Genomic DNA, 144,179 nt, shown 5'->3' with positions numbered 1-144,179 from the left:
CTTCTCCCTCTGCCTGAGTCTCTGCTTCTCTCTCTCTCTCTCTCTCTTTCTCTCTCTCTCTCTCTCTTTCTCTTTCTCTTTCTCTCCCTCTCATGAATAAATAAATAAAATCTTAAAAAAAAAGACGGGTTAACCCAGCCTCTCCTACTCCCCAGAAACTCAGTTTCTACTGACTTCAATCTGAAACTCACCAGCCTGACATCTAAAATCACCATATGTAACCCCTACAACGTTACTGTGAATCGCCCAGTTCCTCAACCTCTTGGCTTCCCTGACGGAAGAAGCAGGGAAGAAACCACAGCGCAAAGGGAACAGCTTGGATCATTCATTAGGAGTAATGGGAAACAAACCTCAAACCTAACCAGGGCTGCCCATAAACAGGTCGCACCTTTCCTCAGTGTCCCCTGGGCTGAATCTCTTGTGAGCCCACCTATTTCTGAGAAAGCTCTTTTTACTGTTGTTATGTAAGCGTGCCCATTGGACTCTGAACTTTTGCATGGGAGGGGAGCTGCAGATGAAGCAGAGTCATGTTAGTAAGCCACAGACATTAAAGTCATTTCCTACTCCCTGGCCCTACTAATTACTGAAAATAATTATGCAACAGTAAGAGCTTTCTCCCTCGTTGTGTTTGGACGGATCATAATAGGAAGTTCTTGGGCAAATGAGAGGGCTAACAACTGCTTTGTTCAGAGTGGGAGAGAACAGTTAACTGCGAGGAGGGCACAGGAGTAGAACCCAGGAGAATTGGGGTAATTGAAGTTCACTGGGAAAGTTTCTCACCTTAGAAAGAAAGTCATCTTCTGAGTGGCTCTTCCCATATTTTAAGAGCAAAGCAAGAATAATAGCTCTTGTGCATCACTGTGGAACCGTGGACTTTCCCCGAACTGGAATAGGTAGCTCTTTGGTCAGATCAATGAAGGTAGTTTTCATGCCAGAGACCAATCACTTGCTCCTGTGGTAATTCCCAATAAGAGATCCCAGACATCACCAGTTGCAACCACTGAATCCAAGCTGCTGCTGTAAGGGAGGGGCTTACCGGCCTTTATGGTACCCAACTCACCACGATTTCTCATGGTAGGTCCCGTCTCTGGCACCTATAGCCCATCACCTGTTTGCTTATGATTTTTATAAGTAAAATTTATACAGAGAAATGTGCAAATCTTAAGTATAATATTCTTTTAAACAATATTTTATTTATTTATTCATGAGAAACAGAGAGAGGCAGAGACACAGGCAGAGGGAGAAGCAGGTTCCATGCAGGAAGCCTGACATGGGACTCGATCCTGGGTCCCCAGGATTACGCCCTGGGCCGAAGGCAGCACTAAACCACTGAGCCACCCAGGCTGCCTGTAAGTATAATATTCAATGAGTTTAGACACATACACACACCAGGATAATGCACATCCCTATCAACTACTTAGGAAGCTCCATCATGCGTGTGTGGGTGCATACACACACCCCTCCGTGGCAACCACTGGTGTGATTGTTTTCACTGAGGCCTATTCTAGTACTTCAGGTAAAAGTCAACATACAGCATTATACTCTTTTGGATAAGACTTATTTCACTTTCATAGAAATTCATCTATGCACTTGTTCATTCCTTTTTATTGCTGAGTAGAACTCCCATATGTGACGAGGCCACAGTTTGTTTATCCCTTCACCAGATGATGGACAAATGTTTGGGTTGTTTCCAGATGGAGGTTATTATGAATACAGCTGGTATGGGCATTCTTTTACAAGTGTCTTTGTGGAAATATGCTTCCATGTCATTTCTCATGAGAAAATGCCTAGAAGGGGGATTGCTGGGTCAGTGGGTAGGCATATACTTGGTTAAATATGAACTGCCAGATTTTTTTTTAATTTTTTTTTATTTATTTATGATAGTCACAGAGAGAGAGAGAGAGAGGCAGAGACACAGGCAGAGGGAGAAGCAGGCTCCATGCACCGGGAGCCTGATGTGGGATTCGATCCCGGGTCTCCAGGATCGCGCCCTGGGCCAAAGGCAGGCGCCAAACCGCTGCGCCACCCAGGGATCCCAAACTGCCAGATTTTTTTCCAAAGTGACTGTCCCATTTTACATTCCCATTGACAGTATATGAATATGCCAATTGTTCCACATCTTTGCCCACATGTGGCATTGTCAGTTGTTTTAATTTTAGCCAATCCAGTGACTGTACAGTGGTGTCCAGTGGTTTTGATTTGCATTTCTCTAATGACTAATAATGCTGAGCACCTTCTTATGTGCTCACCAGCCATTTGTATTATCCTCCCTTTGGGAGATATCTGTTCAAATCATTTGCCCATTTTTTTTTAATTTTTTTTAAAATATTTTTTTCTTTATTTATTTATGATAGTCACACAGAGAGAGAGAGAGAGAGAGAGAGGCAGAGACATAGGCAGAGGGAGAAGCAGGCTCCATGCACCGGGAGCCCGATGTGGGATTCGATCCCGGGTCTCCAGGATCGCGCCCTGGGCCAAAGGCAGGCGCCAAACCGCTGCGCCACCCAGGGATCCCAAACTGCCAGATTTTTTTCCAAAGTGACTGTCCCATTTTACATTCCCATTGACAGTATATGAATATGCCAATTGTTCCACATCTTTGCCCACATGTGGCATTGTCAGTTGTTTTAATTTTAGCCAATCCAGTGACTGTACAGTGGTGTCCAGTGGTTTTGATTTGCATTTCTCTAATGACTAATAATGCTGAGCACCTTCTTATGTGCTCACCAGCCATTTGTATTATCCTCCCTTTGGGAGATATCTGTTCAAATCATTTGCCCATTTTTTTTAATTTTTTTTAAAATATTTTTTTCTTTATTTATTTATGATAGTCACACACAGAGAGAGAGAGAGAGAGAGAGAGAGAGGCAGAGACATAGGCAGAGGGAGAAGCAGGCTCCATGCACCGGGAGCCCGATGTGGGATTCGATCCCGGGTCTCCAGGATCGCGCCCTGGGCCAAAGGCAGGCGCCAAACCGCTGCGCCACCCAGGGATCCCCATTTGCCCATTTTTAATTGGGTTATGTGTCTTGTTATTGAGTCATAAGAGGTCTTTATATATTCTGGATACCAGCCCTTTGTCTTAGTGTTGTGAATATTTATTCCTAGTCTTTGACTTAACTATTCGTTTTCTAAATGGTTCAATTTGGTGAGAGGAAGTCACAAATTTTGATGAAATCTACCCTATTATTTTTGTCTTTCTTCTATGGTTTGTGTTTTCTGTGTTGAAAGAATCTAATCGATTTTTAAAAGATTTTATTTATTTATTCATGAGAGATACAGAGAGAGAGGGGCACAGACACAGGCAGAGAGAGAAGCAGGCTCCATGCAGGGAGCCCTATGAAGGACTCAATCCCAGGTCTCCTGGATCACACCCTGGGCTGAAAGCAGTACTAAACCGCTGAGCCACCTGGGCTGCCCAAATCTAATAGATTTTTAAGTCCTGTTGACACTGCCTCTTTAATTGGTCCTGGATCTGGCCCCTCTTCTCCTTTCTTTCCCTTTTGCAAATGACCAACTCCCAGCCACTACCAGCTTTTGTCAAGACCACTCCAAGAGCTTCTTAGAGGCCCAAAATAGGACTCACAATTCCCAACTCTTCACCCCTGCCCCACTCCTCCCCTGGTCTTTCCCATCTCTTTAAAGGTTTTATCATATAACTAGTCAAGCAAGAACCTAGAGTCATCCAGGACTTGTCTCCTTTACATCCATCCCATCACTAAGCACATTTGATTTTACCTCCTGCCTATTTCTCAAGTGCATATGCCCTTCTCTATCTCCTCTTTCACAACCTTAGCTCAGGCTACCCTGACTACAGCAGCTGCTCCTAACTGGACTCTCCAAGTCTACTCTTGCTCCCTTCATTCCCTTCTCTACAGAGAGTTAGAGTGACTTTCCCAGCTATCTATTGCTACATCCAAAAGCCTCCCCAAACATAACACTTGGTGGTGTAAAAAAAAAAAAAAAACTGTTTTGTTGTGTCTATAGATTCCAGGGGCCAGGATTTAGGGGAGGGCTCTTCTCTAATCCTTGATATCTGAGGTCTCAGCAGAGAGGAGAGTTGAACATTTGTGAACTGGAATCATCTGAAGGCTTTTTCACTCATATATCTGGCACTGGCCTGGGATAACTTAAAAGCTGGGTCCAGCCGGGACTGTCAACCAGGGCCTTAATGTGTCCTCCCCATGTGCCCTGGGCTTCCTCACAGCTATTCTTGGGGAAGCCAGATTTCTTACATGTTGATTTGGTTTCCAAAAATGAATGTTCAAATGAACATAGTGAAAACTGAATGCCCTTCTATGTCTAGCCTTGGAAGTCACATAGCATCACTTCCCTTATAACTTACTGGTCAAAGTTGTCACTACAACCAGTTTTGTCAGGAGAGGATATAAACACCACCTCCCAATGGGAGCTGTGTCAAAGAATTTGCAGCAACCACAGTGCCTATTCTGAACCACAAAGCAGATCATGACATTGCCTGATGATGGCTTCCAATTGCCTTGGCAGTGACTCTCAAGTGAGGATACCCCCTCTAGATGATGGCTCAGGATCACCTGAGGAACAGTCCAGTCTTCTAAGAGTTTGTGTTCTCTAGAAGTTAGAGATCATCCAACCAGCTTACTCTCATTCATTATCACCCTTCCACTGAGTGCATACGGGGCCAATACTTGCTCATAAGCCATCAGTGTGCAAGTTTCAAAGGTGCCCCTTGCCCCCCTACATACATGGGACCCAGTTCCAGTTTACATGAGCATGGTAAATGAAGCATGGGTTATATTAAGTCGCCACCCCCTTGCTCCCTAAGCCAGATGTCTTTGTGTATGACAAGAGATACACAATGATATATAATCCCCCTGGGAACACAGCTTTCTGGGTGTTTTGCAAGACACAACCCAACACCTACAAAAGTGTTTTCCCTGTCCTTGGTGCACCCTTAATTCTCTTTGTGCACCTACACCCTGTGCCCAGACTATCAGGAAACCATATCACCTTTCTCTCTAGACATGTATCACAGTCTAGCTGGAGTACAGTTATGAATGCTTTTCTAGTCTTCTCTACTAAAGAGCAAGCTCCTTGAGGCAAAGACAATACCTAATTCACTTTCATGCAAAGAGAAGGCAATTGTTTAAGTGCTGCAATGTGCTGTAGCAAAGAGTGCCTCTCTCCCATCATGGTGCCCAAATGCCTCAAATACCAACATCAGAAATGCCTTTCTCTGGGTTCCTGAGTATACTTTAAATGCCACAATGCCAGGTACATCCAATTCATTCCCACTGAAGTGTTAGTGGCACATCATGCTTCCTTCACGAAAATGCTTTAGGTTCATGGGGGAGAACAAGAATACCACCAAAAGAGAAGGATGATGGGGAGAAAGGCCCATAGAATAATTTCACCTTGCCATTGCCCTGTACATGTGCATTACCAACACCTTACTGTGGCAGAGCAGTACTCAACTGGCTAAACAAAAAAGATGTTTCATACCCAGAATGTCTCAGAAACAGTCCTCTCTCCTACAGTTACAAAATCTGGATTACAATTCAATGTCAGAAAGCCAATTCAGAAGCACTATTATACAGCTACTGGTGGCTCTAGAAAAAAGCATAAAGGACTCAAGAGACTTCATGACTGCAGAATTTAGAGCTAATCAGGCAGAAATTAAAAATCAATTGAATGAGATGCAATCCAAACTAGAAGTCCTAACAACGAGGGTTAACAAGGAGGAAGAACGAGTGAGTGACATAGAAGACAAGTTGATGGCAAAGAGGGAAACTGAGGAAAAAAGAGACAAACAATTAAAAGACCATGAGGATAGATTAAGGGAAATAAAAGACAGCCTGAGGAAGAAAAACCTACGTTTAATTGGTGTTCCCGAGGGTGCCGAAAGGGACAGAGGACCAGAATATGTATTTGAACAAATTCTAGCTGAAAACTTTCCTAATCTAGGAAGGGAAACAGGCATTCAGATCCAGGAAATAGAGAGCTCCCCCCCTAAAATCAATAAAAACCGTTCAACACCTCGACACTTAATAGTGAAGCTTGCAAATTCCAAAGATAAGGAGAAGATCCTTAAAGCAGCAAGAGACAAGAAATCCCTGACTTTTATGGGGAGGAGTATTAGGGTAACAGCAGACCTCTCCACAGAGACCTGGCAGGCCAGAAAGGGCTGGCAGGATATATTCAGGGTCCTAAATGAGAAGAACATGCAACCAAGAATACTTTATCCAGCAAGGCTCTCATTCAAAATGGAAGGAGAGATAAAGAGCTTCCAAGACAGGCAGCAACTAAAAGAATATGTGACCTCCAAACCAGCTCTGCAAGAAATTTTAAGGGGGACTCTTAAAATTCCCCTTTAAGAAGAAGTTCAGTGGAACATTCCACAAAAACAAGGACTGAATAGATATCATGATGACACTAAACTCATATCTCTCAATAGTAACTCTGAACGTGAACGGGCTTAATGACCCCATCAAAAGGCGCAGGGTTTCAGACTGGATAAAAAAGCAGGACCCATCTATTTGCTGTCTACAAGAGACTCATTTTAGACAGAAGGACACCTACAGCCTGAAAATAAAAGGTTGGAGAACCATTTACCATTCGAATGGTCCTCAAAAGAAAGCAGGGGTAGCCATCCTTATATCAGATAAACTAAAATTTACCCCAAAGACTGTAGTGAGAGATGAAGAGGGACACTATATCATACTTAAAGGATCTATTCAACAAGAGGACTTAACAATCCTCAATATATATGCCCCGAATGTGGGAGCTGCCAAATATATAAATCAATTATTAACCAAAGTGAAGAAATACTTAGATAATAATACACTTATACTTGGTGACTTCAATCTAGCTCTTTCTATACTCGATAGGTCTTCTAAGCACATCTCCAAAGAAATGAGAGCTTTAAATGATACACTGGACCAGATGGATCTCACAGATATCTACAGAACTTTACATCCAAACTCAACTGAATACACATTCTTCTCAAGTGCACATGGAACTTTCTCCAGAATAGACCACATATTGGGTCACAAATCGGGTCTGAACCGATACCAAAAGATTGGGATTGTCCCCTGCATATTCTCAGACCATAATGCCTTGAAATTAGAACTAAATCACAACAAGAAGTTTGGAAGGACCTCAAACACGTGGAGGTTAAGGACCATCCTGCTAAAAGACATACCCAGAATGTCCCACACTGGTTATTTTCTCCACAGATGCAACTCACAACAGAAAAAATAAAATAAAGTTCCTCAAGACCTTAAGAATTTCTGTATAAAAGTTTAAAAAATAGGCAGAGGAAACCATCTAACCAAGATGATGGAAATTGGTAAAACCTTTCTGAAAAGCAATTTGGTTCTCTATGTCATAAGCCTTAGATTTAGAAATGCCCATTCTGGCAACTGATCCTATAGGGGAGGGGACAAAACCTAGAAAAAGAAATATGTGCAATGATACCCACCTATAATGGTGAACAAAATAGACAACCAAAATGTCCAATAATGGGGAGTTGGGTAGCTAAGATAAGAGAATACAATGCAGTCAATGAAAGTGGTATTTTCAATACCACCGTGTTTAATGACATGGGAAAATGCTAATGATATAATTTAGTAGATAGAGCAAAAGACAAAACCACATATGCAGTATGGACATGTTTATGTTATAATTTATTGCTGTATATACAGTGCCTAGAACAGTGCCTGGCTCAATAAATAATCACTAAATTAATAAATATCATATACATATCATATATAATATAGTCAGTGAGTGACTAAAATAATTGAGTGCTCTCACAACGTATCAAGCTCATGCTCATGTGACATACATACCCTGTTAACCTTTACCACAATCCTTGTGAGACAGTTACTGATATCTCAATTTTTACAGATGAGAAAGTTGGAAGTCCAAAAGGATAAGTGATTTTGCTCAAGGACACAGAGTTACTAAATGGCAGAGCTAAGATTCAAACCCAGGCGGTCTGATCCAAAGGCTAAGATCTTTAAAAATACAGTATTACTTCAGGTAGACTTTTGCACACATCTGGAAAAAAGACTGGGAGGAAAAACACCAGCATATTACCAGCACCTTATCTCTGAGTGATAGAATAAGAAGGAATCAGTCTTTTTTCTTTTTTCTAAGATTTTATTTATTTATTCATGAGAGATACAGAGAGAAAGAGAGAGGCAGAGACACAAGCATAGGGAGAAGCAGGCTCCATGCAGGGAGCCTGATGGGGGACTTGATCCCGGGTCTCCAGGATCATGCCCTGAGCCGAAGGCAGGCACTAAACCGCTGAGCCACCCAGGGATCCCCAGTCTTTTTTCTTCTTTTGCTTTCTCTTATGTTTTGAAGTCCCTACAATAATTATATATTGCTTTTGTATTCAGATTTTTTTGAACCAATAATTTCATTTTTAAACAACCAAGAACTTCGGAGATTTAGCAATCAAGTCCAGCCCTCTGTCCTAACTCCACACTCTAGTCCTAACCTAGCCATATGTTCTGATTCTGCCTTGCCAAACCCACCCCGACTCCCCAGCCATAAGTGTAAACAATGCTTCCTGACTGAGGTTGGAGTTAACTCTGTGTCCCTTTGCAGCCACCCTGCCTAGTGTCCAGCTTTTTGGCTTACCTTGGTCTAACCCCTTTCTCTCCCTTTGCCACTCAGGCTCTCTGCCTCCTAGCAAACCATTCCCACCCCATCTCTGCCCCCATCTTTCACTCCCAGAACCTATAGGCTCTGTATGACATCACTGCAACATCCACTGCGGCAGTTGGGGGCGGTGAGTCTACGTGCAGAGCCCTTGCAGTGCACAGGATTGAGGGACAAGCCACAACAGCCCTCTGTAACTTCTTCCCTTCCCTCTTCAATTACAGACCCCAAGCTGATTACGCCACTTGAATAAGGCCCGATCAATGCTAAATAGTTATATTTTATGATTCCTGCAGGTTGTATTCCTGTTATTATTACACATCACAGCATCATATTAGCTTTCAAAAAACAAACCAGCATTGATTTGCTGACTCACTCTATGGTCTCCTATGACGCCCAGATCTCTTTCCATTATGTTTGCATCTCCAGGCAAGGAGAGAATTGATTTCCTCTCCAGCCCTCTAAGAGGTTCCTGTTCACTCACTCCTCCCAATCTCCACTCTGCCTCAGTACTGCAAGTGGAAAAGTGTAGAAAGCAGTAAAACCCTGAGGTCTATTTGTTAAACCCCTGAGCAACAACAAAACAAGACGAAACAATCACAAGAAGTAAACTAAAGGTTCTTGCCTACTTTCTACCGAACTCTCCAATTTTTGTTTGAGAAACTTGGGTAGCTAAAAGTAGTTTATTTTATGGGCTATAAATCAATACAGTGGGGGGTGGGGTAGTTAAGAGCTTAAGCTATGGAGTCAGAGAGATCTGGATGCAAAATCTAGCTCCGAAACCTCCTAGCTGTGTGATCTTGAACAAATCACTTTGCCTTTTAAGACCTCAGTTTTACCACCTGCAAAATGGGAGTAATTATAGTATAGTCACTACTGCTATAATGTGACGTACGTGTTCCGAAAATTCACATGCTTGTAAAATTGCGCATTAAAAGCCACAGGACAAGGCACACCTGGGTGCTTCAGTGGTTGAGCATCTGCCTTTAGCTCAGGGTATGAACCCAGGATCCTGGAATCAAGTCTTGCATCAGGCTCCACGCAGGGAGTCTGCCTCTCCCTCTGCCTATGTCTCTGCCTCTCTCTGTGTGTGTCTCTCATGAATAAGTAAATAAATAACTTATAAAAATAAAATAAAAAAATAAGAGCCACAGGACTTATGGGGAAAAAATAAGTTTAGAGGCACAATGCTCAAAAACTTCATCAGCAACATATTTTAAAAGATAGGAACCTAATAACAGTATCACAATTTCATGCATGTTAAATAGTCAAGTAAAACATAAATACTACAATAAATGTGGCACCTTTAAAAAAGACCGGAGTCTGCTTGTGCAAAAAAGGTTGGAATTGCTGCAGCTTGTGAATTCTTGCCAGGGGGCGGAAGGAGGTCTGAAATGGGACAAAAGTTGTAACAGCAGCTGTGGACGGGTGTGGCTCTTATCATACATGGGGAACTGAGAGAGCTGCTGGGTGTTCAGGGGTTGTTTGTGCACACACATGCACACACACATGCATTGTGTATCCCTATATGGTGCCGTCCGGCTGGGTGCAGTTTCCTGTGCTCACCCAGGGTTTCTTGTGGAAGAGATCATGCATGAGAAAACACGAAGTTCATGCTCAAATTGTTTCCTAATATGTCAATAGCATTAGAACGAATTCACATTTTTCAAAACAAGAGTTCTAGTGGAACTTCCTGTACTGACTTCCTTGGCTTGAGAAGATTACATGAAAAAAGATGTTTAGCAAAAGGTCTGGCACATGGTCAGCTCCCAATAAAAGGTAGCTGCAGTCAGCCAAAGCGGCAGTAATAGCTCAAATCTATGGACCCTACAGTGCCTGCAGATGGAATCCAAAACCACCTTGATGTGGCTTTTCCTACACACATCTGATGGGAGGCAGTGGAAGCCCAGGAAAGCTCAGCTCTGTTCATAGTCAACTCTTCCCCATGTCCTACCAAGTGCCTATTTGCAATTAATTCTATGAATATCTCTTATGGCCCTAGAGTGCCAGATAGTGGCTCAGCAGTGTGAAATCTTTAAGAAGAGCCAGAGGCCCAGCTCTTGGTCCAAAAGAGCTTCCTCTCCTCTCTCTCTGAACAGTGAGAGAGGGTGGTGGTATAAGAGGGGCCAGGGCTAGCTGGCTGGAGGATCTCCAGCAAGCAATAGGAGACACTGTTGGTTCGGAAGCAGGGATATGACAGTATCGGAGGCATTGTTTAGAGCAGATGTCAGCAACCTTCCTCTGTAGAAGGTCAGATAGTAACTTTCAGGGCTTTGTAGGCCATATCATCTCTGTTACAATGAACCAAATCTGCTAGTGTGGCATGAAAGCAGCCATAAACAATATATACATGAATGAACATGGCTGCATTCCAGTAAAACTTTAAGTATAAAACACGCACTGAGCAAGATTTAGGCCACAGTCTGCCAACCTCTACTTTAGGGAAGTCTTATCTAATAGAATGTGTGCCACAAATGCAAGCCACATAGGTAATTTCAAATTTTTCTAGTAGCCACATTCTTAAAAATCAAAAGAAAATGGTATCATTAATTTTAATGTATATTTTATATAGCCCCCAATATATCATATCATTTCAACATGTAATGAACAAAAAAATTATTAATGAGATCTTTTACATTCTCTTTTACCAAATCAGATCTTTGAAATCTGTTATGGGTTGATTGGTAGACCACAAAAGTATGTTGAAATCCTATTCCCTAGTACCTGTGAATGTGATCTTATTTGGAAACAGGGTCTTTGCCAATGATCACATTAAGATGAGTTTGTGAGGGTGGAATCTCACCCAATATGACTGTTGCCCTCCTAAAAAGGGAAAATTTGGATACAGACACAGATACAAAGAGAGAGAGCCATGTAAAGAAGAAGGCAGAGATTGGGGTGATGCTGCAGAAGCCAAGGAATGCCAAAGGCGGCCCGCAAACCACCAGAAGCTAGAGGAGAGGCCTGGAGCAGATTCTTCCTCACAGCCCTCCAAAAGAACCAACCCTGCCTACACTTGGGTTTTGGACGTCTAGCCTCTGGAACTGGGAGATGATACATTTCTGTTGTTTAAGCCACCCGTTTGTGATATTTTGTTATAGTAGCCCTAAAAAAGGAATACAAAATTTATGTCTTTGTATTGTATATTTTCAGCACAATTCAATTCATACTAACCACATGCCAAGTGCTTAATAGCCATACAGCCATGGTGTGGCCACCATATTGGACAGTGGATCTTGAGAGAGAGCAATCTGGCTACCTCAAATTGATTAGCTTAGAGACAGAAAGGAATCAAAGACAGAGAGCTTGGAGATTAAGTGTAAACAAAGGACTTTTTGAAAACCTTGACCTTCCTTGAGAATGTATTAAATGGGATGGTTCTTGGAATTTATTTTCTCTCAGCAGTTTGGGGGCCCCCAGGAACTGAGCATGGCACAGCCAATGAATGCCCCATTTTCTTCAGCTTTGGCCAAAGTCATTTCATCCCAGAACTCCGTTTTCACTCCTATGGGGTATGATCATTTTTGTCTCCGAACTGACTTTTTCTGAATTCAACATGTGATATTTTCCCTTGAAGTAATTTGGCAGTGTCATCACTTTATTGATATTACGTTCCCCACTAACTGTATTTATAAATGCAATATATCATGTGAAGTGACAGGGCAACTGTAACAAAAAGTCTAGCTCCATTGTTGATATTTGCCTGCTGACAGCTTTCAAGCTTCTTTTCCCTCCTCCCCTTTGGTCCCACATCTATCAAGGCAATAAGAAAGCCTGGACACTCTGTCCCTTGGTCCTGGTGAGAAAGTTCAAATCAAGAACATCCAAACCTAAGTTCATGCCAGAATCTTCACCCCAGCCCCGTCCTCACAATTAAAACCTGAGCCAGTCACACCTTCTTCATTCAGGCTAAATGGATGGGCTTGAATGTCTGCCTTACTCTCCCCAGAAAGCCTCATGATGTGAATAATAGGCTTTACTATGTGTGACATCATCGGCCTCAAGATCTGAATCAACTTTGGGTGGGAGTAGGGAGCTTGGTCCTGCCTTCTGTGGAGGAACCTCAAGACAACTGGTGTTGACAGCTGGATGATTAAAGAGATGACCACTGGCTCCTGGAGGTCTTTCTTCTATTGCTCTCATCTTACTAACTGGATCCACAACCTGCTGGCAAGTATGCACTGCTGCCTGCTGCCTGCTGCCTGCTGCCTGCTGCCTGTTAGTGAGCTTGCATTAGAGTAGTCATTGCATTTAATAAGTCCTAGCAAGCCTTGGTTGTAGATATGACCAACCCAAGTCAGAAGTGTTGCATGTAGGGGTAAGAGTATGTATGGGATTGGGGCCCTTCTTAATGTAGCACTGAGTTAGACACTTCTGTATCAGATCAAATCATGTATTTCAATTCCTAAGCAAGCTATGACTGATCCTAGACTCAGAGGAATGACTCTTACTCTGTGACCACTGATTGTGTTTCTACTAGGCATTGGTCCTGTTTCATAAAGTGTTTAGGAAAAAGGATGATATCATGTGCAACATCATGGTCATGCGTGGCCACTGGTGTGAGAAAAAATCACCACCATGTGGAGAGCTGAAATCACACTCCTAAAAGCAGATGGCTCACTAGGGCACTAAATGTCTCTGGTGAAACAGAGATTCTGGTCCTCAGAATTATAGGGGGAGAAACTCATGGTAGCCCCATGGCATAGACCCTTATGAGAAGAACCCTGAATGCTTTATCCCATCCATCTTAAAGAACCAGAGGACACACCATCACTTTATTGAACCAATGAAGACTTTAGGTTCTATTTAGTGCCATAGCTGGTCAAGATGCCAAAAGATTCATTCAAACTCAATTTAAGCCCAGAGTCTCTAGAACAAATAAAACAATTGCCAAAAGAAAGGTCTCCACACTTGATAATATTGATTTGAGACTCTTTAGAGGAATAAACGTATAAACATAACCAGGGTAGAGAGAATTCCCTCAACATGAAGTATGTTTTCATGGGACACCTGAGTGGCTCAGTGGTTGAGCATCTACCTTCAACTCAGGGTGTGATCCTGGGGTCCTGGGATAGAGTTCCGCATCAGGCTCCCCATAGGGAGCCTGCTTCTCCCTCTGCCTGTGTCTCTGCCTCTCTGTGTGTCTCTTATGAATAAATAAATAAAATCTATAAAAAATATATTAAAATTTTTTTCATACACAGGGAGGAAAGAGAAAATGAAACAGAGGCCTGAAATTTGACTCAATTATAGATCTAAATTTTACTAAAATAACTTACACATCAGAAAAATAATAGGGTAATGAATGACTTTTGCACTTCTAAAACATACATCCTAAATTAACAAGTGCTTAAATGCAACAATTGGCAAACTTTCATAGCCTAATTGATGCCAAGGCTCAAATTACAGTTATACCTGGGGATCTCACTGAAGTTAAACAAGGTATCCTCTATATGCTTAGGGGAGTTCCAAACATAAAATAAAGGACAAAAAGGTGCTTTTTTTTTTTGTGAAGACATTTTAAGAATAGTTTAATTGACTTTTGCCTTATTCTTAAAGAGTTCCTTCGATGGGAGCAAAGTAAGAATTTTATATCAGAAGGAAAGAAAAACACTTATGAGCACGTATAATGCCTCCTCAACCTGAAAAGCAGGAAAGGATAATAAATAGCAAAAATCAGATAAAAATACTTCTATTATAATAGACACCATATTGCAAGGGCATTTAAAATTAGCAATGCATAACATTTATTTCCTTGACATTTGTCTTCCAAAGAGTTCACAGTGGTTTTTTTTTTTTTTCAGTTTTCATGTGTGTCCATTTATTGATTGCTGGGAATACAGCCTATTGAGAACACATGAAATGCATTTGGGGAGAGAAATGTACCAAATCTGAAATGATCAGAACTTAATCATCAGAACTACTGTCTTGCCTAAATTTCCCATGGTCATCCATGACCATAGAGGGCACAGACACTCCAACCCAAAAAGTAATAAGCTGATATAAAATTAAATATTTGGTATTCACAATTGCCTTGCTAAAAATAGAATCACATGAACTTCTTCCCTGCTATTTAAAAATAATGAATAATAGCCAATAGCCCAAATTAGCCAGTGTTCAAGCCTCATTAAAATGAATAGTGCCTAGTAGTGGATTACTTCAAACTTAACTACATGGTACTGCTGATTGAGACCCCTCCAAAATTAGAGGGAGCACAATCTGCAAGACTGCCTTCACCTATGACACCAATTACAAGCTTAAGGGTTCTTGCAACCACACTCAGCTTCAGTAATTCACTAGAAGAACTCACAGAGCGTTACTTAGCTGGCTCAGTGACTCTTGATCTTGAGGTCCAGAGTTCAGGCCCCATGTTGGATGTAGAGATTACTTAAATAAATAAAAAATAAATAAACTTAAAAAAAAGAACTCATAGAGTTAACTGAAAGCTGTTATACTCACAGTTATAGTTTATTACAGTGAAAGAAGATGGACTAAAACCAGCCAAGGAAAGAGATGCATGAAGCAAAGTCCAGGAAAGTTCCAAATGTGGAGCTTCTGGTTGTCCTCTCTCCACAGAGTCATGGACAGTATTGCTTTTCTGGCATCGATAATGTGACAATACACATGGGGTATTGCTAATCAGGGAAGCTCACCTGAGCCTTCAGTCCAAAGTCCTTGTTGGGGCTTGATCACATAAGGCTAGTTGGCCATCCATGTGTCCAACCTCAATATCCACTCCTTCCAGAGATCAACTGACACAAAGCCCCCACCCTAAATCACATTGTTAGTGCAGCCCAAGGCCGCAGAGCAAAGATATTCCCATCAGTCATGTCATTTCAAGGGCTTAGATATTACTTCCAAGAAGCCAAGTGCAAAGGCCAAACCTGTCTTTGGACAAGGTTAAATTCTTTCTTATACACCTCTGACATACATATACAATATTACTGAAATTACTGACTCCTTCCAATCAACAAATGGAAAATCTTTTGCTATTGTAGATTTGGTGAATATGTTCTATTCAGTGCATTTTTCAATAGTCTCTTAGCTGAGGTTTGCCCTCATCTTCAAAGAGACAGAGTAAGCTTTTACCCAGCTATAAAGGCAGTATCTCAAGAGCCATGCCATTGCACACAATCTTTGCAGGCATCCAACTTTCCCTGAGAGCAGAGGTATGATATCACACTGATGAAACCGTCTCCAAAGCAATTCACTTGACATACTCATTCAGGACATTCAAATAATTAAAGGAGCTCACAAGAGTGATGAGCCATTGCCCCACACAGAATACAAGAATATGCCCTTCAGTCAAATTACTGGGAATCATTTGGTCAATGAAGGCCACTCCAGCAGACACTGTTGGGAAACAACTATTGACCTTCTCAGCACCCAAATCATTAAAACAAGCCAAGGATTGTTTAGACATGATTGGGTTCTGGAGGCAACATGTTCCTTGTTTAAAATTTTTACCTTAGCCCACTTTATGCTGATACTTAGAAATCACCTCATCTTGAATGGGATTCCCTCCAAAAAAAGGCTCTATAATACAAGAGGCACTCCCATCAGTGTCCTCCAGAGATCCCTTCACTGTAGAGCAACCTCCTCTCTGTAGAGTAATCTCTTCACTGTAGCAACCTCTCTCCTACCTTCGAAGTTTCTGGACCACTCATAATACCCAAAAGTTGTCTCTAAAAAAACACCTGGTTTTTTTCTGGTACAAAAAAACCTATTCTCTTCAGCTTCATGCTACACATCATTAGAGCAACAAATGCTGGCTGCATAGAGCCCTTCTGAAGACAGAGACTCTCACAAGTGACTCAATATTCTTTTGATCATGGAGGCAATGAAATGAAAATGATACTTTCATACTCCTTATGAAATGAAAATGATATGTACATGATGGAGCCAAAACTGGCCCTCAGGTATATCTCACCTACAAGAAGCGGGACACTCCTGTCCTCAGTCTTCTGGCAGATACAGTGGTGCTGAAAAAGATTATCCATCTCTTATACTCCATGACCACCCAGGGAGCTTCTTGGGATCAACTGAGTGATCAGAAAAAGGAATTTGTACCCTTTACATTCAGCAGTGCTGCTGGATAGCAGTGCCGCTATCACCTAACCTGGATGTCCTTAAGCAAAGACAGGACTCCACTGTCAGCAAAATTAGCCAAACTTCAGGCAATCATCCTAACAATAGACAATACCTGGCCAACAATCAGTCCCATATGCACATTTTTACAGACTCTCGGCCTATTGCCAATGGTCTGGCCATCTGGTGTGACCAGTGGCATCAATTCCTTATCCAAGGTTGCCCCCTTTGGGGTAAGGAACGCTGGGAATTTATTGCCTCACAGATACCCAAAATATAAATCAAGGTCACAGGTATCCCAGCATGTATTTAACACCACAATACAAGGTCTCAGCAAGACACTCCTTATCGTCTTCTGAGTTTCAGGCATCATTGATAGTGAATGAGGCATTTTTGTCACTTCTATAGACTATACAATGCTGGGCTCTTCAATAAGGTATCGAATGAAATATTCACTTCTCTTATTGGTTGAAGGCTACAGCTCTCATAGAGTACCATAGTGGCTTACTTAAACAAGTTCAAATTCAAATAAGTGAAGTAGGGCACAATTCAGTCACCTGTGAAACATCAGAGGTGAATTGTAATAGAGTCTGATTCCATTTTTTATGTTTGATTGCTGACTCTGTCAAGCTTCACTCCCCCTTTGCCCTTTGTCCCACATTTGAGCAAGCCCATAAAGAGCCTGGATGTTCCCTCCCCTTGTGCTGACAGGGAAGATCAAACTATCAAAATCTAAGTCCAAGCATGGGAACCCTCATCCCTACCCTACACCGTAACCACAATAAAACCAAATCCACTAGCCTCTTCCTTTGTTCAAGCTACATGGACCAGCTTGGGAGCCTGCCCTGCTCTCTCCAGAAAGTCTCATGATATGAATAATAGCTTTTTAATATCACCTTGGTGTATGTATGGGATCATCAGCCTCAACTTCAAAACCAATTTGGGACAAAGAGTTGGTCCCACCCTCCTCGGGGCAACCACAATAAAAGAGATTCTCTTAATTAATTAATTAATTAATTGATAACTAATATAAGACATACCATCATATTTCTAACGAAAAATAACCTCCAGAAGAGATCAACTTTTAGTCATAAAAGGGGATTTTCACAACTGTATACATGAGGGAACAAGACATTTTAGAAGCTTATATAACATATCACATACCTCCCCCACTCCCACTTAGTTACAAATTAATTTCCCCTTAAGTATATTTGCAAAAACTTACTTTTCTAGCCTGGCAGAAAAGAATACAATGTTCAGAGCCATCATCTGTACAGAAATCCTAATAAAGAGTTTTAAAAAGCTGCAAAGTCACAGCTACCCTGGTATTGTTAATCCTTGAAAAAAGGAGATGATGTTGTCCAGGAAAGCTTTGTTAATACTATAGCCATCACACATTTGACCACCACCAACAAAAAAGTGGCAGCGTTAGGAATGAAGCCCTAAGTAGTTTTTATAGAAATGAAGATTCTGTAATAACCTTGTGGAGTGGGAATGGTATTGACAAATGCCATAGCAACCAAAACTGCTTGTCGCCTTGTGAAGATTAAAATCTTCCTGATGATCAGGCATTTGGCATGTATCTGTAAGTGAATGTATGAATAAAAAGCTTCCCTCAGAATAAAATCCACTCTGGGACTGCTAATACCGTTTGGGAAAGAGGGAACTTTGATTCTGGAAATCTCTCTTTTTCAGTCTAATCCTACATAGAAGATAACCATTTAGCTTCCAGTGAAAACAGAAAGGAGAAATCTGTATTTATGTGAGAATGTGAAGTGAAAAGGTACTTCAAGAGGCATCCAGGCAGGGCTCTTCAGAAATACTGTATTTCCACAGAATGGTATTTCATTTTCTTCCTTTGCCAAACGCTGATCACAGCCCTCACTCAGAGTTATTTCGAGGTCTAACTTCCATTCTTCCTGCCTTGGTTGCAGTGCTTCTCATTGTTTTGGAGATTGTTTTCCTTTTGCATTACTGGTAGACTTCATGATGGCTCAGCATCCTGTTGGCTTCAGGAAAAGTTCTCAGCAATCTAATCCAGCCTTGCCCATGGGTTGATAAACTCAGAAATATTTCCATTCTATCACAGTGCTCACCCTGGCTTTAGTCCCCATTGAACATAAGTGCTCTTCTCTCTCTCCTAGGAGACACTGCACCTCACTTCCTACCTGAAAGGAATTTTAATGGAAGGTTTCTTTTCTATTGTTGGAGTATAGTTGTCATACAATATTACATTAATTTCACGTGTACAGCAAAGTGATTCAACATTTATATACATTACAAAATGGGGATCCCTGGGTGGCGCAGCGGTTTGGCGCCTGCCTTTGGCCCAGGGCGTGATCCTGGAGACCCGGGATCGAATCCCACGTCGGGCTCCCGGTGCATGGAGCCTGCTTCTCCCTCTGCCTATGTCTCTGCCTCTCTCTCTCTCTCTCTCTGTGTGTGTGTGACTATCATAAATAAATAAAAAAAAAAAAGAAAAAAAATATCAAAATGATCACTACGGTCAGTCTAGTTACCATCTGTCACCATAAAAAGCTATTGCAATATTATTGACTATATTCCCTATGCTACACTTTTCATCTTCTCTTTTACAACTAGAAGTTTGTAACTCAATCTCCTTCACCTTTTTGCCCATCCCCTAACCTCCCTCTCCATTGGCAACTACTGATTTGCTCTCAGTAACTATGAGTCTGTTTCTGTTTGTTTGTTCATGTTTTGTTTTTTAGATTCCACATATAAGTGAAATCATATGGTATGTGTCTTTCTCTGACTGACTTATTTCATTTTATACCCTCTTGTTCCATCCATGTTGCTGAAAATGGCCTGATTTCATTCTTTTTCATGGCTGAGTCATATCCTACTGTGTGTGTGTGTGTGTGTGTGTGTGTGTGTATGTATGTACTAAACCTTTTTTATCCATTCATCTATGGATGGACACTTAGGCTGCTTCTGTATCATGGCTATTGTAAATAATGCTGTAATGAACATACGGGGTGCACTTATCTTTTCAAAGTAATGTTTTTGTTTTACCCAGACATGGGGTTGCTGGATTATAGGGTAGTTCTGTATTTAATTTTTTGAGGATGGGCAGCCCAGGTGGCTCAGCGGTTTAGCACCACCTTCAGCCCAGGGCCTGATCCTGGAGACCTGGGATCGAGTCCCACATCAGGCTTCCTGCATGGAGCCTGCTTCTCCCTCTGCCTGTGTCTCTGCCTCTCTCTCTGTGTATGTCTCTCATGAATAAATAAAATCTTTTTTAAAAAAGTTTAATTTTTTGAGGAAACATCATACTGTTTTCCACAGTGGCTGCACCAATTTACCTTCCCACCAACAGTGTACAAGGGTTCCCTTTTCTCTACATTCTCAACAACACATGTTATTTCTTGTCTTTTTGATACTAGCCATTCTGACTGATGTGAGGCAATATCTCATTTTGTGTTTTTGATTTGCATTTCCCTGATGATGAGTGATGTTGAGCATCTTTTCATGTGTCTGTTGGCCATCTGGATGTCTTCTTTAGAAAAATATCTATTTGGGTCTTCCGCCCATTTTTTTTTTTAAAGATTTTATTGATTTTATATATATATATATATATTTTTTTTTTTTTATGATAGGCACACAGTGAGAGAGAGAGAGAGGCAGAGACACAACACAGGCAGAGGGAGAAGCAGGCTCCATGCACCGGGAGCCCGACGTGGGACTCGATCCTCGATCTCCAGGATCGCGCCCTGGGCCAAAGGCAGGCGCCAAACCGCTGCGCCACCCAGGGATCCCTTCCGCCCATTTTTTTAATTTGATTGTGTTTTGGTGTTGAGTTGTATGAGTTCTTCGTATATTTTGGATATTAACCTCTTATAGGATATATCATTTGCAAATATCTTCTCCCATTAAATAGGTTACCTTGTCATTTTGTAGATAGCTTCACTCGCTGTGCAAAAGCTTTTTGATTTGATGTAGTCCCAATTATTTATTTTTGCTTTTCTTGCCCATACCTAAGAAGACAGATCCAAAAATATTGCTAAGATCAATGTCTAAGAGTTCACTGCCTATGTTTTCAGTTAGGAGTTTCATGTGTTCAGGTCTTACATTTAGATCTTTAATCCATTTTGAGTTTGTTTTTGCTTCTGGCATAAGAAAGTGGTCTAGTTTCATTCTTTTGTATGTAGCTGTCCAGTTTTCCCAGCACCATTTGTTGAAGAGACTGTCTTTTCTCCATCTTAAATTCTTGTCTCCTTTGTTGTAGATTAATTGACCATATAGGTGTGGGTTTGTTTCTGGGCTCTCTATTCTGTTCTATTGATTTATGCATCTGTTTTGGTACCAGTACCATACTGTTCTGATTACTATAACTTTGTAGAGTTTGATACCTGGGATTGTGATACCTCCAGCTTTGTTGTTCTTTCTCCAGATTGCTTTGGCTTTTCAGGAGTTCTTGTGGTTCCATACAAGTTTGGGATTATTTGTTCTAGCTCTGTGGAAAATGCTATTGGTTTTTTTTTTATAGGGATTGCACTGAATCTGTAGATTGCTTTGGGTAGTATGGGCATTTTAATAATATTAGTTGTTCCAATCCATGAGCATGGTATGTCTTTCCTCTAATGGAAGACTTCTTTTATCCTCTTTCCTCTCTCCTACACACACACACACACACACACACACACACACGTGCATGCCCAACTTCTCAGGAGTTACCATCTCAACAAAGCAGAAAGAACAAAAATAACTTGAACCTTCCCTATGAGTTGCCAATTTGATGAACCCCTCTGATCCCCACTCAGTTCAACAGGTTGTTGTGCTCCTTTTCCACATAAGGAAACTTAAGGTCAGAATCAAAGAAGTACTTGCAGTACTAGCACTTGGCAGAACTGAGGTTTAAAGCTTTAATTCCTAGGTGTCCCCAGTTTCCTCCAGTCCCCCACAATCAGACCTAGAGATCAAGAGCAGGAACACGGAGAGGCCAGACCACTCCCTTCATCCCTCTCACCTTTAAAAGTACTAGTAATATCAAGGAAATACCCAGTGGCTTTTTCTGGGAATCCAGCCTGAGGTTTTCCCAACCAATCCAATCTTCCAAAAAGACCAAGTAAACAGAACAAACAACCAAAGCAGAGTTCTACCCCCTGGGCTGTCTACTTACTTCTGCCAGGGGTCCTGCCCACGTCCCTCTAGTCTAAAGGCATATGGGCCTCTGCTAAGTGCTGAGCAGTGGGTATGTTCCTCACTATTTAGCCTGGTATTCCCTCCTAGTTCTCCCCATTACAAGGAGGTTGCACAGTTATGAAGGGAAGCAAGCATTTGAACACTGGCAGAAGAAATCAAGTTTGAACTGTGAAGTTTGCACATGTGCAACAATAAAATTAAAAATATAGGGGCTATGTAAGAAATAAAAGAAGAAATAGATTTAAGAAGATACACACAATACAAGCGCTTCTTAAATGTGTCATGCAATTGTTTCTTGCAATTGTATCTTTCTTATCATTTTCTCTCTCCAGCATCTTACAGATCTGCCTTTCACAGAAAACACACTTGATGATGGGTACTGAATTGGAACGCTCTACTTGTGATAAACCTGTCCTGCTGAGTTTATATAAGGGGGGGGGATCAAGTAAGAGAAGATAATGCCATAATTGAGACAATAATAATTCTTCTTCTTACTTTTGCTGTTAAAAACATTTTAACATTTGAAGTGATGAATACATATCCTCTCAGTCTCTGTTCTTCAATACCACAACTCCTTAGGAGGGAGCGAACTCGGTGGCGTTAAGAACACTGAATGAGCAAGAGGGAAATGAAAGCCGGTGTTACAAAGCCCCGTGGCCAAATTCAGAGGCGAATGATAATTAGATTGCCGTTCAAAACGCACAGGCGATCCAGGCACACATTTTGAATCTCATCCACATTTGCAGAAGGGAAGAGGTAACAACGGCTGGAATGTTGCCTTTCAAAAGTATTAATGATGCACGATCAATTTTGTCCACGTATTAACAATAATTCAGACCTCATTAAGCTCCAGTGCCGAGAGCAACCCACATTTCGGCACAGCAGGCCCTTGCAAATTTATTTTCCCTTTGTTAAATTCAGTTTACTTGAATAGTTTGCCATGCAATAGGCAGAAGCTGCGCGGGGGTGGAAATCAATTTCTACGTCTGATCAAATACCGGTCTTTCTAACCAGCAGCGCCCACGCTCTACGGACACGCGGGCATCTTCCTGGCTTCCGAAGAGATGGGGCGATGCCCGGGGCTGCAGCTGACATTTAGTTATGAATACGCTGCAGAGCGATAAGCCCCCCTTTCTCCTCCCCGTACTTCCCCGAACAAAAATGGTGGTGGGGGCGACCGACCACAGCCGCTGGGGGGCCGTGAGATGGGGGCCGGCGGTCGCGCTGGGCTCAGGGCACGGGGGTCCCCTTGGCGGCGCTGTGCTGCAGGCTCTGCCACCGACAGGAGATGGCGCCCTTGGGGGCGGGCGCGGCCGGGCCCCGCGGCCAGGGAGCGCCCTGTCAAAGGCACACTTTTTTTTTTTTTTTTTACCTTAAGTTCATTTTTTTTTTTTTTTTTTTTTTTTTTTTTTTATTGGTGTTCAATTTACTAACATACAGAATAACACCCAGTGCCCGTCACCCATTCACTCCCACCCCCCGCCCTCCTCCCCTTCTACCACCCCTAGTTCGTTTCCCAGAGTTAGCAGTCTTTATGTTCTGTCTCCCTTTCTGATATTTCCCACACATTTCTTCTCCCTTCCCTTATTTTCCCTTTCACTATTATTTATATTCCCCAAATGAATGAGAACATATAATGTTTGTCCTTCTCCGACTGACTTACTTCACTCAGCATAATACCCTCCAGTTCCATCCACGTTGAAGCAAATGGTGGGTATTTGTCATTTCTAATAGCTGAGTAATATTCCATTGTATACATAAACCACATCTTCTTTATCCATTCATCTTTCGTTGGACACCGAGGCTCCTTCCACAGTTTGGCTATCGTGGCCATTGCTGCTAGAAACATCGGGGTGCAGGTGTCCCAGCGTTTCATTGCATTTGTATCTTTGGGGTAAATCCCCAACAGTGCAATTGCTGGGTCGTAGGGCAGGTATATTTTTAACTGTTTGAGGAACCTCCACACAGTTTTCCACAGTGGCTGCACCAGTTCACATTCCCACCAACAGTGTAAGAGGGTTCCCTTTTTTCCACATCCTCTCCAACATTTGTTGTTTCCTGCCTTGTTAATTTTTCCCATTCTCACTGGTGGCACACTTTGACTAATGAAATGAAAGCCTTGAAGCGTCCCTCGGGTCGGCGTTCTGTGCATCCCGGAGGACTCCGGAGTGGAGGTGGAGGCGCGGGGCAGTGGCAAGGTCTTCGCAGTTACCTCTCTGCGGGTCTGGCCAGCTCCGGGCGCCGGCGCCGGCGTACTGACAGCGCGGGGGCACCAGAGGGCGCCGTACGCAAGGCTTGCTTGCGCCATGAGCTGGGCAGGGTCGGGGTGTTGGGGGCCTCCGGGACGGTGGGGACCTGAATGAGCCTCCCCTAGCCCGCCCAAACCGCCGCTCTTGGCCTGCACCACTCCCAGGCCGCCTCAAGCAGTCCTGCACTTCTCCGGAACACCCGATCAGATACTATCTAATGACAACCCAGCAAAACGCAAATGAAGGAGGGGGAAGCATCCATAACACCTACGGGAGCGCAACCAAATGTCATATTAAACTGCCGAGCAGGAGCAGCTGCCATCAGACCCCCTCCCGGGGCACCTCCCAACCCCTTAGGGCTGGCTCTGGTCCTGAGGTACACTCCGCCTTAGAGATACAATGGTGCCCCATACCAAGGAGGGCTTCCTGTGGAGGACGCCACAGAACCGCCGCGCAGACATCAAAACAGCACCTTCTACTTGCCATCGCTGCTGAGTATTTTCACATGGATCATCTCACTTGATCCCCAAAGGAGTCCCACAAGGCATCCTTAGCCCCACTTTACAGCTGGGGAAACTACAACTCACCGGGTGTACAACCTAAGTTCACACAGAAACCACGTTCTTTCACTGTATGCAAGGCTTCCCTGATGGGGAACACAGCTGTCCAAATGGCTGCTTACACACTCCTTCAAGCCAGCAGGAAATATCAGAGCTAGAAGTATGCATATGAATTCCTAAAAATAACTCAGGCTCTAATCCCTTTTCACTTAGAAATAACCCTCCAAACCTTCCTCCAGTGCCCTCTCAGTGGTGTGTCTCCCATCGGTTGAAGGAAATGTCCCCACTTGAGTGAGGAAGGGATCACACACAACCAGAGCCACAAGTGGCCTCAGACACCTAGAGCCTCTTCTTGCAGAATCTCAGGCATGTGTTCTTGGCGGCATTTGTGAGATCTGCTTCCAGAGCCCAGCATAAGGGAAAAGCATCCGGTGGTTGAGAGGTGGCACCAAGCACACGGGTATGAGCTGCTGATGCCAGGGTCTTACCTCCTTCCAAAAGGCTGTACCAGCTCCTTCTGCCCACGTTAGCTTCTCCAGCCTCTGACCTCCCTGCAGCACTTACTGTAGGAGCCATTCTGTAGCAACTTGCTCATCTCCACCTCCTGCTCTCTGATTCTCTCATGTGTGTATTCGTTCCCTGTTGAGCTGGCGAGAACCACAAGAGCAGAGGCCATGTCAGCCCTGGGCACGCAGCGGCTCTCAGGGAGTTGTGAAATTGAATTATGACTGCATCTCTGCTTACAACATCTATTACTTTCTACCAATTAAACAAGGTGGCCCTGTTTGCTTTTCCTTCTAGTTTTTAGGTTTGTTTACTGAAAACAGTGAGGCCCGCTGACAGGTATAGTTTATAAAAAGAAAACAGTAATTGTGAAAATGTGAATCATCTCCTTCACACAATACCATGTTCATGGCATCCTCTCTTCTTGTTTGGATCCCTGTTTTGTCTCTCTTTTTAAAGTTTTTATTTAAATTCCAGCTAGTTAGCATACAGTGTAATATGAGTTCAGCTGTAGAGTGTAGTGATTCCACACATTCATACATCAGTCGTACTCATCACAAGTGCCCTCCTTCATCCTCATCACTTATTTCCCCCACCCACTCTCTCCCCTCTCATAACCAGTAGTATTCTCTAGAGTTAAGAGTCTGTTTCTTGGTTTGCCTCTCTCCCTCCCTCTTCTCTTTTTTTTATTTTATTTTGCACTGTATTTTGATAACAGGTAGGCATATATGCTATAGAAAGCCAGATACAAATTAATACTAATAGGAAACACTGCTGTCTGGCAAATTCCCATTTTCCCCATCATTTGCTAGAATGTGCTTAGAGTAGTGTTGTGTAGCAATCAGATGTGCTGGGCTGGATCTCTCTCTCTCTTTCTCTCTCTCTCTTTTCCCCATAACGCAGTACCCAAACTGGCTGTTACTGGTAAGAAACGGAAAGATGAGCAGTGAGGGGGAGAAAGCAAGGACTGATGAAGGAACATGATGGAAAAGGCAGAAGAGTAGAGGGGATATTGGAAATTGGAAAAGCAACAAGGCAGCATGGATATTACAAAGCCCAGTAAGTGAAGAGATGGAGTGTTATGGTCTTAATGCTTGTGTCTCTCCAGAATCCATATGTTGAAATCCTAATCCCCAATGTGACAGTAGTTGGAAGTGAGGCCTTTGGGAGGTGATTAGGTCATGAGGGTGGAGCCCTCATGAACTGAGGTTAATGCCCTTATAAGAGAGACTCCAGAGAGTTCCCTCACCCTCTCTGCCATGTGAGGACACAATGAGAAGACATCGTGGTCCTGTTGATGAACCAGAAAATGGGTTCCTTCCAGACACTAAATCTGCCTTGATCTTGGATTTCCCAGCCTTCAGAACTATGAGAAATACATGTCTGCTGTTTAATCTCTCTTCTGTGATAGCAGCCCAAACTAAGACACAGAGGAAGGCCTAAAGAGTTGGGACTTCTTCTTGCTAGACCATGGTATGGTGCTCCATCCAAAGCACACGCACTTAAGAAAGCTCCAGAGTTTCCAGATTCCTCCCCCTCCCCAATATTGCTGAGCTGCTGTCTCAGCTTGAACATGAGTTCCTCAAACCAGCTAAGGTACTTTTGTTGAAAGGGACAGGGTCTCATTCGGGATCCATTCAGAAAATGGTCCACCTCGTGAATAACTAAATCTAGTTAATGATCCCCAGTAACTGTTAACATCACAAAGAGAGACACCATGCATCTTCTGATGGAAGCACACAACCATCTATGAAGGAGTCTTGCCAAAAGGCAAACATGAGTTTGATGAAGCATCAATCCAACTACCAATTTATAGGAAACACAAAGGACAGAGGAACATATTACAAGACATCACAGGGATGCAATCAGTAAGATCCAGACTGTGGGAAACACTACAAAACAAATGATTTCATTTCTTTAACACATCAATTGGAGGGAGAGGATATGTGTGAACCTGTAGATAAAAGAGGCTTATCAAGCAATCACAATTGAAGACCTTATTTAGTTCCTGGTTCCAACAAACTTTATAACTTTAAAAATCCTATGGCATCAGGGCACCTGGATGGCTCAGTCTGTTAAGCATCTGCCTTTGGCTCAGGTCATGCTCTCAGGGTCCTGGGATCCAACCCTGCTTCAGACTCCCTGCTTAGCAAGGAGTCTGCTTCTCTCTCTCCCTCTGCCACTCCCCCTGCTGTGTTCTCTCTCTCTCCCTAAGTAAATAAATAAATTTTTTTTAAAAAACCTATGGCATCTAAGAGATAAGTGGAAATTTTAATACTCAGTGGATAGCCTGTGATATAAAAGAATTACTGTTGATTATTTCATATGTGATAATGGCATTGTGTTTATGGTTTTTTTTAAAGGTTTCTTTTTTAAAATATTTTATTCATTTATTCATGAAAGACACACACACAGAGAGAGAGAGAGAGAGAGGCAGAGACACAGGCAGAGGGAGAAGCAGGCTCCATGCAGGGAGCCTGATGTGGGACTCAATCCTGGGACTTCAGGATCATGCCCTGGGCTGAAGGCAGCGCTAAATTGCTGCGCCACCGGGCTGCCCTTTTTTTTAAAGGTTTCTGTGCTTAATTCAGAGATACATACTGTTCTATTCACAGATGAAATGATATCAGAGGTTTGCTTGAAAATGTTCTGGGTGTGAATATATATAGTAGTATTATTGATAACAGCCAAAAAGTGGAAACAATCCAAAATTCCATCAACTGGTAAATGGATAAACGAAATGTGGTATATTCATATACAATGGAATATTATTCAACAAAAGAAAATGTACAAACTACTGATAACTACTACAGCCTCAAAAACATTTTACTGCACAGCCCGGGTGACTCAGCAGTTTAGCGCTGCCTTCAGCCCAGGGCCTGATCCTGGAGACCCGGGATCGAGTCCCACGTCGGGCTCCCAGCATGGAGCCTGCTTCTTCTTCTGCATGTGTCTCTGCCTCTCCCTCTCTCTCTCTCACTCTCTCTTTCATGAATAAATAAATAAAATCTTTAAAGAAAAACATTTTGCTAAGTGTAAGAAGCTAGATGCAAAATCTGTATATTATATGATTCCATTTATATAAAATGTCCAAAAAAAAAAAAAAAAGAAAGCAGATTAGCAGTTGCAGGGGGCTCAGGGTGGGAAAGAGAGTGTAGGGAAATGAGCACAAGGAATTGGGGTGATAAAAACTTTCTAAAACTTGATATGGTGATATTGGTACAACTCTGTAAATTTACTAAAAACCATTGAGTTTTACATTTAAAATGGGTGAGTTTTATAGTTTGTAAATTATGCCTCAATAAAGCCATTTTGCTTTTAGTGCTCCAGGGGATAGAAGAAGGGAGTGGGTAGAAATTAAACAAAACAAGACTGGCTCTGATGATTGCTTAAGCTGGGTGATGGGTATATGGGGTTTATTAAACTATTGTCTTCAATTTTGCATATGTTTGATAATTTCCACAATAAAAAATAATTAAAAAGTGAGAGGAGGAGCTTGGAAGTTGAAAGTCATCAGGAACTAAGGCTTCTCTGAGGACCTGCTACTCTCACCATTTCTCTTTCTCACATGCCACATTCTCTCTCCTGGTGCCTCTGCTCTCTTGCCCATGCCCCTCTAATGACCAACTGACCAAGCCTCTTGATGTTCTCTGGTCCAAATCCCAGAGGGCACTTTCTGCATGGCCTGGCTGATCGCAAAGGCCACTCTTGGGCCAAGCCCTTGGTGCCAACCTAGGTAAGGACCACTCTTGGGTCAGGTGTCCATTCCTTTTTTTTTATTTTTTTTATTTATTTATGATAGTCACACACACACACACAGAGGCAGAGACATAGGCAGAGGGAGAAGCAGGCTCCATGCACCGGGAGCCTGACATGGGATTCGATCCCGGGTCTCCAGGATCGCGCCCTGGGCCAAAGGCAGGCACTAAACCGCTGCGCCACCCAGGGATCCCCAGGTGTCCATTCGTGGTCCAAGCAGCCCATATCAAAACAAACAAACAAAAACAAAACAAAACACATAATGATATAAGCCTAGTTCCCTGAGAAGGGGGCTGTGGAATAGGCTATCTGGGCCAGAAGCAGAAATTCAGTACTGCAGATGCTAGCATATTCTGTATTGCCCCCATTCCTATTGCCCATAGAACATAATGTGAGCTGTTATATTTCTGCATGTGGCTCTGGCAGTTGAGTCTGAGACTCAGAGCATGGCCTTGCAACAAGAATGAGCAAAAGTGACGGCATGTACCCCAGTCTAGCACTGGACAGTAAAAGCTAAAGAACAAGTCAAAGTCTTCCAACAGGCCTATGGACCTAAATGTCAACTAAAGATATTCAAAGGGCCCCCACCACCTGGAGGGTTCAGTAATTCAGCAGGCCTGGTACCCGTCCTCAGCACCTTCACTCTGGTGACCAACTCTCAAAGTCTCGTCCTGAAAGTCCTTGACCATGAAGATGATAAGAGAGGCCCAAAAAGAAAGAGAAAAAAGCTTCCGGGCAACCCAAACTGCCTCTGCCTGCTTGTAGTGGGGCAAGAAAGTGATGGTGAAGGGTTCAGCAGTGGCAGTTCACCCCTACCGCCTCTGAAGTGGTTGATTATAAACATTTCCCTGGTTATCACCCCATGAGCACACCTACAACCACCCACAGAAACGGCATGTTGCCTTAGGCAGGGAAAGTGCTGCATTTGAGCAAAAAACGCTATTCAGCCTCCAAGCCCCATTGGCTTGTCCCACTTGAATACACCACAGGAGAAGTAGGACTTTCCCCTTGCCAGTCACACTCCAGCCACCACTCCAGCTCTTCGGCTGGGTCAATGCCAAGGGGAAATTCATGATGTCAAGCCAATATCCAAGGCTGACACAATTAATTCCAATTAGCTGGCCCCCTTTTCTTCTCTCTATTGGCTCCCAAGGAGCTTTTCTCTGATGGTGCTAGTCCAGCCAGGGCTCTTTCACAAGCTCCGTATCTCAGATAGTTACTCTCCAGATGTGTTCACCGTGGACAGTGCGTACAGCCTGCCCTCAACGCAGCTCAGGCTCCAACATGAACATTGTGCTTCACAATGGACCAAACGCAAGTACCTTAAGGGTGGATCTGCACATGCCAAGCAACACCAGCGCCCTTTGACCAGTACCTTTTAGTCTCTGTCCCTGGATCCCAACATCCCCATGACATTTCTCCACAGCTCCACGGCACAGGTGAGCATGCTCTCCCAAAGGAAATCATGACAGCTCCATCAAGAAATAAAATACCGGGATCCCTGGGTGGCGCAGCGGTTTGGCGCCTGCCTTTGGCCCAGGGCATGATCCCGGAGATCCGGGATCGAATCCCACGTCAGGCTCCCGGTGCATGGAGCCTGCTTCTCCCTCTGCCTGTGTCTCTGCCTCTCTCTCTCTCACTGTGTGCCTATCATGAATAAATAAAAATTAAAAAAAAAAATACCTGTGTGAGAGAGGTTCTGCCTAAAAATATTCCCTCTCTTTAAAAGAAAAATCTTAAAAAAAAATTCCCTCCCCACCACCATTTACTTGTACATAGCTTGCTTCTGTTTTTTTTTTTTTTTTTTTTTTTGCTTGCTTCTTTTTTAGGTCACTGGCTTTCTAAGTCTACTATTTCAGCCATTAGTCCTTTGCCCTCATTCAAACAGCCACTTTGTATCTGAACACACTTCCCTCTCAGCTCCCTCTTTACCTTACTTTTTACTTGGCCATTTTTTTTTCCACAGATTTTGGCTGGTATAAGAGAAGGCATGGATACTCCTCCTCAGTTTGCCAACCACAGGAGCACTTCCCAGCCATTCCACACCTGCCAGCAAGCCTCTCACTAGAGAAGCCCCTTGACCCAAGATGAGATGCTGTGAGAATCTGCCCACTTGGCCCTCATTCCCTCTCCTTATTATTGTCGGCAGAGCTTAGCACAACTTCTCAGCTACAGAATTACTGTTCCAGAGGAAATGTCTCCTTCCAGTTACAGTCAAGGCTCTAGATTAATTCGGTGGTTTGTTGATCACCCACACTGGTCCCAATGCATAAAGTCAGAGCACAAGCAAGTTGCAAGGGAGGATGCTGAATTCAGTGCAGGCCAGGAGCCACTGTCTAGGACAGAGGTTGACCAAGGCGCCCTAGACTCCAGACTCAGTGGATTGCCTTCAAACATCATGAACACGGGATCCCTGGGTGGCGCAGCGGTTTGGCGCCTGCCTTTGGCCCAGGGCGCGATCCTGGAGACCCGGGATCGAATCCCACGTCGGGCTCCCGGTGCATGGAGCCTGCTTCTCCCTCTGCCTGTGTCTCTGCCTCTCTCTCTCTCTCTGTGACTATCATAAATAAATAAAAATTAAAAAAAAAAAACATCATGAACACTCTACAGTTGGGTTCTGACTGGTGCATGTGTGTGCATGGGTGTGGATGTGGGAATGTGCGCTTTTCGGTAGACAGGGTCCCTAGCTTTCATCAGCTTTTCAAAGGGGTCTCTGATCCAGAAAAAAAAAGTTAAGAAACACTGTTCTCAAAAAAACATAGGCTTGATCGGTGGTGCTTCTCGGACCATTGTGAAAAAGATTGGAAAGCCAGAGTACAGGGCAGGTCCTGGTAGAACTGAGAATGGTATTTCAGGACCCTTTTCTTTTTTTTTTTTCAGGACCCTTTTCACCAGAGCCAGACAGCTCAACCACAGCCAGCAATCCAGATTGAAATGCTGACTCCAAGGTTCACACACTGGAGGGATTCAACACTCTTGCCCAAGACTCAGTCAAACTCCTTACTCACAGACAAGAGCACAGATTAAAAGTCACTGGAACCACAGTTATAGGTCTCTGTCCTTCCTGTGGGTGGTCCCCTCAGGAAAAGGAGGAAAGTGAGCCCAGAGAAGGGAAATGGCCTTCTAACTCTCATGTAGGGAAACTGGGCCTGAGACAGGCCAGAAGTCAGATTCTCTGACACCTATTTACTTCATTCTAGCAAAGGGAGCCCTGACCCAATGTGAGCATTTGTTAGGAGAGAATTTGAAAAAGTTAAGTAATTCAAGAACCTCAAGAGGCCTTTAGATGGGTTAGAAAATATCTAACTGGAAAACCAGGGCAGTATGTGGCAAAAATCTAAAATACCAGAAACTTGGAAAGAACTATCTTCGGGCAACAAGTAGCCAAGTAAGAGAGAGACGAGCACTGGGAAAAGCGCTCCTTCCCCAATGGAAATGTGTCACCTTTGCTCAAGCAAAGGGAACAAAGACATTACTCAAAAGTGGCAGGACAAAGGCAAATTAACAATCAGGAGGACCAAGGGAACTGGAGAGAAACCAGCCAAGGCACCTGAAAGCCAAAGGCAAGAGCCATTTGAGGAATGGTCTAGGAAGAACGCCAGCAAGATGATCAGCAAGGACAATTGACAGTTGGGATAACAGCCATGCTTGGGAGGCCAGGAAGAGAACAGATGATACCACACGGGATATCACTGGGACGTCTGTTCCCTAGCTCTCACTAGAAGTGCTCAAGGAGCTAGACTAGACAGGGTCAAATGCTGTGGCTGTCCAAGGCCTACAGAGTAGGCTAAAAGTACAGCCTTCACTGGAACTCAGGGGCAAAATGTCTGCCGGGGACAAATCAGAAGCTGCAATTTGTCTTCACCAAGGGCCTCCCATGACAAAGGCTTGCACATTGACAATATGATTTCCATTCTTAAGGTAGAGTCCTAAAGAGGCCCCAGGGCACAGGTTGGAAAATACATACTTTTTATAACGAAGAATGAGCTCAGCAGACAACAGTTTATACAAGATGAAGGCATGCCTGACCAATCTATCAGAAATTGTTAAGCAGTAAAAACGGGAATAAGCAGTGAAAAGCATGAATAAAAAGGGAATGTGAAAACGAACCTTTTTGATAGGGGGCCATATCACTCTGGGACTGAGAGTATGTTTGTATCATGAATAAGCAATGGGCACGGGGACAGAAAACAGGGATAAACCTGACTTTCTCTAAGGAGAAGTGTAGACTCTATGGCCTCCTCCTGAACACTGATGAAGATCTAACTTATTTGATTTACTCAAAAATTCTGTGGAAGAAAGTCAGCCTAGTAAAAACTTCAGGTTTCCAGGCAACACCCAACCCTTCTGGGTAGTAATATGTTAAGCTCTTTAGATTAAACTGCAGGAAGATGCTGAGAGGCTGTGTGAGTGGGCTGAAAAGTAGCAGGTGAGCGTCAGTGTAGGCAAGTGCAACATAATGCACTGGGAAAAAGAATCCCATTAACCACTCAAAATAACACACGGAGCAATCAAGCCTCCTTTGTACAAATCCTCGGGACATCTGCATACAAAATGAAAGGGCCAATTGTGCTATTAGATCAATGGAGTGACATAGAGATCATCTACTCCAATTCCTCCTTTGGGGAATGAGAAGGGACAGAGCCAGGACTCAAACCAGAAGATCTGGACATGAGCATTTATTCTTTAAGCATCAGTAATAGATCAGGATCATGGAAACAATGTGGTGTCCTGGAGGACTGTGGGCTTTTAAGGTAGACACAATCATATCCCACCTCCACTTCTAGCTGTGCACAAGTGAAGCGAGTTGCTCAAGCTTTCAGGGTCTCGGTTACCTCAACTGGAAGATGGGAATCATGCAGGGTTGTTATGAGGACTAGGGATATTTTAAAAGTGCTCCACAAGAGGATCTGGATAGGCATTGCTCTAAGAAAGACACACAAATGGCAGCACACACATGAAAAGATCGTTAGGGAAATACAAATCAAAACCACAATGAGCTACCACCCCACATCAACAAGGATGGCCAGAATCAAAAAAGGGGAAATAAAAAGTGTTGGTGAGGATGTGCAGAAATCACAAGCCCAACGCACTACAAGTGGACATGTAAAATGGTGCAGCTCTTGTGGAAAACAATCTGGCAGATCCCAAGCTAAACAGCATCACCCTACAACCCACTGATTCCACTCCAAGACATTTACCCAAAAGAACTGGAAACAAGTGTTCAAACAAAAACTTGTACATGAATGTTAACAGCAGCACTATTTGCAATAGCCAAAAGATAGAAACAGCTCAAGTGTCCATCAACTAATGAGCAGATAAGCAAATGGTAGTCTATCCATACAACAAAACATTATTTAGTCACAAAAAGGAACAAAGTGCTGAAACATATCACAACATATATGAACCTTGAAAACACTATGTTAAGTGAAAGAAGCCAGTCACAAAAAATATTACATACTATATACTCCCATTTACATGAAATGTCCAGAACAGACACCTCTATAGAGACAAAAAGGAGATTAGCGGTTGGTTAAGGCTGAGAAGTGTGAGTGGGGGATATGGGGCTCTTAGCTAAAGGGTATGGGGTTTCTTTCTGAGGTCATGAAAATATTCTAAAACTGACCATGGTGATGGTTGCACATATCTGTGAATAAACTAAAATCAGTTCAATTTTACACTTTAAATGTGTGTATGGCATGATGATTGTATCTCAGTAAGCCTATATAAAAAATGTAATGCATTCTACAGAAAGTGATGTGTTGGTAAATGTTTAACATCTGGATCTCAGAGAAAAACGTCCAAATTTGTAGTGTTTGATGATTTCCATGGTGAAAATATTCTCTTGGCCCATTTCAAGTGACCGATGTGGTATCAGTGGCTGCAGTGCTAGGAAGAGATGTGTAGAAGCACACCATTGTAACATATTTGCACCCTACAGATAGAATGGACATAAATAACCTCCAGATCACAGGTAATAGTAAAAGGTGATAAAATAATTAGGAAGTGATGTGTTTTTTTTATTATCCGTGTTTTGAATGTAATTCCACTTAACTGTAGGCTTATATAATTTCACTTTTAACAAGCACTTGCAAATTCCTGAACACGTAACAGTCGGCTCTCACAAACCAGAACAGACTATCTCCAGGTACTTCACTGTAACCACTAAGCACTCCTTTTGAAGAATTTCACAGAAGCATCTTCTAGAAAAGTGCTACCTTTTGCATTCACTTGGGCAAAAACTCAAAAACATATATAGCCATTACAGTTTGGCTTGAGGAGGTTGATTTTTCCCCCTCTAATGCTGATATCTGAGCATGGCAGAAATATTTTCCTAAATGTGGAAACATGCTCCTATTTTCTGTAGACTCCATTCTGAGGCATTTTGGCAACGTCGCTACAACCCACAAGCAACATGAACTATTCAAGGAAGGCATATGAGCACACTAGAATTCCCTTTCTCTGGTCAACACACTGGCTCCAGGGCTCTCTTCTGATTCTTAACTATCATCAAGCTCAGTGTCTGTACTGTTTTATGAAGTCAAATTTCCAAATGCCTTACTTCAGTGACAAATAAAAAGTAAGTCAGCCTTTGAAAACCCCAAAGACCCTGATATTTAATGCAGAGTCATGGGAGGTTTGAAGTGTTTGGCACTCTGAATATTCACTACTAATTAGCAATGTGTCAGTTCTAACCACCCAAGCCCTCAACCCAAGGAATACATGTTGTAGAATGGGGTAGGCCTGCCCAATGCCCCTGTCCCCTTGATACTGCAGCAAAGCCACATTGTGAATGTCTTGAGCCTCTGGGCAAGATGACTCAAGAAGAGTAAGTGTGGTTCCAAAGATGAGAGGGTTTCCTGCTCTGGGAGTGACAGTGAGCAAAGCAGCTACCAAAGAGTGAGCATTGATGTTGTCCACATGCTACTTGGATGACTTTGAGCAAATTATTTAGCTTCTCTGAACTTCAGTCTTCTCATCTATAAGATAAGGAATACTGGCAATACCCATCTCATAAGACTGTTGGGAAATTAGATGACATGAGGTGTATAAAGTTCCTTGCACATAAGTGAAATGTTTTAAAAATTGCTTACAATTGAGAAGGAAAATCATGTAGCAGCTACTACAATGTAAAGTCAGACTCTGTCCTAAATTCAAATTTTAGGCTTGCCTGTTCCCAAGTGACTTTGAGTAAGTCATGGCTCCTTCCTAAGGCTTTGGCTCCCCAACTATTAGAAGAGGCTAATGGGGCAGCCCCGGTGGCTCAGCAGTTTAGCACCACCTTCAGTCCAGGGCGTGATCCTGGAGAACCGGGATTGAGTCCCACATCGGGCTCCCTGCATGGAGCCTTCTTCTCCCTCTGCCTCTCTCTCTCTCTCTCTCTCTCTCTCTCTCTCTGTGTGTGTGTCATGAATAAATAAATAAAATCTTTATTTTTTTTTTAAATCTTTAAAAAAAAAGAAGAGGCTAATGGTAGCACCTGTCTCATGGCATTCATTAAGTGAGCTCAGAGACATTAAGTGCTAGGTACACTGTAAGTCCTCAGTAAATGGGTGCTGTGAGCCTACCATGAGGGGATGGACACGATTCTGCAAGCATCTGAGAAGAGCTCACATTTTGTTACCATCATGTAAGGAAGGTGGGGCAAAGACACTGATTACTAGAACACAAGGGTGTTCTGATGACAGCCAAGACAGGGATGCTGGGAGTCCTGATGGTTCCCTCAGACAAAGGCCTGTGTATTAATGCTTGAGGTGGGATCCTGCAGACACAAACCATTGGCCTTGGGTTTTTTTTTCCAGGGATTCTTTTGTATTTACAGTTTTATTTAGTTATAATAGATGTAGATTAAACCGCACATATCTGAAGAGTACAGCCTGATGAGTTTTGACATAGGTATATACACCCACAAAACCATCACCACTGTGAAGATAATGAACCTGTACATCACCGCCAAAAGATTCTTCGTATCTCTTTTGTAATTCATTCCCCTTCCCTCCTTTCCCCATCCCAAGGCCACCACTGACTTGCTTTATGTCACTTTAAATTCATTTGCAGGGATCCCTGGGTGGCGCAGCGGTTTGGCACCTGCCTTTGGCCCAGGGCGCGATCCGGGAGACCCTGGATCGAATCCCATGTCGGGCTCCCAGTGCATGGAGCCTGCTTCTCCCTCTGCCTGTGTCTCTGCCTCTCTCTCTCTCTCTCTCTCTCTCTGTGTGACTATCATAAATAAATAAAAATTAAAAAAAAAATTCATTTGCATTTCTGAAATGTTATGTAAATGGAATCATGCAGTATGTACTCTTTTTTGTGTGGTTCCTTTCACTCTGCATAATTACTCTGACGTTCATCCATGTTGTCATATCTATCAACAATTTGTTCTCTTTTAGCTGAACAGTATTCCAAGGTGCAAAGATAGCATCCGCCTGTTGGCAGACATTAGAATTGTTTCCAGTTTTTATCTATTAATAATCAAGGAACTACAAACATTCCATGTACACCACTGCATGGGCAAACCTTCTAATTTCTTTTTTTTTAAGATTTTATTTGTTCATTTTTCCAACATATAGAATAACACTCAGTGCTCATCCCATCAAGTGCCCCCCTTAGTGTCCGTCACCCAGTCACCCCCACCCCCCACCCACCTCCCCTTCCACCACCTCTAGTTCGTTTCCCAGAGTTAGGAGTCCCTCATGTTCTGTCTCCCTCTCTGACATTTCCCGCTCATTTTTTCTCCTTTCCCCTTTATTCCCTTTCACTATTTTTTTATATTCCCCAAATGAATGGGACCATATAATATTTGTTCATGAGAGACAGAGAGAGAGGCAGAAACACAGGCAGATAGAGAAGTAGGCTCCCTGCAAGGAGCCTGATGCGGGACTCAATCCTGGATCCCGAGATCACGCCCTGAGTCAAAGGTAGACACCCTATCACTGAGCCACCTAGGCATCCCTCGAATTTCTTTTAGGAGTGGAAAGATTGAATCATACGGTAAGTGTGTGTTTAACATGTTTTTAACCAAACCCACTTTCCACTGTGGCTGCCCTATTTTACATTACAAAAGCAGTGCAAGAAGGTCATAGTTTCTCCAAGTCCTCATTAACTATCTGTGGAAACACACATTATGATGTGCTGTTCCTTGTGCTTGAATTTTGTTGAGGTTCTTGGATCTGTGGGTTTATAGTTTTTATTACCTTTAGGAAAGTTTCGGCCATTATATATTCACATAATATTTCTGTCTCCCTAACTACTTTTGGGACTTCAATTACACCTGAAGTTGTCCAACAGCTCACTGTCACTTTGTTCATTTTTCCTCTCTTTTTTCTCTCAGTTTCATCTTGGACAGATTCTATTGCTATGTCTTCAAGTTCACTAAAGTTTCCTTCTGCAGTGTCTAACATGGGAATAAGGTCATCCAGCACATTTCTCATCTCAGACATTAATATTCTTTAATATTAATATTCTGTTTTCTCCCTTCTGTGTCTCTCCTTAACAAGTGCATGCTCTCCCCCACCTTCTTGACCATATGAAGTCTATTTTAAAAAATACTATTTTAATGTCTTTGTCTACCAATCCTATCATCTGTGTTTCTATGTAAGGAGTTTTCTTCTCATGGGTCATACTGTCCTGTTTTGCCTACCTTGTAACGTTTTATTGGATTTTAGACTTTGCAAATATTATCTTGTTGGGTATGAAATAATTTCTGTACTCCTATAAATATTTTTGAGTCAGGAAGCCTGGGTGGCTCAGCAGTTTAGCACTGCCTTCAGCCCAGGGTGTGATCCTGGAGACCCAGGATCGAGTCCCACATCAGGTTCCCTGCATGGATCCTGCTTCTCCCTCTGCCTGTGTCTCTACCTCTCTCTCTCTCTCTCTCTCTCTCTCTCTCTCTCTCTCTCTCTCTCTGTCTCTCATGAATAAATAAATAAAATCTTTAAAAATAAATGTTTTTGAGTCTTGCTATGGGTTGTGGTAAAGATATTTGAAAACTGTTCAATTCTTTCAAAGCTTGATTTTAAGCTTTGCTGTGTAGGATCAGAACAAACTTTAGACTAAGGTTAATTTGGCTCTACCACTAAGGCAATGCTCTTCTGAGTACTCAGTCTGATGCCCTAAATGTTATGAAGTGTCTTCTCTCTGGCTTTTGGGAAACTGAGCTATAGCCAGCCATATGTGAATTCTAGAAATCACTCTACCTATTCCTTTTGAGTCATTCTTTCCCCAGCCATAGGTAGTTTTATCACACAGATGTGCTAATCAATGTTTGGGCAAAAAATTTGAGAGGTACCTTTTACAGATCCCTGGGGTGCACGTGTGCTCACATGTGCTCTCTCTCTCTCTCTCTCAAGCCCCTCTCTAGTATATTACCTTATAAATTCTAACCACCCTCACATCCCTGAATTCTAAATTGTCTCTCCTCTATTTAGGCAGATTTTCAGGTTCAGCCTCAGTTCCCCACCTGGAAACCCTTTCTATATAGTAAACTGGGCTCATCTCATTTAATTCTCTTTTCCTGAGGATCACTGTCCTGTACTTCTTGTTTTCCAGCATGTGAAATCATTATTTCATATATCTAGTCCACTTTTTTAGTTGTTTAAGGTGGAAGGGTAAATCCAGTCCTTTTTTACTCTTTCATGGCCAGAAGCAGAAGTCCAGATTTCAGTTTTTAAATATTTGAGTTGGATTAGTTTGGAGGATTTTTAATAATACCCTGATAGAAAGTAGATGGAATCAAAAGTCAGAAACTGGCAAGATCCTTAGAGATTATCGAACACCACCCTGGCCTCATTTGGTGGATTAATGAAACTGAGATGACACAGGGAAGGGGATCTTCTCATAGTCACACAGCAAGCTAGCCACAGAACTAGGACTAGAAATCAGGTCTCCTGCTCTTCATTTCTAATCCATCCAATTATTTTCTGCCAATATTCTCTTCCAAACCATTTGATTTGGATAGACATAGCTTTGAAATCCACACCTTCAGTCTTGCCCAAGCCCACAGAGTGGGCTCACACCCAGATAGTATTTAATTCCCTTTGGATTTTGCAAACACAACCACTAGGGTTGACCTAAACTGAATGCCAGAGCAGCTCATAACATGAAAAAACTTAAAACGTCCCCTGGGTAGGCACTCCAGAACAAGACCATATATTATTCCCCATTGACTTATTATGAACTCACAAAGCAAAAAGGAGAGTGACTTCGAATATAGATGAACTAATTTAGTCATTTCACCACCTGTGGGAGCCATGTATCCTACTAAGAGAAGTCATCAGCACCGTGCCTGCATTTGTCTTCCCGTAATTCTGGCAATTCACCTGGATTCCAAACTTTTTTTTCTGAGCTGGGGCTCTGGGAGCCTTTCTGCTGTATCTCTTGAGCCATCCCAGAAGCAATCTAGGAAATGTCCCTGTGGTAGAGTCAGTTAGAACAGGTTTTAACTATCAGCTCCATGGGATCCCTGGGTGGCGCAGCGGTTTGGCGCCTGCCTTTGGCCCAGGGCGCGATCCTGGAGACCCGGGATCGAATCCCACGTCGGGCTCCCGGTGCATGGAGCCCGCTTCTCCCTCCTCCTGTGTTTCTGCCTCTCTCTCTCTCTCTCTGTGACTATCATAAATAAATAAAAAAAAAAAAATTAACTATCAGCTCCAACATTTGCTTGCTGTGCAGCCTTGGGTGAGTGATTTAACCTTTCTGTAGGGACAGGGATGGTACTATTATACACCAATTCTAAAGTGCTTTTTTTAAATTTTTTTTTTGCATTTTAGCATCTTTGAAATCAAGAGGTATATTGCTGAGTGATGTGACAGTTAAATTTGCAGCTATTTTTCCTTAATGATATATGATATCTTGGATTCTAAAAATACTGTCTGAATCTCTAACTTGCAGAGTTTCCTCAGGGATTAAAGAGGATAAAGCAAACATTAGCGCTTGGCACACGGTAGGCACTCAAGGACCCTTGCACCTCTGTTGTTACCAGAACCAATACCTGGCTGGGTCGTGGGCCTGTGATTTCCCTCATCTAGCAGTTAGTACATCCCTCAGGGCAGTGTGATGAGGGGAACAAGTCTGGGAAGACCAGGATGGCATGCTGCTGGCCAACGTTGCAGTGTGTAACTGTCATCAGGCCCTAGAGCCCTTTCTAGTAGCTTCTTGCTCTCCAGCCCTGCCTCATTAATACCACTATCCCAAGCTTACTTCTTCTGCCACAGAATTGTGAAGGTGGGGAAAAGGACTAGGTGGTTTTTTGTGCCATTACCCCAAACTCTCCCTGTTTCATCACAAAGAACCTCTCCAGAATCTAACAAAGCTTGTCAGCTGAAGGGCTCTTCCAAGGCCATCAGAATTAGAGCCTGCAGGGCCTAAAGCCAAATTCACATTCTCCAAGGCCCCCCTACATACCTCCAGTTGGGATGCTGATACTTGAATGCCTTTGAAATTCAAGGACACCAACTCTGTTCATGCCTGGAGGGAATAAAAGGAAACAGACACCTGAGGATTTACAACCTTCTAATATCTCCGTGTACAAAAAAGTGACTTTAGTTTCTTCCCTAGAGCTTCCTTGGCTTTCTTGCTGTCTCCTGCAGGCGGACTGGCCTCAGTTGCAGAGGCCTCATCCCACTCAGGCTCCTCCACTCCCCCTCATCCCACCTAGTGGCCAGGGGTGCAGCTGCAGACTCAATGTGCCCTCCATCTGAGACACCCACTTTTAATATGTACCTCGAGGTCTGCGCCCTGTCCCTGACGGGTCCCAGCAGTCCAGGGAACCCTCAGAACCACAGTGGAAAGGAGGAGAGGGCAGGATGGACTGACCTGCCCTTTATCTCTGGCCACTTTTCACAGCTTGACTGCCTCCCAAATGATGCTAAAATATCAGAGTCTGAGTGAACTGCCACTTGACAGTGCATGCCACCCAGGATTCTGCACCACGGCCAGCATGAGGCTAGAAATTAATAACTGTGAGCGATTATCATGGAAACTGTCTCCAGGAAAAACGACCAGGTTTATACCATTCAACCTTGGGAAGATAAAATCAGGCCTAGCAGAAAAAAAAGACAAATGGTCTACAGCAAATGTAGGACTTAAAATCCAAAGAGCATCCTGGAGCCTGATAAGACACCTGCCTTGTCTACCTGTCCAGGAGGCATGGGGTGCAAGAGTGGGGGGCCATCTCTCTCTAGCCCATCAACCGACTCAGAAGCTTGTGCTCATTCTAAACCCTCTCCAACACCTCCTGCCCTTATCTCTCACCTCTGTCAATTTTGCCTGTCTGTGGGTCTATCTGTTGAGCCCCCTCCATGTGACCTCTCAAGACCAGACTTGTCCCCTGCCACAGCCTCCTTTCTGCTCTTGCTTCATTCAATGTCTCACACACTCCCAACTCAGCCCTGCTTCTAGAAGACCCTGGAAAAACAGAAATCTCATCACATCACCCTGCACAGAAACAATCCATGAACAATAACAGCAATATATTTATCATTGTTAAGGCTGAACGGTGGGAACATGGGGGTTTACTTTATTATTGCTACACTTTTGTGTGTTTGAAATTTTTCATAATAAAACAAATACTCGCCAGCCTTCTAGGTATCTCAGGATACAGTTCCCAGTCCCTATACTGGCATTTAAGGTCCCTCAGGATTGGCCCCTGCCCCATTTTTTTCAGCTCACCTCCTGACACTCACCATGCTGCAGCCTCTCTTGTCACCCAGCTCCCTCCAGAAGCCTTATCTCTGTCACTGTGTCTCCTTTTCCCTTGTTTCTGCCTAGAAAAAGTTTCCCCATCTCTTGGAAACCAGATGCAAATGACCTCTGGACTGGGATATGGGATACCTTTCCAGGCCTGGCCCTCCATTTCTTATTGGGGGGTTGTGGGGGAACATGCCTATGCCCTGGTATCTGCCCAGGCATGACACAGAGCAAACACTCCATATATGTTTGGGAGAGACCAGAAAGTCTTGGTTAATAAAGCAGGTGCAACATTCATTTGAACTTGAGCAAGTAGGGTAATCACTCTTTGTCTCTATATAATGAAGATAATAGCACTACTTATCTCATGAGGCTGAAGTAAGGATTCGGTGGTGTTTTCCCGGTAAACGGCTTAACACAGTACCACAGTACCTGGGGAGGGGGGGGTGTAGACTTATAGATAGACTTCAATCAAATAATATAGTGGCTAATTAAGCAGCTTCTCTTCAACGAGATGTTCCCCAAACTCACAGGAAGCAAACTACTGTTTAGCCCTTGCTGGGAGCTAGAAAAAACTGTGGGAAATTGGTGACCACAAAGGATCCCTCTCTAGGGCCCACGGGTGGTTCTTACTTTAGGGGAGTGGAGATGAGGGGGGTCTTCAAAGGTCGTGGCTCAAGGAGGATCGGGCTCAGGTTTCTGCTCCTCTTTGGAAGAACCGTGCAGGTCTGTGGCCGGGGCATGACCCGAAATCCGGCGTTGAGGGGGGCTGGAGGCAGGAAGGTACAGGTTTGCACGAAAATCCGACGCGGCGACAATCTCCAGTCTGTGAGCTGTTGGCGAGTTCGGGCCGTCCCGGTGGGGCCGCGGGGTGAGAAGATGGGAGCGGGGTCCGCGGTGGCGCCCCCCACCCGCCAGCCCCGCTCCTCCCGGCGCCCGCGGCCTCGTGCGTCACCGGCGAGGGCGGGGGCCGAGGGGAGGGGGGCGCCGCAAGGTGAGGGCCCCGCGCCGCCTTAAGACGCCGTGCGCCCCCGCCGCCGCTGCTCAGAGCTTGCAGCGCGGCGCGCCGGCCGGACGTGCGGGCTCAGGCGCCCCGCTCCCTCCGCACCCCGCGTCCGCCGCGAGCTCCCAGCAGCTGGCGCCTCGGGAGTCAGCCCGGACGATCGCAGCGAGTCTCCAAGGGAGCGGCACGCAGCTCCCGCCGTGCGACGCCTCAGCCAGCAACAGGTAAGCGGCCTGGCTCCGCTCCCAGAGCCGCAGCCCCCAAGCCTGCCTGGCCCTGGACGCCCGCTCAGCCGGGGTCCGACGGCAGCCGCGCTGGGGCGACCTGAGCCCGCCTTGAGCCCCTCTCGCCTGCCCGCGGCCCTCACCTTTGCCCTCGCACTTATCGCGCGCGGCCCCCCGCTCTCCCCTTGCTCCCCATCCCCTCTTTTTTAGTCTCTCTTCGATTTTCCCGTTTCCGTCTCTTCCTGCCTCTCATTAGCCTGCTGTCTCTCATTCGTTCTCTCCATTCCTCTTCCCGGCATTTTCTCTGCCTCTCGGGGTGGCTGTCATCCTGTCTCTGTCTGTCATTCTCTCTCTGTCTCTCCGGGTCTCTTCCTCCCCCATCTCTTTCTCTTTCTGCCTCCCAGTATCTCCCGCCCTGCCTCTCTCTGAACTCTCCCACCAGCCCGGCACCCCTGCTTCCTCTCCTGCTCTCCTCGACCTCCCCTTTCCCACCTCCGTGGCCAGCCAGGAGACATCCAGGACGGGCTGGAAGATACCGGGAGGGGGCCGAATTGGGAGGGGGTCGCAGGAGACATCCTCCCTGCATCCAGCCGCCGCTGCGCCGCTGAGAAACTAGGAGATTTATCCGCCAGAGCCCCGGTAGCCAGGGCGGCAGCTGGTTTCCATGGCAAAATAGTCAACCCAGAGATAGAGATTGGAGAGAGATCCGGCCAGAGAAAAACCGAGGGGAGGGATCGTCGGAGACACACGGAGAGACACAGATACACGCACCGAAACGTACAAAGTATTCTGTGAGAGTCCTGGGGACAGAGGGAGAGGCAGAGAACCCGGCTCTGTAAGCGCACTCACTAGCGAGATAGCCTGAGCCACGATAAACAGGGACAACCGGGAGAGACAGCAGTAGATCTTCAGAGGCAGCAGCGAGAGACGGGCGGGCAGCGACAAAGAGGGAACTTAGTGCGCGGGGACACAGAAGCCGGAGGGAGACACGCGGGAGGCAGAGGGAGACGAGGAAGGGCGAGACGCGAGGAGCCACGGAGACCGACAGGGACACGCAGGCGGCGAGGAATACTGAACAGGTGCACTGGGGACCCACAGAGATTGTCAGGGAGATGGGCTGTGAGAGACAGGGAGACACGAAGCTGCACCGGGAAAAGACCGAGAAGCGCACGCACTAGCGAGCGACACAGACCCTGACAGGCAGAGACACAGAGAGATGGGAGCGCACCAGCCAGAGACGGAGGGAGAGACGAGGACAGACAAGGCCGGGAGATGGGCTGGGAGGGACAGAGAGAGAGGTCCGCACACACCCACAGACAAGGTGCGCTGGCGAGAGAGTAACCGGGCGGGGTTGGGGGGGTGGTCAGAGGGGGAGCTGAGTCCGAGAAACTGGCTGAGACCTGGAGGAACAGACAGGAGTAACAAGGAAACAGAGCGGCTGGAGAATGACAGACTGAGAACGACAGTGCGCACGTGTTAGCGAGAGACTGGGAAGGAGAGACAAGACAGAGTGAGAGACCCGGGCGAGAGAGTTGGAGAAAAACGGTGAGACATGGCCACACGCCCCAAGAGACACAGGACAAGTGCCCTAGTAAGGGACACTGGGGATAGACAGAGCGACACGTAAACAGGCAGAGACAGCGCGCTGGCATAGACAGCGCACGCGCATGCGCCAGCCGAGAGATCGCTGGAGAGACACAGAGACAATGGGGAAGAGACGCGGAGCGCGCACACCCACGGGAGGGGCGGGTGCGGGGGACCCCAAGACCCTGAGAGAGCGAGGGGGAGGGGAAAGAGAAGGTTCGGAATAACTGCCCTCCCGCGGACCCGGGCCACACGGGGGGTGGGGGTGTCCCGGGGGGGGGCGGGGAGTGCCCGAAGCGGGCCCCCCCACCCCTAGGCGGGGTGACTAACCCGGCCCGGGTGTTTCTTTCGTCCCCAGCACAGGCACGATTACGGTCAGTGCACCCCCTCGCCACCCGCCCTGCGTCGCCATGACGTCCACCTGCCCCAATAACACCAGGGAGAGCAACAGCAGCCACACGTGCATGCCCCTTTCCAAAATGCCCATCAGCCTGGCTCACGGCATCATCCGCTCGAGCGTGCTGCTCGTCTTCCTCACCGCCTCCTTCATTGGCAACATTGTGCTGGCGCTCGTGTTGCAGCGCAAGCCGCAGCTGCTGCAGGTCACCAACCGCTTCATCTTTAACCTCCTCGTCACTGACCTGCTGCAGATTTCACTCGTGGCCCCCTGGGTGGTGGCCACTTCCGTGCCTCTCTTCTGGCCCCTCAACAGCCACTTCTGTACAGCCCTGGTGAGCCTTACTCACCTGTTCGCCTTTGCCAGCGTCAACACCATCGTGGTGGTGTCCGTGGATCGCTACCTGTCCATCATTCACCCTCTCTCCTACCCGGCTAAGATGACTCCGCGCCGGGGTTACATGCTCCTCTACGGAACCTGGATCGTGGCCATCCTGCAGAGCACCCCCCCGCTTTATGGTTGGGGCCAGGCTGCCTTCGACCAGCGCAATGCCCTCTGCTCCATGATCTGGGGGGCCAGCCCCAGCTACACCATCCTCAGCGTCGTGTCCTTCATCATCATTCCACTGGTTGTCATGATTGCCTGCTACTCCGTGGTGTTTGGTGCCGCACGGCGGCAGCATGCTCTGCTGTACAACGTCAAGAGCCACAGCCTGGAGGTTCGAGCCAAGGACCGTGTGGAGAATGAGGTTGAAGAGGGAGAGAAGAAGGATGTGTTCCATGGCCAGGACAGAGGTGAGGTCAAGGCCAAGGAGGGCAGCGTGGAGGCAGAGGCAGGCAGCATGCATGCCCAGAACGGGAGCATGGACAGCAGTGCTGGTAGTGCAGCGGCCAAGGGCAGCAAGGACGTTGGAGAGAGCAGCTTGATGTTGGGCAAAGGCAGCGTGGAGGGCAAGGATGAAGGCACCGGACCTGCCAGCAGCAGGAAGGCAGACAAGGGCCACGTCGAGGTCAGCCAGTGCAACATTGACTTAGGTGAAGATGATGTGGAGTTTGGTGAGGATGACATCAATTTCAGTGAGGATGACATCGAGGCAGTGAACATTCCAGAAAGTCTCCCACCCAGCCGGCGGAACAGCACCAGCGACCCTCCTCTGCCCAGGTGTTATCAGTGCAAAGCGGCGAAAGTGATCTTCCTCATCATTTTCTCCTATGTGCTGTCTCTGGGGCCCTACTGCTTTCTAGCAGTTCTGGCCGTGTGGGTGGATGTCCAAACAAAGGTACCCCAGTGGGTAATCACCATAATAATCTGGCTTTTCTTCCTGCAGTGCTGCATCCACCCCTACATCTATGGCTACATGCACAAGACCATCAAGAAAGAAATCCAGGATATGCTAAAGAAGTTCTTCTGCAAGGAAAAGCCCCCCAAAGAAGACAGCCACCCGGACCTGCCCGGAACAGAAGCAGGTACAGAGGGTGGGACTGGAGGCAAGATTGTCCCCTCTCATGATTCTGCCACTTCGCCTTGAAGTTAGTTCGAAGGCAAACCTTGGACTGTGCACAGTGCAGAAACGGGAACAGCTTTTTTGACGTGGACCACCCCCAATCCCGGTAACACCAACCCATACCATTTCAGGCACAGGCCTTGCACACATCCTTCTCACCACAAGATAGAGAAATATATGGAAGAGGTAAGAACTGGAGTCTTCCCTGACAGGTGTGCCCCTCAAAGCCCAGACTTGAGGATTCTGGCTGAGATATCCCCCCGAAAAATTATTAGGCTCTAAATTTCTTAAAGCAACAAGGGATATCCACTTTGGACCTGTGTCTGTCTCCCCAGAGCTACAGCATTTCGGCTTTTGCTCTGGGGAAGAAGGAAGATGATGCCGGACTTTTAGGCCCTCGGGTCAAGAGATTATGGGAAAGGGCTACAGTCTGTGTTTAACTGAAAGAAAAGCAGCGGACCAAATCATTCATGGAGCCCAAGAAGCAGAACCCAACTGACTGATCAATGCATGAGCCAAGATCTGAACTCACGAGACCCACAATCTGGTGTAAAGACTATTATGGAAACTAAGGCAAAGGGCATCGAGTAGTTAAAATACCAAGGTTTCTAGATCCTTTAAAGGGATCTGGAAAAACAGAAGAGGATATTAGGGCATGTTTGAAATGGGAAGGTAGTCCAAGGGAAAGGTTAGAGAAATAACACACATCTATGAGGCTAAACAGTTGGCTTTTTTCTGTAAAACCCTGAGTTTATGCAGGAGCTAGGACCCGTGCCATTCCATGCAAATGGAAAATTGTCAATTGACACTAAAACTGTTTTCTGTATCCTATTCAAATTAACAGTGGGACAGAAATCATGCCACTAATTTTATGATTTTCCCTTTGTGATTGCTCAAAAGAATCCTCCAAATCTCCTCTGTCCGTCACTTATGGGGGTGGGGGGGAAGCGTTCCCAAATAGGCCTTTTTGGTCAAACAATATTTCCAGAAAAAAAAAAAAACAATGCAACTAGGGGTGGCCGAAAGAGTTTACAAAACTCACACTGCCAATCAAGAGGGATGCGCTCATCATAAATCTCGTTTGTGCCCATGGGATCTCAGACAAGAAACATGACCTCCACATGGGAACAAGTAAGGCAAGCTAAACATTTTTCCTCCCTCCAGGCACACCCATGAGTCTTTTCCACCTGTGGCCCTCTCTAAAACCTTTAAGCTCCCTGCAGATGTGGAAGAGAAATACAAGAGAGTCATAAATAGCAGAGAGGGTGGTTTTGCAATACCTGGCAAGCATCCGACCTATTTCAAATGATCCTAAACTCGAAGCATTCAGGTCAGGCACATCCTAATTACTGCTATTGAAATACATTGCTTTGGGAAAGATTTTTCAATATCTGAATTATCCCCAGGGTCAATAAAGAGGAAGGGCTTTTCTTATCTCAAACCCCAAAATCATTTTGGGTCAGGATCTACTTATGTATTTCTGAGGGCACAGACCACATGGACATGACTGAATTCACATAGACCCCACACACACACACACACACACAAATGGCCAAGACAGTGTTTTCAATCCTCGTGAAGATCAAATCAAAGCAACTCCATGGCCGGTCGGTCACCTGTTCTTGCAGAAATCTTACGTTAAAGTGGGTGGAGGGAGCAGAGGGGGTATTTGGTTGAGAAATGGTTCATCAGGTGGTTGTACATAAAGATAGCCATATTCAGAATTTAGCCTCATCCTTGTGTGATTGCCATGTCTATATTATAACTCAAACTTCACTCATGTAAATGCCCAGCTCATTGAACTCTTTATCTCTTCCTCCTCACAGATTCCAACATGAGCTTCTCAAGGGGGAGAGGTAAATAGCAGTGCATGTGGGCTGTGAATCAGTCTACATGGAAGTTTGGGATTGCCATGTTGAGAATTTAGGGAAGGAGAGGGGTATAGATGCAGACAGTATTGAGCTGGCCTGTCAACTCAGTGTGTCCGTGAAAATCTTATCCGTTCCAACCTTGTTACCCTGGAGCATGTGGTCATTCAGACAAGACATGTGGGCTGATGTTTCTGCTTGCCCTACCATTTATTTTTCTACTAAAATGTATAAAGTGAATTAATAGTCATAAATTTATTATACTGATTTATTGCCAAACTCTTATATTGACCTGTTGTCAGAGGATATCTGGGTGGAGAAGTGGCCTGGGTGGCCAGTCCCCTTCTGAGGGGAGGGGTATTATTGCCTAAAAGATCTGTCATGGTCAAAACAGTTCAAAGTAGTGATAGCCTGTCCTTTGAGCAGACATGCTTACCTGGGTAGGAAAGAGAATTTCAAACACAAGTGTCTCCAAATACTTTGTTGAAACTGAACTTCTTGTTTTATTTTTAAAGCTCAACCCATTCAAAGCATAGCAGAGAAAATTGCCAAATCCCCAAATCAAAATGGAGCCAGAACCCGTATGCGTGTGGTAAGTTCACTTAACAGCACACACAATATTCTCTGGGGCACCAAGACCCACCCACTTCCTTGATAAAGTTCCTCTTTTCCCATGTTTCAGTCATTGTCCGTACTTACAGCAAATTGGATTTTTCAAAGGTGAAAACGTTTTGAAAATAGGAGACTGGAAAAGAGGACCTTTAAATTAAGAGTACTCTGCTGACATTTCCTACTTAATGAACAATAGGGCCTCTAGTTAGCTTGAGATAGCGACTGCTTCAAATTTTGTGCTATTTTGAATAAAACACTATCAACTTAATGAGGTTTTACTGCACATACTGTTTTGTCATTGAAAAATCCAAAAGCACACAAAAAAGTCATCATTAGCCTCACAGATCCTCATGTGCAATCGTTTTCCCTAAATGTTTTTAAAAGAGGTGTTCTTTTGCCAAGGCCACTTCATATGTGCAGTAAAAATCCCATTAAAGTACAGGGGCCAGACAAACCAGGCTTTGAAATGATGTGATTTCCAATTTAATGATTTCCTTATTTAAAAATAATAAAGCATCTAGTTTGCCAAGGAGTCGCAGGTGCTTTCACTAACACACCAATTTCAAAAAGCTTGGGAAGGCAGTAATAAAGAGCAAGCCTTAGGCTTCTATGGCTTCTGTGATTCAAGGGTCCATCTTCTGAAGGCACGAAGGCACCACAAGTCAAGTCGCAGCTCCCTGCCTACCTCTTGCCATCAGGCTCCTCCTCTCCTTTCCCTGATGCCCCTCCAGGAAGCTCTGTGTGCTCACCTCCTTCATTGATTCCCCCACATGCCGCCCTGCACCCAGAGCTGACAGATTCGCAGGGAAGGAGAGAAGTGAATGGTAGGAGTGACCAGCGGTCAAAAGTATCTTTCTGTCTCCTCCCCCACTCCAATCCAGTTTAGAGATGATGAGATATCAACCTCAAATCCAACAGGTAAGGAAAAGTGCCATTTTATAACTTAGGAGATAGGCCCCTCGTTTCTTACCCCAAAAGCACCCAACACAACCCATCTTTGGGGACATATCCAATCCTGTAGATACTGTCCACTTATGGCAGAAAAAAAAACATTAAAAATCCTTTTACCTATAAAATTATAAGGTGCCTAACATTGCCTTATTTTATACATAATTAGCCAATTAAGCTAAAGGTACTTCAAAAGATTTTTTCATACTACCTTGAAGAATAATTTACAAGATTAAACTAGGCGTTCTTAGACTTTGCCAAAATGCTCTTAAAAATGTCTGAAACATAGCATTTGGAAGAGAAGAATTATGCATCAGCTGGTAATTGGAACACTCCAAAATAAAAAACCCTCAGAGGTTGTGGGGATGAAACACAGAGAATCACAATTTAAACTACTGAACTGTTTTTTTTTTTCTCTCTCTCTCTCTCACATAACCTCCCTCTCCCATATTTTGAGGGGAAAAATATCAAAAGAAGTGTTTTCCCCTTGTAATATTTTATGCTGTGTTCCTCTTTAAGACAAACCCCATACTGTCAAGAGAGGCTTCTCTAAGCAAAATGTCTTTTCCTTCTAGAGCACACAAAAGATTAAAGGAACAGTTGGCTGCCAGCCAGTTACCAAGATAAGGAGAGAAAATCTGGTCAGTCATGGCTTTTAACCCTCTCCCTCCTTATCTCCATCTTTCACATTTTCTATGGACTGGACAGGTGCTCTTGAGCCCCTCCCAGCTCATACAGGAGGAAATCAGAGCAGTGAGCTACAAACGGCAGACCATAGCCTAAACCTTGAAAAGAAAAGAGGCCCTTGTCAGAAATTCTTTCCAGTTACTTACAAAACAAGCTCTTCCTCTATGGCAAGTGCCCAGCTTGCTTACAGCAGTCTTCTGCTAAAAGCAACAAGACTGGCTGGAGGAAGAGGTAGGAAAGTGAAAATTCACAGAACTTGACCACTGACTGCCATGTCACTGGCAAGTTCACTGCTCTTTGGTAAGTAGAAGAATCCTCCAGGTAAATGAGGATTGCCAATAGGAGTCAAACGTTCCCATCATTGCTTCCCAAAGCTCCTAGATCTCAAAGTACATACACCAAGAGGAAACCACGTAATTTCTACACTCACAAGAGGCTCGCTATGTTTGAGGACTCATTACTGGATCTCCCTTGTTCCAAAATGTAGTCGAAAACGAGATTGGTTTTAGTTTGGTGCTTTAAAGTTGAAAGGATTCCCCCCTGCTTCATCTGTGTTACAACTTTAATGTTAAAAATGTGATATTTTTATCTGTTTCAGTGGCGTGTTCCTTTCTGTAGTAGTTCTCCTAAATGTAAGCTGTAACTGTATATAAAATACCAGTGTTCTTGGCGGTAAGGTGCTAGTTATTAGACTGTATGTGTTCATAGATAGTGTCATCCTCAAAAATGGATAGTACGTCCATGTAAAGTTAATAAAATGCATGCAGAATTCTATGTGTGACCCACACCTTGGTCAGTTTCTGAAGTAAAACATAGTACATTCGTTTTTAAAATTTCAGTTTTAAAGTGTATACTACAGGCTGTATAAGATGGCTCCAAGGTGAGGTGGCAGGTACAGGTGCCTTTCATTCCTTAAGTCTCTGGTAGTCTCTGACAGGTGAGAACTTATTCTGGTCCAATTGATCACTAGTGGGAATTAATCATCTTAGCCAAAGTCCTCAATGGCAGTTCTCCACATAACGCTTGGCACTGGTATGCCTGTTGTCCATTAGCTGAATGTACAGAATGCAAAATCAAAAAAAGACAATCCTTTCCCCCTCAAAGAGCAAAGACCCCAGGATAGGCTATTGGAGTCCTGTTCACAGGATAAAAAAAATACTGTACTCTCAAGACCCAACCAGTCCCTGACTGTGAACTGACAGGATGCATATTTAGCAGATCTATATTGTGACAATTCCTCCCCTCCTAGAGCAGCACCCAAAACCAGAAAAAGACTGCTCTCAAGTTTTCCTTTGATCGGTTGCCTGAGAGATGAGAGAGAGCACGGACAGGTAAATAAAGTAGTGGTGTCATGGCTAAGGTGTTTGAGAATATCACAGTCATCTCTCAACAGCATTCGCATCAGACAAAGAGAACTCTGAGTTAATTATATTTTAAGAACAAAAATATTAAAACAGAAGACTATGTATATATGTATACCCTCATTGAGTAATTTCTAAAACTGCCTCTATAACCAAATTTTATGTGCTGCTTTGAGACTGAAAACAATAGATACTTTCAGTCAAAAACAGTCCTCTTTAATCTGTTCGGTTTTGAATTTAACATTTTCCTTTTCCTTTGAAAAAAATTTGTAATTTAAAAGTGCCTTTTCAAAGGATTGCCACATGACAATCCTGGGGCCAAGTTCCCATTGGCACAGCTCACATTCAGGTGCGCAAAAGGGGTGGGCTTGGTCCTCCTGCCCCAGCAAGAAGAGAAAACCCTTCACACAACAATCAAATTCACCAATCAATACTGTTACATGGGCCAGTAGTCACAGAGACTCTGCCCAAGGACAAGGTTTCATATGTGGGTTGACTGTAATTGGATCCTTTCTAAAATGGTTACAATGCATTTTTATTTTTATTTATTTATTTATTTATTTATTTATTTATTTATTTATTTATTTACTGAACAGGAATAACGAACTCCTGCTTGGGGAAGGCAGAGAGATTGATGTTTGTGGCTTAACTAAAAATTATTAAGTAATGCTTTTGTTTCTTAAATAGGTGCTGTTAATCTGTCCTTGGTATTCTTCTTAAATATACTAAATAAAGTCTAATTTTAATGTGCGTATCTGGTTATTATGCTGAGGTCGGTGGGTGGGAAAACAGTGAGGAACACACACAACTGGGTCTCTTTTGCCAGAAGGGAAGAGATGGGATAAACTAACTGTATTACATGGTTGGATGAAATATAAGGGCTCCAAGATTTCACAACGTGCTGTCCAATACAAGAAATATGCAAAAGGATGGGGGAGTCATCCTGATGAGCTGTGCCTTGGTGGAAGATAGGCATGTGCCTTATTCCTCTATGAACGAAAAGGATTTCAAAGTGACAGTGGGGTGGGCAGAGTGGCAAAAGGGCCAGGTGGTTGTTGGGATTCCCAAATGGCAGTCTTTGTTACCAAGGCACTGAGGTTTGAGCAGGGGGTGGGGAGGCAAGAGCCTTCATTTTTAGGACACAGTACTGCCCAGCACCCCAGATCACCCCCACTGGGCTCCTGCCCCTGCTGCCCCTTCACTCAGGGTGAGGACACCTCCCGGGGTACAATCCAGTGCCAGCCACTTCAGCTCAACCCCAATTCACCAGGGTTTATGGAACAGGAGGGCACATGAGGGTCACCTGGGTGGCTCAGTGGTTGAGCACCTGCCTTTGGCTCAGGGTGTGATCCTGGAGTCCTGGGATTGAATCCTGCATCGGGGTCCCTGTAGGGAGCCTGCTTCTCCCTCTGTCTAGGTCTCTACCTCTCTGTATCTCTCATGAATAAATAAATAAAAATCTTTAAAAAAAGAGGAAGAACTGGAGGGCCAACGCATGTTCCCCAGAGCCCGGGGTGAGAAAATGATTATACCTTGCCCACCACCCATGACATATGTACACACAGGACACAGGCAAGATAGTCAAATATGTCTAAGATGTAAGAGGCCACAAGTTCCTCTGGAGCTGATGTGCTTGACCTACTCGTAGGTAGGTAGACCTACATCAGGTCTTCTGTCATCTCTTCAGCAGCAGTTCAAAGAATTGCACACCTCATGCTCCCCAAGTGACATTCGTGGCCCACACTCAGAGAGGCTCAGGGAGCTATTCATCTCCATTTCAATTGAAGTAAAGTGTTCTCCATTTTTCACTCCAAAATCAGCTAAATACTGACTTGCACATTGTATTTCAAGATGTCCAAAGATGGCAGCACAGAGAACTGCACGCAGCTGCCTTCACCTTAATCCATGAATACCATCTAGGCAGTGACTTTTTCCGACTGCAAAAATAAATTTGCCTCTCTTTTTCTTTTTAATACTTATTATGGAAGGAGAGGTGACCTACAATGCGATGTTAGTTTCAGGTGTGCAACATAGCGATTCAACAATTCTGGATGTTCCTCGCTGCTCACCATAATAGGTATAGTCACCATCGGTCACCATACAGCATTATTACGGTATTCTTCACTGTATTCTCTATGCTGTACTTTTCATCTCCATCACTTAATTTTATAACTGGCAGTTTGTACTTCTTAAACCTCTTCACCTATTTCGCCCATCACCCCCTCCCTCAGCAACCAACAGTTTGTTCTCTGTACCTATGAGTCTGTTTCCATTTGTTTGTTCATTTGTTTTGTGTTTTAGATTCCACATATGAGTGAAATCATACAGTATGTGCCTTTCTCTATTTCACTTAGCCTAATACCTTCATGGTCCAGCCATGTGTCACAAATGGCAAGAGCTCATCCTTTGAACACATTCGCCTTTCGAGCAAACTACAACCATCAATGCAAATAGGAAGGCTTATGAGCTTAGATAAAATGCTCAGGCAGCCAACCGGGTGAGAAGAGTCCCCCCGAAGTTCACTATAACTCTGCTTAGTTCAAAGTAGTTAGAGGAGAATGGAATTGGTTCCAGTGAGTCTCAGAACAGCAGTGATCCCTCCGAGGCAGGGCACGGGGCTCAGCCTGGTTTTGAGAGTAAGTGGGAGAAGGTGGAGACGATCTGAAAATTCTACCATCAGTAGATACCTCTGACTTTCTACAGCCACTTTCTCTCTCACAGGTCTGTTCCAGGACCCAGGCCTATTTGTCAGGGGTTTGAATTCCGATCCTGGAATATAGAAAAAGGCATCCTACGGGCTAGAGAATTACTCTGTGACCCCATCCCTCTCCATCCCAATCTCCCCATCAAGAGCTACAGGGCTTCTTTGATTCCCACACACAGAAACAAGTACTCGTCAGCTTACGGACAGGTTTGAAAATGTTCATGAATTGAAGCTTGTGCCTACATGGTTCTCAAACATTTTCCTCAATGCGGCCAATATTTATCAATCAAATGTATCACAAAAAAATGTATGATTTTCATGGCTGCTCTCCCAAACTTGCAAGCTTGGAGGATGTTTGCTGTATGAATTCCCGACATTTTGGGAGTTATGATACCTGACTATTGTTTAGTCAAAGCAAATAAATCCAAGAAAATTGACTCCAAAGATTTTTCATCTACACACAGCTAGGTCAAACTTGAACATTCTCAGCCTTCAAAGGACAGCAAACAGAAAAAGAAAACCAATAACCAGAAATGTGCAGATTTAATTGAGGAACAAGACAGCAGTACCCAGCATTTCGTAAACTCTATACACTAAACCAATGTGCAGGAGCATCCAGGTGGCTCAGCCAGTTAAGTGTCTGCCTTCAGCTCAGGTCATGATCCCAGGGTCCTGGGATCAAGCCCCTCCCTAGTTAGGGCTCCCTGCTCAGTTTGGATCCTGCTTCTCCCTCTCCCTCTGCTCCTCCCCCACACCCTGCACGCACTCTCTCTCTCACAGATAAATAAAATCTTTAAAAAAACAACAACAACAACAATGTGCATTGTTAAAATGGTCATCCAGGGGCACCTGACTGGCTCAGTCAGTAGAGCAAGTGACTCTGGATTTCAGGGTTGTAAGTTTGAGTTCCATGTTGGGTGTAGAGATTACTTTTAAAAATAAATAAAATAGGGACTCCTCGGAGGCACAGTGGGTTAAGCGTCCACTTCTTGGTTTTGGCTCAGGTCATGATCTCAGGGTCATGGGATCGAGCCTCGAGTCAGACTTCACGCTCAGTACAGAGTCTGCTGGAGATTCCTCCTCCTTTTCCCTCTGCCCCACTCTCTCTCTAAAATAAATCAATAAGTGCAGCCCCAGTGGCGCAGTGGTTTAGCGCTGCCTGCAGCCCAGGGTTTGATCCTGGAGACCCAGGATCGAGTCCCACATCAGGCTCCTTGTATGGAGCACACTTCTCTCTCTGCCTCTCTCTCTCTCTCTCTCTCTCTCTCTCTCTCTCTCTGTGTGTGTGTGTGTGTGTGTGTGTATGTGTCTCATGAATAAATAAATAAAATCTTTTTAAAAAATAAAATAAATCAAGAAGTCTCTTAAAAATAAATGAATAAATACATAAAAATAAAATGGTCATCCAAATACAAGGGTGGAATACAGTTTGTACAATCCACTTAGGTTAGAAAAATTCCCATTTTACCTAAGATTTATTTGCAAAAGTTCTGATGCTGTAAACAAAATGAAGAAGAAAAGAAAAAACATGTCATCTGAAATGCCCGTGTGCTCAGCTTTCATTTTGTAAAGAAATGTGCCTCACTTGCTCTAATTGCTTTCTTTTTTTTTTTTTATTGGTGTTCAATTTACTAACATACAGAATAACACCCAGTGCCCGTCACCCATTCACTCCCACCCCCCGCCCTCCTCCCCTTCTACCACCCCTAGTTCGTTTCCCAGAATTAGCAGTCTTTACGTTCTGTCTCCCTTTCTGATATTTCAATTAAGCCTTTTTATGGTATCTTTTCAGGACAGTCTGACTTAGAATAAGCCTGTTTCCAAATCAACCTGTTTTTTCCACATAATCAGTATTTTGTGTCATACAAACCGAGACCAGACAATGAGATTTTTTAATGCTGTATATTTAAAATGTGTACTAAGAGGCACACACACACACACACATATAGATAGATTTTCACATAGATATAGATGTATATATTCAAAAGCAACGTTGATGTGCCTGGAAGCCTTTAGGAACATTTTTTAATCCACTTTCACCACACTGTAGATTTTAATAAGAAACCAGAAACAAGAAAAAAATCCAGTCGTCCCTGAAACAAAATGAAAAAGATCCTTGTTAACCAGAGACTATATCAAATCAAAGTAGCTTTCTCAAAAATGCAAAGCATGTCAGTTTTGAGGTGGGCTACTGATTCTCTAAATCTCAAGACTCATACATTATCAAATAAAAAATCACCAGGCTTTCTTGCTGAGCAAAGAGGATGAGCAGCAGGGCTAGAGGCAGCCACCTGCAACAAGATGTGAGAATCCATTTGATTGAACGCTGCAGGTCTCTAACCAAAGCAAAAATAAAAAATGAGTAGCTTAAGTTCTCTATTTCAAAAAGGTTACATAGAGGTCCAAGGCTAGTTTCTAATATAGTAAACTTTATATAACTTGCTTCAATTTAGAAAATGTAAATAACCATTATCAACTTATTAACACAAGTGGCAATAATCCATTATGTACTTGCATACTCAGGACATACATTAGTTTTATAAATCAAAGTTTGGTCTTATTAAATCTGATAAAAATCCCATTACTGGAGATTTACCCTAAAGAAATGTCCCCATAGAAGAAAAAAATTACATGCAAAATGGTGTTCCTAACACTATGATTTATGATATTGAAAAATTACAAATAAACCAAATGCCTCCAAATAGGTGACTTAGCTAAATGATGGACTAAGTGCTCAGTGAAATAAGATTGTCATCAAAAATGACAAATTTAAAGACTGTATAGCAGCGTGGACCAAAGAAGATCCCTTTATATGTAGGGTGATACAATTCTGGGCAAACTTTTATTTAACATAGGATTTCATTGATGTTCATGTTATAAAAACAATTCTCAGATGATATTAAGGTTCAATGACTTGGTCAAAGAAAACTTCCAGATCCTATAATCTAATGGGGCACCCCAAGACAATTCAATCATCTAGGAAAACATGTTAGTCACAGAAAGCTTTAGGCATGGTTTAGTCTCTTTTCCTTTGCCAGTTTTCAAGCTCAGAGTAACTTCCCATCCAGTATGCCATCATGCCACTTCCCTCCCATCCTTTATAGCTCCTTGTCAGGAGTCAGTGTAGTATAGTGATTAAGATTATGGACTCTGGATTGACATGAATCTACTCCATTGGTTACTAGCTGTATGATCTTGGCCAAGTGACAATCTTGCCAAACCTCAGTTTTCTCAACTGAAAAATGGGGATGATAATACCTATTCCTACATTAAGCTTCCCTTTCTGAATCCAACAACTTTGAAGGTTCAGGAGATGACAATATTTAGCTAACACATGTCTCTGAATCTAAGACATTTCTGATTTCAATTTGCTGCACACTATCCTCATAAACTACTGAAGTGTCCATGAATTCTCAACTTTTTGAGGCTTTACTTACAATACCCAAATTGTCTCCTACCCTAAACACAGTTCCATCAACTCTCACACTGTTCTGACAGGCAGCTGAGCTAAGTGAGTGGACTTTGGGGTCAGCAGGCACTTAGCTATATGATATAGAGCAAGCTACCCATCTCCTTTGTTCCTCCTAAATGAAGAAGAATTCTATCCCCACCCAAATAACAGGCTTGACCAGAGGAAAAAAGGTAAGATACATTAGGGTGCCCATCAGAGTAGGCACTCAAGAACTGAGAGCTAGCACTCATGTTCTGATTTGGGGCTTGAAAAATATCGTCACATGGGGTTTATTTAATTAGTGTAGTAGTCCTCAACACTGCCTGTACCCTGGAATCATCTAGGGAGATTTAACAACTACTATTGCCTGGATCACAACCCCCAGAGGTTCTGATTTAATTGATCTGGGATACAGCCTAAGAATCAAGAGCTTGAAAATCTCCCCAGGTGATTCTAATATGCAACCAGGGTCTCAGAATCCCTGGTCTAGCCTGCCTTTCTCCTTCCCACACACCCTCCCTCTCATCCTTCATGTGAACAAACATAAGTATGAAAAGAGGTGGGAAAATGTGCCTTCTAAGGGCCACTGAACCACACAACTGAAAAGCAACTTAAAGGATCTGGAAAGATGAAAATATTTTTTTCAACAACTCAATACTTGTACTACGATTTGAGGGCAGAAAGAGATGAGCCAAGAAGGGAGAGAATGTTCACTTGGGTGTCTCTGTCTACTTTTGCCTCAGGTTAGAGAAAATACTAAACCAATACTAGGAACATCCAGATTCTTTTTAAGCTCCATAACCTTTTATCATTAGGTCAGGTGATGCAGGATCTTGATGAGGCAGTCCAAGACAAGCAGAGAAGCCTATTTCTCCCCACGACCTTTCCCTAATTGCAATTCTATAATGAAAAGAATTCACAGCCTGATCCTGGGACTGCTCTCCAAAACACATTTCTTCGAAGGCTTTCCCAAAGCAGTCATTATATATGCACACTTGAAAAGGAAGAAGAAACTAGCTAAAGAAAACATTTTGAATGTCTACCACATGCTACTCAAGATGAACAAACCTTTAAAGAGTTTTTCCACAGAGGTGCCTGGGTGGCTCAGTGTTTGAGCATCTGCCTTTGGCTCAGGTCATGATCCCAGGGTTCTGAGATCAAGTCCCGCATCGGGCTCCCCACAGGGAGCCTGCTTCTCCCTCCACCTATATCTCTGCCTCTCTCTGTGTGCCTCTCATGAATAAGTAAATAAATAAATAAAAATTTTAAAATAAATAGAATCTTTCCACAGCCACTGTGGGGTTATATTCCAATACACATGAATTTCAGAATTTGCAGCAGTAAGATGCAGACAAAAGGTTTTCCTCAAATTGTATTTAAAGCCATTAAACAAAGGAATAAAGAGAAAGTTTGTTTGGAGAAAAGAGTCTTGGGGGCCTTGACTCCCTTCAGTCATGTTTGATTCGGTATTCATGAAGCACTTTCTCTGGGCCTGGCCCTTGCTGGCTGGGTAATGAGAAGGATAGAACAGGGCTCTTGCAGGGAATGATCTCAGGTTATAGCTATCCCACACATCTCCACTGACAGACGTCACATTCTCTTCATCTCTCCTCTAGAAAACTCTTTAATCTTGTCTCTACCTCCTGTGTCTGTCTGTCTGTCTCTCTCTCCCATTCTGCACACAGTCAGAGTGACTGTGAGATTTCCAAAGCACAAACTTGATTGTCATGCCTCTACTTGCAAACCTTTAATAGCTCCCCATGGCAAAAGCACTCAAACCCCTGAGTGTATCAGAAACCTTTTAAGCTGTTAAAAATAAACATCAGCAAGGATTCTGATTTGGGGCTTTGGGTTGGGTCCTGGGCATCAGCTATATTGGTTTTCAATAATTTCCACAAAGGAATGTGATGTAAGACCACACTGGTGTTGGCACACAAGGCCCTCCAGGACCAGGCCACAGCTTCCTGCTTTAGAACTTGTTCCTGCCACTCCATGCCTTAAAATTCAAACTCCAGCAGCCCCAAATCACATCTAGATCTCCACATACCATGCCTTGTTCAGCCTGTCAATTCCACCTTCAAACTGTAAGACTTAGTCTTCCCTCAAGACTCTTCTAACACTTTCTCCTGCAAAGCTGTCTCTGACCTCCTTCGCCCTCCCCATGACTGAGCTGGACGCCCCTGCTCAGCACCTTCACAAGACCCTGAGCTTCACTTTTAGTCTTCTGGTCACAATGCATGGAAAGGATCTGTTCACAGGCCTTCTCTCTCCAGACCATAGCCAAGAGGCTAGGGGTTAAGCCTTACTCAGTTTGGTACCCCCCCCCCCACCCAGTGCTTGGCAGAGTGCTGAGCATGTTGTAGGCAGACAACAAATGTTACACTGAACTGTTTGGATGAACTGCATGGCAATGTAAACTCCATCAGGACAGAAGTCTTCATCCCTTTATATGAAGTTTTGTTCACTGCTAAAGCCCCAGTCTCTAGGGCTAGTGCCTGACACACAGTACATATTCAATATACACTTCTTGAATGAACGGCAAGAATTTGGAGAGGGCATCTCAGAGAAGGTTCTCTAAAGTTTCACTCAGAGGCATTTGAGGACGGGAGGCAGGTAATCCAGACAGAGCCAAGAGTACTCATAAAAGTCTGGAACAGAGATCCCTGGGTGGCGCAGTGGTTTGGCGCCTGCCTTTGGCCCGGGGCACGATCCTGGAGACCTGGGATCGAATCCCACATCGGGCTCCCTGCATGGAGCCTGCTTCTCCCTCTGCCTGTGTCTCTGCCTCTCTGTCTCTCTCTGTGTAACTATGATGAATAAATAAATAAAATCTTTAAAAAAAAAAGTCTGGAACAATTAAGCCCTGACAGTTCTAAGGAATAGTGAGAACTGTGGCAGGGGGATTGGCATGTTAAGAGTGTATGACCAAAGAATTAAGGGAACATCAGGGTGTCTGGCTGGCTCAGTTGTAAAAGCATGCAACTCTTGATCTTGGAGTCTGAGTTCAAGCCCCCTGTAGGGTATGAAGATGACTTAAAAATAAATAAATAAAGTTTTTTGACAATATTTTTTAAAATATTAAAAGAAAAAAAATAGAAGCAAGGGAATATTAAAAATAAAAATCCTATAGGAGAAAAAAAAAAAAAATCCTATAGGAGAAAAGACTGCAAAAGTAGGTGAGAGCCAGATAGTAAATGCCAAGTTAAGAAGTTGGGATTTGATTAGGCAGGCAGCTGGGAGCCAGTGAAGATACATAAGCTGGAGAATGAAATTTGTATTTCATGATAATAAATGATGATAATAATGATGAAAATGATATCTGAAAGGGAAAATAAGGGAAGGGAGAAGAAATGTGTGGGAAATATCAGAAAGGGAGACAGAACGTAAAGACTGCTAACTCTGGGAAACGAACTAGGGGTGGTAGAAGGGGAGGAGGGCGGGGGGTGGGAGTGAATGGGTGACGGGCACTGGGTGTTATTCTGTATGTTAGTAAATTGAACACCAATAAAAAAATAAATTAAAAAAAAAGAAAATGATATCTGTTGTTTATTAAATACTTAGATGCTTGGCTGTGGGCTAAGTGCTTACATGTATGATCAGAGTGAGTTGAAGTCTATGAGTTAAGTACTAGGATTTTAACCATTCTATAAGGAAACAGAGGTTCAGAGAGCCTGTTGACTTACCTTACAATACCCAGCCAATAAGCAATACAGCTAAGACTCAAAGCCAACTCTGCCCGATTGCTCTAGGATAGGGCGATCAACATGGGCTGAGGTGACCATGAACTGCTTTGTGCAGAAAGACCTCAAAGAATGAGCAGCAGTTGGACAGGAAAAGCTTGGGGTGCAGGGAGTAGAAATCAATTCAGGTATGAGATGCCACAGAATGTAAAATACACAAGAATGCCAGAGAATGCAGATTCTGCTTACCATTAGGGAATGGGATACTTACTTTCCTTTGAAATGTTTTAGCATGATACTCAAAACTAGAATACTGGCTACTAAAAGGACCAGAGTTAGAGTAGGTCTGCAACTACTTGCACTGGGAAAAACAATGGGAGCCACAAGTTTTCAATATCCTTGAGAATAGAGAGGATTCCATCCTACTCATTCCTACAGCACCTAGCATTTAAGTCCACAGATGTAAATTGAAACCAAAACGAGCTGGGATTGAAGAAGTAATGAATTTATTATGGAGGAAAAGCTGGAAGAGTGTGCATCTGTTTTTTTTTGAAACAAGTGTCAAAAAAGGGTATGCAAAAAGACTGGAGGTATTCTGTTTTCATCACCTATTCCCAAGGGCAATATTCCATTGTCTTAGGTGCACCAATCTCAACACTCCCAATTAAGAGCAGTCCACCTGATCAAACAGAGGACCACAGAGGAGATTCCATAGGCATTCTTTGATTGTTGGTTTAGCCTCAGCTCAAGGAAAGTGCCTCTCTCTTGAGGAAGACATGGAAAGTTGTATTTAAAAGAATGAACTTTGGAGTCGGACAAACCTAGGTTCAACTGAATCATAGCTCCAATACTTACTAGCTGGGTGACCTTGAACAAGTCACTTAAATTCTCTGAGTCTCAGTGTCCTCATCCATACAATGGGAAGAATATGACCTAACACCTCATGATAATTAGATAATGAGGTGAAAATTAAGTGAGATAAATACATGCAAATAGTTGGCATATAGTCAACTCAACAAAAAGCAAATAGTATGAGGTCTATGTTTCCAAAGTCCCTATTAGCACATAGCCAAGCCCATAGAAGCTTAATAAATATTTGGTGGTTGGTTAACAGTTGGCATTAACAGATTTTTATCCTTTTTGATCTTTTGGCCTTTAGAACTGAAATTTTCAATAAGGCAGAGACAACTCGGTACAGTAAAACATGAAGGGCCTACTACAGCTAACATTTGTGCATTGAGGTAATTGGACTTTTCCCTCAGAGTATTTCATTTTACACTGTGTGAAAACATGGATTCTTCACTTTAATTTAGTGATAAAATATTACACAGTAGACATTCTCAAAACATATTGAGCTTCATTAAGTTCTTTTAATGAATAAAAATATATTCAAAGCACAGACACTTAGTGAGAAAGCCACCAGAGAAGCACTCTGCTCTTGGCTAATACTTCTTCTGGGTCTTAAAAGCTCCTTGTACCAAACTGGCTTCAATCACTGCGTGGTGCTTGGTGGTTCAGAGTCTCAGATTCTAAACATAAACTTGATTCTTGAGACAATCAAAACAGTATTTTGAAAATAGCATTAATTTCTAAGTAAAAGTGAGGTTCACAAGTAGTTCACTCAAGACCAACGTTTCTTAACAGTGGCACTACCGACATTTTGGGCCAGATAATTCTTTGTTGTAGAGGGCTGTTCTGCACATAGTAGGATGCTTAGCAGAATTCCTGGCCTCTACCCACTAGATGTCTCTAGCACTCTTCCAGCCATGACAATTAAAAATGTCTCAAATATTGCTAAATGTTCCCTAAGAAGCAAATTCACCCCTGGTTGAGAAACAATGCTCTAGAATAATAGACCATGGCTGAATAATAGACTGTGGCTAAATGCAAACATTTTTCATTGCTTGCCTGATATATATGTCATCACATAAAAGATTTCATTTACTACCGAATAGCAATGCCAAGGTTTACATTAGGCTATAAATACCATTATTATAATACAACCTAGCACTTTAGACTTTTAAAGAAGGAATCCTAAGTGTTACATCTTAATTGGTTATTGTGATTTTATGTCTTCCTTATCAAAATGAAAATACATTCTTTCAATTCATTTTGTTTTTGTTTTTTTTTTTTTTCAATTCATTTTCAAAGACTAACTCATTTGGGTCACCTGGGTGGCTCAGTTCAATAGAACATGTGACTCAATCTCAGGATTGTAAATTCAAGTCCCACATTGGGTGTAGAGATTACTTAAAAATAAAACTTAAAAAAAAAAGACTAACTCATTTGTTAATATCTAAAACACAACTTGATGCAAATAAAAATTCACTAACTACCCTCCAATCAAGACCAAGTATCCATACGTGAACCATCAATGAGCATCTATTAGAAATCACAGGAAAACTATCAGAAAAGAGCATAGCTACTCAGTAATGCACAGACTTAGTTTCTTTTTTAACTAACTTAACCAGCTGTTAAACTAGTTTTTTAAAACCAGTTAGGATTTGGGGCAAGTCACTCACACTTAAATTTATTTTTCTTAGCCTATACAATACAAGGTTTCCCTCCTGGTACCCTTTGATGATATTGTTGATATACTATGACTTATCTTCCCTCTCCCTGTCCCTTTAATCCTTCTTTGACACGTTGTTTACAAATCTATAAATGTGCTACCGAATGAAAATTGGGTAGAGGAACACCAGCCACAATGCACATCACTTCCTTTGGCTCAAAAAATGAGAGGAAGAAAACAATGGGATGCCATTTTAGACGTACTGTGTTAACAAAAAGGAAAGCCACTTTTGGGGTTTTGTTTTGTTTGTTTTTTCACCAATAATACTCAATGCCAGTCAAGGTTGTAGGGAAACCCAATACACTGTGCTAATGGCAGAAGAGCATAAAGAACCATAAAAACATTTATGCTTTTTGACCCTGCTATCCCATTTCACAGACTATCTTAAGGAAATAATTCAAAACAGAAAACAAAGTATGATAGGCAAGAAATAGTTAAGCAATCTGTTCAATATATTAAACAGCCTTACAAATGATAAATATAAACGATTCATATTTGGGGTGCCTAGTTGGCTCAGTTGGAAGACCATGTGACTCTTGATCTCAAGGTCATGAGTTCAAGCCCTATGTATATTTTACTTAAATAAATAAATTTTTTAAAAAATAAATAAAAATATAGGATTTGTAGCAACATAGGAATATACTTAGCATATAAATAATCTTCCACACAGTCACAATACTCAATATTGAAAGATGACAGCTGTGAACAATATCCTTCTGCTGTAATGACACAGATGAATCCAAATACCAAAGACAAATGTGGTGACCACAAGGAAGAACTTTGGATGAATGCATAATTATTCTAAATAAGTGTGAAACTCCTCAGCATTTTTAACATGAGTGGATATTGCTAATTTTCAAGTTGCCATTTTTTTTTGAAAAATCCTCTCAGAAGTGTTTGTCTACAGCAAGAAAGAGTAATCAGCAATTAATAACTGTACTTTTGTGTACATCTATAGTCTCAAGACTAATGATTTAATTAAGGATGTCTTCCTCAAAAGTGAAACAACATGAACATAAGCAATAAGCCTTGCTTCCTGCTGTGAACCTCAAAACATAATGATGATGAAAAAAATAAAATAATTCAATAGAAAAAATACATACAATGATGAAATGTAAAAAGATGCCATTTAAGGGTCTATAAGTAGATAGGGCTTCTTAAAGAACAGTTCTAGAAAATAGATGTCAAAAACACTTCATGAGACACCTGGGTGGCTCAGTCAATATTGAGTATCCGACTCTTGATTTCAGCTCAGGTCATGATCTCAGGGTCATGAGATCAAACCCCATGTTAGGCTTGCTGCTCAGCAGGGAGCCTGTTTCTCCCTCACCCTCTACCCCTACCCTCCCCCCCCATTCCTGCTCTCTCATTCTATTTCAAATAAATAAATAAAACCTTTTTAAAAAAAAAAAAAGATGATGGGCAAAGGGGCGCCTGGGTGGCTCAGCCAGTTGAGCATCTGACTCTTGATTTTTAGCTCAGGTTGTAAATTTGGGGTTGTGGGATTGAGCCCCCCATAGGGATCTGCACTCACAGGGAGTCTGCTTCTTTCTCTCCCTCCCGCTCTGTCCCTCCCCTCCATTCTCTCTCTCTCTCTCAAATAAATAAATAAATAAATCTTTAAAAAAAGATAATGGTCAAAGATGGAAAGAAATTAAAATGAGTCAGTCTTGTGGAAAGGAAGTGCTACACTCACTGGAGTGGGTGTTTGAGTTGGCAGTACCAACGGGACGTGCAAATGTTCAGAATCTAACCGCATAGAGGTTATATCTTGGGATACAGACTTAGGAGCTGTCAGCATTGAGAAGGTAAACAAAGCCATGGGACTTAATGAGCTCTGAAAGGGAGAGGGTACAAAAAGTGTACTGAAACGCTAAAGATTAAACCTTGTATAAAGGTTAGAGGAAGGTGATAGGAAGAAGAAGGGAAGCAAAGGAAGGCCCAGAGTGATGCAAATCACATTGGGTTTCACAGAATAGGTGCTAAGTAGTTAGCTGCAGAAGCCAAGGAGACTGAAACCTAGAGAAAGCCATTAGATCTGTTAAGGGATCACTGGGAATCTTCAAGAGTCAGTATTCAGTAGGGTGTGACAGAAGAGATGGCAAGTGGTGGAGCCAACCAATGGGAGATTTCTGTCAGCAGTGTGACCATTCAAGAGTCTATCCACCTTTGGAAAGAAGCTGTCATCATCCAAGACTCCCAGAAAAAAAGCAACCTGAGTCAAAGTGCTCGGTATTGAAGAAAACAGAAGCCTGAAATCACTGTGTGAGACACATCCAACTGCACATCACCCAAATAGAAAAGCCAGTCACTCACTAGGAGAGAAATCCAAAACAAAAGACATGAGGGGTGGGCAGCCCCGGTGGCTCAGCGGTTTGGCGCTGCCTTCGGCCCAGGGTGTGATCCTGGAAACCCAGGATTGAATCCCTCGTCGGGCTCCCTGCATGGAGCCTGCTTCTCCCTCTGCCTCTGCTTCTGTCTCTGTCTCTGTCTCTGTCTCTCTCTCTCATGAATAAATAAATAAAATCTTTTAAAAAAGACATGAGGGGTGTAGACAACATCTACACAGAACATCATGAGGATCCGCACTGACAATACTGAGGAAAACAAAGCAGACATAAAAGAGTATATCCTATAGGATTCCATTTACACACAATTCAAAAACAGGTCAAATTAATCCATGCTGCTAAGAGTCAGGGGAACTGCTAAGAGGGGAATGGTTGCCTTTGAGTAAGGTGAGTGGAGAGAAGTGGCTTTCAGGGTGCTGATCATGTACCATTTATTAACACTGGCAGTAGTTACAAAAGTAGGTTCACTTTGCAATAACTCATTGAGCTGCACACATGTGTTGTATGCACTTCTCTGTGTGTCTATTTCAATACAAAGTTAGGAAAACTGGAAAACATATGAGGAGCCTGGTTAGACTAGAATGGTGAGACATTCTCAGGCCTTCAGGTTTAAATAGAACATCTAGTGTCGGAGAGATGAGAAGAATCCTGCACAGTCTTCTGTGTACTGAGGAGTTGAGACTGGAAGTTCACAGGTAATACAATATTTAAAAATGAGCCATCTCCAAGATGCTTTGGTTTCTCAAGTAACACTTACAATTGCCTTAAGTCTCTAATTTCTGACAAATTTCCACTGTTGATTTTTACGAATCTGTTGAACCTGAGAGTTCAAATCAGAGACAATACTTGAAATTTGTCCAAGTGACCTACATACATCATATGACTTGAGCAAAAACCAGAACTTAAAAGTGAAGCAAGTAGAGGGGCGCCAGGCTGGCTGGGTTGGTGAAGCATGGGACCCTAGATCTTGGGGTTGTAAGTTCGAGCCCCATGTGGTTTATGGAGATTACTTAAAAATAAAATCTCTATTTTTTAAAAAAGTGAGGCAGATAGAGTGGAACGCTGCCTCGCTCATCCTGAAAAGGATTCCAAGCTCTCCAATTTAATTATTTCTCTAACTGGATCATCTTAAAAACCATTCAATTTGTCGCCTACGTTAAGCATTAATCTAAATGAGAGTTGCCATCTCATCTGAAACCCAAATAACAACCCCAAATGAGTAATCCTGAGAGGTATACATCTTGTCCCCCGCCTCTAATTGCTTATATGACCACACATTTACTTAATCTATTTTTGTTAATTTAAAAGTTATTCAAGCCAGTTAATGTTTATGCTTGGAGGCTATTCAAAGGTGATTACACATAACCCTTTCTGTGCTTTGGAAGACATCCCTACTGTTTAAAGACATTCACAAGGGACAACCTGGAAGCTAAGTACATAAGGTCCCTCCAGTTCCCCAGGCTTTGCAATCTTTTATCCCCAAAGCATAAAAATGAACATGATGACTTTGTTCCCTATTCCTTCCATTAATTGCTAATTGATGGTTATTACATTAGGACTATCTCCAAGTCTCTTCAGAGAGTCTGAAATGTGTGAAATAATTCTATGGTTACCTGTGAAAAGGAAGAAAATCAGGACCATAACCATCATGTACCCAAAGTATAAAATGATGCTTGCAATGCCAGTGATTTGAAGTTTGGTCAAGAAGTAATGAACCGCATACATAAAAAGATAAACAGCCGTGAAACTGCTGGTAAAAAAAGCTCTCCACCACCAGTGGTAATCCTGGCAAAAGAAGCAGAAAAAAACAACTTTTTAGGTGAAATCTAATTATAAAAGGGTTAGCAATTACTGTAATGACAAACCACACAAAACAGGCCCCGTTCTGGGCTCCCTGCATGGAGCCTGCTTCTCCCTCTGCCTGTGTCTCTGCCTCTCTCTCTCTCTCTGTCTGTCATGAATGAATAAATAAAATCTTAAAAAAAAAAAACAGGCCGTGTTAGATTATGGAGTAAAAGAAATAAAAGGGGAAGTTTTATAAGAAATGTAATGTGGTAGACACTGACTAATATATGTCTGCATGGGGTGCCTTCACATTTATAAACCCTCTGTTTCCAGGGAGACCACGTGTGCCCTCGGGGTCTGCACTTGTAATGCACACATCCTTTCTATCAGGGCAGTGTCTCCACCTTGGAAGGCTTTCACGTCGCTTCAATTTCCCTGCCAAAGCCGCACTGGGCTCAGGCCAGGTAGGAATAGGTTAGTATAGAAATTTCAGATAGAGCTTGATGGCAAATGTGATTTATTTTACCCGGCTCAATTCGGGACCCATGGAACCATGACTGAGGTCAATATTCAGGTTAGCCTCACCCTGCCCCACAGACTCCCACTGATACTAATTTAACTGGAGAGGTGCCTAGCTGGCTCAGTGGGTCGAGCCTGCGACTCTTGATCCCAAGGTTGAGTTTGAGCCCCATATTGCGTGTGGAGCCTACAAAAGAAAGAAAGAAAGAAAGAAAGAAAGAAAGAAGAAAGAAAGAAAGAAAGAAAGAACTGAGGGAGGGAGGGAGGAAGGAAGGAAGGAAGGAAGGAAGGAAGGAAGGAAGAAAGAAAGAAAGAAAGAAAGAAAGAAAGAAAGAAAGAAAGAAGGAAAGAAAGAAAGAAATTTCACTTGTAAAAGCAAGGGTCAAGGGGACTTACAGTGCAGAAGACAGTTAACATAGCAGGTCTGAAGTTACTATCTTTAGAGGGGCCTGCTTGCAAGGTTGGCCCTTGGCTTACATCTGGGAATTTGGCATTTAATCATTCCCTGACTGATAAGAGTGGCTTGCTATACCTAAACTGTACATTGTGATTTATGATGAGCACTTGCTTTTCTTTTGGGAGTCTGGAATTTTTGTAGTTGCTAGGCAGAGGGTGCCTATGTGACCAGCTCCTAATGAAGACCTTGGATACGAAGTCTCTAATGGGCTTCCTTGGGCCCAAACATTGCACATATATTACTATTTTTTTAATTTTTATTTATTTATGATAGTCACACAGAGAGAGAGAGAGAGGCAAAGACATAGGCAGAGGGAGAAGCAGGCTCCATGCACCGGGAGCCCGACGTGGGATTCGATCCCGGGTCTCCAGGATCGTGCTCTGGGCCAAAGGCAGGTGCTAAACCGCTGCGCCACCCAGGGATCCCTATTTTTTTTTTTTTTTTTTTTTTTACTGCTGAAGAAAGGAGTACACCTGATGTAACTTCTTATGGAAAAGAGAATGCTTAGTAAGACTGTACATGGATTTCCCCAGGCTTCACCTGTTTTTTTTTTCCCCTTGCTGATACTGTTGTGTGTCCTTTGGCTCTAACAGCCCTAGCCATGCATACATCCCTGTGCTGAGTCCCATGAGTCCTTCCAGTGAACCGCCAAATGTATGTGTGGTCTTGGGAACCTCCAAAACATTTCTTTTTTAATCTCTTTAGTAGGCTCCACATAAAGCATGGAGCCCAATGCAGGACTTGAACTCGACCCTGAGTTCAAGAGCTGTGCTGAGATCAAAAGTTGGATGCTTAACTGACTGAGCCACCCATGTACCCCACCTAAGACATAGAAATATATACATTATATGCCTATGGGTGTATATTTCATTCATGATTGTTGCAGATTTTCTATGACAAAAATGTATCATAGAATTAATGAGAAGCTAAGTATAACATATACAAAATTCAAGTTTTTTATCCTTTTACCTATCGCTCAAGAAGAAAACGCTCTAAGACATCATGTATATGATAATCATTCCCTAAACTTTCTATTGTCACCTTTAGAGAGTCTCATTTAACTACCAAAACAAGAAAAATGTAGGGGTTTTCAGAAAATAATTTTCACTACCACCTTAGTTATACAGAATGACATCAGAAAAAAAATGGGGGTGGAGTAGGGTAAACAGAGTTATTTATGTCCATGGTAACCAAAAGGCAATGAAATGAAAATTAGAGAAAGGGCCTTTAGCAGCAATCTCAAACCCATAAAACACACTGCTGGCCTACGTGGTAAAAATTTTAATTGTCAAGAAAAAAAACCCATTGAACCAGATCTTTTATATGTCTAAATATCAAATCAGTTCCCTATATTTTTCTATGCTAACTGAATATTATGCAGCAATTATTGTAACTAGCCAGAGAGAAATTGCTTTCTGTTTAAATCTTCCATCAAAGTCGCATTAACTTGATAGCTGCATCAAAATCAAAATGTGTCATCAGGAAAACACAATATAAAACTGATCCCATGTTGTAGAAACCATGCAGTTAGCAGTTGTTTCAATTTCTTGCTCAACACAGGCTTCTAATTCCAATAATGCGAGTTTTGGAAACAGAAAATGCGTTCACTTCTTAGGTCTTTACCTCAGCGCACAAGTGGAAATAACACAGCAGAACTGTAGCTTCTGAGCAGGTAATCAGGAGAATTATAAAGACCAAGAAAAGGAAGCCAAACATGAAGTACAACTGATGAGACCTGAAAATGAAAATGACAGCTTTAAAATTAACTTCACAATACACGGAGAGCCTGATCCGAATCCACATGGGACATGGCCACACTTCTCGAACCTTAGCCATGCGTTCCCAACCTTTATCTATACATCCAGTACCCAAAACATATGCCCTGACCCGTGTGGCTTCAGACTTCTGCCAGATCTTGTCCAGTGCGCATCTGTGTGGCTACTTACCCATAATTCCCTGCTCATACAATTTAGGATTCACGTGAGACCCATCATTATCTCTATCATTTTCTTTCTGCACATTTTAATCTACACTTTCCCTTTAGCAATGGAAAATTGCAAATACCATGAATACCAGCAACTATGTTACACAACAGAAAATCACAGACTCAAATCCTTGGCCGTTGAAGGTCTATTGACATGCAGCCTTCCCCAATAGGTTTTGATAGCACAGCACACATAATTCTATTAAATATACTTTCAGACACACCTCTTCTTAAAGCTTCATGTGTGGATTATATTTATGTGAGACTTGGGAGGAAGAAAGCCATTTTTTTTCCGTTATTATAGAGCCGAGCTAACTAAACTGGGAGGAGTAATTTTAAAAGCCTCCTGAAGAAAAGAAACTGAGGAACCAATCAATATCCCATTTTAAAAACTCCTGCAGAATATATACCTGGGCACAAGGCCAAGGGACAGGACTTGGGGAGAATCATCTCTATAGATAATGAACATACACAAAGTTGCACACTCTTTTTCATTGAAACAAAGCTTGTCTGAAGACTTCCAGTTTTCACTTTAAAATTATTCTCCCATCAAAAACATCTGGAAAACACAGTTGCTATAATCTATTTTGCAGCATGTTAAATATTTATTTGCTGACAAGGTAACAGATTTTATTGCTTATCTTTTAAACAAATTTGGCACAATGTTGTTTAAAAGGTGAGCAATTAATGTGCATGATATGATTAAGCCTAACTTTTGATTACTTGAAAGCTGTATCTGAAAGATTGCATTGGGATGAAAAATGTCCTAAACACAGCTGGCTACTGCATTTGATTTTATGGTGCCTTTGCCCCATCTCCAAAACTCCCTCTGCAGTACCACCCCACTCGACCTGCTCCTGAAACCAGAATACAGTCAAGAATCAGGAATTAAGAAAAAAGTGACTTGGAGAAGCTGAAGCTGTCGCATTTGCATCAGAGAGTCCGGGTTCTTACTTTACAGATCAAAATTCTTAAACCACGACAGGTTCAAAGTGGCAAATAAAAAGAGGAAAGCTGTAAGGAGTAGGCATCCTGACACCAGAGCTAACAGTTGACAGAAAGGAAAGCAGAAAAACATTACTTACGGCTCAGTACAGATGAAGACCCAAAGTATTTTTAGCAGAGGAACTCTGAAATCGTGCATGGAAGGTCAGTATGGAAAAGAGATACACATCAGGGCTGCTTTTTCCCATTTTTCAGCGCCTCCTTTCAAGGGACACCCCTGCCCCACCCCCTGCAAAGGCTCAGGGAAGTAGAGTGTGAGCCAATTTTAAGTCATCTGGAAAGGCTTAACAAGAGGTTATTACTTTAAAAAAAGGAAACTCGCATAGAAATTTCCATCAAAAAGTGTCTTTTAAAACTTGTGAATTAAGTCTGAGTTCCCTAAGAAATTCCCATGGGGTCAGATCGCTATTTCCTGAATAAAGCTGGGGGGGGGAGAGCAAATGAAGTTTTACCACACCAGAATTTAATCTCCTTGGAATACAGGAAAATTAATTGATCAACAGTTAAGATTTTTTTGAGATTTCTGAAGATACATTACTCACCAAATGCTGTTTAGAATGAAAAAGAGTTGGATGAAAATACAGCCAAAGGGTAAAATGCCACCAATGACGATGCCAAAAAGTGGTTTCGTTAAGAAAGTCTGCTGAGGAACATGACGGGGAATCTGGTTTGTGTGAACTGGACACCTAAACTGCTCCAAAAGAAATTAAGTGAAAATCAGAATGACATGAAATTGAAGTGAATTTATATACATATAATCACAACACAAAATCCTGAATCAGGACAGGACATGTGGTCAGAGGCTAGACCAACACTGTGAAATAGAAATGTAATGCAAGCCATACTTACAGTTTTAAATATTTTACAAGCTAAATCTTAAAAAGTGAAAAGAAACAGGTGAAATTAATTTATGAAATATTCATTTCACTCCAACATGCCCAAATATTCTCAGTTAAATTTGTCATCAATATAAAAATTATTAAATAGATGTTTTATGTTTTGTTGTTCTGTTTGAAATCCACTGTGTTTTTTTACACTTCCTTGCAGCATTTACCAATTTGGAACTAGCCACATCTCAAGCACTCGAAAGTCGCATGCGGCTAGTGACCATGATACTAGAAAGCACACAGCTAGACAATAAGGATGTTTATGCTTTCCTATCAGTTTCAAGGGAGAGACTGGACAAGGTTTTGTGGTGATTATTCCAATATGAAGTAATTAATTTCAAAAAGCCCTCTCAGAATGTGTGGAAAACCCAAAAGACTCAACCAAAAAAATGCTAGAATTAATTCATGAACTCGGCAAAGTTTCAAGATATAAAACCAATGTATAGAAATCGGTTGCATTTCTATACATCAATATATAGAAATTGGTTGCATTTCTATACATCAATAATGAAGCAGCAGAAAAAGAAATCAAGGAATCGATCCCATTTGCAACTGCACCAAAAACAATGAGATACCTAGGAATAAACTTAACCAAAGAGGTAAAAGATCTGTACTCTGAAAACTATAGATCATTGATGAAAGAAATTGAAGAGAACACAAAGAAATGGAAAAATGTTCCATGCTCATGGATTGGAAGAACAAACACTGTTAAAATGTCTATACTACCCAAAGAAATCTATACATATAATGCAATCCCTATCAAAATACCAACAGCATTTTTCACAGAGCTAGAACAGACAACCCTAAAATTTGTATGGAACCACAAAAGACCCCAAATAACCAAAGAAATCATGAAAAATAAAAGAAAACCTGGAGACATCACAGTTCCAGACATCAAGCTATATTACAAAGCTGTAGTCATCAAGACAGCATGGTACTGGTACAAAAAAAAACAGACACATAGATCCATGGAACAGAAAAGAGAACCCAGAAACGGACCCTCAACTCTATGGTCAACTAACCTTTGACAAAACAGGAAAGAATATCCATTGGAAAAGAGACAGTCTCTTCAACAAAATGGTATTGGGAAAACTGGACAGCAAGATGCAGAGGAATGAAAATGTACCACTTTCTTACACTACACACAAAAATAAACTCAGAATGGATGAGAGAGCTAAATGTGAGACAGTAAACCATCAAATCCTAGAGGAGAACACAGGCAGCAACTTCTTTGCTCAGCCATAGCAACTGCTTATTAGACATGTCGCTGAAGGCAAGGGAAACAAAGGCAAAAATAAACTATTGAGACTTCATCAAGATACAAAGATTCTGCACAACAAAGGAAACAACAAAACTAAAAGGCAGCCTACAGAATGGCAGAAATTATTTGCAAATGATATAGCTGATAAAGGGCTAGTATCCAAAATCTATGAAGAGTTTATCAAGCTCAACACCCAAAAGATAAATAATCCAGTTAAGAAATGGGCAGAAGACATGAAGAAACATTTTCCAAAGACATCCAGATGGCCAACAGACACAAGGAAAGACGTTCAACATCACTCATCGTCATGGAAATACAAATCAAAACCACAATGAAATATCACCTCACACAAGTTAGAATGGCTAAAATTAACAACACAAGAAACAGCATGTATTGGCAAGGATGTGGAGAAAGGGGAACCCTCTTGCACTGTTGGTGGGAATGTGAACTGGTGCAGCCACTCTGGAAAACTGTGTGGAGGTTCCTCAAAGAGTTAAAAATAGAACTGTCCTACCACCCAGCAATTGCACTGCTGCGGATTTACCCCAAAGATACAGATGCAGTGAAATGGCAGGACACCTGCACCCCAATGTTTATAGCAGCAATGTCCACAATAGTCAAACTGTGGAAGGAGCCTCAGTGTCCATCAAAAGATGAATGCATAAAGAAGATGTGGTCTATGTATACAATGGAATATTCCTCAGCCATTAGAAACAACAAATACCCACCATTTGCTTCAACCTGGATGGAACTGGAGGGTATTATGCTGAGTGAAATAAGTCAATCAGAGAAGGACAAACATTATATGTTCTCATTCATTTGGGGAATATAAAAAATAGTGAAAGGGAATAAAGGGGAAAGGAGAGAAAATGAGTGGGAAATATCAGTGAGGGTGACAGAACATGAGAGACATCTAATTCTGGGAAACGAACAAGGGGTAGTGGAAAGGGAGGTGGGCGGAAGGATGGGGTGACTGGGTGACGGGCACTGAGGGAGGCCCTTGACGGGATGAGCACTGGGTGTTATGCTATATTTTGGCAAATAGAACTCCAATAAAAAATATGCAAAAAAAATAGAACCACCCGGGGCAACTGGATGGTTCAGTTAAGCATCTGCCTTTGGCTCGAGTCATGATCCCAGGGTCCTGGGTCAAGCCCTCCATCAGGCTCCCTGTTTCTCCCTCTCCATCTGCCCCTCCCCCTGCTTGTGCTCTCGCTGTCTCGCTCTCTCGCTCTCTCTCTCTCAAATAAATAAATAAAATCTTAAAAAATATAGAACTACCCTAGAACCCAGCAACTGCACTACTAGGTATTTACCCAAAGAATAGAAAAATACGAACTCAAAGGGGTACATACATCTGAATGTTTATAGCAGCAATGACCACAATGGCCAAAATATAGAAAGAACCCAGATGAGTGGACATTCATCTGTCTCTCTCTTTATATATATATAGACAGACACAATGGAACATTACTCAGTCATTAAAAAGAATGAAACCTTGCCATTTGCAACCATGTGGATGGAGCTAGAATATATTATGCTAAGCTAAATAAGCCAGTCAGAGAAAAACAAATGCCATGTGATCTCATTCATATGTGGAATTTAAGAAGCAAAACAGATGAACATAGGAGAAGAGGAAAAAGAGAGAAAGAAGCAAACCATAAGACTCTTAACAATAGAGAACAAACGGAGGGTTGCTGGAGGGAAGCGGGTGGGGATGGGCATTAAGGAGGGCACTTGTGATGAGAATACTGGGTGTTAGATGTAAGTGATGAATCACTGGATTCTACTCCTGGAACTAATATTACAGTATATGTTCACTAACTAGAATTTAATTAAAATTGAAAAAAAAAGAATTTCTCTTAAAATGTGTCAGTTTTCAGACCTTTTTCTTTTTTCTGCTCTGTGTGGAACTCCAGCTCCTGTTTGATCTTGTCTGATTTCTCCCCTGCAAACTCACACTATATCTTTGTACAATCCTTTTGCAGTGTGGCCTCATTTAGTCTTTTTGGTATCCTGCTCCTTTACCCTATGCATGGAATAGGCTGACTTCAAACCTATAAACTGAACAGCTCCATTTTAGGGACTGTATCTTGGCTTTCTTCCCCTGCTATATAATCTTATTACTTTTCTGACTTTGTTAAAGTCAGCCTTCCAACAATTTATCCCTTTAATTTCATCCAACAGAGAGAGACAGAAATATAAACAATCCATAAAGTAGGAAGCCCATTAAATAGTGTCTTTTGAAGCATTACTGTGTTTCATTTTAAAAAATTTTTTAATCTTTTATTCCAAAATTATCAGTCTTCACAGTTTTCACCTATGGTATATTTTCCATTCCATGTATATACATGTATATACACATTGAGATTATTTTAGACATCAATGGTCAAAAGCAGTATTTCACAAATTTACCTTTTTCTTGCTTCCAAAGTATGCACCCAAAAATGTTAATGGTACAGAAATTCCAAACCACATCGCAAGGATACCTATGAGAGTACTGAAGGAGATGGCAGCTGATGATCCTTCCACCCAAAGGATCAGGTTCATAATGAAGAGGTCGACAAAGACGATACTAGGGAGAAAAAAATGTCGTCAGGAAACAATACACCTTCAGGAAAATGCTATAATCATATTTGATGTGAATGTCAGAACATTTTTTGGTGGGAAGGATATAATAAATGACAAGGCTAAACCCTAGGAGAATATTAAATCTCACTGTGAAAACCCAGCCATTCAGCAGGAGCTTAAACCCAATACCATATAATAAGACAGCAGTTTATTATGAGACATAATCTCCACATCCTACTCATCTTTGCACCTCCAGAGTCTAGCAGAAAATAAATAAGGTGTGGAGTAATACACCATGGAAAAACTCAATGGGCAATATAGTGAACATGATTAAGAGCATGCATATACTAAAAACAGATTTTAGAATCCTAGACTGAAATGGGCTATGAGCCTCAAGCCCAACATGTGCTCACTTAAAATGAGAGCTTAAATGAGTCACTCAAACACAACATGTCAGCTAGCTGCTCAACCTACTGGATAAATCACCAGGCACACCCAGCTACTGTGTCCTGTTTTGTTCCAGGCAAGTTTGGTCAAAGCTACAGGTAAGTATGGGTATGGGTATGGATGTGAGTGTTTCTGAAAGCCTAAAAGATGAGGTTGAAAAGGTGGGCAGAGGCTAGATTGTGGGAGGCTTTGCACATCAGGGTAAGGAACGTCGACTTGATGCTGGCAACATCAGGAAGCAGCTGAAGGGTTTTTACACTCAAAGCTCTGGGGTACATAGTGCAGTCTTCCTGGCAGATGGATCTGCAGGATGGCCAAGGACAGACCTGAGAGAAGAAAAACTAGAGACAAGGAGACTAGGTACATAGTGGTGAGCATCTGTATGATGTGGTGATGGTTAAAATGTAAATTATGTCTGTAAAAGATATGAAGCACTGAGAGTCCTTTGGTTAAAGATGGCAGATTGATATCACACATTTGGTTCTGCCCCCTCCTCAAAACTCTGATAAAAAAGTAAAGAAGCTTTAAAGTGGCATGAATAGGGGGATCCCTGGGTGGCCCAGCGGTTTGGTGCCTGCCTTTGGCCCAGGGCATGATCCTGGAGTCCCAGGATCAAGTCCCACATCGGGCTCCCTGCATGGGGCCTGCTTCTCCCTCTGCTTGTGTCTCTGCGCCTCTCTCTCTCTCTCTCTCTCTCTGTCTCTCATGAATAAATAAATAAAATCTTTAAAAAAATAAAGGGGCACGAATACATAAGGATGTCCAATACAGGAGAGAAGACATTAGCAACAAATTTTGGAAAGCAGACAGCAAATGGACAAGTAGTAACTGAGGTAGTAGAACTGGGAAACCTGTACCCCAAGTTGTCTGTAGGAAGAGCTTAGAGGCAACTCAAGTTATACTACAGAACTCCAGAAAAGTTTCAGGTGTTTGTAGCACCAGATGCCCCTGTAAGCAGGAGGGGAGGAGTGGATAAAAGTAGGATTGGTTGAAAGTCAGCCTAAGGCACTCACAGACCTTCAGATTCTCTCCCCCGCCCTGGAGAGCCAAAGAACTTCCTGGCCCCAGCAGAAGACTGAAGGTCTAGTCTCTTAGAGAAGGTCCTTAAAGCTCAGAAGAAAAACTTTAGAAAGAAAAATCTATGATTGACATCCTCAGAGAGATCAGAGGAGCCACTGCAACCATGAAGCAAGAGGACATTTTAAGGACTGGTGAGAAATACAAGAGCTCTTTTGAATTGGAAATATGACAGTGGGAATGAAAATTTCAGTAAAAGGGTTGGAACATAAAGCTAATGATATATCTTAACAATGTTAGGAGGAGGAGGATTAGGAGGAGGGCGGGGGAGGAGAAGAGGAAATGAAAACACCCTAAGCGCCCATCGAAAGATGAATGGATAAAGTAGTTGTAGTGTATATATACAGAGGAATATTATTCAGCCTAAAAATGGAGGAAATCCTACCATTTGCAACAACATGGATGGACCTCGAAGGCATTGTGCTAACGGAATTAGAGAAAGACAAAAACCATATGATCTCACTTATACATGGAATCTAAAACAAAAACAAAAGCAAACCAAATTCGGGGTGCCTGAATGGCTCAGTTGGTTTAGCATCATGACCCTAGGTTTCATACCCTAGGTTTCAGCTAGGGTCATGATGTCAGGGTCGTGAGATCCAGCCTGGTGTGGGCCCCTGCACTCAGCGGGAGGTATGCTTGGGATTCTCTTCCTCTTTCTCTCCTTCTCCCTGTCCCCTGCTCACTCGCTTGCTCCCTCTCTCTCTCTCACCCTTTAATCTCTCTCAAATCTTTGTTTAAAAAGATTTGATTTATTTATTCATAAGAGGCACACACAGAGAGAGAGGCAGAGACACAGGCAGAGAGAGAAGCAGGCTCCATGCAGGGACCCCAACGTGGGACTCAATCCTGGGTCTCCAGGATCACACCCCAGGCTGAAGGCGGCGCTAAACTGCTGAGCCACTGGGGCTGCCCTCAAATAAATCTTTACAATAAAAGCAAACCAAACTCATAAATAAAAAATATTGGACTTGTGGTTAACTGGGGCCAGGGTTGGGGGAGGAAGGTAGTCAAAAGGTACAACTGGGGCCAGGGTAGGGGGAGGAAGGTAGTCAAAAGTACAAATTTCCAGTGATAAGTACATACTGGGGACATAATGTACAACATGATACCTTCTGCTAACACTGCTCTGTGATAGATAGGGAAGCTGTTAAGAGTGTCAGTCCCAAGAGTTCTCATCACAAGGAGAGAATTGTTTTTCTTTTTCTTCTTTCTCTTCCTTTTTAGTGTATCTATATGATATGATGTATGTGAGCTGAACCTATTGTGGTCACCATTTCATAGTATATGTAAACTGAACCATCATGCTGTATGCCTTAAACTTATACAGTAATGGATGTCAATTATTTCTCAATAGAACTGGAGGAAAAAAAGAAAAAAAATGAACAGGTAAAAAATAAAGAAAAATTAGATGAACAACCCAGGCACGTGAAAAATAGGAGTTACTTTAATACACGGGCTTCTTAATATCTTTTAGGGATATTTAAGTAATTTGCTCAAGGTCAGACAGCTGAAAAGAAGCAGAGCTGGGATTCTAATTCAGGTGTGTGTGATTCTTTAAAAAGCAAGCTGTTTCCATTCCACTGTGCTATCCTAAAGCCTCCGTGGTGGGAACCCACCCTGCCAATCACATCTATCTTCTCTTCCCCCAGACGTTCCATCAAAGACCAGAGAGAGGGAATGTGGCATCAGCCACATCATGATGCACCAGGTAAGGCACTGAGGTCTCCTGTTTAGGGAATCTCTGGTTAATTCTTTAGTTGGCAGTTCTCTCAAGGTCTATTCCAGTTCTAGGATTTAATGCTGCCTTCCTATTTGCTATTTTTCTCCAATTTCTCATTCAGGATCATTTTTTTTGGATGTTCTGCATCTTTCATTATAAACCAACTTCAGCCATTTCTTCCTTCATTTTACTATATCTGCTTCACCCTCCCCCCTGAGTATATGATCTCTTCCGCCTACTAAACCTATGTCAGTAGGTACTTCTATTGTGCTTTTAAAGGCTCACACTTGCTCCTGTGGTTTGGAGCCCTTTCAAACAACAACAAATGCATCAACAGTAAACCTCCACCTTAGGTCTCATTAGTTTCTGGCATCTTAATAAGGGAGTCTGGTTTCCTATGATTTAACCATACTTCTTCAAATGTTTCTTAATACCTTTCTGCTCTAATGAATTTGTTCAGCCACAATATTCCTCTGCCAAATTTCCTAGCTTTTGAGAGGTTCATTTCAGCTGTTATCATCCCATGGCAAGAAAAATTACTTCTCACTTGACAAATCATAACCTCCCTTCTTATACATAAACTCAATTAACCCGTCTCAACAATTTCCCTTTTGAAAGTACACTCTAGAATGTTAATATGTGTTTAACAATTCTGTGACTGCCCTTCAGTTTCAAGTTTTTATATTCTAAATGGTTCTTCCTTTGTTGATATCTAATTATTTCTAGACCTTTCCATGGAATCTTAAACAGCAAAACTAAAAGGAAACCAAAGAGGTCATCTGGTTTCATCTCCTACCTGAACCACTTATCCACACATTCATCAAACATTTATTGAGTACCTATGTGTTGGGCCCTGGCATTCAAAGATAAATGAAAACCTTTGCTCTGAAAAGCTCAGCCTAGTGGGAGACAGAGATAAACAAATAAATTACAATACAACATGGGAAATGCGATAGCAGGTGATAAACACAGAACAGTAGGAACACAGAAGAGTGACCAAACATCCTTTATAGCTCACAAAACAATTTCACAATCCATTAGTTCACTTACTTCTCTGAACGACTCTGCAACACAGGCATGACAGACAAGGAAATGCACAATCAGGAAGGTTATAGGACTTCCCAAAGCCACTTTCCTAAAATTGAGGGCCTAATAGTAAGTGCTGGAGTTCAGACTTGCTTCTTTCTAATTGTAAAATAGCATCAAAGTATGCTACCTCTTCCTTTTCCTACACACCACTTTTGGGGTTACATGAAAAAAAGTATATGGTTTATCTTCCTTTCTTTAATTTCTTTTAGGGAGCATACGTGTCCCTTAGCCTAAATGCTTCTACTTTTAAATCTAAAGAAATTTTTACACTGCACAGTTATGGCAGTGTATGAGCTACTTGCATATATACTATGAGTCAATCTACCACATTCTAAGAAATAGAAATGTCAGTACCTTGTGATTCTCTCTCCCATCTACCTAAGAGAGCCCCTAAGCCACTTCAAGGAAATATGTCCTTTGTATCATGCCTGCCTTATTGCTTTAAAATAGCATTCAGTTCTACTAACAGAACTAGGAAATTGAATCTGTTCTGCATTTTTAAATTATTCACTTGATTCAGTCATACAGTAGATATTTACTGAGCACTTATTCCATATAAGGCACTTATCCTCTATATAAGGCACATGGTTACACACTGTGAAAGATATAGAAGAATAAGGCATAGTACTCACCCTCGTGAGTTTTAGAATGCACAATTAGATAAAGTATATCACAAATAACCCCAATCTAAAGAACACTGTGATAAGTGTTATAGTAATGATAATAGACGCTGTACATTCCAGAACATGGAAGTGATGGCATTTGAGCTGGGACATAAAAAAGAATAGAAATTTGGCATTGGAGGATTGCAAAGAAGTGATTACAAAAAGATGGAACAGCATGAGCAAAGGCATGACAGCAGAAGTGAAGAGTAGCTAATAACCACAGCTACCATTTATACCTAGCACTAATGCTAGGCACCATTTCCAATCCATTACACACATTATCCCATTTAATCCTCACAGCAACCTTGAAGTAGCTAATACCATGATTTGCATAGTACAGATGAGGAAAGCCAAGATGAGAGAGGTAAAATCACTTGCCCAACATCCCATAATCAGTAAATATTTTTGAAGCTCTTTTTTTGCCTTTAAAGGACAACTGCATAATGCAATCATTATAAATCTGTGTTGACAAGCATACAAAGTATTAAGATGTAATCTGTATGGCAATAACAGCAAAAAGAAGGGAGGAGGGAAAGGAGCTATATAGAAGCAAACTTTTCATATAAACTTGAAAGTAAATTGGTATTAACCCAAACCAGATTGGCATAAATTGAGACATTAATTGTAATCTGTGAGGGAACCACTAAGAAAATAATTCAAAAAAATAGAAGAAATGTCATAGGAATAAAAATGGTGCAGTAGAAAATATCTATTGAACACAATAGAAGGCAAAGATCTCAAAGAGATGCCTGTACCCCTATGTTCATTGCAGTATTTTTCACGACATGATCAAGACCTGGTAACTACAAGGAGGCAGCACTGGGAAATGAACTGCTGTGTGTGTACAGAGTGCAGAGCATAGGTGCATGCAGGCACACACATGCACATGTATGTGTGTGCGTATGTGCGTGTATATGTGTGTGATGCTAAAGCTTGTGCTAGTATCTTCTATCACTACCTCTCCACTTTTATAGTTATAAGTTGTTGTTACTGTTATTTATAATGAAATTATTTAAAAATAGGTGGGATGAGCACTGGGTGTTCCATGTTGGCAAATCGAACTCCAATAAAAAAATATACAAAAAAAAGAAAAATTTAAAAATTTAAAATTTTAAAAAAAATAAAAATATGTGGGGTGCTTGGGTGGCACAGTCAGTTAAGCATCTGACTCTTGATTCAACTCAAGTCTTGATCTTAGGGTGTAGAGACTACTTAAAAATGATAATAATAATAATAATAGTGATAAAAATAAAAAGTTAACATGTGCATATGGTATAGGATGCAAAAGCTTAAAAAAAGAATGACAAGTCTAATATAAATATTCTCCTTCACACTACTGTCCCCCAGACACCCAAAAACCCACCCAGGACACAACCACCATTACCAGTTGCTTTTCAAATTCAAAATTGTTTTTACTTTTACAAAGCTGTGGCTTGACACTGCATCATTTCACAATCCATGTAAACCTGAGCTGTGTTATTATGGATTTCTCAAATTTTTAAATTTTTCTGTGTAAAACATTCTTCAGAATTGATCCCATAGAAAACATGATGAAAGCAGCTATTGGTGCATTGCAAATGCTAATGCCTTTCAGACAATAATTATTTAATTTGACTAATCAAGCTTAGTGATATGGCATATTCTAAGTCTTTTACATCTATTTCAATGATATGACTTCTTTTTACAATAAGATAGAACATCTGTGTGATGAAAAATGGTCATTATTCATCTTAAGCCATGAAGGCAGAGTTTCAGGGGCAATTTGTGTTTCTTTCCTCTATAGTGCCTAGCATAATGCCTTAAATTTAGTAAAAACAAAACAAAAACATAATAAGTATGTTGAATGAGTAACAAAATAATACAAAGAATAGTGAATGGCTTATTGATTGGCTCTTGATTTAATATCCCTTGTATTACAATCCAGTATAATGACTTTTGCACAATGGCACTTTGTGCCTAATTTATTCAGTTTTGAATTCATCTGAGTCTTGAACTTGAAGCAACAAATATCCAAAGTATTGTCAAGGACATCACTTTTGTACATAAATGTAATAAAGCATTCACCTCAGAAAAGACCACCCATTCTAGTTCCCTTGAAAAGAGTTATAGGAAAAGCAGATGGCTCTATTCAAGGTGTCCTTAGTTTAAATATGTAAAAAATTCTGAGGTTTCTCTGTTTAATGTGCAAACTTGTAATGTTCAATCCTTTCAATGTCATATCTTTTTCCCTGGAGTTTTGAGGGAACCCAACCACGTGGAGATGAATGATTATGGATCTACAGAACCCATCACTGCACTGCATGATTTATCGCATGATACTCAGTCACAGAACATTATTAAAGCATTTTCTTTCACTTTTTCACTAATCAGAATATAATATAACTGAATTTACTATGTCTAACTTTCATTATAAGACCTCTTCCAGTTATTGTGACATACTCCTAGCATCACAGACATGGGAATTTCATAACAAATAGGAATTAAAGTACCACGTGACAAATAAGATATAATCCACTAATTTTTCCTTAAAAAAAAACCTGTCCTTCATAACATATCAAGGAAAGAATATTGGAAATGAAACATTCTATGGGCTACATTATGTCCCCCCCACCCCACCCAGTTCATATGTTGAAGCCCCAATTCACAATGTAATGGGATTTGGAGGCAAGCCTTTGGGAGGTGATTAAGCTTAGATGAGTCATGAGAGTAGGGCCTTCATGATGAGATCGATGCCTTTATGAGAAGAAACATGAGAGTTCACCATCTCTGCCTGCCATGTGGGGAAACAGTAAGAAGGCAGTCATCATCGGCAAGCCAGGAAGAGAGCTCTCACCAGGACCAGACCCTGTTGGTGCCCTGATCTCCTACATCCCTGCCTCCAGAACTGTGAGCAATCAAATTTCTATTGCTTGAACCCCACCCCAACTCCAGTCCATGGTATTTTGTTATGGTAGCCCAGGCTGACTAAGGAGATGAAACTCCCAAACTGAGTCGGCATTTCATCAGTGAGGTTCTGTGGGAAGAGCCCTGGAGGGGATGCAGAGGGGACATTCATTTATCTATAGCCTGGGGTCTGTCATTGACTTCCCATGTGACCTCGGACACTTGCTCCCTGATGTGACCACTGGTCCCACATCTCTATAATCAGGGGCCACACTGAGCTACTGGCAGCACCACCCACTCCCAATTAATTGGACAGTGACTCTACCTGGGAACTGCAGTCACTGATGACACTGCAGGAACTAGGGGAATGGGAAGAAATGATCACAGAAGCCAGTGACAAGGGGGAATAACACAAGGGAGTGCAGAAATTGCCATTCTGGGCAGCCTGGGTGGCTCAGCAGTTTAGCACCGCCTTCAGCCCAGGGTGTGATCCTGGAGACCCGGAATGGAGTCCCACATCAGGCTCCCTGCATGAAATGGAGCCTGCTTCTCCTTCTGCCTGTGTCTGTGCCTCTGTGTGTGTGTGTGTGTGTGTCTCATGAATAAATAAATAAAATCTTTAAAAAAAATTGCCATTCTAACATAATATATAATGTGAGCTGTATAACTAAGATGTGCATTTATGAAATCTGCTTCCAAACCAAAGATCAAAATTAAATACAGCAGCACCATGGCCATCTCTTTGTACCGGAGGCTATGATGTACAAATAAATGAAAGGAATGCAGATACCACAAAGGGAGAGAATGCTGGCACTACAGAAAACACAGTGGTTACCCATCTCCTTTCTACTCATTATTATCATATACAGTGATTTTTCCAAGATGGAGTCTAAAAGCCTAATTGTGTAGAGAAAAAAGAAGAAGCAATACTAACCCAGGACACAATAGTGCTGTCAACAAAAAATTTGTCTTCCAGTTAACACCTTTAAGGGCTGGGGAAGTAAAAGAAATAGTTATTATAGCAATTTATGCAGCTCACTGTACAACTACTTTATACCTAGGACACAATGATATTTTGAGAGACTGGCTAAAATGCCCCATGCAGGGTGGGGCTCAGTGGTCGAGCATCTGCCTTCCATTCAGGGCATGATCCCAGGGTCCTGAGATCGAGTTCCCAATTGGGCTCCCTGCGAGGAGCCTGCTTCTTCCTTTGCCTGTGTCTCTGCCTCTCTCACTATGTCTCTCATGAAGAAATAAATAAAATCTTTAAAAATAAATAAATAAACTAAAATGCTCCATGCAATTTTTAAATGTTTTCCTTTATGGCCTCTTAATTTCTACATTTAACACACCAACTAACTGGAATGATAACAGTTGCAGTGCTTACTCTTATACATTCTAGCGGACACATATCCAGCAGGAGTTCCCAGGAGGATCCATAACACAACAGCACAGGTCATTAGGGCACCCCGATTGGCGGGGGAAAGAAAGCCGAGGCAGGCCAGAACTAAAGGTACAGAAAAGAAATATCAAAGCAGTGACAATAACAGCCTCAGAAGCACACAAGACCTTATAATAAATTAAAGGTCCACTTTATTAAACACATTATGTGTAACAGTACACAAGGAATTTCTGTGGTATGAGTATTTCAGTAACCCTGTGAATGAATGTTATCTACTTAGCTAACAACAATTTTTTTCTTAACAAAAAAGGTGTGATTTTCAATAGCAGGCAAATGAAGTCTGTTCCCAAGACTTTGGGTCCAGTCTTTAATCTCGCTGTTTAAATACAAATTAAACAAACTCACTCACTCTTCTCTACTCCACTATCACTCCCTAAACAGCAAACCATATTTCACACCAAAATTTCCTTCCACTTCCTCTTATTCGAAGTGAGGAATTAAAAAAAAAAAGAATCAAAGCAAGACTCCACCTTAGGAAAATGTAACCTCAAGAGCTAAATTTTTAAACTATCACTGACATGTGAAACACCTAATAAGCCATATTTTTTACAGCAGCTTTGTTTATGAAAATCACCACTCTGGCTATCAAAAACTGACAAGCTCCATTTTTACCTTATAAATGAAGGCAGCCAGGGTTCATCAGCTGTTCTAAGACTACTAAAGAGGCCATTCTGTGTAGACATTTAAAGACCAGCACCTAGGCTTACCATATTTCAAAATGCTAGTCGTTAATTATGAATTCCCTTAGTCCACATAAAAAATATGCTTCTACCCTCATGCTGATTTTCAAGAAAGCATCTGTTTTACAAGGCAAGGTATATGTGTATTGGACATTACAATAAATTATTCAGAACTGAAGAAGCCCTGAAAGGTCCTTGACATAGGAATACATTTAGACTTGTATCCTTAATTTGAGAAAATGAAAATATAAGTACTATAAAACACACATTTTCTTAAACTTTAGGTATTCTCAAAGTCATTTTGCACACATGGATCAAAATTGGACATATGCCAGCAGTTGACTAAGAATGTTTAAGACAATACCTATTGATCTTAGCCTACTCACATAAGGTAACAAATGTCATGATCAAAATTTGTGTTCCTTGGCCCAGGAAAACCGACAGCAACATTCTTCTCTTTGGAGGTCTGAATACATCTCCATGAACCAGCTTCCAACCAAAGTCCTCCTGGATGTCTTCCTGCATATGAGAAAGACATGTGTATAACACATGTATGTGTGTAAACACACACTATTACAGAAAGTTACCAAAACTCTGAAAATTAGATGAAAATTAATTTTCCTCTAAAGACAGACTAACTGGAAACCAATAGCTCACTTTGGATACTCTGGAAGGTAAGTGATCCTGCCATAGATAAATTGCTCCCTAGCTCTATGGTTTGCACTAGGGGGAATGTGTTCATCATATAGGGCACATACCTGGCTTAATTTCATGAAGAAAGCAAAATGATTTAACATACAGAAGGAATTCAACCAATTTTACAGAGATCTAAAATTCACCAATACGCAAATGATTATAAGTCAAAACAGTATAAATGAGATAAAATAAATTTAACCTAAAGGACAGTATTTTGCAATGTTTAGTACATTTATCTCATGCTCCAAATTAATGAAAACCTTAAATAATAATATTTTGGAAGTTCAGAAACACATAAAAAGGAATAGAACCAGAGTTGATAACAAATACTTCTCTAGGGCGGTTCAGTCAGTTAAGCAACTGCCTTTGGCTCAGGTGATGATCCCGGGGTCCTAGGATCAAGCCCTGTATCCATCTCCCTGCTCAGTGGGGAGTCTTTTTCCCCCCTCTCTCCCTCTGCCCCTCCCCTTGTTCATGCTCTCTCTCTCTCTCAAATAAATAAAATTTAAAAAAACACAAATACTTCTCTAATAACCTTACTTGTACTTTTTAAGGATCTATACAACTCCATAATTTCTGATTTGGTATAAGAGGCAAAGTGACTAGACATTGAAAACGTGCTGTATTCAAGGTATTACTCTAAGTAAAAATATAATATTGGCAGCCCGGATGGCTCAGCAGTTTAGCGCCGCCTTCACCCCAGGGCCTGATCCTGGAGACCCGGGATTGAGTCCCACGTCGGGATCCTTGCATGGAGCCTGCTTCTCCCTCTGCCTGTGTCTCTGCCTCTCTCTCTCTCTGTCTCTCGTGAATAAATAAATAAAATCTTATATATAGTCAATATATATTATATTGACAACTGGGCAGAGTAGGCATTTAAATATGTGCTGAATCAAATATGTGCATTTTTACTTACAGGATTTATCTGATTGTATCTGATAATGTCTCTGTGGAGAGTCCTTAATAGAATCATAGCCACCATCCCAGATAAGAAGAGAATGATAACAAAGGAATTCATAATACTGGAAAATTTAAGGAAGAAAAAGAGAGACAGAAGTTAAATCTCAAGTTCCTTTCCTGAACAGGACAAAGAAAATGTGTGTACATATAAAAGAAAGACATTCAAATTATCATTATCTCGATCAGTTTTCCAAGGTTAAACTTAAAATCAAGTGCTGAATATATCAATATATTAAATGAACGTAAAGCTCTACCACAAAAGTGTATTACAAATAAAGCAGTAGAAGCAACACTATTATTCTTAAGGGGATTTTAGAATTATTTTTAAGAGTACATTCGCAAAAAAAAGTGAGAAGTGTATAAGAACAATAACAGAAACTCAGTTCCAGAGTATGGAACTGAGAATGAAAATTCAGGAATCAAGGTTGAAATAATGGCTAACTTCTTAGCTGACAGACCAAGGTTGTACTCTCTTTATCATTCTATGAGCTCAGGGTAATGATCCTATGGACAACTTACGTACCAGCTCTTACTATTTCTAAAACTAAAATTTGGGGGCACTTGGATGGCTCAGTCAGTTAGGTGTCTGCCTTCAGCTTGGGTGATGATCCTGGGGTCCTGGGATCGAGCCCCACATCTGTCTCCCTACTCAGCCGGGAATCTGCTTCTCCCTCTCCCTCTACCCCTCCTCCAACTCGAGCATGCTCAGTGTCTATCAAATAAATAAATAAAACCTTTAAAAATAAATAAATAAATAAATCTAAAACTAAAACTTAAAAATTATCCCCAAATCAAAACCAGTGCCTCTGCCATCCCACCACCCAGCCAAACCCAGACACATCAACAAGGTTTCACCGGAATCTCTGAAAAGACCAGCATTGTTTTTAGAAAGGTGCCAATAAGATGATTGAGGTTTACAATGGCCAAGGTAGAGATGGTGGTGGGGAAGGCCAAAATAGGTGAAGCAGGTACACACTTCCAGTTACAAAATAAACAGGTCACTGGTGGTTACCATAGGGGAAGGGGGCTAGAGGGATGGGCAAAATGGGTGAAGGAGAGCGGGAGGTGCAGGTTCCCAGTTAATGGCATGAATAAGTCATGGGGTTGAAAGGTACGGCATAGGGAATATAGTCAATGGTGCTGTAATAGGGCTCAATGGAGTCAGATGGCAGCTACACTTGAACAAAGCACAGCATAACCTATAAACTTGTCCAATTACCATGTTGTACACCTGACACTAGTGTAACATTGTGTGTCAACTATACTTTTTGATATAAATAAGTAAATAAGGTATCCCTGGGTGGCGCAGCGGTTTGGCGCCTGCCTTTGGCCCAGGGCGCGATCCTGGAGACCTGGGATCGAATCCCACGTCGGGCTCCCAGTGCATGGAGCCTGCTTCTCCCTCTGCCTGTGTCTCTGCCTCTCTTTCTCTCTGTGTGTGACTATCATAAATAAATTTAAAAAATTTAAAAAAATAAAATAAAATAAAATAAATAAGTAAATAAGCAAGCCCTGGGGATAAAAGGTACAGTACAGGGAATATAGTCAATAATATTGTAATAACTGCGTATGGTGACAGATGGCAACTACACCCATCACGGTAAGCATTTTGTAAAGTATAGGACTGTCAAATCAATATGCGGTACATCCGAAACTAATAATACTGTACGTCAACTGTACTTCAATTAAAAATTTTTAAAAAGATGATTGATGTCTAAAATGTCTGTTAAATGTAAGTAAATTAGCTCGCGACAGAAACTAAAGCATGTTCTTCATTACACTATAAATATCAATACTACGAGACATTAGTCCCCACAATGTATCTGGAGGCCCTCTGCTTTCACAGTCCCTTTGGAGAAACCATTTACATAAATTTTATCTGAAGAGACTTCTGGGGGTGTAACAAAATTGGACCTTCACAGTTGCCCAAACAAAAGACTCTGTGGAAAAGCTACAATATGACCATAATAATGAAGATGAGAAGGAGGAGGGAGAGCAGGAAGAGAAGGAACAAATCTAGAAAAATAGGAGTGGGAGATGCTGTTCTCACTTTTTTAAAAGATTTCTTTGTTTAGAGAAAGAGAGTGCAGGTGAGGGTGGGAGAGAGGCAGAGGGAAAGGGAGAGAGAATCTCAAGCAGACTCCCCGCTGAGCATGAAGTCCAATAAGGGGCTCAATCCTTCGACTCCGAGATTATGACCTGAGCTGAAATCAAGAGTCTGTGGCTTAACCAACTGTACTACTCAGGCACCCTGCTATTCTCACTTTAAACGCAATGGCAATAGAAAAAAATCATCTTGAAGGCCCATACTCACCTTTCCTCACTTACAGTTTTACTTTTCTAGTCATCTTCCATCCCACATCGAGCACCCTGACCTCAGCCCTTTGCTCAGCCCTTTGCCACAGTAATGCCCAATCACCACCTTCTCAGCTGGTCCATCCCTCTGTCTCAGGCTGAAAAGTCTCACTCTGGTTTGGACCAGATTCCTGAGGAATCCAACACTTTCACTCTGAATCCACCAGAGAACATAGTGAGCTTCGTGGGAGCAGAAGCCTGCAGGCCTCTCTCACTGTCCCAGGGCCCAGCAGAGCGCCCAGCCCCCTAACAGACCCTGGGCAAGAAGGCCAGCCGAATGAGCCCCCTTTCACTCGCACACCTTATCTCCACACAGTCCTCTCTGTCGTCTGACCTGCTGGCAGAATGTCCCCTTGACGAGTTTTGGTTTCTCATCTGTAATCCCTTGCCCTTTCTCCTGGCTGTCTTCTCCAACTCTTAGGCATCCCAACCTGCATGTACCCCAGCTGCTCACTGCTTTGCCCCCTCTCGGTTTCGCTCAGACTTTCTGAACCCGGGATCAAGTCCCGCATCAGGCTCCTGGCATGTCTCTCATGAATAAATAAATAGAATCTTTTATAAAAATAAAAACTAAATAAAAATATATATGTACAGGGGTGCCTAATGGCTCAGTCAGCTAAGCATCTGACTCTTGATTTCTGCCCAGGTTATGATCTCAGGGTCCTGGAAATGAGCCCTGCATCAGGCTCCACACTGACCAGGGAGTCTGCTTGACATTCCCTCTCCTTCCCCTCCCCCTGCTCAATCTTTTATTTATTTATTTATTTTATTTTCTTATTTTATATAATCTGTATTATATATACAGATATATATATTTATATATATCCCCCCACTCAAGCTACATATTCTTCATTTCATAAAGTATGTTACCTAGGGGTGCCTGGCTGGCTCAGTCAGGGGAGCACATGACTTGATCTCAGGGTCGTGAGTTCAAGCTCCATGTTAGGGGTAGAGATTACTAAAAATAAATAAATAAAATTAAAAATAAAAGATATAACTAAAATACTCACCTAAACCACTGAATGTTGGTATGAGGCATGGACTCCAAAATATAATCCCATCTAGATGCCCACCTGATGTTTTTGTTTTCCTAAAAAAACAAAAAATATACAATTATATGACCAAACTTTCACTGACTTCTTGCTAGTTATAATGCTAAAACAGACAGAAAGTTATTCTGCATGTACTTTCTCCATTTCTTTACTGCTAACTTCATGGAATAATGAGATATACCATGGCATTTTTATCTTCTTTTTATTAACTGGTATTCTTCTTCATTCCAGAAAGGGACTAGGAAGAAACAAATTTTAGCTTGCTGCTGTTCACCAGAAGTAGCATTCTTTAAAAAAAAAAAAAAAAAAAAAAAAAAACAGACTATTTATGGGCACTTGGAGGACTCAGTCCGTTAAGCTTCTGCCTCCAACTCAGGTTGTGATCTTAGGATCCTGGGATCGAACCCACATCAAGTCCCACATTGGGCTCTCTGCTCAGTGGGGAGCCTCTTTCTCCCCCTGCCCCTCCCCCTACTCGTACTCACCCTCTCAGATAAATGAAAATTTTAAAAATAAAACAAAGCATCTATTTAAAGTAATCTCTACACCCAATGTGGGTCTTGAACTCACAACCCTGAGATTAAGTCCCGTGCTCTTCTGCCTGAGCCAGCCAGGCAACTCTGCATTTTTATGTTAAGTCTTTTGAGATGTAGTAGCAATAAGTTTATAAAAGATGCTTTGTTTTCAACTTTTGTAATTTTCAATACTGAATAAACCACAAAAAAATACAATTAAACAATCAGGCTGTTTTTCCTGATGTGTGATCAAATTCAAACTGTCAGTAGCTTTTTTCTTAAGATTTTATTTATTTATTCATAAGACACAGAGAGAGAGAGAGAGAGAGAGAGAGAGAGAGGCAGAGACACAGAGGGAGGAGCAGGCTCCATGCAGGGAGCCCGATGCGGGACTAGATCCCGGGACTCCAGGATCATGCCCGGGGCTGAAGGCAGGTCCTCAACCACTGAGCCACCCAGGCATCCCATATCAGTAGCATTCTTATAAAATATCCCCAGTAGATGAAAATCTTAACTGGTAATCCGCAGTAAATACTTACACCATTAATACAGAGTAATCACCCCTCAAATCAATAACATGCTCTTAGCAAAAGGAAAATGCTGGTACAAATAGACCAAGTAGTATTTGAAATGACTTAGGTGTTTTTTTCTGAAGTTTAGAGTTGGAGGATGGAGAAACTCAATGTGCACTGCTTTTCTTTTTCTTTCTTTCTTTTTTTTTTTTTTCATAAGTAAGCTTCATGCCCAGCACAGGTCTTGAACTCAAAACCCTGAGATCAAGAGCTGCATCCAGCCAGGTGTCCTTAATGTGTACAACTTTAAAAAAACAACCCTAAGGGGCACCTGGCTGGCTCAGTCAGTAGACCATGCATGCAACTCTTGATTTTAGGGTTGTGAGTTTGAGCCACACGTTGGGTGTGGAGCTTACTTAAAAATATAAAAATTTATAATAATCTAAATGATAGATTTTCATTGGGTTTTAATTCAACAGTGGATTTTAGTTAAAACCCGATGACCAGGTGATCGCAGTTAACATTACCAGTGACGGGGTATGTTGACATCAAGTGCCTTCTAATGTACAGTATCACTTCTGCAGTATAATCTCTGAATGAATGTATGGCCTGAGCCTGGTCATAAAGAACCATCAGACAGACCCAGATTAATGGTCATCCTGCAGATTGTAAAGTCTTTATAAAAATTTCAAGGATGTGAAAGACAGAGAAAGATGGAAGAACTGGTCTGGATTGGAGATCAGAACTAAACAACACATAATCCTGCATGGTATCTCAAACCACAAAGGGAAAATGTGACATTGTTGGCCAGCCAGTGACATTTGAATGGATGGATGTGGACCAGATGGTAATGTGATACCAATGCATGATTTGGAGAGTTATGTGCTAGTTATATGCTATGCTAATAGGAAAGTGATCTTTTTATTTTTTTATTTTTTAAGACTTTATTTATTCATGAAAGACACAGAGAGAGAGAGAGGCAGAGACACAGGTAGAGGGAGAAGCAGGCTCCACACAGGGAGCCTGATCTTGGGTCTCCAGGATCACGCCCTGGGCTGAAGACAGCGCTAAACCCCTGAGCCACCCAGGCTGCCCGGAAAGTGATCTTTTTAGGGGAAAGACTGGAGTGTTTAGGAATGATAGAACACCTACCTCTCTAAAGATTCAGAAAAAGGCTAATACTAATGGACGCACAGAGAAGGGTGAACAAAGCAGCAAATGAGTTAAACGGTAACAATTGGGGCATCTGATTTAAAGGGACTATGGGGGTTCTTTGTATTGTTCTGGCGATCTTTCTGTAGTCTGAAATTGTTTCAAAATAAATTATTATGTAAAGCCTATCAGGAAATCAGAATTTATAGACAAATCAAGGGATAAATACTCATTGCATAAAAGAATGTATCCTAGCCATTCTATTATAATATAGTTTCTATAGTAAAATGTGACTTGATTTGTATGAATCTGAATTACAGGCATCTTCTTCACCATCTGAATTACAGGCATCTTCTTCACCAGCCTATCTATTGCCTTAAGCAAGATAACTCATATCAAGCCTTTCAGAAAGGAGAGATACTTTCAAATACGCAACATGAAGTTTGGATTTTAAATACAAAGAAAGCCTAGAGAAATCTGCAGTGGTGAAACCTAACAGTTTTTGCACCAAACATTGCCATCTGCTGGAAATAACAGGCCATAACACATATTACTCTTCCCTAAGAAAGTAAGAAACTACTGAAAGATCCTAAGGCACCTTTGAGAACAAATTGATCAATGCAGACAGATAACTAAGTGGTGGAACCTACTTCTTAATCCACCAAAAACTCCTGAGTTATTCTGCTTCTTTACACACCAGAGTTTCAAAATCTTTTATAAGACATAACAATTCTCATAAAATCCCATGAGGTAAACAAGTCTTTAGTGTTGTTTATATTACAGGCACAAGCAGCAGAGGTAGAAACAAAGACAGGACTCGAGTCCTGACACAATATTTCACCATGGATCTTACTCAACAAACATGCAGGGCCTCCAAGAATCCAATGGGCAGTTAGCTAAGGCTTCTTCTAGTCCAGATGTTTTCAACTGGGGGAGCAGCACCCCCTAGAGGGCATAATGAAAATGTGCAGGGATGCTTCTGGAATTTGCAGCATAGGATGCCAGACTTCCTGCAGTGCCCTCAGAGACCAGCCCCCCAAAGAATTAAGAAAAACGTCCAAAATGCACCATCCAATGTAGTGTGAGTGAAAAACTGCTGATGATTATTATCCATGCCTGGATTCTAATTCCATTGCACAGATAAAGTATTCTTTACACGTTTTTAATATACATTGACTTTTTCGTGGAATGCAACTACCATGTAAATTGAAGGGAAAGGGTGCTATGTTTGCTTTGAAACTTTTCTTACAGTATTTTTTCAGGTAATCTCTCTCCCCAATATGGAACTCACAACCCCAAGATCGAGAGTAGCATGCTCTATCGACTGAGCCAGACAGGCACCCCTGGATTGAAACTTTACCAAAATTGATCAACATTTCAAGATATCATGCCATCATTTGGAAATATGTGGTACTTGCGCTACCAATGTACAAGTCTTGTATTCATCTACATCCACAGCTGTCACATTTGCAGTGATCATACACATTGGCGCAGGCACCAGAAATGGGCTGAAATATGCACTGAACTACATGCTATTTTATTTGAAATTATTTTCCTTTTATTTTGTTATAATTAGAGTGTTATACTGATGTTTATTAAAACCATGCATATAGACAGGTTCATACAGTACCTATAAATACGAATTGACAGTAGTAAAGGGAAACTGCCAAAACATTTGATATTAAAATAGGACGTCAGGGGTGCCTGGGCAGTTCAGTCAGTTGAGCATGTCTGACTCTTGGTTTCAGCTCAGGTCAGGAACTCAGAATTGGATCAAGAACCCACGTGGGGCTCCGAGCTCAGCACAGAGTCTGCTTCCCCCCAGCTTCCCCCTGCATACACACATACGCTCTCTCTCTCTGGCAAATAAATAAAATTTTTAAATAGATAAATAAATAAATAAACAAACAAACAAATAAGGACATCAATGTGATAGGGTTGAGAACTACTGATCCATTTCAACACTCTCATTTTATTATGGAGAAACTGAAGTCCAGAGAGGCAAATGAACTTACTCAAGGTCACATTATGAGTCTGAGGCCAGCTAGCACCAAAATACCAAAATTTTCCGCTTCGCAATTCAGTTAGTGGCCCATGCTGCCTACAAATCAAGAATGTATTTTGGAGGGGGAGGGAAAACAATGCTATAAATGTGGCGAGGGTCCCAGGATGGCCCACCTATAAAGCTTATACAACTCACATACATGGCCAAAAATACTGGGATTAGAGTGAAACAAAAAAATATTTGGTTGGTAGTACAAAAACAGTAAGTGGGGCACCTGGGTGGCTCAGTGGTTGAGTGTCTACCTTCAGCTCAGGTCGTTATCCCAGGATCCTGGGATGGAGTTCCAAATCGGGCTCCCTGCAGGGAAACTGCTTCTTCTTCTGCCCATGTCTCTGCCTCTTTCTCTGTGTCTCTCATGAATAAATAAATAAAATATTTTTAAAAATAAAAAGAAAAGAAGTCCAGCTCAAGGCCTCTCTCTTATAAAGCCTTCCTGGCCAATTCACCCACCATGATGCCTTCCCATTTTAAAGTCACACCATGTATTACAGATGCAGTATTAAGAGCCTGGACTCTCTAGTCAAACAAAACTTGGTTTATAATCCTTTACATTGGTGACATGGGGCAAATGACTTTCCTCCTATGAGTCTCAGTTTTATTTTCTATAAAATGGAGATTTAAAATAGTACCTGCTTTCAGAGGACTATTGTGAGAAACAAAGTTAAAGTAGGTACTTTACAAAAATTCCCATGCCAGGCATATAATAGGCACTCGATAAATATTTGTCATATAAATGGATGAATAAAAGGTCTTCATTCAGATGGGTTTTTTTTCATTCAGATGTTAATCTTTATGACCCATCCTGCCATAACTGCTGAACAAATTTGAAATGCAAACCCCAAACTTTATACCCATTTGGGAAAATGAATCACTTTCTGAAAGCATAAAGTGCACAAAATGCGTAAAAAAACAAAAAGGCAGACTTTCTTAAACTAAAAATGATATTGCCTCTGGACCTTTCTGCAGCTAGTGGCTGCCTGACCAGGGGCTCAGGCCCACAATCTCAGCTGATGACCATGGGCTCTGCTTCCAAATGGCAACTTGCAGGTGGCTGCAGGGGAGGTACAAGGAGGTCTAAGGTGATAGAGGAAGGCCAGAATGATGGAGGTCACAACCAAGGTGGCTGAGGAGCCCCAGCTCCTGCATGGCACTAACATCTATAAGTGGCTTGACACGTGCATGAAGTTCAGCTTCCCATCCATGTCCCCCGGGGCCTGGTCCCTGTGTCAGGATCACACCTCTCCTCCCCTGCTGACCCCGAGAATGACTCTGTGTGCCCGAGGTACATGGGAGGCTTCCACAGTCTGCCCGAGGGTGAGACAGTGTCGTTCACCCAACCCAGGGCCAGGAATCAATCCATGTTGCAGGACCTGGTAGGATTTTCCGTGCTGGGATGGAGAAACAGCAAAAAGAGGGAAAACATGTGCAAGCACGGGCCAAAGGGGAAACTCCCAGGAAATGTGAAGGTCTAGATCTTTGCCAATAGGGTAGCCCCTCATCACACGTGGTTATTCAGCACTCACAATGTGGCTGGTCTTAAGTGAGATGAGCTGCAGGTATAAAATATATGCCACATTTCAAAGACTTGGTACAAGATAAGAGAACCTAAGGTATTTCTTTACCAAAACAAGTGCTATACAAATGCAGCATTCTCGTTAATAAGTGTGTTCCTCACAGGGGTATAGGTTATCAGTTCTGACACTACATGTATGCTAAGGTTGAACAAATAAGTCCACATATTGTAGATGATAGGGGCCAGGTTTCTCAGTGTCAGAAAAGAAAAGTTACCAATGCGCAAGGGGAGAGGGCTAGCCCGAACACTGCAGTGGCTTACAGTCACAGATACTGGTATGAACTCATGTTCATGTATTTCGTTATCCACTCACTTACTTTTATACTTTTCCATTTGTGATTAATAAGTCATCTGTGGAGTGCTACTTTGCCACTGTGAGAGTAACCAGTTTTCCCAATAACTGTTCACCTCCAATTTTTTTTAAAGATTTGATTTATTCATGAGAGACACACAGAGAGAGGCAGAGACACAGGCAGAGGGAGAAGCAGGCTCCATGCAAGGAGCCTGATACAGGACTCAATCCCAGGAATCCAGGATCAGGCCCTGGGCCAAAGGCAGATGTTCAACCACTGAGCCACCCAGGCATCCCCGTTCACCTCCAATTTTAACATCCATTGATAACATTGACCTGAATCGATTATTTAATTGGAGGGTGAAAAATAGTAGTTTTCAAATTAAATTTCCACTTCAAATAGTCATTACCACTGAAGGTATTCAACAAATGAAGACAGAATAGTTGAAAAAATCCTTCATAAGCCGTAATGCAGTTTATTTTTTATTACAGTTACCAATGTATGAAGCTTTGCTTCTTATTTGTCTACTGAAAGCTCAAGCTATCTTATAGGTTAAATAAGATTCTGTGAGCTACTCTAAGATGCAACAACCATATACACTTAGGAGATCCAAAGTGGCAACCACAATGCAATATAAATTATACTCCAGAAGAGTACTCCAGAGCCAAGTGTGGCTGTAAAATGCCGAGTTAGACTCAGTCAAAAGGTTTCTTTATTAGGAGACTTTTAAATATTTTACTAATGTGCTTTGTGAAGCTAAGAAAGGAAGTAGTAGAAAGGCACTTGACTGACTCAGTCAGTTAAGCATCAACCTTCAGCCCAGGTCATGATCCTGGGGTCCTGGGATCAAGTCCTGCATAGGGCTCCCTGCTCCTTGGGGAGCCTGACTCTCCCTCTGCGTCCCTCACCCCCGTGTCTCTCATGAATAAATAAAATCTTTTTTAAAAAAGGAAGTAGTAGAAAGTAGCATTTTCCAAACTTATTTGACTAGTGTTCCAGGGAATGCACTTTGAGAAATGTTGATATCTATCATTATCACTGGGTCAAAAAAGCATTTTTCAACTCAAGACAATAAAATGAACAGCACTAGAAATATACATCACCACTCCTCCTGACCTCCTCCACCTACAACAGCAACATTCTGGTGTTCAGATGCACGCATGAGCTACTGTTGTGTGAGACATTTATAAATCACATGTTCCAGGACACCTGGGTGGCTCAGCAGTTGAGCATCTGCCTTCAGCTCAGAGTGTGATCCTGGGGTCCTGGGATCAAGTCTCGCATCATGGTCCCTGCAGGGAGCCTGCCTCTCCCTCTGCCTGTCTCTGCCTCTGTGTGTGTGTGTGTCTCTCTCTCATGATTAAATAAATAAAATCTTTAAAAATAAATAAAGAAATCACATGTTCCTGTATCCACCAGAAGGAATAGGAAACACTGTGTGTCTACTATGGGCTGGGCCCTATGCTAAACCTTTTATGTTAGTTCACACATTTCTGATAGTAATCACAGGAGGCGATTATTTTATCCCCATTTTACAGGTTAGGAAAAAGAGGTGAGAAGTACCCTGTCCAAGGTTCACACAGCGAGTACATGTCAGAGCCAGAATTCAAACTCAGGAATGTCTGGTTCTTTCCACAGTGCCACTTCTTGAAGCTAAGGGCCTTCTAAGCACCCTAAAGGAGCTTCCATGGGAGAGGGAAATAATTCCCTCTTCTGGAAGAGCTTCCAGGATATGGACCTGTTAAGATACAAGGGGTTGGGACCTAACCAAAATAAGGAAATTTCCCCAATCCTCCCTTTTGGCATAGCTACATCTGAACTTGTACTTCAACTTTTAACAGCCACAGTTGCTTCCTGACAGGCAGACAGTCCACTAGCACTATACCATGTAGGCTCCTGGTATGAACCTGAACCTCAATTTAGATGTGCTCTCCCTTGGCTTTTACTATACTATAAACATAAAAGTTCCTACATTTAACTTTTTTTAAGTAGGCTCCACACCCAACGTGGGGCTTGATCTCACAAACCTGAGATGAAGAGTCACTCTACCGACTGAGCCAGCCAGGTGCCCTCCTACATTTAAATTTTTAACACCTGATGAATAAGTGATAAATATGTAGAAGGGCTTCAGTTTTTTGATCAACTGCTGATAGTAGCTTAGACTCAATAATATTCTCAATCACTGGAGAAGGGTTATTTTCCTTTCTTTGGGGTATATTTCACTTTCTTCCCCCAGATTACACTTGCGTATTTCATCCAGAGATCAGAGGGCTGACTGGACTATACTACTTTGGGTAAACCTCGGGATGTAGGATCAGGTAATCCTGATCTCTAGCTGGACAATCTAAAGTACACACACACACACACATCTCTAACATAAACGTTTCTCGTTTTCTTCACAGTAACTCTGCAGACAGGAAATAGAATAGACCTTTAATACAGAAAGCCAGAATGGTGGAGTAGAAAAGCTATGAGTCTGGGGGCTAGACAGACCTGAGTTTGAATATCAATTCCACCTTCTGCCTGCTATGATCCTGAGAAAATTACTTCCTCTCACTGGGCTTTGGTATCCTCATTTATAAAATGGATATAACCATGGGGATCCCTGGATGGCTCAGTGGTTGGGTGTCTGCCTTTGGCCCAGGGCGTAGTCCTGGAGTCCCGGGATCGAGTCCCACATCAGGCTCCCTGCATGGAGCCTGCTTCTCTCTCTGACTGTGTCTCTGCTTCTCTCTGTGTGTGTCTCTCAAATAAATAAATAAAATCTTTAAAGAAAAATAAAATGGATATAAGCACATAGGTGATACACAGGGACAAAAGCAAGGCATCCCCAACCCGGAATGGCTTTAAGAATGAGATTAGGAAAAAATCCTGTTGTAATGGTTGTCAGGCCATCTATAGAAATGACACAAATGGAGCAAAATTTGTAAATATTTATTTTTTTTTAATTTTTTAAACTTTTTTTTTAATTTTTTTATTTATTTATGATAGTCACACAGAGAGAGAGAGAGAGGCAGAGACACAGGCAGAGGGAGAAGCAGGCTCCATGCACCGGGAGCCCGACGTGGGATTCGATCCTGGGTATCCCGGATCGCGCCCTGGGCCAAAGGCAGGCGCCAAACCGCTGCACCACCCAGGGATCCCAAAATTTGTAAATATTTAAAGAAATTTGAGATCTAATCCCAAATAATGTGATTAGGGTTTGGTTTCAAGAAGGCACATCTAAAGCTTTAAGAAATAAGCCCTTTATACAAAAATCAAGTATCATCAAAGCTGAATCAAAAATATGAGATATAGTCCTTTAAAAAATTAAAAAGAGAAATGCATAGATCTATATAATCATAATTAGGTTTTCCCTATAAAAGGAAGTCCCCAAAGTTAATCTTTTGGTGAAGCACCTCTAATACTGTCCGGGGATAAGAGAACCTAACCCATAGTTCGTAGGCAAGAAGAGCACCAGAGTGCCATGAATATCATCTTTTAATACTCATTTCCCTTTGCTCTGGGGGTCCTATGCTCACCAAGAAACTTTCCATTTATTCTATTCTATTCATATTTGCTTTCTCACATATCATTATAACAGGCAGATGTGCTAACCAGCTAACATGAATGGTGTGGTCCTCTAGGCATGTATATATAGTTCTTCATGTAAATTAATAAATTGGTATTCTGATTTATACATTGGTCCCATAGCAGTTTGTTTAGTATGAATCAATCTTCTTTTGATATGCTCACAGAATTAAAATTCTGAAGCGGGCAGCCCCGGTGGTGCAGCGGTTTAGTGCCGCCTGCAGCCCAGGGCGTGATCCTGGAGACCCTGGATCGAGTCCCACGTCAGGCCCCGAATCGAGTCCCACGTCGGGCTCTCTGCATGGAGCCTGCTTCTACCTCTGCCTGTGTCTCTGCCTCTCATTCTCTCTCTGTGTCTTTATGAATAAATAAATTAAAAAAATAAAATAAAATAAAATTCTGAAGCAAGATTTTGAAAGACTGACAAAAACTTAGTACTGCTGAGTGTGTGAGGAAACAGCAGATCCTCAGGCTGAGCAATTTGTCTGGACAAGAATTTGACAATGTGTTATCAAAATATGTACACTCTTTTACCTAACTAATCCTACCGCTAGGAAGTTAACTTTAGGAGATAATCACACAAGGAAAAAAGTAAGAATGTTCATTAAAGCATTGTTTATAATAATTAAAAATCAGATATTTGAGTTGTTCGTATTGATAGTGCACTAACTAAATCAATTACGAATAAAATGGAGTACAGGGCATCGGGGTAGTGCAGCTTGATTTCAGCTCAGGTCATGATCTTAGGGTCATGAGATCGAGCCCCATGTGGGGCTCTGTGTTCAGCATGGAGTCTGCTTAAGACTCTCTCTCCCTCTGCCTCTGCCCCTCCCCAATGCCCTTCTCTAAAATAAATTTAAAATAAATCTTTAAAAAAATTAAAAAATAAATGTACTATGCAATAAATAAAATAAAAAGGATGTGACTCTATATATATTGACATGGAAAGATGTCCATGACATACACATGAGTAAAAACAATAGATGCAATATCTCATCTGTACATAGCTGCATATTTTTTGGTACCATGTGTAGTGTTTCCCTTGTATATTCTACAGAACACTATAACCCCATGAGTCCTGCCATGGTCTATGAAATGCCACGTATTATAATCATCTTTGGAAAATTCACAGTGCCTTTTAACATCACGAGTACTCTGGATGCCATTGTTTTCATATTGTTTAACTTAGCATTATCCAAATTAACTGCATCATAGAATCCTTTTTTCACATAACATTTTTAAAATACAAAGCAGAAATAAATTAAATACAAAGCAACGAATTTCCAGAAAAACCTTTGGGAAACATGGGCATCAGAGAGCTGATAGATTATTCCGCAGAATGCTAATAGTCACTCTGTATATCTATCTAGCTACCCAAAATCCAGACCACTACGTAAAAACAGCTACTTACAAGAGAAAAATGACAGATGTAGGAACAATAACGAATGCTATATGCTGGGGACCTGCTCTGTGTCATGCTAAGGTCATCATTCTGAAAATGAGTGTGAAATGACAGGAGGAAAAGAAATCGAACCTGAGATCAGATGACTTACTTAAGCTTACCCAGCTAGTAAGTGGCCAAGCCTCAGTTTGAACCACAGGTTAGTCTGAAACCAATAAAGATGCTCTTTGCAGGGCGCCTGTGTGGCCCAGATGGTTAAGCATCCAACTCTTGGTTTTGGCTCAGGTCACAATCTCAGGGTCGAGGGATCGAGCCCCACATTGGTCTCTGTGCTCAGCATGGAGTCTGCTTGAAATTCTCTCTCCCTCTCCCTCTGTCCCTGCCCTCACGCCTTCTCTCAAATAAATAAATAAATAAAATCTTTTTTTTAAATGATGCTTTTTTCACTACACTCTGTTTCTTCCACAACATATTTGTCCTTTATTTAAGCAGCCTGCCAGCCCACCAACCCCAGGCACCATCCCTCTGGTTTCCCAGGTACTTCTTTCAAACCTCTAGGTGAAATAAAAGAAAAGTAAATTACCTAACACAGTTCCTAAAATGTGGTAGATTTCATACTGAATTCCTGAAACAACTGTCCTCTCATGGGTTTCAATATAAATAACCTAACTACTTTCTTGGGCTCTTTGCTGTGTTATACAACTTTGACTATGAAAACGAAGGCTTTACTATTAATGAAGCATATGGTATTTAAATACTTGATTTGGAATGAAAGCAAGATGCTGGCAGGGAATACTTACTTCAAATATCACAGAGTAAGTGTAGGTTATGTTCAACTTCTCTGTATTTTCTCCAGAAATCTCCATAGGGGGTCCACTGCAAGTTAGGTTGTTTTCATCTGAATGCTTATAGCTAATAAAAGAGGGGGGAGGAATTTTTAGACCAAACTGCCACTGTGAATTTCCAATTCATGGCTATTCAGGCTCATAATGATAGCAGACTGAAAAAATACGCCTTTCATTATATTTCATATTTAAAACTCCTTATGACTTAAAATACCTTTGTTTCTAAATGCCCCTAACAGATGGGAGTCAATATACTGCCCAAAAGAGAATACAGGTACCCTCGCTTTTCTGAGGCCCACTCTATGCCACTTCACTTTTACGCAAGATTCACATTTGCACCTGTTTTCACTAACTGAAAGAAAGGCAAAGAGGATTTTCACTTTTATGAAAAATCAAAAAGAAAATTCAGCATTGGTTTTGCAGGGAGCCATTATAGAGGCAGCTCACACCCCAACAGTGAGAGTGGCACACCCCCAAGCCCCTTCCCTAGGAACTACACTCATCATTTTTTTATTTATTTTTTATTGGTATTCAATTTGCCAACATATAGAATAACACCCAGTGCTCATCCCATCAAGTGCCCCCCTCAGTGCCCGTCACCCAGTCACCCCCACCCCCCACCCACCTCCCTTTCTACCACCCCTTGCTCATTTCCCAGAGTTAGGAGTCTCTCATGTTCTGTCTCCCTCTCTGATATTTCCCACTCATTTTTTCTCCTTTCCCTTTTATTCTCTTTCACTATTTTTTATTCCCCAAATGAATGAGACCATATGTTTGTCCTTCTCCGATTGACTTATTTCACTCAGCATAATACCCTCCAGTTCCATCCACGTCGAAGCAAATGGTGGGTATTTGTCGTTTCTAATGGCACACTCAGCATTTTGATATCAAGCCACCAGAGCTTTGAACTATGTGAGTACCTGTGCTTTCTCTCGGGTTTATCTTGTGGTATCCATTAGCAAGATGTGTCTTAAGGTATCAGAAAAGCCTAAGAGGGATCCTTGGGTGGCTCAGCAGTTTAGCGCCTGCCTTTGGCCCAGGGCGTAATCCTGGAGACACAGGATCGAATCCCACATCAGGATCCCTGCATGGAGCCTGCTTCTGCCCTCCCCCCTCTCTGTGTGTCTCTCATGAATAAATAAAATCTTTTTTAAAAAAGCCTAAGAGAGGTGACTTGGGGGGTCTGGGAATGCTCACAAAATTTTCCATATAGATCAATGGCAATTGCTTCTTCACTTTGGCATTTCAGCTTCCAAAAGCTTTTGTAGGAACACTTCACCTACGGATAGCAGGGGAAAACATGTCCCTAAGAAGCTTCTCATGGGGCACCTGGCTGGCTCAATCAGTAGAGCATGCAACTTTTGATCTCAAAATTGTAAGCTTATGTCTCATGCTGAGTGTAGAGGTTACTTTAAAATAAAATCTTTATTTTTTAAAAAATATTTTATTTATTTATTTATTTATTTATTTATTTATTTATTTATTTAGAGAAAGAGAGAGAGAGGCGGAGACACAGGCAGAGGGAGAGGCAGGCTCCAGGAAGGGAGTCCAACATGGGACTCGATCCTGGGTCTCCAGGATCACGCCCTGGGCCAAAGGCAGGCACCAAACCAGTGAGCCACCCAAGCGTCCCAAAATAAAATCTTTAAAAAAAAAAAAAAAAGAACCATCTCTTTGCTTGTGGATAGATTTTTTTTAAGTCCTATTAGCAAATGGCTTTATTTCTCACCTTTCATCTCATCCCTCTTCAATATATTAAACATCCTATCTTGTAATCTTAGCTGTAGGCTTAGAAAATCAAACAGATGAAGCAGGAATCATATTTATAAGCAGCCAGAGATCTTAGGGCCTACTCTGTGTAAAATGCCATGCTTAGCTGATGAAAGGTAGTGAAGACATAATATATGCAAGCCTTTTGTATTTGAAAAGGATGGTTATAAAAAATAGAAGGTGGAAAACAAAAACTAAAGAAGTTTGAAATTAGACAGAACTGATGAATCTAACAAGTGCCTGTTCATGAAAAAAAAAGACTGTAATATCACTTTAAAAATAAAAGAGGAATAAAGAGAGAGAAATCAAAAGGAGAAAACAGCAGTGCTTCCCTTTTCAATTATTTACTAAACATACAACTTATCCCTTGACTTCGGTTTAAAGACTAATATGCAAAAATAAAAAAATAAAAAAAAGACTAATATGCAGTCCTTACAAGATTGTTATTTATACATGTATATGCACAATAAAACCATTCACTCACAATTTGGGGAGTTATTGACATGTCCCTCTTCCTATTCATTTTTGTAACCCTAGTGTCTGGCACATGATATGCCCCTACTAAGTGTTTGTAGGGTGAATTTTATTTAAAGCCTAAATATATTTTTAAATAGCTATGAATTGGGGCGCCTGGGTGGCTCAGTCAGTTAGGCATCCGACTCTTGATCTCAGCTCAGGTCTTGATCTTGGGGTTGTGAGTTCAAGCTTTGTGTTGGGCTCCACACTGAGTGTGGAACCTACTTTTTAAAAATTTTAAAAATAAAAAATAGGGATCCCTGGGTGGCGCAGCGGTTTAGCGCCTGCCTTTGGCCCAGGGCACGATCCTGGAGACCCGGGATCGAGTCCCACGTCGGGCTCCCGGTGCATGGAGCCTGCTTCTCCCTCTGCCTGTGTCTCTGCCTCTCTCTCTCTCTCTCTCTGTGACTACCATAAATAAATAAAAATTAAAAAAATAAAAAAATAAAAATAAATAAAAATAAAAAATAAAATAAAACAGCTATGAATTAAAGAAACGATCACTATTAAGGCTTGTGATAAAAACTTAACATCTACAAAAAACATAACATATGTCATGATAATGCAAATCAAGTTTTACTGTTTAAATATGGGCCTTGAACCCAGCACAGGAAATATCTGCATTTCAAAAGAGAGAGATTATGCCGCAAAAAGGGTATTAAGATCTCCAATCAATGTAAGCCCTATTTCAAACCACCGGCCTTATGTATGGCCTTTTGGGCCATTTTCAAAATGTTGGCCTTTACTAAGTGAGATGGGAAGTCACTGGAAGATTCTGAGCAGAGATTGACATAAGCTGACATTTCAAAAGGAATGCTATCTTGAGAACAGACTGCTGGAAGACAAGGATGGTACTAGGGAGACTGGGGAGAGTTTTGCCATCAGTCAGATAAGAAACAATGTTGTCCTGGACCAGATGATCGTGGTGGAGGTGAAGAGAAGGGGTGGATCTTGACTATATTTTAAAAGTAGAGTCCCATGGTCTGCCAAAGGATTGGAATAGATACAGGGTATAAGTGAAGAATGATAAAGAGGAGTCAAGGGTGCTGCCATAGTTGGGAGGCCTGAAAGGCTGGAAGAATGTAGTTGCTATCTGCTGAAATGGAGAAGACAACAGGAAAAACAGGTTGGAGGAAAGATTACAAGTTCATGTTCAGTCATGTTAAATTTCAGATGACAGAGCTCCTGGATGGCTCAGTGGGTTAAGCTTTAGACTTTCGTTCAGGTCATGATCTCAGGGTCCTGGGATCCAGGGTCAGGCTCCCTGCTCAGTGGGGAACCTGCTTCTCCCTCTTCTTCTCCCTCTGCTCCCACCCCCCACTTGTACACTCTCTCTCTCCCAAATAAATAAATAAAATCTTTTTTAAAAATTTCAAATGCCTACTAGACATCCACATGGTCATGTCAAGTAGACAGCTACATATACAAGTTTACATATCTAAGTTGTTGTGGGATCTAACACCATGAGACAGGATAAGATTACCAATGTGTTAGTATATATGAAGAAGAAAGAAGTTCAAAGACTCAGTTCTGGGGCCTTCCAACATGAAGATGTTGGAGAAATGAGAGGACTTATAAGCAACCAGTGAGACAGGAGAAAATCAGTAAAGTATGGTAATCCAAAAGCCAAATGAAGCAAGTAATTTTAGGAAAAAGAAATTATCAACAATGGTAACCATCAGGGAAATTAGCTAGGTACAGTCCCTAACAGAAAACACAAGACTGTAGGCCTAGAATGCCATTAGGCCTAACTCACTTATGACCTTGAGCAGATTGCCTAATTCTAAAAAAAAAAAAAAAGAATTATATAGCATAGTCCTTGTTCTCAAGAGACCCACATAAATGACCTTTACAATGATTAGATAAAAGTTTTATTGCATGCATACATAAACTGTTACTATGGGCAGTGTAGAATAAATACAAGTCTAAAAATTACTTTCTTGGCTTTTTCACCTGAATCTGACAATATGAGATATAACTGTAAAGCTTAAGTTTGATTTTCATATAGCTGATGAGACTAGCTTCTTGGATGATCATACTTTGCCTGTTTACTACCTAATGATTTTGAATATGAGCAGCCATCCTGAGTTGGACCTCGCAGTCCATCATCCTGACATTCTGACATTGTGTATGTCTGACATACACATGGGGGATTGCCTTTGACAATGACTAGTATTTCCTGGCCTCTCTTGGCAGCTATCTTTATTCCCTATTGTTCACAAATATGTCCTGATTCCTTTAATTCTTCTTTCACTTCCTAAGTGTAACACCTTGTGAAGGTAAATAATCTTCAAAATGCTTAATATAGACATTAACTTGAAAAGAATATCCTTTTTCTAAGACAAACCGGAGTTGGAAAGTACCAGTGTTCCTCACCACTTGGGGTCTATTTAATGAAATCCATAGGCACTTTTGCCTAGAAAAGTACACATAAAATATGCATAAAAATTTCCAGAGTTTGATACATCAGGGTCCATATTCTAAACTCCTAATTCAGTTCTATCCTTTCACCGATGAGGAAATTAAGCCTACGACACATCAAGTTAACCTACTCATGGTCAAAAAGCTTGGTGCAATACAGTCTCTAATCTCTCCCTTTGGGAACCATCTGTGACAGACAGAACAAACTTGGCTGAAGTCAAATAGGGCATTAGCCTTAAAAACAATGAAATCTGATTCATTTCTATGAACTTAGGGTTGGCTTGCAAAATGGAACCAGGAGAGATGAGAATAAAATCCAAATTTCCTAATTCCCTCAGTTAGAAATTCCTTTCCTATAGTTCAGAAAACTATACATGTGCCTTCTTTAATATACTCACATAAGTTTCAAGGAATAACTTCTTTCCTCTATCTTAGTACTTGAGGTTTTATAATATTTTTCCCATAATGGACCATGATTTTATACATTGTGTGCTATGTTCCCCTCTCTGTCTTAACTGAAGAGTTCTAACTCTAATTGAAGAGTTTCAAAGGATCTTAGTTGGAACATTAATGGTCACCTGTCTAGTCTCTTGTCCAATGCTGATTGTCCATTAAATTCATTCAGCATTTACTTACTAGTGACCACACACTATAATGGATGCTTAATTATAAACTCTCCAATAGCTGGGCCATCCAGGCTCTTTCTATAAATGTCCAGGGATAAGGTACTCACTAATTCTTGAGATTGCTTATTTAACTGCTAGAGAATTCTGTTAGTAGATTCTTCCTTAAACTCAGCTGATACCTGCCTAACAGACTCCAGTAATAGACCTGTCCTCTGATGAAACACAAATCTAAATCTGAGCTCTTTGTCATATGGCAGCAAGGAAAAGAGTGTCAGGATGCCCTCAATAAGTCTATTCCCTTCTAGATCTACCAATTCTTCCTCACACTGCATGGTATTCAAATGCTAACTATAGGTAGAAGAGAATAAATTGCCTGTTTGATTTTTCAAACTGTATGTCTGAGGTTACATTACACGTGTATCCTAAAAATGAAAATTCTAGTTGAGAACTTCTACATTCTGAATTAATTTTTAAATTAAAGGAGCTAATTAAAAAGATATTCTATAATTACCTTTGGGGGTCAAGTCTAGCAGCAACCAATCTTACAACACCCCAATTTCTTTCACTTTCTTTGTGATATGTAATAGTAATATCAATGTGGTTGAAGAGGTAGAAAGTATTACTCTTGTTGAAGTCAGACTGCAAAAAGAAATGGAAATTTTAAAGAAGTTTGAACTTTTCCAAGAAACTAAAAAATATAAAATCTGACCATTGAATCAAAATGAGATCTACTATAATATTATTGGTTATATTCTCTATGCTTTTTATCTTCATAACTTATTTATTTTATAACTGGCAGTTTGTACCTCTTAATCCCCTTCACCTATTTTGCATCCCCCACTCCCCTCCCCTCTGGCAGCCACCAATTCTCCCTTGGAACCCTCAGAAGGAACCAACTCTGCCTATACCTTGATCTTGGACTTCTGGCTTCCAGAACTGTGAGACAATAAATTTCTGGATTTTTTTCTTTAAGATTTTATTTACTTCAGAGAGAGAGATTTTATTTACTTCAGAGAGAGAGAGAGCATGCAAGTGCACACAGTGGGGGAAAGGGCAGAGGGAGAAGAAAGAGAGAATCTTTTTTTTGTATATTTTTTATTGGGATTCGATTTGCCAACATATAGCATAACACCCAGTGCTCATCCCATCAAGTGCCCCCCTCAGTGCCCATCACCCAGTCACCCCAAACCCACCTCCTCTTCCACCACCCCTTGTCAGAGAGAGAGAATCTTAAGCAGACTCCCATTGAGCAGGGAACTGGCACAGGGCTGGAACCCAGGACCCTGAAATCATGATCTGAGCCAGTCGGACACTTAGTGGACTGAGCCACTCAAGCGCCCCAAACTTCTGTTGTTTTAAGCTACCCATTTTGTAGTGTGTTTTTAGCACAGCCCTAGCAAAAACAAAGGGCTTTGCAATATGAGCTTTGCAATCAGACAGCGTTTACTAGCTATATGACCACAGACAAGTCATTTAACTTCTTTGAGTCTCAGTTTCCTCTTTTTAAAAATGGGAACAATAAGGGTGCCTGGCTGGTCCAGTTGGTATAGGATGTGACTCCTGATCTCAGGATCATGAGTTTGAACCCCACATTGGGTGTAAAGATTACTTATAAAAAATTTTAACTAAAAAATTTGGGGAGCATAATAGGATTGGTCATAGAATTGTTGAGGATTAAATAGAACAATGTGTGTATTCAGTGCAGTGCTTGGCATAGGAAACCTTCAATAATATTAGCTATTACATTACCCAGGCCCTTCAATCTTCAGAAAAGGAGGCCAAATGAACCTTGTCAATTACCACATTGAGTAATCTACAATATGCAGGACTTCTAGATTAAGAATTATGGCTCTGCGAATTCCAGAATTAAAGGTGATGGCCTTGAAGGAATTTTAGAGATCCTTTAGTACAATGGATAGAGAAGAAGGTGAGAGCGATCCTATGGGGGAATGTCACAATCAGCTTGGGGTGGAGAGTAAGTACTGCTCACTGCAGTGCTGTCCATAATCGCAAAGAGCTAGAAACCACCAAGACTATCAACATAGTTAAATGAAACATGGTGTGATCATATAGAGAAATAAAATGCAGCAAGATTTGCAGATACTAATATAGAGTATATCATGTATTGGATGTCCATGACATATACTATTAGAAGCAGCCCAGCAGAGTGGTTAAGGATGTGGTCTCCACAGTCAAGCTGAAAGCTCAGGTATGGCATGTACTAGCCTGTGTGACCAAGTTGCTTACCCTCTCGGTGCCTCAGTTTCTACATCTATAATGTAGAGATCATAACAGTACTTATGTTAATGGCTGCTGTAAGGATTAAATCAACCCATGGAAAGCATCTCAACCATTCTTGGGCATAAAGCACCCAATATGGTAGGTAAAGTGGTAACAAGGCCCTTTAGGATCTGGATGCTGCTTGTCTCTCCAGAGTCAGCTACATGACTACAAAGAATTCTTTATTCTGTGCTCTCATAGCACTCAGCTCATAGCTCAGTCACTGACCACATTGTAGTCGGTGTATTTCCATGTTTACATCCCCTAGTCAATTGTGTTCTCCAGTAGATCACAAGGTTAGGAACTTTGCTTCATTCATTCATTCAGCAAATATTTTTGAACTTCTATTATGTACCAGGCACTTCTTAATTATGCCCTAAGAGCTAATATCCTGCAGGGGCTCAAATAATACAAGAGGTAGTTTGGTATGTTGCAAAGAGAACAGAATTTGGATAAAAAACATTGGAATGCAATTCAGATTTTGCCACATATAGTCTTTTGTATGCCAGACTTTCTTGGCTTTAGTTTTCTTAAAATGGGGTACCATCACTTACTTCATAAAATTGTTAAGTGGATTAAGTGAGAAATTATAGGGAAAGAACTAGCACAACACCTGGCACAGAATAAGGAGATCATCAGATGTTAGTTTCCTTCCTACTAGATGTTAAAATTACGCTTTAAGAGCACCTGGGTGGCTCAGTCAGTTAAGCATCTGCCTTTGACTCAGGTCATGATCGGGGAGTCCTGGGATCAAGTCCCACCTTGGGCTCCTTTCTCAACAGGGAGTCTGCTTCTCCCTCTCCCCTCCTCCTACTCATGCTCTTTAAAAATCAACTCTCAGGGATCCCTGGGTGGCTCAGTGGTTTAGCGTCTGCCTTTGGTCCAGGGCGTGATCCTGGAGTCCCGGGATTGAGTCCCGCGTCAGGGGCCCTGCATGGAGCCTGCTTCTCTCTCTATCTCAAATAAAAATCTTTTTAAAAAATGAATAAAAATGGGCAGCCCGGGTGGCTCAGCGGTTTAGTGCCTGCCTTTGGCCCTACTCTCAGTGTGGGGAGATCGGGCCCTGAGTTGGGCTCCCTGCTCACCACAAAGCCTACTTATTCCTCTCCCTCTGCTCCTCCCCTAGCTCATTCTCTCTCTCTTTCTCTCTCTCTCTCTCTCTCAAATAAATAAATTAAATCTTAAAAATAAAATATTTTTTAAAAAGTTTAAGAAATAAAATAAAATGTACCACCCTAGGTGGCTCAGCAGTTGAGCCTCTGCCTTCTGCTCAGGGTGTGATCCCAGGGTCTGGGATCAAGTTCTGCATTGGCCTCCCTGCCAGAAGCCAGCCAGCTTCTCCCTCTGCCTATGTCTCTGCCTCTCTTTGTGTGTCTCTCATGAATAAATAAATAGAATCTTAAAAAAAATGTATCACCCTGGTAATGGAGGTTGATAATGGAGGAGGTTGCGTACATATGAGGGCAGGGGTATATGGGAACTCTCTGTACATTTCCTCTTAATTTTGCTATGAACCTAATTCTGCTCTAAAAAATAGTCTTTTAAACTAAAGACAAAAACAAGACATAAAAATAAGTGAAAGTAAGGAACTATCATGCCAAATTCTATTTGCCAAATTTCTGGAGGAAAGCAAGAAGCCAGAGAGGTAAGCTGGGTGAGGGAGCACAGATGCAGCTTTTGCCCTAAGGACACCTGCTGTTCTGGGCAAACTTGAACTTAGGTTTGGGTAGCCTCATTAGATAAAGAGGAGAGGACTCTGGGAGGGCCCTCCCAGGTGAGAAAGCTAATATGAGACCCTCTGCACGTTAAGCTGAGACCACCCACTCCTCACAAACCAATACCCTCAGGGTAAAGATGAGCCAGAAGTAAGCCTTCTCCACACTCCCAAAGGACTGTAGGGAAGATGGCCTTGATGATAAACAGAAAAGAGGAGTGGGGGAACTGTCCTTGAACATTTGTGGCCACAAGCCAGCCCTAACAGAGATTTGTAGTTTGGATTCCCATCACCTAAGGGGCCCCAGGAAATTCAAGTTGTGAATTTGCTTTAAGGTGGTCCCAGACTGGTATTTTCCAAAGATGCTTTGCACAAGTAAATGAAAATCTTCTCTGGAGGAAAGGACTTTGATCCTAAGATTCAAAGAAACTCCACACACACTTTGGGGGGTGGGGTGAGGGGCAGAGGGAAAAAGAAAGAGAGAGAGAGAGAGAGAGAATCTAGAACAGGCTCCACCCTCAGCACAGAGCCCAATGCAAGGCTCCATCTCACTACCCTGAGATCATGACCTGAGCCAAAATCAAGAGTCAGTCGCTTAACCAACTAAGACCCCCAGGCGCCCCGCCACAATTTTTAAGAATCATGTATGTGCAGTCAAAATAATGAAGCACACAAGGAAAAGGGGCATCGAGAGCAAGAACCAGCAGAAACAAACTTGCAAAAATTTCAGATCCAGGAATAATCAGAAGCAGATTTAAATATATTTATTTACTTACTTATTTACTTGGGGGGGGTGAAGACGGGCAGGGAGAGAGAGAATCCCAAGCTGGCTCCACACTCAGCATGGAGCCTGGCATGGAGCTCAACTTGGGGCTCCATTCCACAAGCCTGAGACCAAGACCTGAGCCAAAATCAAGAGTCAGACACCTAACTGACAGAGCCACCCAGGAACCCCATTAAAAGCAGATTTAAAATTAACTACATTTACTAAACTGAAAAGAAGTAAAATACAGCCATGACAGCATGTGTATGAAATAGAAAAGTATTAAATCATGACTTAGCAAATTTGCAAAAGAACAAAATAAAACTTGCAGAAATTAGAAAATTAATCATTGAAATTAAAAATTCAATGCCTGGGTGCCTGGGTGGCTCAGATGGTTGGGCTCTGCCTTCGGCTCAGGTCATGGTCCTGGGGTCCTGAGATGGAGTCCCGCATCAGACTCCCTGCTTGGCAGGGGGCCTGCTTCTCCCTTTCTCTCTGCCTGCTACTCTTTCTGTCTCTCTCTTCAATAAATAAAAATCTTTTAGAAAATTAAATGCCTATCGGTTTGTTTTTTCAGGATTTTCGAGGTATGTTTATGAATGAAATAACTTATAAATTGATTATCAGACACCATGGCAAAGGGGTTGAAAATGTGAGAACAGGGATCCCTGGGTGGCTCAGAGGTTTAGTACCTGCCTTCAGCCCAGGGCATGATCCTGGAGTCCTAGGATCGAGTCCCACATCAGGCTCCCTGCATGGAGCTTGCTTCTCCCTCTGCCTGTACCTCTGCTTCTCTCTCTCTCTCTCTCTCTCTCTCTCTCTCTCTGTGACTCTCATAAATAAATAAAATATTTTTTTAAAAAAAAGAAAACGTAAAAAAACGTAAAAAAAAAAAAAGAAAACGTGAGAACAAAATCTCAATAGGGTTGATATGAATGTTACCGTATTAACACATTTTTTCTTTTGTCTAGTTTTTATTTAAATTCTAGTTAGTGGGACGCCTGGGTAGTTCAGTGGTTGAGCATCTGCCTTTGGCTCAGGTCATGATCACGGGTCCTGGGATCCCTCTGTCTATGTCCCCATCTCTCTCTCTCTGTGTCTCTCATGAATAAATAAATAAAACCTTTAAAAATAAATAAATAAATAAATTCTAGTTAACATACAGTATAATATTAGTTCAGAAGTAGAATTTATTGACTCATCACTTACATAAAATGCTCGGTGTTCGTCACAAGTGCCCTCAATGTCTATGTTTATACGGGAAGAGACAAGTGAAGAAAAGAAATTATAGACTAGAAGATAGGCCAGAACACAGCACAGAAAAAAATGGAAAATACAGAAGGGAGATTAAGAGGCATGGAGGAGAAAAATAAAAACATTTAACACAGCTTTAATTGGAGTCTAAAAAGGAAAGGAGAAAGTATCTGACAATGGCTGAGAATTCCAGAACTGATAAGAGGCACCAATCCAAGAAACTCAAAAAATTACAAAGATTAAAAACAAAGCAAAACAAAAATCTATAACTAGACACATAATCATGAAACTCCATGAGCTCTTCTAAAGAAAGAGGTAAGTAATCATTCCATTTCATGGAATCTAAAATGCCACTAATTATAAAGCATTATTTTAGGGGCACCTGGGTGGTGTAGTCACTTAAACATCTGACTCTTGGTTTTGGCTCAGGTCATGATCTCGGGGTCGTGGGATCAAGCCCCAAGCTTAGCTCCACTCTCAGCAGGGAGTCTACTTGGAGCTCTCTCTCCCTTTGCCTCTGTCCCTATCCCTTCCCCATTTACTCTCTCTCTCTCTCTATCTCAAATAAATTTTTAAGACATTATTTTATGCACTGCTGAGAAAAAACATTGCCAATTAAACTTTGACAAGCCATCAACTGAAAGGGACACATCCTGATTTCAAAAATGTTAAAATATGGGAAAACATGAGTTTTAGAATCAATAAAATGTGCAATATAAAAATAATAAATGATAAAATAACAGAAGTGAGACCAAATGTCATATCAGTAAATGTAAATGGGCTTAACTCATCTATTAAGAAGAAGGGGCTTTCAGAAGATACCACAGAGCAAAACTCAACAATATGTTGTATACAAAAGACACACCTAACACAAAGAGGTTCTGAAAAGTTAGGAAGGGACAGGCAAAGCTACACCAAGGGAATGTAGGCAAAAAGAAAGCAAGGGAGTTAGACTTCCTCCTCCTGACATGATAGGCTAATGCAAGACCAGATTTATCCTTTCACTTTAAACAACTAAAAAATGCATAAAATACATGAAAACAACAGTTTTTAAACCTCAGACAACAAAGAACATTAAGAGATTGATCACTGGGGTACCTGGGTGGCTCAGTTGGTTGAGTGATCGACTCTTGGTTTGGGCTTAGTTGATGATCTCGGAGTCGTGGGATTGAGCCTCCCACACTGGGCTCTGAGCTCAGTGGGGAGTCTGCTTGGGATTTTCTCTCCCTCCCTCTGCCCCTCCCCTCTCTCTTGTGCTCTCTCTCACTCTCAAATGAATAAACAAATCTTAGAGAGAGAGAGAGAGAGAGAGAGAGAGAGAGACTGATCACCAAGAGAAAGGTAACAAATAAGGGGAGCCAGACTATTGATTCATGCTGACTTCCCACGGAGAATTTCAAGGCTTCGGTGCAAGGAAAGGGTACCCAAGCAGATCCCTGCAGTATTCTGGAATGGAAGAGACAAAGTTCACAGTCCAGGGACACCCAGGGGTGAGATGGTGTGGGGTAGACTACCAGAAAGAAGAGAGCTGCACAGAGCTTTCTGGAGCTATGCAGAGGGCTCTTTCATCCCAGCATTCATCACTACATGAGTATAAAGTGTGCCAGTCATTGACTTACTGCCTCTCCTCTCCAAATTCATTGTTTCCACCTCTATGAAAATTACCTAGGCCCTTTAAAAATGTTTCCTTTGCAAGAAGGCATTGAATGAAATGTTGTCAGTAGAGGGCGCTGGACAGACATTACCAGTGGACACAACCTCTAAAGAATTCATGGATCCTCCTGGCCTTCTGCAACCCTATGCTGTATGTTGGTAAATTGAATTTAAATAAAATATATCAAAAAAATAAAAATTAAAAAAAGAATTCATGAATCCATGTGTCACAACAAAAAGAGAGACAAAAAGACATCAAGGTTGGGGAGGGAGGGATGAATGGGCAGAAGGCAGAACACAGAAGCTTTGTAGGGCAGTGAAACTACTCAGTATTATAATGTAACAGTAGATACACGTCATTATACAGTTGTCTAAACCCCTGAAATGTACACCAACAAGAGTGAACTCTACTGAAAACTGCTCTCTCGGTGATAACGGTATAGGAATAAAGGCTTATCAATGTAACAAATGTATCACAATCTGGTAAATGATGTTGATCATGGAGGGGGGCTATGCATGTGTGGGGGCAAGGGATCAATGGGAAATCTCTGTATCCGCCTCTCAATTTTTCTTTGAACTTATAACTGATCTAAATAATAAATCTATTTTGGGGGGACCCTGGGCGGCTCAGTTGGTTAAGGGTGCAACTCTTGGTTTCAGCTCAGGTCATGGTCTCAGGGTCGTGGATTGAGCCCCATGCCAGACTCCACACTCAGCATGGAGTCTGCTTCTCCCTCTCCTTCTACTCCTCCCCCTGTCCCGCTCCCTTCATCTCTCTCTCTCAAATAAATAAATAAAATCTTAAATATAATAATAATAATAAATCTATTTGTTCAAAAGGACACATCATTCACCTCTTGATGAAAGAACGTATCACTACCTTATTTCACCAAAGCCATCAAACCTGAATCTGATCAAGCCACTGGATCCATCTGCCAATTTGCAAGAAATAAAAGAGAACATGCAGCACTGTTTGGATGAAAGACACAGGGACAAATGGATAGAAGTGTGATAAGTCAACTACTTTAAAATGCTAATTGGGGGCACCTGGCTGGTTCAGTTGAAAGAGCATGCAACTCTTGATCTTGGGGTCATGAGTATGAGCCCCACGTTGAGTGTACAGATTACTTAAATAAATAAAATTCTAAAATAATTTAAATGCTCATGGTAGAATCTAGGTGCTGGGTATATGAGTATCCATTATATAATGAATAAAGCTTTTCTACATGTTTGAAATTGCTCATAATAAAAGATTTAAAAAGATATATGATATATTCAAGTCTAGCCTATAGTGTCTAAAACTACAAAAGAAACTTAAGGAAGTGATTAGGATAAAAGTTAGAATAGTGGTTACTTTAGGAAAAGGATATTGTAAATAGGTAGGGATACCTTCTGAGTGGCTGGCCACATTCTACTTCCTGACCCGCTTGAGGTTGACAAAGCTGTTCCCCCTTGTAATAATTCATCATACTTTATATCTGTTCTATGTGGTTTTCCATATCTGTATTTCACAGCAAAAAGGCTTTTTTTAAGTCCATATCCTTTGACTCAGCAATTACCCTTACATAAACTTATCCTAAGATAATAATTAGACAAGAGTATACAGATGGTTGTACAACAATAACTACCATTCATTGAGTGCCCACTATATTTATTTATTTTTTTTTTAATTTTTTTTTATGATAGTCACAGAGAGAGCCCACTATATTTAGACACAGCTCCAAGCACTTCATTTTTTTAAGATTTTATTTTCTTATTTGAGAGACAGAGAAAGCAGGAGTAGAGGAGAGGAGGGAGTGGGCAGAGGAGTAGAGGGAGGTGCAAAGGGAGAAGCAGACTCGCCACTGAGCGTGGAGCGACTGGGACTTGATCCCAGGACCCTGAGATCCTGCCCTGAAGTCAGACCCTTAACCCACTGAGCCACCCAGGTGCCCCTCTAAGCACTTTATAAGTAGCATCCTATCTATCCTCACAACAACCCTATGTGGTATATACTCTCTTATTCCCATTTTACAGATAAGACTCAAGGAGAAAAAACAATGTTAAAACCAACATAACATTGTGTATCAACTATATTTTAACTAAAAAAAAATAAAATAGGGGCCCCTGGCTGGCTCAGTCAGATAAGCATCTGCCTTCAGCTCAGGTCAGGTCCCAGGGTCCTGGGATTGAGCCTCACATCAGGCTCCTTGCTCAGTGGGGAGTCTGCCTCTGCTCCTCCTCCTGCTCCTGCATGCTCTCTCTCTAATAAATAAATAAAATCTTAAAGAAAGAAAACAGCTTTTAAAAATAAAAAATCAATGTTCACTGCAGCATTATTAAATAACAAACATTATATGGTTTCATTTATTCAAGGAATATAAAAAATAGTGAAAGGGATTAAAGGAGAAAGGAGAGAAAATAAGTGGGAAATATCAGAGAGGGAGACAGAACATGAGAGACTCCTAACTCTGGGAAACGAACAAGGGGTAGTGGAAGGGGAGGTGGGCGGGGGGATAGGATGACTGGGTGACAGGCACTGAGGGGGGCACTTGATGGGATGAGCACTGGGAGTTATGCTATATGTTGGCAAACCAAACCCCATTAAAAAATATACAAAAAAATAACAAAAATTGAAAACACCTAATCATGATGAAGTGGATAAAAATTACATTCCAGAGGCTGGCTCAATATTTACCAAAAAATGAAAAAACTGGGGCACCTGGGGCAGCCCCAGTGGCTCAGCGGTTTAGCACTGCCTTCGGCCCAGGGCCTGATCCTGGAGACCCGGGATCGAGTCCCACATCGGGCTCCCTGTGTGGGGCCTGCTTCTCCCTCTACCTGTGTCTCTGCCTCTCCCTTTCTCTCTGTGTCTCTCATGAATAAATAAACAAAATCTTGAAAAAAAACTGGGACACCTGACTGGCTCAGTTGGAAGAACGCTCAACTCTTGATCTCAGGGTCATGAATTCAAGCCCCACGTTGGGTGTAGAAATTACTTAAAAATAAACTATTTTAAAAGATTTATTTATTTATAAATAAATAGAGGAGGGGGCAGGAGAAGGAGAGAATCTCAAGCAGGCTCCAACTCCCCACTGAGCACAGAGCCTGATAATGGGCTTGATCTCACCACCCTGAGATCATGACCTGAATCAAAATCAAGAGCTGGCCACTTAACTGACTAAACTACCCAGGTCTCCCAGTGAATTAACTTTTAAAAATAAATAAAAAGAGAACCTTTAAAAAATTATTATGTTCCATCCACACAATGAAATATTGTGAAACTGCTAAAAAGCATAAGCACTTTCTTGTTCTTGTATTCCATCTATATATGAATAGATAGGTAGATAGATACTGACCACGGAAAAAAATTCATTATAAACTTCTAAAACAAAGAAGTAGATTACAGAAATAAATATATACATATATTATTTACGTATGTATATAAAATAATCCCACTTAGATTAAGAAATTACATATCCATAAAAAGAATCTATTAAAATTGAGGTGGATTATGGAGAGATTCTCACTTTGTACTCTTTATACCTCTGGGTTGTATGAGGTTTTTTTTAATATTTTATTTATTTATTCATGAGAGACCTAGAGAGAGAGAAAGAGGCAGAGACACAGGCAGAGGGAGAAGCAGGCTCCATGCAGGGAGCCTGTTGTGGGACTTGATCCCGGGACTCCAGGATCACGCCCTGGGCCGAAGGCAGGCGCTAAACCACTGAGCCACCCAGGGATCCCCTAGTATGAGGTTTTTATAAACATGTATTTTGTAACCATGTTGGAGGTGGTTGCACAATGTGAATGTATAAATTTTTTTTAAAGATTTTATTCATTCATTCATAGAGACACAGAGAGAGAGAGAGAGGCAGAGACACAGGCAGAGGGAGAAGCAGGCTCCATACAGGGAGCCCAATGTGGGACTCGATCCCAGGACTCCAGGACCGCGCCCTGGGCCAAAGGCAGGCGCCAAACCGCTGCGCCACCCAGGGATCCCTAAATTTTGATAAAAGTCACTGCTACCCTGGCCAACTATAGCTCTTTATTTTTTTTAATTTTTATTTATTTATGATAGTCATACAGAGAGAGAGAGAGGCAGAGACATAGGCAGAGGGAGAAGCAGGCTCCATGCACCGGGAGCCCGACGTGGGATTCAATCCCGGGTCTCCAGGATCGCGCCCTGGGCCAAAGGCAGGCGCCAAACCGCTGCGCCACCCAGGGATCCCCAACTATAGCTCTTTAATTCTATTGGTCCATTTATTCTTCACAGACTTGGTCTTCAAAGATGTGGTTTTTACATCATCCCAAAGAACCCACTTTCATATATGCTATCAAACACAGACTATATTAATCAAAATTTCTCTTATTCATTAACTCCTCTCTTCTGCCAATTCTCTTTTTATTTTTTTTATTTTTTTATTTATTTATGATAGTTACAGAGAGAGAGAGAGAGAGAGAGGGAGGCAGAGACACAGGCAGAGGGAGAAGCAGGCTCCATGCACCGGGAGCCCGACGTGGGATTCGATCCCGGGTCTCCGGAATCACGCCCTGGGCCAAAGGCAGGCGCCAAACCGCTGCGCCACCCAGGGATCCCTTTTACTTTATTTTTTAAGTTTATTTAGTTATTTAAGCAATTTCTACATCCAACATGGGACTTGAACTCATGACCTGAGCCAGCCGGGTACCCCTTCTCCCTTACTTTAAAAGAATTATCAATTGCCAATTAAGCAGTTGTTTGCTGCTTCTCCTCCCATATGCCCTATCTCAATGTTTCCTATTGTGAAGAATACATATCACTGGGGATAGATGAGATGATTTTAGGTAGCAGGTGAAAAACTATATTCTACTCTACTTTTATATCTACATATTTGAAAGTGAACAAAAAAATATAAGCAGTACACTAAACCTATATTTTCTGGGATATTATAGTTTCCTTTCTAAGTAAATTTGTTATGGATTATCAAAAATAGATAAATAATGGGCCTTGGGCTGGCTCAGTTGGTAGAGCACGTGACTCTTGATCTCAAGGTTGCAAGTTTGAGTCCCACTTTGGGTATAGAGATTACTTAAAAATAAAAATCTTTAAAAAAACAATTCAGGGGCACCTGGCTGGCTCAGTCAGAAGAGCATATGACTCTTGATCTTGGGGTCAAGAGTTGAAGCCCCAATGTGGGTGTAGAGATTACTAAAAATAGACACAAAAATTTTTAATAAATAATAATATAAGGTGCCTCAGATTTGGCAAAAATCGCCAAGATGACAGTGCATAAATGACTGAAATTTAAGAAGTATTGCCCTTTTCTCTGGAAAGAAATAGCTAAGGGTACCATCAGTTAGATAACCAAGCCAGAAACTGGGCAGTCATCCTATACTATTCCTTCTCCCGTCTACTTTGTCCCCATCGCTGACCTGCATCGAGTCTCCACACATAAAACAGATTAAAAGCAATGCTTTCCTGGTTGAGCTCTTTCATGGCCACTCAGCCTTTTAGTCATCCTCCATGACAACCCCAAGACACTCCTGTTAGTCTAGCGCCCAGGGGGAGACTGTTTGATAACCACAAGGCAAAACAATGAGATTGGGACTGCCAAGCTAAAAAGATCTGAGTTGGGGGATCCCTGGGTGGCGCAGCGGTTTGGCGCCTGCCTTTGGCCCAGGGCGCGATCCTGGAGACCCGGGATCGAATCCCACATCGGGCTCCCGGTGCATGGAGCCTGCTTCTCCCTCTGCCTGTGTCTCTGCCTCTCTCTCTCTCTCTGTGACTATCATAAATAAATAAAAATTTAAAAAAAAATAAAAAAAAAATAAAAAAAAAATAAAAAGATCTGAGTTGGAGTCCTACTGCTGCCCCTTAACTAGCTGTATGCCTCTAGTCATGTCACAACCTCTCGGAGACTGAGTTTCATCATCCGTAAAATGGCAGCAGTAGATCCTAGCAATAGCGCTGTTCTAAGGATTAAATTAGTCACTGTATAAAGTAATATAACATTGCTCCTGGCACATAACAGGCATTCAATACGATTTCCCTTACCACAGCACAGAGGACCTCCCTCCATGACCTGGCTGCTGCCTACTACTCTCTGTTTCAGCTTCATTTCTAGCTGTATCTCCCAAACCCTAAACCTTATACCACAGACATGCTCGGCTCCTCACAGTCCCCCAATCATAGCATCCTGGTTCAGATTTCCAAATTCTTGATCACACTGATTTCCCCTACTATAAATGTTCACCCATCCATTTATTTCACAAATACTTTTTCATTCTCTCCATTATATCCTCCTTGTCTGTAGTCTCCTATCATAGAATATTTTATTGTACTGATTTGTCTACAGGTCTGTCTCCTTAGGACTGTGAACTTCTAGAGGGCAAAGACCATGTGTACTTGAGTTTGTATTCCCAACACCTAGCACAAAACTTAGAAAATGGTAGGTATCCCATTAATGTTGGCTAAGTGACAATAATAGAAAGCAAATTATAAGTGAAGCAACATTCTTATATTTCTATAGCAAGTTCTCAACACTTACATGGATAATGCAAGCATCTTTCGATACACCCGTTTTGGTAATAAAACATCCTATCGGGAATCCCGGTGAGCAGTACTTTCTTCCATCCTCAATATCCTGACACCATATTACTGGCATGTTATCAATAATCCTAAGTATAAATATTTTAAAAATAAAAGATTTAACAACCATTTCACACCAAGCAGTACCAATATCTTCTGGCATATATTAAAGTTCAAATTTTAAGTCAAAGTCACAAAGAATAGGGATCCCTGGGTGGCGCAGCGGTTTGGCGCCTGCCTTTGGCCCGGGGCACGATCCTGGAGACCCGGGATCGAATCCCACATCGGGCTCCCTGCATGGAGCCTGCTTCTCCCTCTGCCTGTGTCTCTGCCTGTGTATCTGCCTCTCTGTCTCTCTCTGTGTGACTATCATGAATAAATAAATAAAATCTTTAAAAAAAAAGTCACAAAGAATAGTATACCATTTCAAGTATCTATTAAAACTACTTCTTTATAAAAAACAAACTACTTTGGAAAAGACTTCAAAAATTAAGTCATGTTATCTCAGTGTTATCTCAAACCTACCAGTGATGTTGATAATTTAGCTGCATTCCTTTCTTCAAAAAAGCCAGCTTTCTCATGTGGTTGTCATTTTCTGTATCATAGGATTTTACACAAACTTTTCTACATGTTTCCGTTTTGTTAAAAGAGAACTGTTAAGAAAGTATTAAAAGAGTAAAAGATTTGAGTAAATTTTATGAAACAAGTATCACAAAATAAGCACTTTATCTTATAGATAAAACTTTCCCTCAGAGACTTCAGTGTACCATCATCCTCAATACTATCTCCTTTGAATTTCCATTTATATCTGAAATGATTATACTACACACATGCACACACATAATATGCTTTTACCACTAAGCAGAAGAATTTGCCTTCTTCAAGAACATATAAGGTGAGATATAATATCCACTGTAGCTTCCTAAAAGCACCTTGATATATATAGAACCCTTTACTTAAAAGTAGAAATAAAATCCCTTGTAGTGATGATCACACAACACTGATTATACTAAAAAACATTAAATTGGACACTTTAAGGGGCGCCTGGCTGTCTCTGTCAATAGAGGATGTAATTCTGGATCCCAGGGCTGTGAGTTTAAGCCCCATCTTGGCTGTAGAGCTTACTTTAAAAAATTGGACACTTTAAGTGGATGAATTATTTGCCATATGAATGTCTCTCAATAGAGCTGTTACCAAAGAAGTGATAATAAAATATTTGATACTTTTACTATGAAACCTCTCATATACAAGTCTAGCTATGGGGGATTATCAGGGTAAAGGAGCACTGTTATCAATCAGGAAATAATGAGCAAAAAGAAACTATGAAAAATAGTTACAGTTATCACCTCATAGCCTGAAATCATACAAATATCAACCAAAAAGTTTCTTCTTGGCAACTGAGAAGAACACTGTTTTCTTTCTTTTTTTTTAAATACCATCATGTTTCTTCATTCCAAGGAACAGCATTTCTTGAAAAAGTTCACTTATCTATTAGGACAATGGTACTGCATGGGAGTATTTTGTGCTACTTTAATTATCAAACAGCTAATGCCTGACACACAGAGCAAAGGAATAGATCAGTGGAGAACCCAGAATAGGTCTACACAACTATGTCCGTGTGATTTTTTGACGAAGGTGCAAAAGCAATTCAGCGGAAGAAGGATAGAGAGTCTTTTCAACAGGTAGTGCTAAAGCAACTGCACATTTAAGACAAAAGACCCCGAAAATCAAAACCAAAAACAAAACCTGTAATTTCCATCCAAACCTCATACCTTGCACAAAATACCGCAAAATAGATCACAGACTTAAATATATACAGACTTAAAACTATAAAGTTTTAGAAGAAAACATGAAAGAAAAATTTTAAAACCTAAAGGCTATGACATCTCCTTAGAGTTGACACCAAAAACGCAATCCATAAAAAGAAAACTTAATTATTGGACCTTATAAAAATTAATGTTTGCTCTGTGAAAGACTTAAGATGAAAATATGGGGCTGCTTGGCTGGTTCAGTTGGTAGAGCATACTACTCTTAATATCAGAATCATGAGTTTGAGGGGATCCCTGGGTGGCGCAGCGGTTTGGCGCCTGCCTTTGGCCCAGGGCACGATCCTGGAGACCCGGGATCAAATCCCACGTCGGGCTCCCGGTGCATGGAGCCTGCTTCTCCCTCTGCCTGTGTCTCTGCCTCTCTCTCTCTCTCTGTGACTATCATAAATAAATAAAAAAATTTAAAAAAAAAGAATCATGAGTTTGAGCCCCACATTGGGTATAGAGATTAGTTAAAAACAAAAAAAAATTAATATTTTATTTATTTGAGAGAGAGAGACAAGAGAGAGCATGAGCAGGGGTAGGGACAGAGGGAGAAGGAAAAGAAGACTCAATGCTGAGTGGGGAGCCCAGGTGCCCCAAACATAAAATCTTAAAAAAAAAAAAAAAAAGATGATGCAGGACATCTGGGTGGCTCAGTGATTGAGTTTCTGCCTTTGGCTCGGAGCATGGTCCTGGGGTCCTGGGATTGAGTCTGGCATCAGGCTCCCCTAGGTCTCTGCCTCTCTCTATGTCTCTCATGAATAAATAAATAAAATCTTTTTTAAAAGGATGATGAAGGACAGCCCGGGTGGCTCAGCGGTTTGGAGCAGCCTTCGGCCCAGGGCGTGATCCTGGAGTCCCCAGATCGAGTCCCACATCGGGCTCCCTGCGTGGAGCCTGCTTCTCCCTCTGCCTGTGTCTCTGCCTCTGTGTGTGTGTGTGTGTGTGTGTGTGTGTCATGAATAAATGAATAAAATATTTTAAAAAAAAAGGATGATGAAAACACAAGCTACAGACTGGAAAAAAACAATTTGCATGCTACTGTTGCAACAAAGGAATCACACCTCAGATATATAAGGAATTCTGAAAACTCAATAGTAAAGGGACAAACAATCCAAATATAAAATGGGGGAAAGAGGAGACAGGGGCACCTGGGTGGCTCAGTTGGTTAAGTCTCAGCCTCTTGGTTTCTGCTCAAGTCATGATATCAGGGTTGGGAGATCGAGCCCTGTTGTCAGGCTCTGCACTCAGCAGGAAGTCTGCTTGAATATTTTCTACCTCTACCCCTCCCCCACTCTCTCTCTCCCTCATTCTCTCTCTCACACACACATGCACACAGACATACACACACACAGACATACACACACCAGTGAGTACAGGTAAAACTAGTGAAATCTGAATAAGCTCTGTGCACTGTACCAATGCCTATTCCTCGGTTTTGCCATCGTACTGCAGTCATGCAAGATGGCTATCATTGGGCAAACTTGGGCACAGGGTACAATGAATGACAGCTCCTGTTCATGGTTTTTTGGTAGCTTCCTGTGAATCTAGAATTATTTCAAAATAAATAATTTTAAAAGAACTTAAACCCTGGGGATCCCTGGGTGGCTCAGCGGTTTAGGGCCTGCCTTTGGCCCAGGGCGCGATCCTGGAGTCCCGGGATCGAGTCCTGCGTCGGGCTCCCGGCATGCTTCTCCCTCCTCCTGTGTCTCTGCCTCCCTCTCTCTCTCCCTATGTCTATCATAAATAACCAAATCTTTTTTGGGGATCCCTGGGTGGTGCAGCGTTTTGGCGCCTGCCTTTGGCAAGGCACGATCCTAGAGACCCGGGATCGAATCCCACGTCAGGCTCCCGGTGCATGGAGCCTGCTTCTCCCTCTGCCTGTGTCTCTGCCTCTCTCTCTCTCTCTGTGTGTGACTATCATAAATTTTAAAAAAATTTTTTTAATCTTTAAAAAAAAAAAGAACCTAAAGCCTGATGGTCTCCCAAGTGTATACATAAATTAAAATTGACTGAACTATATACTTTCTTCTTTTTGTTTAGTTTAAGTAATCTCTACACCCCATGATGGGCTCAATCTCATGACCCCAAGACCAAGAGGCACATGCTCCTCGGACTGAGCCAGCTAGCCTCCCCTAAAGCATATATTTTCTTTTTTTTTAAGCATATACTTTCAATATGTGCAGTTTTTTGTACTTCAAGTAGATTTCAATGAATTTGGAAAAAAGAAGGAAAAAGTTAATGCCTTCATAATCATACTGCTTATGAAAACATTCTTACTCTATCCTCATATCTATTAAGATATTGAAGGTAAAATCAATAGCCAATGACAGTCCAATGACATGTGCTTATACCACCATACCCAAAATATGCAGGAACAATAAAGTAAACTTTTTTTTCTTTATAAAGCAAAAATAAAATTTGAAAGGCAAAATCTTTATCTGGAACCACTACCTACTGCAGAGAATTTCAAGAGCACATTTTCATGCATTCTTCTGGCAACACCACAACCTATCTTTCCTTTTCTTCTACCTCTTTTGAAAACAAAGACTCTGCAACAACTTTAAGTAGCCAGTTTTGAAAAGATTGGAGTTCCACATCGGGCTCCCTGCATGGGGCCTGCTTCTCCCTCTGCCTGTGTCTCTGCCTCTCTCTCTCTCTCTCTCTCTGTGTGTGTGTGTCTCTCATGAATAAATAAAAAATAAAAAAAAATTTGAAAAAAAGATTCAATTTAAAATAATATTTAATAAGATCCGCTGAATAACCTTATAGGGAGATGATGTTATTCGTTCTCCAAATAGTACTTGTCCAAGATTTTCAGAAGGGTTTCTCTTTCCGGATGCTTGACAGAAGTCAAAGCTAAAGGAGAAGTTTAGGTAAGGTTAAAAAAAATCAGCAAATCTATCTTTGTAATTTGTCAAGCCTCTTCACCATTAATGGTAGATACTTCTAAAAACATGACCCAGAAAGTGTCTAATTATGATTTAAAGACCTCATTATAGATTCCTTTTTAAATTGTTTAACCTCTTATAGCTATGAATTCATTATTTAAAATGCTCATGGTAGGGATCCCTGGGTGGCTTAGCAGTTTAGTGCCTGCCTTCTGCTGAGGGTGCAATCCTGGAGTCCCGGGATCGACTCCCATGTCGGGCTCCCTGCATGGAGCCTGCTTCTCCCTCTGCCTGTATCTCTGCCTCTCTCTCCTCTCTCTCTCTCTCTCTCTGTGTGTGTGTGCGTGTCTCATGAATGGATAAATAAATAAATAAATAAATAGCTCATGGTACTTGATGCTTGTAATGTAGGTAATCAAATCTTTAAAAAAAACGAACAGTATTTTCAGGGTTAAACTTCAAATAACATAAAAATAAGCAAAGAGCAGTTTCAAATCTGTACTACTTCTAACCTGAGATTAGAAACTGCTATTATTAGTTCAGATCAAAGGGGAACTTAACAACATAATCCCTCCTCAAATACATGCCCACAGATTCACACACAAATCAAACGGTTACTACATGAAAAGAATTACAACTACCTCTAAGTAAATGTCAATATATAAAATTGAATATAAAATGGTAGAAGTGAGGATCCCTGGGTGGCTCAGCGGTTTAGTGCCTGCCTTCGGCCCAGGGCGTGATCCTGAAGACCCGGGATCAAGTCCCACATCAGGCTCCCAGCATGGAGCCTGCTTCTCCCTCTGCCTGTGTCTCTGCCTCTCTTTCGCTGTGTCTCGTGAATAAATAAATAAATAAATAAATAAATAAATAAATCTTAAAAAATAAAAAATAAAATGGTAGAAGATAAAAAGCAATGGTAGGCTCGTGTAATATTTTAAATGCTCATGCTAACACCCTACATTTAAACCTAGTATTTTAATGGAAATTAGATCTGATTTTACTTCTGTTTATTTAGGAAATAAAGTAATACCAAGGGGAGCTACAATTATTTTTTGAAAAAGTACATTGTTTGTTGTTATTCTCAAATGCTTGATATTGATCTTGATGATGTGATACTGGCTCACCACTAAACTAAGCACTTGCATCCATTAAAAACATTAGTATAAACCTTCATATCCCATGTTTTAGAAAAAAACTACAACTCCACAATGATTTCTTAAAGCCCAAAATGTAGTAAATTTCTAATTTGCTTCTCTTAGAATAATCAAGTATAGCAACTTCCTAAATTTTTAAGCATTTGTCTCACTCTGAAAGCTTTTTATCCTAATCGTTTTGTTCCTGTTACTCTTATTATAAAATTACCACCATGTTTCTTAGTATATCTGGGGCTTTCATTCACTGTCTTTAAAAAAGTAAAACACATTTTAACACAATAATATTGGAATTATGATATAACCAAAATTATATCAATTATATCAGATATAATTATAATATTTATAACTTACGTATTATATTCATAAGGTAGAACAGATTCTGCTGAATCCAATCTATTTACAAATAGTGGTATGGATGACTACAAAAAGAAAAGAAAGCACTCATTAATAATACAAAATAAAGGGATGTCTGGGTGGCTCAGCGGTTGAGAGTCTACCTTCGGCTCAGGGCATGTTCCCAGAGTCTTGGGATCAAGTCCCACATCGGGTTCCCTGCATGGAGCCTGCTTCTCCCTCTGCCTGTGTCTCTGCCTCTCTCTCTCTCTCTGTCTCTCTCTCTCTCTCTTTCATGAATAAACAAATAAGATATTTTTTTTAAAAAAGAACAAGGATGTTCTTTACACAATAATATAAATTGATCTCTAAGCTATATTGTTAAATGATAAAGGCACATGAAGATGAGAACAGTATGCTCCCATTTGTGTAAAAAAGAAAAAGAGGAAAAGAATAATATAAACACATAGTTGTTCATTTATTCATGAAGTCCCTAGCAGGACACATGAAAACCTGGTAATATCGGTGCTCTTCAGGGAGGGTTACTATGTGACTAAAAAACCCAGGTAGTTGAGACATTCACAGAGAAAAATCTCTTATCTGTCTCTAACCTTGTATATGATTCTAAGTGAGATCATTAAAATCAGGAGGATGAACATTTTTGTAGACTGACATATATTTCTTTTTTTTAAGATTTTTTATTTATTCATGAGAGACACAGAAAGAGAGAGAGAGAGGCAGAGACACAGGCAGAAGGAGAAGCAGGCTCCATGCAGGGAGCCTGTTGTGGGACTCTATCCGGCTCTCCAGGATCACACCCTGGGCTGAAGGCAGAGCTAAACCACTGAGCCACCCAGGTTGCCCTAGACTGACATATATTTCAAATTACTTTTCAAAGACTTCAAGTTTAACTATTTTTTTAAAATTTTAACTATTAAATCAATCTAAATGCTATCACAAGGCAGCAAAGAGACAAGCCCTGGAGAAGGCCCATTGCACAGGAAAAACAGACTGATCTCTTTTATAAGAACCCCAGACTATAATAAAGAGATGCAATTCCTGGTCCTAGATTGGATTCTAGTTTAGTTATTTCAGGGATAGCTAGGAAAATCTGACTATGAACTTGGTAATACATGAGATAAAGGGACACCTGGCTGGCTCAGAGGTTGAGTGTCTGCCTTTGGCTCAGGGTGTGATCCCAGATTCCCAGGATTGAGTCCCACATTGAGCTTCCTTCATGGAGCGTGCTTCTCCCTCTGCCTTTGTCTTTGCCCCTCTCTGTGTGTCTCTCATGAATAAATAAATAAAATCTTAAAAAAAGAGAAAATCTTCGCCTAGGGACACCTGGCAGCTTCAGTGGGAGGAACGTGTGACTCCTGATCTTGGAATCTTGAGATGGAGCTGCAATTGAGTGTAGAGATGAGTTAAATAAACTTTAAAGAAAAAAAGAAATCTCTGTCTAAAAAAATCTAATACTGATGATAGTTACCATTTATTTAAATCTTACTAAGCACTAGGTGTAATTGTGCTTTTCAAAACATTGTCTCGTTTTATTCTCACAAGTCTGAGCGGTAAATAATATCTTGGTGTTTGCAGGTAAAGGGCCCAGGGGAGACAAAGTGCATTAATAAGAATTAAGGAGGTAAAAAGCGTGAGACCGAAGGAGTGAGGAGTGACAGAAACATGGTGGGGATGTAACTAAGACTACAGTGAGGTAGGTGAGAGAATGAGTGAAATAGCCGATGGGGATTAAGGAGTGCACCTGTGATGAGCTCCAAGTCTTTGCATGGAACTGTGGATAACTAAATTGTACAACTGAAACTAATAAAACACTGTATGTGAACTAGTTGGAATTTAAATAAAAACGGAAAGAAAAAAAAAAAGACCACAGTGAGTTTGTGAGTCCTGAAAGGGAGAGAGTACATGGGGGACAATAGGAAAGGGAAGAAGACAGGGAGAGGAAAGAGCCAAGGCGTGGGAAGGTACGGAGCTGCGACAGAGGAAGAGGAGCTAAAAGAGATGGAGAAGCAGCCCATAGGGAGAGAGGTGAGGGAGGAGCTCAGAGGAAGGCGGAACAAAAGAACCTAAGGGCGGTGGAGAAGGAGCACTTCTAGAAGGAAGCAAGAGAGGGCGTGCCCAGAGGGAAGAGGAAGAAGGGTGGAGTCAGGCAGGAGGGGCAGGGCCCAGAGGGGAATCTTAGAAGGAGGGGCGGGGTGTAGGGGAAGGGAGGAATGAGGGGCGGGGCCGAGATACGGGGGCGTGGCCAAGAGGGAGGGGAGGGGCTGTGATGGAAGTGAGGGACGGAGGGGTGGAGAGAGATGGGGCGGAGCCTAGAGGGAGGGGCGGGGCCGAGAGGGAGGGGAGGGGCTGCAAGGGAAGGGAGGGAGGGGAGGGGAGGGGCCTAGGGGAAGGGAGGGAGGGGGCGGAGCCAAGAGGGAGAAGAGGAAAAGCTGAGATGAAAGGGAGAGAGCCAAGAGAACTTTTATGCTGGGGGGAAAGGAGGAGTTATTAGGACGGAGGAAGAGCTGAGCGGGAGTTGGACGAACGGAGACTAAGGGGAGGAGCCAAAAGGGAGGGAAAGAGAATCTGGGAAAAAGAGAGGTCCGGATCCTCCAAGTGCGAGGCTCAAAGATAGCGACATTGAGACACCCAGTCATAGAGAGGGCTTTGGCGTTCTGGGTCAGAGGCAAAGAGCTCGCGAATATGGTCTCCCCCGGTGTGCCCCATACCCTTATCTGAACCCCTCCCCTCACATATCACTGCCTTCCACTGGTCCTCACCTTGCAGGCTGCATTCTTTCCGGCCGCCGCCTCGCAGAAGTTAACTGGAGCCAACCCGGGGAGGTAGAAGGCCTCGCTGCGGACGGCCTGAAGCCCCAGAAACAGGCCCAACCCCAGGAGCCACCTCAGCCCTGGGAGGGCGAGCCTGAGGCGGCAAGGGTTGGTTCCCATTTGGGAACCACGAGTACTCATTTGAGGAGCCGGCTCAGGGCTCGGGGACACACACTACAGGCGAGATCGAACCAGTAGAGGAGAGAAAAGGAAACGATAAGGAAGAGCTGCGTACCGGGACGAGCCGAGACCACTAGTGGGACTAGAACTCTGGGGAAAGCCAGTTATTGCGGCGAGACGGTGGCCTGGAACCCGTTGCTAGGACGCCAGGCTGTTTCTGAGCTCACGCAGTACGCATGCGTACGGTTCCCCGCTGAGTCTCCCCCAGCCCACCCTCCACCTTACCTCCCAGACTGCCCCCCCCAGTGCCCCACCCGCAGCCGGGCACTTTCCCGCGATTGGAGGTGACTCTCGAAGCGGGGGCGGGGGCGAGGGGGACAGGATAGACTGGCTGAGAGGTCTCATAATCGCAACATCACAGCATCATAGGCTGTCGTGCCCTCCCCGAGTTTGCCACAGTCCCAAAGTAGCAGTGTTAGCCGCCCCCCACCATCCTCACTTCTCCCTGCCAGGTAGTGGGACAAGAAGGGGGGAGAGGGGGGAATTCCGGGGCCAGGCTGTCCACTATGGTGGGTATTAGGCGCTTGAAATGCAGCCAGTCCGAAACTGATGTTCCGTTAAGTGTCAAATGCACACCCAGTATCACAGACAGCATGGATAAAAGAACGCAAACCTCTGCGTTTTTATACTGATTGCATGTCGAAATGATAATATTTGGAGTCAGTTGCGTTAAATAAAACACTATTAAAATTTAGTTCAACTGTTTCTTTTTAAAGTGTGGCTGCATGGGGCTCCTGACTGGCTCAAGAGCATGAGCCTCTTGATGTCAGGGTCGTGAGTTCAAACCCCATGTACTGCCTGTAGCCTACTTAAAAATAAATAAACAAAAATAAAATGTGGCTGGCAGAACATTTAAAATGACATGTGGCTTGCATCATATTTCTTTTTTTATCTGTTAAGGCAACTTTAATATAAATAGATGCTGCAAAAATAATACAGGAAAACAAAGCAATGCAGCCATACAAATGAACCAGTTCAGCTATTCAATATTTTTATGCTGTCTGTGATGATACATGTATCGCTCAATGTAAAATAAGTTCTGGCATCATTCCTATCTGGGAGACACAACCTTTATTTTACATTCATGATTTCAGCAGAATATGTTTATTATATTATGATTCAATGAGAATCTGAAAAATCTTAAAAATCACCGTAAGAAAGAAAACCACACACACACAAAAAGTAAAAGCCCCCCACAATAATCACATTCTGGAGAATGCCAGATGGACTGATCCTAAATATCTTTGTTGAAGTATGGTAGACACACAATATTACATCGATTCCAGGTGTCCAACAGTGATTCCACAAGTTTACAGTTCACTGGCACTGTATTTCTATTGGACAGCGCAGGTCTGAGGAAGGAGGATGGAAGGGTAAAAGACCAAAGAAGAGAGAGGGTGAGGGAAGGGTGGCTCTTAGTCTTTGAAAGAAAATTTTCTTTCTCTTAGCGGCAGGGATCTTGTTTTTCGACCTCTGTAAGAATCGTCATGGACCTCAATTTCTGCTCCTTGTGCTGTCCTGTAATGCAAAGTGCTTGTATTTGGATCTAGACAGTATTGTAGGTATCATCCAACAAATATAGTAGAAGAGCCGATCATTTTTCCTCCTTGTCTGTCAAGAGCTTTGGAGAACAAGAGGTCACTTTTTTCCTGAGATCACTGCGCTTCGCCAGTGTGTCCAGGGTCTCTCACTCGCAGAGGTCTACGTCCTCTGGTGATTGGCGGGCGGCAAATGCAGGCAGAACAAAGGCAGAGAGGGCTGGTGGTTAGCAGAGGCCTGCAGAATTTAGCGAGTGAACTCTTGGGACTAGAGAGGCAGGAAACGTTGTAGGAGAAAATGTACCAGTGATCAGAGTTCGCAGCGTTGTGCGAGAAGGGAGAACGAACTTGACTACACGGACTGGAGCAGCCCTTGTAAAGATTTAGAAAACCGGATAAGGTGATCAGAAGGGGCACCACGTTTGTGAAGAGGAACGGGAAAGGGCAGCCGAGAAGCGGTAGGGTGGTCACGATTTGAAGGAACCAGAGCGTGTATAAAAATCTTGCGCTTCACCACTGCATTTCTACCCCTTTCTGGTAGCCTTTGGATGGAAAAAGGGTACGTGTTAAAATAAACGGGATGTTACGCCAGCCTCCTCGGCCTGGGCCGGGGCATCTAGCGGCTGCGCTAAAGCCCCCCGCGAGCGGGTACGCGGCGGGACTGGGCTCCCTACTGAGCGAGAGAAGGCGGCTCGCCTCGTGAGGGGACCGCGGGAGATGGTGCCACCCCCCTCCCACCCCCCCACCCCACCCCCCGCTTCCCCGCTCCCCGCCGGGGCGGGTGTGCCACCCAGCTCACCTACGGGACGCCGGCCCCCTCCCCTCCGCAGACGCCAGAGACAGTGAAGCAGGAAAGAGCAGCAGTCAGCCTATTCGTGATCCTTTTTTCCCTCATCATCATCCTCATCTACAGCTCCGACTGTGGCTCTGAGGTCTTCCATTAAAGCTCCCTGCAGGGCCCTGTCTGTTAAACTCAAGAAATGAAGCATCACCGAGGGCTACGTCCCCATTCTCAGCAGTAAGATGCAGCCCTCCTGGTGTCCCCACAGTGTGATCCTCGACAGCTCCAACCACCTGCTGGGCCTGAAATGAAAGTGGCTCATTCTGCTGGATTCTCTGTTCTGCCTGCACTCTAGGAGTTGTCTTCTGCTCCCCACCCTCACCACCCCTAAGATACAGAAGCCCCAGGGCAGCCTTGTGCAAACCATTCACTAGGCAGGCCTGGCTTTGCCCAACTCCAAGGCTCCCCGCCCCCATGTGCCAATTCGAAGACCTCTTCCAGAGGCCTGACTGCCACCTGTAACTAGAGATAGTTTTATTTCTTCCTTTCGAGTCCCTATGCCTTTTATTTCTTTTTCTTGCCTTGCACTAAATAGGATTTCCAATAGGATATTGAATAGAAGTACGAGGAGACATCCATATCTGTTCTCCATCTCAAGGAGAAAGCATTCAGTCTTTAACTGAATGCAGTATGGTAAGAGCTATAGGCTTTTTATATTTGTCCCTTTATCATGTTAAGGAATTTCCTTTCTTTTCCTAGTTCACTGAGCGTTTTTATCATGACTGGATATTGAACTTTATCCAATGTTTTGGCAGTATTTCTTACTAAGACTATTAATATGATGCATTACATTGATATTTAAATATTGAATCAGTCATGCATTTCCAGAATAAACCTCACTTGGTTTGATAATGAGGGGGGCGGAAAAAGGCAGCAACAAAGCACATGATGCTATATTGTGGTATGGAGTGCAAAATTTACAAGGCTTTTAAAAGATACAATTCAAGAGAGAGAGAGGCAAACCAAGAAACAGAGGCTTAACTATAGAGAACAAACTGATGGTTATAAGAAGGGGGTTTGAGTGAAACAGGTGATGGGGATGAAGGAGGGCACCTGTTGTGATGAGTACCAAGTGTTGTGTGACAGTGTTGAATCACTATGTTGTACACCTGAAATTCATATTACACTCTGTTAACTGGAATTAAAACAAAAACTTTTAAAATAGAAAAAGATCAAAGAAATTAATTTCTTAATGTAGTCTATGCCCTGAACTCCAGGGAGACATGGGTTTCCCCTTCATTAGGAATATTTTAGTGGAAAGTGAAGAATACATTATTCATTTTATTTGCCTACTTGTCTCTCTCCCTCTACTGAAAGTTGGCTTCTTAAGCACAGGATCCTTTTTTTTTTTTTTTTTTTTTGTCTTCATATTCCTAACATGGACCCAGACACTTGATAGGAGCATACGGGATAAGAAAATGTTTTCTCTACCCTTCAAGATTCTTTTTTTTCTTTAAGATTTTTTATTTACTTATTTGACAGAGAGGGAGAGAGGGAGAAGCAGACTCTATGCCAAGCAGAGAGCCCAACTCAGGGATCAATCCCAGGACCCTGAGACCACAACTGGAGCAGAGTCAAAGGCAGACGCACAACTGACTAAGCCACCCAGGTGCCCCTACCCTTCAAGTTTCTTTTCACTGGTCTTAGAATTACACTGACATAAAACAGATTAACAGGAGAAAAATCTTATTTAATTACATACATATGGGGAATCCACAAAAACATGAGAGATTTCAAAAACAAAACAAGAAAAAATGACGTATATTTGTCATTCTGAATGAAGGAGAAGGGAGTAGGGGCCTGGAGCTTCAAAAGGAAGCCACCCAATTCACAAGAAATTGAAAAAGAGTAAATGTTTTGTAAGCAAACATTTGCCAGGCTATACAGAAACAATGACACAGAAAAGAATTTTAACAGACTTTGCCAAGTTCCTCTCTGTCTTCCACACCTAGATTATGTTATACTATAATTATCTGTGACTATAGCTCCCTTTCTAGAACAGGTCCTCTATCTAGATTCTTTTGTAGGGGTGAAGAGGGAGAGGGAAAGATAATCTTAAGCAGGTTCCATGCCCAGTAAAGAGCCCAACACACAGGGCTCTATATCATGACCCTGAGATCATGGCCTGAGCTGAAACCTAGTCAGACACTTAACTGACTGAGCCACCCAGGTGCCCCAAGATTCTTTTAGGTGGTTAAGGGGAAGGTAAAAAGAAAAAGAAGAAAAACTTCCTAGGACACCTGGCTGGCTCAGATGGAAGAGTATGTGCCTCTTGATCTCAGGGTCCTGAGTTCAAACCCCATGAACACATAAAACTTTTAAAATTTTTTTTGAAAAGAAGAGGGTAGGGGATCCCTGGGTGGCGCAGTGGTTTGGCGCCTGCCTTTGGTCCAGGGCGCGATCCTGGAGACTCGGGATCGAATCCCACGTCGGGCTCCCGGTGCATGGAGCCTGCTTCTCCCTCTGCCTATGTCTCTGCCTCTCTCTCTCTCTGTGACTATCATAAATAAATAAAAATTTAAAAAAAAAAAAAGAAAAAAAAAGAAGAGGGTAGGACGCCTGGGTGGCTAGGCGGTTGAGCGTCTGCCTTCAGCTCAGGGCGTGATCCCGGAGTCCTGGGATCAAGTTCTACATAGGGTTCCCTACATGGAGCCTGCTGCTCCCTCTGCCTATGTCTCTGCCTCTGCCTCTTTGTGTGTGTGTGTGTGTGTCTGTCTGTCTGTCTCATGAATAAATTAAAAATCTTTTTTAAAAAGCTCAATTATAAAGAGAGAGAGAGAGAGAAGAAAAAGAAGGAAGAGCCTGGGTGGCTCAGTCCATTAAGCATCTGCCTTCTGCTCAGGTCATGATCCCAAGGTTCTGAGATTGAGCCCTTCATCAGACTCCCTGTTCAGCAGGGACCCTGCTTCTCCCTCTCCTTTCTGTGCTCTCTCTCTCTCTCTCAAATAAATAAATAAATTATTTTTAAAAATTTTTGAAAAGAACAACAAGAATCAACCTAAAATAATCCACATGCTAAAGACATGCATTTTGGAGTGTCAAATTTTGCTGCCCCAAAAGCAGAATACATTGATTCAAATAAATGAAAAGATGGAAGAATGAAAGCCATGTAACTTACACTGTAGCAGGGATTTTTCTTTTTTTCGTTTTCTTTTCTTTCTTTCTTTATTTGACAGAGAGAGAGAGAGAGAGAGAGAGAGAGAGAGAGAGAGAACACAATCAGGGGGAGCAGCAGGCAGAGGGAGAAGGAGAAGCAGACCCCTCTGCTGAGCAGGGAGCCCCATGCAGGGCTGGCTCCCAGGATCCTGGGATCATAACCAGCCAAAGGCAGGTGCTTAACTGACTGAGCCACCCAGGCTCCCCCACAGGGATTTTTCTATATTTTACCTCATTTAGAAGTCAAAAGAGGATGCAATCCAAAGATGAGAGTGTTGATAACCAAGATAATCCCCCCTTTATTTATGTAGTAGTAAATTTTACACAGTTCTTGCCTATCCACCTTTTTTAAAGATTTTATTTATTTATTCATGAGAGACAGAGAGAGAGAGAGAGAGAGAGAGAGGCAGAGATACAAGCAGAGGGAGAAGCAGGCTCCATGCAGGGAGTCTGACATGGGACTCGATCCCAAGTCTCCAGGAACAGGCCCTGGGCCAAAGGCAGCACTAAACCGCTGAGCCACCCAGGCTGCCTGCCTATCCACCTTTGTACGTGATCCTCCCAGTGCCCATGTGAGGTAGGCAGGGTAGTTATTTTATGTGAGGGAACAGAGGCCAAGAGTAGTTGGTTTGCTAGTCCAAGGTCACACAGCTAATAGAAGACCAAGTCAAGGGTAGGAAACAGGTCCCCTGAAATCTAATTTAGTTCTGAAATACAATGGTATTAAAAGGGAGTGCACAGTGGCAATACAAAGGAAATAAAATCATTTTATGATATAGCTGTCAAATTTCCAGTTACATCAACTATGAAAGAAGCAAGTAAAAGATTGAGTGAAGCAGGTGAACCTGAAGTTAGGAGCTATCCTTGACAATGGTGCACAGAGAGATTTCACCATGAAACTTGTGATATGCAGTGTCACTCAAACAAGTGTGAAAGGGAGAGGAATGGCACTTCCCCAAAGTGGATGCTTCAGGTTGCAATAAAGAAAATGTAGGGACGCCTGGGTGGTTCAGCGGTTGAGCATCTGCCTTCAGCTCAGGGTGTGATCCCGTGGTCCTAGGATCAAGTCCCACATCAGGCTCCCTGCATGGAACCTGCTTCTCCCTCTGTCTCTGCCTCTCTCTGTGTCTCTCATGAATAAATAAAATGTTTTTTAAAAAAGCAAAGAAAATGTGTAAAATAGGGCGGCTGACTGGCTCAGTCAGTTAAGCATCTGCCTTTGACTCAGGTCATGTTCTCAGGGTTCTGGGATCAAGACCCATGACGGGCTTCCTACTCAGCCCATTCTCTCTCTCTCTCTCTCTTTCTCTCAAATAAAAAAATAAAATCTTTAAGAAAAAAAAAGAAAATGTGCAAAACAGATGAATACAACTATTAGGTCTTTAATAGTTTGTCTTTAATAGTTAATATTTTCCCCACAGTTCTAACCATTTGGAGTTAAAGACATCCAAGTGACAGTTCCCATCCTCTTTCCAGTTCACTCCAATGTGTACATACCAAAATTAAGTAGTGGAACAAAGGAGTACTGTGATCCAGTGAAATCATGCTCTACTTAAGCCATGTTTCTAAATAAGCATATTGGAACATCAAAAAAAGAACTAATGTGCCATGGTAGGCCATGGTGCCAGCTCCAGAGACCACATTACACCTTTCTTAGTGTGCTGTCAGAGTCAGTCTAGCTTATCCCTTGGGCCTCCTGCCTTGACTTACTTTTTCCTTCCCAGTTCCCCAAAATCTAAACAGATTTCTTTCAAACTGATCGTGTAAATCTAATCATTTATCAGGTCCTCCCCTTAAATTCCTTGCTGTACTGGGGTGCCTGGCCGGCTCAGTTGGTAGAGCATCCTACTCTTGATCCCAGGATCATGAGTTTGAGCCCAACATTGGGTGTAGAGATTATTTTTTAAAAGATTTTATTTATTTACTTGAAAGAGAGAGTGAGCAAGTGAGAGAGAGAACTCGAGCACAAGGACAAGAGGGGCAGTGGGAGAGAGAGACACCCCGCTGAGCACGAAGCCCAATGCAGGGCTTGATCCGAGATCATGACCTAAGCCAGAGGCAGACGCTCAACCAACTGAGCCACCCAGGCACCTCTAGAAATTACTTCTAAAAAATTAAAATTAAAAAATCCTTTGCTGCACAAATCAACGTAATGCAGGGGCCCTAGATTGGACCCGGGTATAGAAAAAGAAATTTGGTGAAAGCCTAATAGAGTCTTAGTTTACTTAATACCATTATACTGGTGTTAATTTCTTCCTTTGATTATTGTACTATAGTTATGTACGATGTTCACATTAAGTGAAGCTCAGCCAAGGGTATATGAGACCTCTGTGTACTATTTTTGCAGTATTTCTGTAAATCTAAAATTATCTCAAAGTAAAAAATTGAGAAACTCTCCTACTGGCTCTCCATTGTCCTAAGGGTCAAGTCCAAATTTTGCTTAACAAGGCCTGCTCCGCCTAACCCCCAGTTCCCAACACACACCTCTCCAGCATCAAGCTAGGGGCGTGGATGGGGCTCTACTCCCACAATCATTCTGATCCTGCTCCAGAGAATCACTTTTAGTTACATGAAGACACCATTCTCCCTAGCCTCTGAACAAATTGATCCTTGGTGTTCCTTACTCTAGTATGCTCTGCTGATGCTCACCCCCTCTCTTATCTTTTGCCTGGCTGAAATCTTTTTTTTTTAAGATTTTATTTATTGGGGCGCCTGGGTGGCTCAGCGGTTCAGCTTCTGCCTTTGGCTCGGGTAATGATCCGGGGTGCTGGGATCAAGTCCGCATTGGGCTCCTCTGCCCTGGGATCATGACCTGAGCCGAAGATAGACACTCAACCACTGAGCCACCCAAGTGCCCCAGTCTGGCTGAAATCCTGTATTTCAGCTCATAATTTGGAAGTTAATTTTCCCAGTTTATGTTCCCTGACAACCCCCTACACTGCACATATCCCACTCCCTCACATCCCCACACACAGAGTTGGATCGAGTGTCCCTTGAATATGTTCCCATTGTATTCTATGTACACTTCTGATTTGTCACTTTCACACTGTATTACAGTCCTGCCTGCTCCCCCAACCCCTGCACTGATTCACTTGTTAACTCTGGATCTTCTCTTTCCATCCACACCTACCACTTTCATATAGCAAGGCAGCCATTAAAGGAGCTTGACTTCACAGGTATAACACTTTGAAGGGTAGGCTCCCCATCTGAGTAATTGCTCTTGTAATTTATATACTCTGGGAAAGGGAATAGTTTTAGGGTTTTTTAAAAAGATTTTATTTATTTATTCATAAAAGACAGAGAGAGAGAGAGAGGCAAAGACACAGGCAGAGAGAGAAGCAGGCTCCATGCAGGGAGCCCGACGTTCTAGGACTCCAGGATCACACCCTGACCTGACGGGAGGCGCTTAACCACTGAGTCACCCAGGCATCCCTAGTTTTAGTTTTTGACCAAGAATCATATTTTTGCACTGTCAACTTGTTATCAAAGGACACATATATCCCTGTATTACAGAAATCATTGCAAAATGATGACAAAAATAAATCTGGTCAACATCCATCACCACACATAGTTACTAATTTTTTTTTATCTTTTTAAAGATTTTAAGTAATCTCCACACCCACCATGGGGCTCGAACTCACAACCCCAAGATTAAGAGTTACATGGTCCACCAACGGAGCCAGCCAGCTGCCCCACAACAAATTTTTTTCTTATGATGAAAAATTTTAAGATGTACTCTCTTAGCAACTTTCAAGTATATAATACAGTATTACCTATAGTCACCATGCTTAAGTTACATCCCCATGACTTTTTAATTTTATAGCTACACATTTGTACTTTTAACCCCCTACACCCATTTTACCCACCCCTACATCGCCAACTCTGGCAACCACTAATATGTACTCTGTACTCATGAGCTTTTTTTTGTTATTGCCTTTTGTTGTGTTTGTTTTTTGTTGTTGTTGATTTTTGTTTTGCATTCCACATACAAGTGAGATCATATGGTATTTGTCTTTCCTGTCAGACTTATTTCACTTAGCATAATGCCCTCAAGATCATCCATGTTGTTACAAATGGCAAGATTTCCTTCTTTATTAAGGCTGAATAATATTCCGTTGTATACATTATACCACATTTTCTTTATCATTGATGGATATTTAGGTTGCTTTTGTATCTTGGTTATTGTGAATAATGCTTCAATGAATACTGGAGGGGGGCTATATCTTTTCAAATTAGTGTTTTCATTTCCTTTGGACAAACACCTAGAAACAGAATTGCTAGATCATATGGTCGTTCTACTTTTAATTTTTTTGAGGGACCTCTATACTGTTTTCCACAGTGGCTGCACCAACTTACATTTCCACCAACAGTGTACGAGGGTTCCCTTTTCTCCATATCATTGCCCACACTTATTACTTCTTGTTTTTTTTTTTTATAGTACCCATCCTAACAGGTATAGGATGGTATCTCATTTGGTTTTGATTTGCATTTCCCTGGTGATGAGTTGTATTGAACATCGTTTCATGTGTCTGTTGTCTATTTGTATATCTTCTTTGGAAAATGTCTGTTCAAGTCCTCTGCCAATTTTTAATCAGATTATTTGAGGGGTTTTGTGATTTTTTTTTTGCTATTAAGTTACATGAGTTCTTTATATATTTTAAATATTAGTCCCTTATCATATATATATGAATTGCAAATATTTTCTCTCATTCAGTAGGTTTCCTTTTCATTTTGTTGATGGTTTCTGTCTTGTTTTGTTTTTTGCTCTGCAAAAGCGTTTTAGTTCGAGTTCTATTTATTTTTGCTTT

General features: G+C 42.0%; 2 protein-coding genes across 2 annotated transcripts; one reads left to right on the top strand and one right to left on the bottom strand.

The window, feature by feature from the left end:
- The first annotated feature begins 45,843 nt into the window (after positions 1 to 45,843).
- On the top strand, positions 45,844 to 53,523 carry GPR101 (G protein-coupled receptor 101). The gene has a single exon (XM_049107722.1). The coding sequence runs from the start codon at positions 45,880 to 45,882 to the stop codon at positions 47,392 to 47,394; it is 1,515 nt and encodes a 504-aa protein (XP_048963679.1). The 5' UTR covers positions 45,844 to 45,879; the 3' UTR covers positions 47,395 to 53,523.
- Positions 53,524 to 57,451: 3,928 nt separating this feature from the next.
- Positions 57,452 to 133,962, bottom strand: LOC112668486 (transmembrane 9 superfamily member 2-like). Its single transcript, XM_025460891.3, has 17 exons — positions 133,606 to 133,962; positions 130,844 to 130,911; positions 129,210 to 129,303; positions 125,159 to 125,286; positions 124,593 to 124,722; positions 110,931 to 111,058; positions 105,042 to 105,153; positions 93,118 to 93,197; positions 89,709 to 89,814; positions 88,483 to 88,615; positions 87,342 to 87,461; positions 86,889 to 86,946; positions 77,915 to 78,074; positions 73,894 to 74,042; positions 71,986 to 72,097; positions 69,215 to 69,386; positions 57,452 to 57,643 (listed from the first exon to the last, which is right to left on the bottom strand). The coding sequence occupies exons 1-17, from the start codon at positions 133,795 to 133,797 to the stop codon at positions 57,576 to 57,578; spliced, it is 2,010 nt and encodes a 669-aa protein (XP_025316676.3). The 5' UTR covers positions 133,798 to 133,962; the 3' UTR covers positions 57,452 to 57,575.
- Positions 133,963 to 144,179: the final 10,217 nt, after the last annotated feature.

The sequence above is a fragment of the Canis lupus genome, chromosome X (genome assembly GCF_003254725.2).
Source record: "Canis lupus dingo isolate Sandy chromosome X, ASM325472v2, whole genome shotgun sequence".
Classification (NCBI taxonomy): domain Eukaryota; kingdom Metazoa; phylum Chordata; class Mammalia; order Carnivora; family Canidae; genus Canis; species Canis lupus.
Note: the sequence above shows the minus strand (reverse complement) of the source record. Positions and strands in the feature narration are given on the sequence as shown.

What these genes read in the sequence shown, in the direction of transcription:
- GPR101 (XM_049107722.1), top strand. Translation starts at nt 45,880, where the DNA reads ATGACGTCCACCTGCCCCAATAACACCAGGGAGAGCAACAGCAGCCAC.
- LOC112668486 (XM_025460891.3), bottom strand. Translation starts at nt 133,797, where the DNA reads ATGAGTACTCGTGGTTCCCAAATGGGAACCAACCCTTGCCGCCTCAGG. An exon ending in TAACATCATCTCCCTATAAG is followed by an intron (nt 125,287 to 129,209) that starts GTTATTCAGCGG and finishes CTTTCTTAACAG; the next exon opens with TTCTCTTTTAACAAAACGGA. An exon ending in ACCAACATTCAGTGGTTTAG is followed by an intron (nt 89,815 to 93,117) that starts GTGAGTATTTTA and finishes TAAATTTTCCAG; the next exon opens with TATTATGAATTCCTTTGTTA.